The sequence below is a fragment of the Nomascus leucogenys genome, chromosome 6 (assembly GCF_006542625.1).
Source record: "Nomascus leucogenys isolate Asia chromosome 6, Asia_NLE_v1, whole genome shotgun sequence".
NCBI lineage: Eukaryota > Metazoa > Chordata > Mammalia > Primates > Hylobatidae > Nomascus > Nomascus leucogenys.
The window spans coordinates 88,822,526-88,933,562 of NC_044386.1; the positions used below are offsets into that span (position 1 = coordinate 88,822,526).

General features: G+C 46.2%; 1 long non-coding RNA gene across 1 annotated transcript; it reads left to right on the forward strand.

The window, feature by feature from the left end:
- The first annotated feature begins 4,586 nt into the window (after positions 1-4,586).
- Positions 4,587-110,331, forward strand: LOC105739935. Its single transcript, XR_001115924.2, has 7 exons — positions 4,587-4,605; positions 7,636-7,826; positions 8,379-8,600; positions 102,997-103,183; positions 103,471-103,685; positions 105,090-105,423; positions 109,628-110,331. It is a non-coding gene; the product is annotated as an uncharacterized LOC105739935 (long non-coding RNA).
- Positions 110,332-111,037: the final 706 nt, after the last annotated feature.

Sequence of the window (111,037 nt, forward strand, 5' to 3'; positions counted from 1 at the left end):
CTACTTCATATTGGGGAATGAAAGAGGTAAGTGAACATTCAATACTTGTTACTTCCCTTTTGCATACAGTACAAGGAACACGGCTGGCATCCCTAGTTCCCCAGATCTCCAGGTCTAGTAGGTCCAAGCCTTGTGATCCTCAAACCCCCTACTCCCCATTCTTTTTGTTTGTTTTGTTTTGGTTTGTTTGAGATAGAGTCGCACTCTGTCTCCCAGGCCTGAGTGCAGTGGCGCGATCTCCTCCAAGCGATTTTCCTCTGCCTCCAAGTGATTTTCCTGCCTCAGCCTCCTGAGTAGCTGGGATTACAGGCGTGTGCCACCACACCTGGCTAATTTTTGTATTTTCAGTAAAGACAGGGTTTCACCATATTGGTCAGGCTGGTCTCGAACTCCTGACATCATGATCCGCCCGCCTCAGCCTCCCAAAGTGCTGGGATTACAAGCGTGAGCCGCTGCACCCAGCCCCCCATTCTTATCAATCAGGCAGGTTTGGTTTCTCATATTTCATACTTCTGATTGTTCACCAAGCATACATGTTACTTTGCTTACATTTCCATTGCTCTCTGCCTTGTGTTCACATCTCCTGTGGCCACTGGAAGCGTACCCAAGTCCATGGCTGGCCAACTCACACCCCTTTAAAAGTCTATCAGCAGGAAGCCAAGATTAGGCATGAAGGGCTCTCATGTTCTGGAGAACTGTAGGAACAGACATGCTCAGAGACAAACTATCTGAACAACTTCATAAACCTGTATTGTCACTGAATGTGTTGCACAATGGGATAAGTAAAAATATCCAAAGCTCCTGCCAATTGTTTTACTCTCTTTTTTTTTTTTTTTTTGCTTCTTCTCAACTGAATATAAGGAGAGAACCACATGTGAAATTTTAAAACCACCTTTTGGAAGCAATAAACACTCTAATTAAAATGAAAGAATTGGATGCAGTGGCTCAAGCCTGTAATCCCAGCACTTTGGGAGGCCCAGGCAGGCAGATCACTTGAGCCCAGGAGTTCCAGACCAGCCTGGGCAACAAAGTAAGACCCCCATCTCTACAAGAAAAAAAATGAAAAAATTATAATGTCCAGATTATTGATCTGACCAGAACAGTCCAGGTTCCATGATGCATGCAGTGGGGTCTGTGATCTGACTTTGAGAGACATCTGGCTCTGTTTCAGAATAACTAAAAATACAAGTGCTGTAAAGCTTTAAAGCAGCCCATGTTTATCTCAAGCTGAATTATCCAGGCTTGCTTACAAAGATGAGAGAGAAGTGGCTTGTAAAATGACAGAGAAAAACATTAAGTGCTTGCTGGTCGCCGTATCTTACAAAAATGTGTGTGTGGTGGGGACTCCGTGACATGGCAGAAGAAAAGCTGGGTTCAGACAACTGAAGTGCCAGGCCTAACTTTTACCACATAGCTGCCATAGTACCTGAACTTATGAAGGTACTCAACCTCTCTGAGCAAGTTCGTTGTTTTGTTTAAAATTGTTTTGAGACAGACTCTTGCTCTGTCACCCAGGCTGGAGTGCAGTGGCACAATTTCGGCTCACTGCAACCTCCATCTCCCAGGCTCAAGCAATCCTCCCACCTCAGCCTCCCAAGTAGTTTAGATTACAGGTGCATGCCACCATGCCCGGCTAATTTTTTTGTATTTTTTGTAGAGATGAGGTTTCTCCAGGTTACCCAGGCCGATCTTGAACTCCTGGGCTCAAGTTATCTGCCTGTTTCAGCCTCCCAAAGGTTTTGTTGGGCCAATGTGAGCCACCATGCCCGGCCAGTTTCTTTATATTAAGAGGGCTAATTGAGTTCTCCTGACATGGTAAAGCCCTGAATGGGAGAACGCATGAAAGTTATCTCTAAAGTGCTACTCAACCAGATCAACAATTACGTGGCTCACATTGTTCCCTAAGAATTTTCTGTATATGCTCATTGAAATTATGGGGGGAGAAAGGATTTGGCATGTTTTATTTGAATCTATAGAAATATAGTAAACATTTTGCTGCATAATTATTTTGATTTCTTTCATTTTACTTTATATTTTTGAGACAGGGTTTTGCTTTGTTGCCCAGGCTGGAGTGCAGTGGTGAGATCAGCGCAGTAGTGAGATTGATTACAGCTCACTGCAGTCTCGACCTCCTGGATTCAAGCCATCTTCCTATCTTAGCCTCCGAAGTAGCTGGAACTATAGTTTTAGTTATTCTGAAACAGAGCCAGATGTCTCTCAAAGTCAGATCACAGACACCACTGCATGCATCATGGAACCTGGACTGTTCTGGTCAGATCAATAATTTGGACATTTTCATCAGAAAACAGAGTCAGAGGTCTTCACATATGTTTACAGGATTGCTCAAATACTTATGGGGTTTCAAAGAATTCTCCAAGGCCTTCTCAATTTAACTTGCTGAAGCTTCCACACCTCTGACTGGTATGCTTTTGAGAGTGTTTATAATGTCCAATTCAAGAAATATGTGTGTTTCATGCCCCAGACTTTTGCACTTGCTATGACCATGCTATTGCACTCCAGCCTGGGCAACAGTGAGACCACTTTGGGAGGCCAAGGTGGGCAGGTCACTTGAGGTCAGGAGTTCCAGACCAGCCTGGCCAACATGGTGAAACCCCATCTCTACTAAATACAAAAATTAGCGGGGAGTGGTGGGGCATGCCTGTAGTCCCAGCTACTTGGGAGGCTGAGGCAGGAGAATCACTTGAACCTGAGAGGCAGATGTTGCAGTGAGCCGAGATTGCGCCACTGCACTCCAGTCTGGCGACAGAGCTAGACTCTGTCTCAAAAAAAAAAAAAAAAAAATGTACACGTGTAATTACGTCCACGTGACTGTTGACAATCTGCCTCCTACTCCACACCATATGTTCTGGGGATCAGGGCTGTCCGTTTTGCTCACCTGTATCCCCAATACTTAATGCTGGGCTCCTTGTTGGCCTTCAATATATATTTATCAGAGTTAAACACTCCTTTTACATGTTAAAAGTTAGAACCGGCTAGGCACAGTGGCTTACGCCTGTAATCCCAGCACTTTGGGAGGCTGAGGCGGGCAGATCACCTGAGGTCGGGAGTTAGAGACCAGCCTGGCCAACAGGGAGAAACCCTGTCTCTACTAAAAATACAAAATTAGCCGGGCGTAGTGGCGCATGCCTGTAGTCCCAGCTACTCGGGAGGCTGAGGCAGGAGAATCGGTTGAGCCAGGGAGGCGGAGGTTGCGGTGAGCTGAGAACGTGCCATTGCACTCCAGCCTGGGCAACAAAAGTGAAACTTCGTCTCAAAAAACAAAAACAAAAAACAAACAAAAGAAACAAGAAGTTAGGACCCAGATGGGAGGAGGAACTTATTAAGCAGCAATGATGAATGGAACCAGAACTAGAACCCATGAATCCAGACTAGCAAATGCTCTTTCCATTGTCGCAGCCCTTTAGGGGCAAACACGCGCCCGCCATCTCCCAGGAGCCTCATTCATTCATTTACTTTCACAGCACGCACCTTCCAGGCTCCCCCGCACACGTAGAGGTTTGAGGCGGGAACCAGATGAGGACGAAGGCGGAGATGCTGTTGGTACCAGGTCTGGCCTTGCACTCCGGCTCTGCGAACCTAACGCGTGGTCTTGCAAGCCTAGCCCCTGGGCATCAGGGCTGACTGCCCTGGGAATGCCTGGAGAGATGAACAGGGAACTCATCAGATGCCACAGCAGAAGCAAAGGCGTGGCATCTGGAGGCCCACTTCCTTATGGACACGGAGTCCCGCACTCAGGGTGACCTGTCACCTCCTCTGCCACGTCCAACATCACCTACGATGAAGGAGAAGATGCAGGAAGCTTAGAGGCCGAGGCTAGGCGGCCAGACGAAGTGTCGTCCTCTGCCCCGGTCTCGGCCCCAGGGATCCTGGCACCTCTCCTGCGCTGGCGCGTGAAGGTCGCAGGCCCACAGTTGAGCTTTTTTTTTTTTTTTTTTTTGAGACGGAGTTTCGCTCTTGTTGCCGAGACTGGAGTGCAATGGAGCAATCTTGGCTCACCGCAACCTCCGCCTCCCGGGTACAAGCGAGTCTCCTGTCTCAGCCTCCCAAGTAGCTCTGATTATAGGCATGCGCCACTATCCCCGGCTAATTTAGTAGAGACGGGGTTTCACCATGTTAGTCAGGCTGGTCGCGAACTTTGATCCACCCACCTTGCCCTCCCAAAGTGCTGGGATTACAGGCGTGCGCCCGGCCGACAGTCGAGCTCTTAGAGCCCGCGGCGCGCCCACCTACGCGGCGCCGGGAGGAAAAGGCGGGCGGAGAAGCGGGGCTGGAGGCCGAGTGTGGCCGAGGGAAGCCGAACTTTCCAGTTTCGCTGAGGCCTGTTAACCGCTGGGGGCGCCTTCGGGACCGCCGGCTTCTGCGCATGCTCTTGACCCTCCGTCCGCCCGAGGAATGTCTTAAGCCAGGAGCTGATTAGTGGATGAAGGCAGCTGATCTGTTTTGAAGCCTCCGTGTCTAGAGAGGCCAACGCTTTCATTACCCAGCAGGAATGGGGTGGGGCGCATTTGTAGTTGGGAATCCTGAGCCCGGGCTGTTGCTTGGAGGACTGGGGAGCAGCAGTAGATTTCGGCGTTACCAGGAGAGGTCTCGAGCACCAGATCCCTGTTCCTTCGCTTCGCAGAAGTAGGTTCTAGCCGTTCCCAGCGCCTTCATTTCCAGAAGGCGATTTTACCCAGAGAAAGGAGAGGGAAGATTTGCTCTACCTTTGGCTCTTTATCAAATAGCTAAATCACGTGGGAAGCTGGTAAACAAAAACACAAAAATGAATGAAACAAACAGCTTGCCGGGCCCCTCCAAGGCCCACTGAACCACAATTATGTGCATATGTTTATAGTATTAAAAAACTTATGGGAGGATTCAAAAGTAATTACAGTGGTTACTTCTGAGGACAGGGATTGGATGGGGTGGAAGAAATATTTTTTTTTTTTTTTTTTTTTTTTTTGAGACGGAGTCTCGCTCTGTCGCCCAGGCTGGAGTGCAGTGGCGCGATCTCGGCTCACTGCAAGCTCCGCCTCCCGGGTTCGCGCCATTCTCCTGCCTCAGCCTCTCCGAGTAGCTGGGACTACAGGCGCCCGCCACCACGCCCGGCTAGTTTTTTTTGTATTGTTAGTAGAGACGGGGTTTCACCGTGGTCTCGATCTCCTGACCTCGTGATCCGCCCGCCTCGGCCTCCCAAAGTGCTGGGATTACAAGCGTGAGCCACCGCGCCCGGCAGGAAGAAATATTTTTGCTTTCCAGTTTATCCTTTCTATATTGCTTGAACTTTTAAAGACCATGAACATGCATTACTTTCCTAAATTAAAAACACTAGTTTTGATTTTTTTAAAATTGGAGAGGGTTTCATGTGGAAGAGAGACTCAACTTCCAAGTAGTTCTAGAAGGAAGGACTCTGACCAGTTTTGAGACAGTTTTAGGTCAAAATAAGAAAAATAAGGAAAAGCTTTGCTAGGTGTTAGGCTGAGGCTGGGATATGGAAGACAGTGTTGCTTCAGGAGGAAGTGAACTAGATGCTTCCTCCAGCTATGAGATCATGTAAGTCTTCTGGGACACGGTTAAATGCTCTGATATCAGACTACCTGGGTTGGCTCAAATCCCATTGCTGCTAAATAGGGCTGTGTGACTTTGAGTGAGTTATTTAACCTCTCTGTGCCTCAGTTCCATCATATGCATAGTGGGGATCATGTTGACACCTACCTCATAGAGTTCTTGTAGAATTAAATGAGATGGCACATATAAAACACTTAGCATAGTTCCTGTTCAAAAACTGTTGAGTGTTTCTTTGCTATCTCATATGAATTGGTGGCTAAAAAGTTAAAAAGTGGCTGGGCGCAGTGACTCACTCCTTTGGGAGGCCAAGGAAGGTGAATCACTTGAGGCCAGGAGTTGGAGACCAGCTTGGCCAACATGGCAAAAACCCATCTCTACTAAAAATACAAAAATAAGCCGGGTGTGGTGGCATGTGCCTGTAATCCCAGCTACTCAGGAGGCTGAGGCATGAGAATCATTTGAACCCTGGAGCTGGAGGTTGCAATGAACCAAGATCGTGCCACTGCACTCTATCCTGGGTGACAGAGAGAGACTCTGTCTCAAAAAATAAAAAAAAATAAAAAAATAAAAAGGAAATCAAAGAAACAGTTTCTACAATTAGAAAGACTGTTTTATTTTTACACCCTTTATGGGGAAGGTCAAATATTGGATTTTCAGAGTTAAAGGAATTATTGGGTTGGTAGAATTTCGTATATGCTGGATGGCTTTGCTGACAAAAGGAATTTTTGTTTACCAGATGCTGGCTCAGTGTTGCCCCATAGTGGCCAATCCTGGGAAGGGCTACCGGGATTGACCCCTTCACGCTAGAGTGCTTTCTAGGCTAGGGTGTGAGTTCCACAGTCAGGGCTGTCTGGCTGCTTGGCCGAAGGATGAGTGAGTCAGTCCACACCTTAGTAAGGAAAGCATGTTTGTGTGCCCTCCCATGACCCAGCCAAGAGGAAACCAAGAGAACTCTAATATGCTCTTCCCTCCCTTGTAGTTTACTTAGCACGCTTGACTTCGCCTCTGCAAACGCTCAAGTTCATTTCTTGTTTAAAAACAAAGAAAGATGTCACTGAATCACTGTGCAATCTGGTGCACCCTTGGTTTTCCTCAAAGGTTGTTGGAAGAAAAGGCCACATGAAAACCATTTCTGCTTTTGCCAGAAAACTTGAGCAGGCTGTTATGTTGTTATGGTCTCCTAAATAAGGTCTCATGTGAAAAATTCTTGTAAAATTTAGGGGCAGGAGAAAGTTTGTGTCCTCTGGGGCATTAGTCCGCATCCTCCTGTATGATAACGAGAGCTCTGTGACTTCACACTCTCTCTTCTCTGCTTCAGCTGCTGAGAAATTCAGTACCAGACCAGGTGCCCAATCTCAGTAATTAAATTAACCCAAATGGGTAAGGTATTTACCTCCTCCTCCTTTTCTTGGTACTGATTTTTAAAATAAAAATTTTGGCAGCTTTTTTATTGACTTTACTGCATAGTTGTACTTTGATCTATACTCAAATTCTTTTGAGAAAGAGGAAAGGAATTCACAAATTAAATGAAAAATTGAATATTGGAAGGTTTTTTTCTGGTGGCACGTTAAATGAGATATTAAGTTAGTGGTTGTACTTGGGTTTTGAGACTAACAAGCTTATAGGTCCAAGATTTCAGGTCATAATTTTTCTTTACTTGGGAAAATGAGAACCTCATGCATATCAGGCCATCAAAGAAGTTGTGGGGTGTGGTGAAAAGATAGCAGTTCAGGCTTGTTTTTTGTTTGTTTGTTTGTTTGTTTGGAGACGGAGTCTCTCTGTCACCCAGGCTGGAGTGCAGTGGCATGATCTCGTCTCACTACAACCTCTGCCTCCTGAGTTCAAGCGATTCTCCTGCCTCTGCCTCCCGAGTAGCTGGGACTACAGGCGCGCACCACCACACCCGGCTAATTTTTGTAGTTTTAGTAGAGACGGGGTTTCACCACAAGGCTTGTTTTTTATCCACTATCACCAAGGATAATATTGAATCAGTGTGAACATTCAGAGACCGAAAAAGCTAGAAGCCCTATTTGGACCCAAAATATTTTCCCTCTGCTGTCATTTCAGACATGCCGCCATTAGGGCTTCATTTCCCTGTAGTCTTCTTTAAATACCAAAACTGCCCTGGGAAGGTTAAGACATCAGTTTCTTCATACTTTAGAGCAAATGGGATTGATTCCCAGGTCCTCCTTTCTGTAAACTGGGTTTTTGCCTCCTCACCAAGAGACTGGGCTCCCTGGACGAGCAGAGGCTGCTGGGTAAGAGAGACTTAGTTCTGTTTCAACAAGCTGTGTGGCCTTCGACAAGCCCCCTGACCTCTGTGGCCCCTGGTGTCCTCACATTGCCATGAAGGGCTTTTGAGGATGCTCCAGCTCCCACATGGCCAATCCCGACTCCCCTCCCAGGGCCCCTGATGGGCCTTGCGGCCGGTGCCAGTGGAGTCACCTTCCAGCCCAGCGGGGTGCTTCAGCTCCTTGCTCTGTTGACTCTCAAGTAAAGCCTTTCTTGTGTTTACTCAGCAAAGATTCTTTTAAGACAGGCTAAGCACACGGTTTACTCTGCTAACAAGCCTTGGCATTTATTGTGAGGACCTGTGTTGACTTATTCTCGAGTCTCCATTGACATTCACTGAGAAACGTTAACGTAAACACAAGGAGACATCCTGGGAGCTCTGAGGCCTGACATTGTGCTGGGGAAGGAGCTCCAGAAAGGGCCATCCTTTCTGTTTTGGTTAGAATCACCTTGAGAGTTAAAAATAACAATAATATAGGCACCATAAGAGATTCTAATGATCTCCTTTTACTTTTTAGGTTCAGTATCTGAACACTTTTGCTGAAGGTCTCTGGAAAGCTCCCTGTGTTAATTCTGGATGAGACTATGTCCGGGCCAGCCACTTCCTGAGCCTCCTTCCGTGTGCATTGGCCTGCTGCATGCTGGAGACCCGCGGCACAGCTGCCAAGTGCCCCTGTGTGGCTCTGTGATCTTGGGACAGTCACTTCCTCTCTCTGGTTGTCAGTCTTCTCATCCGTAAGGTAAGGGGACGCTGTCTCCATGCTCATCTCCCCAGCTAGACTGGGGCCTCAGGCCTAAGCCCAGGGCCTAAGAGCCCTAAAAAAATGTTTGCTGGATAAATGAATGAATAAGCCACATTAGCCACTCTCTCCAGTCTTGCTCCGACATCTTGCACCTGAATCCTCCCCCAATGCAGGCTCTGCTTTGAGTCGTAGTCTGATGAGATCTGCTAATGGGGTCACTGCAGACAACCACAGAGCCCCAGTGTCTGACTCATACACTGCGGCTGCCAAGTGGTTTCACCTGCCTCTGCCTCTCTCATGCTCTCCTCTCATCCAAGCTGATGCTTGTAAAGGAAACAGCTTTCAGGTGAGGGGCCTGTGTATTTGGTTTGTCTTTGTTGCCTGGAAACTGTTGACATCCTGAGACATTCTGTTGCCTTCACTGGGTAATGAAAAATTGATTACTTTTCTCACTGTCAACAAACTATAGCCTGTTCCCCTTGGCTGGGAATGGGTGAGAAGTGTGTACGTCTTGCTCCGTGGCTGTTTGCTTGCTTTCAAGAAGTTGGGTTTGCTTGACTTAGAGGTGGGGGTGGGGCCCAGAGCAGAGGGACAGGATGAGTGGCTGTGGGGGAGGCTCTCGGGGAGAGGACCCTCCTTACTTCCCTTGAGCGCTCCCTCAGTTCCAGCAAATGCCTTCGCCCAGCTGACCCGTGTCACCTCTCCCCTCTGCAGTGTTCTCTCTGCTCAGCCTACCCAGAAGCCTTCTTGAGTCTCTCCAGCCCTGGGGACAACCTGAGATACACAGCTAATACCATTTCCTCTGTGTTCTGCTCTGTATGGTGTCTCCTCTGGACTGTGCACTGGGCTGGCATCCCCTACCTGAGGGGATGGGCAATAGATATACCCAGAGGAGCTCAGCATGCTAGATTTAGAAGGGACCTCAGAGAGCATCCAGCCCTCTTGGTTTTACATTTGTGGAAGAGGAAGCTCAGAGGGCAGGTGACGTGGCTGTGGCCACATAGCTAAGTGGTAACAGAGTATGGCTTCTTGACTCCCAGTCCAGTGGAATGAAGTTCGTCAGTTTGGTACTCACTGTCCTTGGTGGAATATGAAAGTCATGAGATGGCCCTCATCCCAGGAACATATCAAACACTCAGCAAAAGGGGACAGAGACTGAGCAAGAGTGGACAGAGGCCTGGGGTCTTTCCGTGGGGAGCATGGTGACTTGGCCACTCAGCAGGGATGGAGGTGGCGGAGCTCATGTGAGAGAAGCTTTCAAAAGGTGGTGTTGAGAGAATAGTGAAGAACGGGCTTTGCAAGTGTGGCCTGATGTGTAGGCTTGGCCAAGTCCTCTCCTTTCCTGACTCCACGTTTGGTGCCTGCATGCCTTGCTCCCCAGAGCGGGGACAGCGTGTGGGCCCCACAGCCACGGGAGAGCAGAACTGCCCAGGGTAGGAGGTCACAGCCTCAGGCCTCCTGGTCCCACTCCAGCAGCCTTCTTGGCCCCAGGTAAGATCTGTAGATCACCCTGTAGGCTCCGCCTTGCCCCCAGCCTTAGGGAAGCCCGTGCTTGCAACAGGGTAGATAAGGGCTCTCTGAGATTCCCTGAGCTATCACTCCTGGCCGGCCCTACTTTAGACCTGCCTTGCTCCAGGAAAGGATCTTACACTTGGTCCCAGGGCCCCAGGCCTGCCTGGATGTCTCTGAGTCAGCTTCAGGGGATCATAACTTTAAGCCTCTTGTTCTTCACTGATTCTTGTACTCAGGCATTTCTTGAGTTCGTTAGTCCCTGGGTTTCAGGCTGGCTGAGGAGCAGCCAATTGGAGGGCTCTGGACATGTTTTGCTTGCTTTGCATCAATGGTGGACTGGGGCTGGGGCTGGGAAGGGTGCTTTATCACTAATGTCATTTAGAATTCCCAGTGCGTGGTCAGGATGAGAAGCAGACTAGCTTCTTTTTCTTCTTTTTTTTTTTTCTTCTTGAGACAGAGTCTTGCCCTGTCACCCAGGCTGGAGTGTAGTGGCGAGATCTCGGCTCACCGCAACCTCCGCCTCCCGGATTCAAGCAATTCTCCTGCCTCAGCCTCCCGAGTAGCTGGGATTACAGGCGCCCGCCACCATGCCTGGCTAATTTTTGTATTTTTAGTAGAGATGGGGTTTCACCATGTTGACCAGGCCGGTCTCGAACTCCTGACCTCAAGTGATCCACCCACCTCGGCCTTCCAAAGTGCTGGGATTATAGGCGCAAGCCACCACGCCCGGCCCAGACTGGCTTCTACTCAGTTTTATCACTATTGTTACATTCTCTACAGACTCATTGCCTGACCCTGGGGAATGGACCCTTCTGCCCCTCACCCCCACCCCAGGTATACCACCGGCAGGTACAGAGGTTTTTACATACTTATTTCTTTTTAAAATAAACCTTATTTTTTAGAACAGTTTTAGGTTTACAGCAAAATTGAGCAGAAGGTACAGATATTTCCCATATATCACCTACCCCTACAACATGCACAGCCTCCCCCACCATCAAAAACCTGCAGGGAGTGAGTGGTCCATTTGTTACAGTCCATTAACCTGCACTGATACATCATCGTCTCCCAAAGTCCATAGTTTACATGAGAGTTTGCTCTTGGTGCTGTGTATTCTGTGGATCTGGAAAATGTAGAATGACATGCATCCATCATTGAGGCATCACACAGAGCAGTCTCACTCCCCTAAAAGTCCCCTGAGCTCCACCTGTTCATCCCTCCCTCCCCCAACCCTGGCAACCACTGATCTTTTTACCGTCTCCATAGTTTTGCCGTTTCCAGAATGTCATCTAGTTGGAATCGTGCAGTCTGTAGCCTTTTCAGATTGGCTTCTCTCGCTTAGTAATGTGCATTTAAGGTTCCTCCATGTCTTTTCATGGCTTGGTAGCTCATTTCTTTTTAGCACTGAATAATACTCCACTCTCTGGTTGTGACACGGTTTATCCATTCATTTACTGAAGAACATCTTGGTTGCTTCTAAGTTTTGGCAATTATGAATAAAGCTGCTATAAACACCTGTGTGCAGGTTTTGTGTAGACATAAGTTTTTTTTCAACTCCTTTGGGTGAATACCAAGGAGCATGATGTACAGAATTTAAAAAATTGGGAAGCAGGTGAGGCACGGTGGCTGAGGCCTGTAATCTCAGCACTTTGGGAGGCCAAGATGGGAGGCGTGCTTGAGCCCAGGAGTTTGAGACCAGCCTGGGCGACAAAGTGAGACCCCCATCTCTACAAAAAAATAAAAAAGTTAGCTGGGTGTGGTCGTACACATCTGTAGTCCCAGCTACTTGGGAGGCTGGGGCGAGAGGATCCCCTGAGCCCAGGAGGTTGAGGCTGCAGTGAGCCATGGTTACGCCACTGCACTCCAGTCCGGGTGACAGAGCAAGACTGTCTCGAAAAAAATAAATTTAGAAACATTACCCAAGTTGTGGATTTCTGGTTTCTTGTTAAACATTGGAGGATCTGGATGGTATGTGTCTGATGATGCAGTCAGCACCGCTGCTGCTGTCCTTTTGGGTTGGGCTGTGCCGCCTCTTCAACTCGTCTCTGCCCCCACCTCCTGTAGTCTTTACTCTGCCACAACTGCACTCGTGCCTGGCCATTTGAGTTTGCAATCCCTGAAGGAGATAGTGTAACACTTCTCAGGTGGGGGGCCTTGAGGATGGTCCAACCGCATCACTACATGTCCCTGGTAGTCCTGGATTTGGTAGATGTGGTTTAGGTGCCCTGGAGGTCCCTGTAGCAACATGTGATTTTCCTGTGGCCTGGTTTTGAAGGGAGCATGCCACAAGGTTGGTAGAATGGAGTGAATTGCTGACAAGTGAGTGAGTGGGCCTAGCCTGCCACCTGCCACCCAGCTCTCAGTACCCCTGTTGGGCTTGGTTTTGTTCCCAGAATCCAGTCTTGACGATTTGCCTGACAGTCTGCTCCTTCCCAGGTGCAGGAGTTTGTTTTAATTCTCCTTTCTTTCTATGGACTGGACGCATTTGTCTACTAACTCATTCACTCATTGAATTATTCAGCATGTATCCACGAATTATCATTAGGCAAACACTGCTTTCGATGTCAGAGATGCGGAGATTAGTTAGATCAAGTCCTAACTCTTGAAAGTCTCTTATCTGGTGGAATAAAGACCCTTCAAGGGTTATACTGTGTTTAGGAGGTCTGTGGTAAGGAGCAGCAGCTGTCAGGAGGCAAGGGCGGGGCAAAGGGGTGGGCTTGTGTTGGAAGGTGTTAGGGAGGCTTCGTGGAGGAGATGTTTTGGCTGCAGAGAAAGCTGCTCTTAAATAACACGGAGTAGCTAGATAAACATCCATAGAACTGCAGGGATGTGGTGTGGGTGGAACTGAGTGTAAGGAGAGTGGCAGTGGAAGAGATGACTGGGTGAGGGCCAAGCTCAGAGTAGCCCTGCCCAATAGAAATAGGACGAGCCACCTAGGCGATTATAAACTTCCTAGGGCCACATTCAAAAATGGAAAAGGACACAAGCTAAATCACTTTTATTTTATTTTTTTTTTTGATACGGAGTCTCACTCTTGTCGCCCAGGCTGAAGGGCAGTGGCACAATCTCGACCCACTGCAACCTCCACCTCCTGGGTTCAAGCGATTCTTCTGCCTCAGCCTCCCAAGTAGCTGGGACTACAGGCACCCTCTGCCATGCCCAGCTAATTTCTTTTTGTATTTTTAATAGAGACAGGGCTTCACCAAGTTGGTCAGGCTGATCTGAAACTCCTGACCTCAAGCGATCCACCCACCTTGGCCTCCCAGAGTGCTGGGATTTCAGGCACCTGGCTCAATTTTTTTTTTTTTTTAGGATGGAGTCTCACTCTGTCACCCAGCCTGGAGTGCAGTGGCGCTACCTCGGCTCACTGCAACCTCCACCTCCTGGGTTCAAGCGATTCTCCTGCCTCAGCCTCCTAAGTAGCTGGAATTACAGGCAGGCATACGCCACTAACCACGCCCAGCTAATTTTTGTATTTTTTTTAGTAGAGACAGGGTTTCACCATGTTGGTTAGGCTGGTCTCAAACTCCTGACCTTGTGATCCACCCACCTTTGGCCTCCCAAAGTGCTGGGATTACAGGCGTGAGCCACCGCACCTGGCCTTGAGTCATTGTGTCTAACCTACCTGGCTCAATTTTAATAATATATTTTATTTAACTCAATATATCCAAAATATTGTCATTTCAACATGTGGCAGTAGCCACATTTCAAGTGCTCAATGGCTACATGGACTAGTAGCTACCGCAGTGATGGGACATTCTTCTAGAACATTCTTTTTTTTTTTTTTTGAGACAAAGTCTCATTCTTTCACCCAGACTGGAGTACAGTGGCACGATCTTGGCTCACTGCAGCCTCTGCCTCTGCCTCCTGGGTTCAAGTGATTCTTGTGCCTCAGCCTCCCAAGTCACTGATATTATAGGCTCATGCCCCCACGTCTGGCTAATTTTTGTATTTTTAGTAGAGATGGGGTTTCGCCATGTTGACCAGACTAGTCTCGAACTCCTGATGTCAAGTGATCTGCCCACCTCAGTCTCCCAAAGTGCTGAAATTACAGGTGTGAGCCACCATGCCTGGCCTCTCTAGAATGTTCTTTATCCTCAAGCCTCAAGGAGGGAGTGACACAGTAGGTTTTTGTTGAAGAAATACCCTCCAGCTCCTGGAAAAGTGGAAAAGTGCCTGAGGGAGGGAGGCGGGGAGGCCCATGGAGGCAGTGCAGGAAGCACCGACCTAGGCGTGAGATAGAGAGGAAAGCTCAGGTACGAGGGAAGATTGTTTTTTAATGACTGTCTCCCAAGGAAGTTGTGATTCAGCCCCCTGAAAAGATGTGACATCAGCAGGAATCCCCACTCCTCAGGAGAGCCCCAGAATTGTCTTGAGCCCTAAGACAAGGATATAAATTTAGGGAAGTCATCATAGACAATTTTGCTCTGAAACTCAGGGTGCTTGACTGGGCGCAGTGGCGCACACCTGTAGTCCCAGCAATTCAGAAGATCAAGGCAGGAGGAATGCTTGAGCCCAGGAGGTCAAGACTGCAGTGAGCTGTGATTGTACCACTGCACTCTAGCCTGGGTGACAGAGCAAGACCCTGTCTATAAATAAAACAAAACAAAAAGCCACCCAGAGTGCTACCATCCGCAGCCCTACGTCAGGTTCAGATCCCATCCCTCCCTCCCAGCCTGCATTTCCAGAGGCTGTCTTGACTCCTTGACTGAGACAGCATCCGCCTTTCTGCTCTCTGCCTGTCTCTCACAGATGGGTAGGGCTGAGCTCAGGGGCTGACTTTGAGCCACTGTCCCTGGGGCTCTGTCCTTGTCCTGAGCTACCCCTCAGCTCCAGCTGCAGATCTAGAGCTGCACCCTGAGTCAGCAGTGGGACCTGAGTCTCAAAACGGCAGAGGAGTTCTGGCTGTCTGCTGAGGTAGCACACGAGGAAATGGATTCCTCGTACTGGCCGGGTGGCCTCTGGCCTGTCATTTGTCCTCTTTGGACCCGTGCCTCTCACAGCATAGTCTGAGGACTGCATTGGCTCCCAAAATATTATTACTTGTCTATATGGAGACAGATACAGCAAGTACCTGCTGAGAATGTAAGAGTAAGCATATAGAAACTTTTGGCAGGGTGCAGTGGCTCAAGCCTGTAATCCCAGCAGTTTGGCAGGCCAAGAGGAAAGGATCACTTGAAGCCAGGAGTATGAGACCAGCCTGGGCAACATGGCGGAATCCTGTCTCTACAAAAAATAGCCAGGCGTGATGGTACACGCTACTCAGGAGGTTTAGGTGGGAGGATCCCCTGGGTGGGGAAATGGGGAGACTTTGGTCAAAGGGTAAAAGTTTCAGTTAGACAGAAGGAATACCTTTTTTGAGGTCTATTGCACAGCATGGTGACTATCCTTAATAATAATGTATTGTAAATTTCAAAATTGCTAAGAGTGTAAATTTCAAATGTTCTTACCACTAAAATGGTAAGCGAGATGATGGATTTGTTAAAATTAGCTTGACTTTATCATTCCACACTGTATACATATATCAAACATCACATCAGACCCCACAAATGTATGCAATTAATAATAAAAAATTATAAACAGGGGCCGGGCGCGGTGGCTCACGCTTGTAATCCCAGCACTTTGGGAGGCCGAGGCGGGTGGATCACGAGGTCAGGAGATCGAGACCACGGTGAAACCCCGTCTCTACTAAAAATACAAAAAAATTAGCCGGGCGTGGTGGCGGGCGCCTGTAGTCCCAGCTACCCGGAGAGGCTGAGGCAGGAGAATGGCGTGAACCCGGGAGGCGGAGCTTGCAGTGAGCCGAGATCGCGCCACTGCACTCCAGCCTGGGTGAAAGAGCAAGACTCCGTCTCAAAAAACAAAAAAAAACACACACACACACACACAAAAAAATTATAAACAGGAACAAAAAACCAGTGGCAACCTGGTCCTTCTTCAGAGAGGGCTTGGGAAATCCTGCCTCGACCCTCTCTCCAGTAGGGTGAAAGGGAGGTGAGCCTTGCAGTTCTCCTTTGGGGCAGGAGGGGGCAGCAGATACACGGGTAATCCATCTTTCCCTGCTGGACTGGTTCCTTCATTCTCCAAGCATCCTCCATTTGGCACCTTCTGGATGCTGGGGACACAGGGAGAAAGAGAGCTTTCTCCTTCTTCCTGTTTTGCCTCAGTCCAGGGCAAAGCCACCAGGGAGAGTGTCCAGGGGGGCTGTCTACATGGAGATGACACAAAATAACCCCTGCCAGGGGCTCTCCTCTCAGGAGGTGTAGCTACACGGCTTGAGTGTATAGCAGAGGCCTGAGTCAGGCTTTCTGGGTTCGAATCCTGACTCCTTCTCTAGTTGCTGTGAGATGTAGGAAAGTCAGTCGCTCCAAAGCCCAGCTTCCTCAAGTGTAAAGGGGGCGTGTTAATGGTAGCTGCCCTACAGGGGTATTGGGGGATTAAAGGAGAAGTTTTTTTTTTTTTTTTTGAGATGGAGTTTCACTCTTGTTGCCCAGGCTGGAGTGCAATGGTGCATTTGTGGCTCACTGCAACCTCCGCTTCTCAGGTTCAAGTGATTATCCCTCCTTAGCTTCCCAAGTAGCTGGGATTACAGGTGTGTGCCACCATGCCTGGCTACTTTTTTTGTATTTTTAGAAGAGACGGGGTTTCACCATGTTGGTCAGGCTGGTCTCAAAGTCCTGACCTCAGGTGATCTGCCCGCCTCGGCCTCCCAAAGTGCTGGGATTACAGGTGTGAACCGCTGCGCCTGGCAGGAGAGAATTCTTACAGAGCACTTAGTACTGTGCCTGGCCTGTACAGACACCTGCCTAAGCAATGTGTTCATTATTGTTGACAGTCTCACCCTGTCTTGCTTTCTCTCAGCTCCTGTGAGGTTGAGAAATGTCACTCTTCTCTGATAGGCACTTTTCCAGAGGGCAGCCAGTTCCACCAGTCACTCTGACTGTTGGACCCTTTGACATAGTGAGATTTGGCTCAGTCCTTACCTCCTCCAGGAAGTCTGCCAAGATGAATGCAAGTCCTAAGAGCCTCCTCACTGTAGCCTCGTTTTTCAATGATTAATTACTAATTAATTCCTAATTTTCCTCCTGCATGTCACCCCAGCCCTGCAGAGACTCTGCACGTTCCATAATGTACAAGGCATTGTCCTAGCCATGTTGCTGCCAGAAGACACTGTGAGGGTTGCAAGCCTGGCACCAGGAGCCAGGCTGCCTGGGTTGGAATCCTGGCTCCACATCTGGCCAGCTGTGTGGCTTTGGGCAAGTTGCTTGACTCCTCTGGGCACCCAGCCCTCAGTTTCCCTGTTCTATCTTGTGTATTACTGTGATATGAGTGAAGTAATGCAGGTGAAGGCCAGGTACCTGCACTGAGCAAGTGCCCAATAATCCCAGCACTTTGGGAGGCCGAGGTGGGCGGATCACTTGAGATCAGGTGTTTGAGACCAGCCTGCCCAACATGGTGAAACCCCATCTGTACTAAAAATACAAAAAGTAGCTGGGTGTGGTGGTGGGCACCTATAATCCCAGCTACTCGGGAGGCTGAAGCACAAGAATTGCTTGAACCTGGGAGGCAGAGATTGCAGTGAGTCCAGATTGCACCACTACACTCCAGCCTGGGTGGTAGAGTGAGGCTCTGTCTCAAAAATAATAATAATAATAAAAAAAAATTAAAAAAATAAATAAAAATCAGGCCAGGCGTGGTGGCTCATACCTGTAATCTGAGCACTTTGGGAGGCCGAGGCACATGGATTACTTGAGGTCAGGAGTTCTAGACCAGCCTGCCCAATATGATGAAACCCTGTTTCTACTAAAAATACAAAAAAAGTAGCCAGGCTACTGTGGCACATGCCTGTAGTCCCAGCTACTTGGGAAGCTGAGGCAGGAGAATCACTTGAACTCGGGAGGCAGAGGTTTCAGTGAGCCAAGATTGTGCCACTGCACTCCAGCCTGGGCGACAGAGCGAGACTCCATCTAAAAAAAAAAAAAAAAAAAAAAAAAATCAGCAGAAGAGAACACTGCGGCTCAGGAAGGAGAAGAGCTTGATTATTAAGTACCTACCAAATGCAGCGCCCTAAACATACACTATCTCATTTTTTCTTCCTAGAAGAAAGGTAGGCACTTTTGTCTCCATTTTGCACATGAGAGACTCAGTTGCACAAATCTGCAGGACCACGGAGAACAGGAGTTGTTCCTGATATGAAGGATCTGACAGTTAGTATCTGATACAAAGTCCAGAGTTCCTCTTTGCCTGTTTTGTGATGGAAGGATAAAAAGATGTGAGTTTTTTGGGGTCCCCTAGGCATAGACCTAGAAGGCCAGAAATAAACATTTATTTTCCTCTCTGTTTTGCCTGAAAACCCAAGAGGGCTTTCAAGAGGATAAAGGTGTTAGTGGGAAAGTGGGGGTCTCATTCGAGGACCCCCTAGGGTCTCTTGTAACAGGTGGCCCTGCAGCATTAAAGGCTCTTGCAGAAGAGCGTGGGAGTGAGCAGCAGGGGGCGCTACGACCTCGGCGGAGAGACGCAGCTTCCCTGGGGAAACAGACCCCGGGCTTTGAGTGCTTAGGAGCAAAGCTCAGCCTGAAATAGATAGGCAGCAGCACCCCAGCCCACTCACCCACTCAGGAAACTTGAACCTGAGAGCTGAGAGCTAGAGGGGCCTCCCGAAATCAAGATCAGTATGGTAACTGCAAGCACTGGCTTTGGAGTTTGTGGATTTGTAGTTGAAAATCCGCTCAGCACTTTCTAGTTATGTGACCCCGGGCAGGTACTTAACCTCTTGGAGCCTCAGTGGCCTCACTGAATAAAAATTAACACCTGTTTCATGGAGCGCTCAGGAGGATCAAGGCAATGATGCGTGTAAATTTCTTAGCATAGTGTCTGGCATCTATGAGCACTCAGTGAAGGGCAGCCAGTGTTGCTATTAAAGGTCATGTGATTTTCAGGGTAGTCCCAAAGAGGCGAGGCCCCTGCCCTTCAGTGTCTAGAGCCCCTGTGCTGCTGTGGACACCTGCTTTGGTTCTTCAGTGGGGCTCACTTTCTGGGACACTGGACTATCTGAGTCTCTTTCTGACAAGCAAACTGCCCATGCCCTGACAGCCCTGCTTCTCTCCAGATGCCTAAGAATCCCATTTGGGCCAACAGGTTTGCTGGAGGTCAATGGGGAGGAGGAGGGCAGTGTGGTCCCTGCTCTGCTATGAACTTGCTGAGGCCTGTGTTGCCTGGAATAAGTCCCTTGCCCTCTCTGGGCCTCGATTTCTTCATTTAGATCTAGAGGAGCTGCAAGAGATAAGTGTTGGGATCCTTCTCAGTCCAGTCTCAGCATCCTATGAGTGTGTCCCCATCCAGGAAACATATGTGCATTTTAACGGGGTCCTTTGCTGGCTAAACGTGAAAGTGTGGTTTGAGGTAAAGAACAGATAGGCTTCTAGCTAAGGCCCATGGACGAGACAGCTTGTGGACAACTTTTCTCAGTAAAGAGGTTAAAGAGGTGGCATGGGCCTTCCACACTGTCCAACATGCCTTTCCTGTGTCCCTCCTGGATTACACTGTCCCCAGGATCAGGGTCCCTATCCTCTCTCCACAGCACCCAGCACAGTCTGCTGTAAGGAAGGGTCTGAGAGAGTAGTTTTCCCTAAGGCACGAATGACTGGTAGGGCTGGAGCTACCCATTCTGAGGAGATTTGAACTTGGACAGGAATACAGCTTTTTATCCAGAGAAAATAGACTCTATTTATGGAATGCCAGCAAGAGACTTTGAAACTGGAAGAATGTCACCTCCATTCAAGTCACAGCAGCCTCATTCCCTGGCTTTCCTCGGGCAGGTGTGGCTGCCAGGGCAACTGGTTCAAAAACCTGTGGCACACAGAACGAAGAAGAATGAAGACACTGGACATCATCAAAATCACAAACTTTTGTGCTTCAAAGGACACCATCAAGAAAGTGAAAGATTATCCCACAGAATAGAAGAGAATATTTGCAAGTTATGTATCTGACAATAAGCTTGTATCCAGAATATATAAATAACTCTTACAACTCAACAACAAAAAGACAAATGCCCAATTTAAAAATGGGCAATGGACTTGAAAAGACATTTCTCCAAGGGAGATATACAAAGAGCCAACAAGCACATGAAAAGAGCTTGGTGTCATTAGGGAAATGCAAATCAAAACCACAATGAGATACCACTTCATACTCACTAGGATGGCAATTATTAGAAAGATGGATAACAATAGGTGTTGACGAGGATGTGGGGAACTCGGAGCCCTCATACGTAGTGGGTGGGACTGCAGCCACTTTGGAAAAACGTTTGGCAGTTACTCAAAGAGTTAAACAGAGTTACCATATGACCCAGCAACTCACTCCTAGGTGTATACTCCAAAGAATCAAAAACAGATCTACACAAAACCTCCTATGTGAATATTCATAGCAGCATTACTCATAATAGCTAACAAGAGGAAATACTGTCCATCAAATGATGAATTGATAAATTAGTATATATCCATACAATGATTTGAATAAGTGAATTCAGCCATTAAAAAGGAATGTTGTACTTATATAGGCTACAACATAGATGAACCTTGGAAATATTATGCTATGTGAAAAACCCAGAGACACAAAAGGCCACATACTATATGATTCCATTTATGTGATGTCCAGAATAGACAAATCCATAGAGACGGAAGTAGATTAGTGGTTGCTGGAGCTTGAAGGAGAGGGGGATGGGGCATGACAACTAACAGGTATAGGGTTTCTTTTTAGGGCAATGAAGATGTTCTAGAATTAGATAGTGGTGATAGTTGTACAACTTTGTGAATGTACTAAAAACCATTGAATTGTACACTGTAAAGAGTGAATGTTTATGATATTAGAATGCCATTGCACTTTTCCTTTTTTTTTTTTTTTTTTTTTTTAAAAGCTCACAGAAGCTGGGTGTGGTGACTCTCGCCTGTAATCTCAACACTTTGGGAGGCCGAGGTGGGAGGATTGCTTGAGTTCATGAATTCAAGACCAGCCTGGGCAACATAGCAAGACCTTGTCTCTGCTAAAAATTAAAAAAAAAAAAGCTGGGTGTGGTGGTGTGTGCCAGCTACTCAGAAGACTGAGGTGAGAGGATTGCTTGAGCCTGGGAGGTTGAGGCTGCAGTGAGTCATGCCACTGCACTCCAGCCTGGGTGACAGAGTGAGACCTTGTCTCAAACTGCACCCATGTCTCACCAAAAAAAAAAAAACTAACAAAGCTCATGGAAAGAATGGGGAAGTTCTTGAAACCGTCAATAAATAATAAATGCCCCATCCCCACACCCAACCCACAGCTACTCTAGTGTATGTGATGACTCTTCTTTAGGGCAAATTTTCCATGCAGATGGGAACACCCCGGGTGGCCCTTTAAAAATGTGTGTGTAGGGTATTTCTGGTGGTCACGATGTTAGGAGGCCACTGCTGGCATGATTGGGTGGCCTGTGAGAAACCAAGGGTACAAGACACTCTGCAATGCGTGGGTCGTCTCACAATAAGGGACTGTCTTGCATTCCACGTAACTTTCAAATGTCTCTCAGGACACTGATGTAGATTAGATGATTATCTAATCTAAAAACTCAACTTTGCTTTACATAATAAACATCAAGCATATTTGCAAGGCTTTAACGTATACCAAATTTTCCAAGAATATAGCTGCTCTGTCAGTCGGGAAGACTGCATGACATCTCCTGTTTCATGTCAGTAATCTATCCCCCAAAATGAGATGTTCTGTGTGAAAATGCTTCTGGGAACATATTTCCTTTCCTTCCATGTCTTTTTGTTTATTGTCTTTCCATTATTCTTAAAGGGAAAAAAGTTATATTGTTACTGGTTAACCCAGTCCCTTAACCAATTTCCTAAAATCGAACTAAAATACAGTAAAATGCTTATATTTGTAACAGTCATACTAGGTTGTAAGATGCTTAAAGCTTTGCTTCTTGGTCACCACATAATTAATATAGACATTAACAAGCAGTTGCTCTGTAAACAGGAACCTGGCCTCTCTTAGTGCCAGCAACAGCCAAGAGGCAACCACCCACTTTATTGTCACTGTCATGTTTTTCTTTTTCTTTCTTTCTTTTTTTTTTTTTTTTGAGATGGAGTCTCACTCTGTCACCCAGGCTGGATTGCAGTGGCTCAATCTCAGCTTGCTGCAACCTCTGCCTCCCGGGTTCAACTGATTCTCATGCCTTAGCCTCCTGAGTAGCTGGGATTACAGGTGTGTGCCACCATGCCCAGCTTATTTTTGTATTTTTGGTAGAGACAAAATTTCACCATGCTGGCCAGGCTGGTCCCAAACTCCTGGCCCGAAGTAATCTGCCCACCTTGACCTCCCAAAGTGCTAGAATTACAAGCACAAGCCACCACACCTAGCCACCACTTTCATGTTTTTCAAAATGTAACTTAATTCAGACAGTCTACTAATTGTATTTAGAATGCACCTTAATTCTCTTACTGTACATTATTTCTTTAAAAAAGTTATATTGAATTTTGGAGACATATACACACATTTTTCCCCATGTAAATACCAGCCAACAAGCCCTGGAGTGAAGATACATATGTTCTGTTAAGGAGTGGTTGTGCAGGGAGAATGTTAACTGGGGTGGAGTTCTGAGGGTAGACCTCAGCTTTGTTTCTCCGAGCACAGGAGGTAGTATGATTCTCTAGTCCTGTTGCAGCTTGAAGGACTTTGGAGAATGTCTCATTCTTTTTCAGTTCACAGGGAAAGGACAAAGAGGCCTGGAGATTTCTCCAGGGTCATACAGTGCCCATGATAGAACTGAGCTGGGAACCCAGGCACCTAGCATCGAGATGGGCAGCAGCTCTGGGCTTTATACCAGGATCTCAGGCTGGCAAATTGGAATATAGGCCCCCAGACAGGTTTGGTGGATCAGTCACTTTGCCTTGAGCAAAGCAACCTCCAAACATCAAGTAACTAATGTATCGTGTTGCCCCTGCTAGTGGAAGGTTAGTACACTCTTGGTAAACACACCTACTGGCTATTTAAAGAACTCAATCTGGGGACCAGACTGGGCCTTTCAACACAATCAAGTCAGGATGTGGGAGCCAAGCAGAGAGGCTGGAAAGTGGGGCCCAGTGGTCTGCAAAGCCTGTCTGTGCACCTGCTGCTGGGGATGGGGAGTTCAGGGCAGTCCTGGCTTCCAAGAAAGCCAACCCCACAGTCCCAAGGTGCTTCTTCCCAGAGGGCACTGCAGATGCATCCTGATGAGGGTGTCCTAGCCTGGTTTCCCCCAAGCAGGGCCCAAATCGAGGCTTTTGCGGGATGAGTTCTTTGAGTACATTCCTAGGAAGCTGGGAAGGGGGCAACTGGTCCAAGGAGGCATGACGGACTTGCTTCTGCTCAATGTGGTGGGGCCTTATAAGAAGCCTCCTGAAAATGAGCCCCAGAACTGCCTGCCTGGGAAAGAAGGGGTGCCATTTATTCATCCCCTCTTTGATCCGGGTAACCCATGAAGTGTTTATGCTACATTGCATTTGGGTGAGCACCAGGTGAGTTCGGGGCCGCTTCGTCAGGAAAGCCTGGGGCAGATGAAAGAGGACAGGGAGGAGTCAGAGGTGAGACTGGGACAGCTTGCACCTTCACAAAACAAGCAAAGCTGCTTGGAGCTGGTAGCTTCGGGGCTGAGAGGGATAAGAAAGAAGGTCAAGGGGGTCTGCGGTGGTGTCAAGAGGGCATTGGTACAAGTGGCTGGGGGAGATGAAACTAGGAGCAGATTAGCAGTTGGTGGGAGTCCAAATTCCAGAACACGTGCAATGTGTTTCTTGCCCTGTGCACAGTGCAAAGGGAGAGGTATAATATATCACAATCAAAAGACAGAAGATTTCAATCTCCCCAGAAAGTTCTCTGTGTCCTGTTTTACCTGCCCTCCATCTGCTTTCGATTCTGATAGCAAGAGTGTTATATGGTTCCTCTCCCCACTCTTTTTTCTCTCCCTCTCCCTCCATCTCCTTCCATCATTCTCTCTGTTCCTTCCGCCGTGCCCCTTTCTACTCTCCTAAGCTTGCTGGGAGCCTGGCTCACCTGCTGAACTACACTGGATGCTCTTTGAGAGTAGGAGACACACCATGTTTGCTTTTCCATCTGCTCCCATCCCCTGTGAACATGTATCTCAGATGGCAGCCAGTGGCCCCAGCCCCTGAAAATCTGAAAGAGCGTGACTGAAGTCCTCATTTCATGCCTGAGGGAACGGAAGGCCCTGTAAGATGCAAATTCCTGCAAACTGTCCCCATCCACATTGGCTTCAGACTGCTGCCTCAGTGGAGTCTGATTTTCCTTTCACTGTGAGTTTCAGCTGTTTCTTTATCTCTTCCCTGCAGTTGACCCAATCGTAGGGCCTGAAACTTTCTCCTTAATCTTCCCATTCTAAAGCCACCGCAGGTAGTAGAAAAGTGACAGAAGATTCTTGGGTCACCAGGAGGTGTCTCATTGTGCTCCAAACAGCGATAACATCAAAAACCTTCCACGTTTTACATTTTACTTTAAAAAGTTCTGCCAGCCTCCATGTCAACTGGCTATTCCTTCCCCTCCCTTTTGAGAGACAAACTTCCCCCAACCCCTGTGGGTCCAGGCCGTCGCACTCCGGAGCAAACCAGCCAGGTTCTTTCCATTCTGGACCAGCTCTGCAGGACCAACGCCACCTGTGTTCTCAGTCAACACAGGGGTCTGGTCTGTAGCAGAGTTCACCGTCAGCAGGAGTGCTGGAGCTACGGCTCCCATGGGACCCCAGAGCCTCCTCCATGGTTCCCTCAGGATTCTGGAAGCTCCATCCTGTTAGGTTAGGCCAGAGGCCTCCCTGCCTCAGGGGCCTTCTCTCTCTTTATGTCAGCTCCAGTGGGACCTGGCATAGCTTCATCCTGGGATTGGAGTCAGATCTCAAACAAACCACCTTTCTCAGGGAGACAAGCACCCCAGAATCCACTAATCTCCTTCTCCAGTGGCATCGTGTTGCTCTTTGAGATCTTAATCTCTCCTGGCAGACCACGCTGGAAAAAGTGCCAGGGGAAACAGGATCTTTCTGGGTAAAGCCAGGGCTACCTCCCAGTCCACTCCCTCCCACCACTGGGTGTGCCCTGCCCAGGAAGAAGTGCTTCCTTACAATGGCACCTAGCCACAGCCCCATAATTACAAGCTCACAAATTCTCAGAGCTCCCTCTAGCTCTCTCTCTTTTTGGCTCTGCCAGCCTGGTGCTAGGCTCTGGGCCATTGGGGTTCAGTGAAGGGTCTCCCAGCTTATGTCCCCTCTGCATGGAGGAGGATGTATGGAGAAGAGGGAAGGGAAAGAATTGGGCTTCCAGATCAGAGGACCTGGGCTTCCCACGTTGCCCAGGCAGGGTAGGTCACTGTGTAACTGGCTATGTGACCTTAGGCCTCAGTGTATGCATCTGTAACCAAGGCATAATATGCCACAATCAAAGGATAGAACATTTCAATCTTCTCTTTTATTAAAGTTCTGTCATGTCCCTTTGTACCTGCCCTCCACCTGCTTTTGGTTGGGATAGCTGGTGTTGGATGAGGAACCATATAGATAGATTATTTTGTGTCTGGCTCTTGCACTCGGCATGATGTCTGTGAGACTCATCTGTGTTGTTGGGTAGATCAGTTGTTTGTGCCTTTGTCATGCTGAGGAGTAATCCTTGGTATGGATAGACCAGTATTTGTTCATCCATTCACCTGTTGTTGGACACCTGAGCTATTTTTGGCTTTTTCCAGTTTTTGGCTATTATGAATAAAGCTCCTAGAAACTGCCATGTACAGATTTTTGTGTGAACATCAGTTTTCATTTCTCTAGGGTAAAACCAGGGAGAGCAATGACTGAGCCATAGGTTGAATATGTGTTTCATTTTATAAGAAATTGCTGAACTGTTTTCCAGAGTGGCTATACCACTTTGCATTTCCACTAGCAGTATATGAGCATTCCAGTTGCTCCACATCCTCATCAGCACTTGGTACTGTCTGTCCTGATTTCTTCCTCCTCCTGTCTCTATCCACAGCCATTCTCTGTGACCCCAGGCCTACTAGTGCTTCTTATCCTCTTAAGCTCTCCTGCTGTCTCCCATGCCTGCTTCTCAGGCCTGGCTGAGGCCTTAGCATGGGTGGGGACTCTGGGGAGATGCAGAAACTTTCGGGTCACCTTTATTTGAGATCTGACCTGAGATATAAGTTTAAATGTAGCCTTTTAACTCTACAAAGCAGATAGCTTGGGACCTTTTCAGAATCTCTTGGCTCTCTGTCTCAGGGCCAAGAATCTTACTTTGCTCATTTTAATGGTTCCTTTCTAATTATTCAGGTCCATGCTCAAATGTCACCTTTTCAGAGAGGCCTTTCCTGACCTCTGGGAGCAGAGCCAGGCTTTGTGGATCCTGATGTTTATGTGATTTTTGAGAGTGGTTTTTAAGAAAAAGAATACACAATTGTGAATACAAAATTTGGTCAGGAAGCATTTATCATGGGAACAAGAAGGGGCCCAAGTGAGCAAGGGGCCCTAAAGCTTAGCTTTGTTACCTCGGGGTAAATTCACTTCTGCTGACCTCACTACATGAGTTCCTGCTCCTCAATCCCTCTAGTTTAGCCCTGTTCCTTGGTGTCTTCGTTTTTACAGCATGCACAGCTACTGATGTCATATTCTATTTGCTGTCTGTCTGGAGAGCATGCTCTATGAGGGTGAGGGGTCATTGGTTCACTGCTATACCCGTGGCCCCCAGAATAGTACCTGGTACATGGTGAGTGCTGGATAATTATTGATTAAACACATGAATAAATGCCTTTCGAGTACTACTAGTTTTCTACTTGTGGAAGTGAGTTTGAGTTTTTAAAGTGAGTCAAGTTATAGAAAAATATTAAGCTCATGGTGCATGGTGGTGATGCACAGAAATGGCCAAGGTCACAGTGAAGGAAGCGTGGGGGCTGTGGATGACAGCCTAGGAAGCTGGCATTTGGTGAGTGCATGCTATGGACTGTACATTTTCTATCCACGGTCATCTTGAAGACTCTCGCAGCAACCTGTGAGGTGAACATCTCTATTCCCATTTTGCAGGAAACAGAGGCTCAGGGAAGTGAAGTCACTCAACCAAGTGTCACATCACCGGCAAGTTTGCACCCAGGTTCTCCCTTTCTCTTGCCCTGGCATGGCCCTTGAAGCTCCTGACTTCATGGTCCCTGAGGGGATGGTAGAGGTCTAAGAGGGTACTCAGAGCTGAATGCCAGGGAAGTTGGGGTTACAGGCATGGAGAAGAGTCATTGCATCATGTTTTCTGATGGGCACCAGAGAGGGAAAAGGAAGGCTCTGCACTCCTTCACCCACCTCCCTAACAACATCCCTGCTCAGGTCAACTTGAACTAGGCCAGCCTGGAATGAAATCATGTTCATTGTTAAACAAAGGCACAAGGGCCTGGCTTCCAAAGAGGGTGAGCTTTGAGCAGCTTCCAGGACTTGATTTGATTTAGAGAATAGGAAGAGTACCTGGGAGCCCAGAAACCCTTCCTGCATGAGGTGCCAGAAGTTCCTGCAGTTATAACACCCCTGAGAACCTGTGTGAACAACTTAACATGTTTGTGTTAATGTTTTCTCTTGTAGACATGGGCACAAAACCACCCACCTCCCAGGTTGATATGAGGATTAATTAAGGTCATGCACATTAAAAGTACTAAATATCTGTGAATTCTCTTTCCTCCCCCACTTTTATTAAAAGTCCTTGAACTGTAGATTTTTGGCTAAAGTTATCCTGCTAGCCCTTTGCTGCCTCTGCTGGGAACACTCACCTTTGCCTCAAGTTCTGCTTCAGGTGTCATTTTCATCCCAGCATCATCATCTTAGTCACAACAACCTTTTATTTAGCACCTACTAGGTGCCAGGCACTGGACACTCGTCCTCTCTTCTTCACCCCAGCTCTGCAAACTAAACTTTATCACTCCCATTTTGTTGCTGAAGAGAATGAGGCCCGACAGATAGTAAGCAGTGCAGCTAGGGTGAGGGGGAAAGCTCTTGCTCCATTTTCTAAGCCACTTGCCTCCTCTCCTGTGTTCCTCTCCACTGCCTACTCCAAGCCCAGAGTGCTACATGGCTTGACTTTTATGCAATGGAATATTTACTTATTGAACTCCCACTCTGTGTGGGGCAGGGTCCTTCCCAGCCCAGGACCAAGGGAGAGGACAGCCTCATTGTTGCCTTTAGGGAGCTCAGAGAGTAGCAGGGAGACAGATGAGTATTAAGGAGTTCCGGAGGAATGGGGCAAGTGCAGATTAGCAGGAGGGATGTGGTGCTATGGGGCATCTGCATCTGTCGGGGAGGCAGGGAGTCTAGAATGTGAGCCATCCAAATGGGATTTATCAATACCCTCTCAGTGCTTTGCGTGCATATGTGTGTGCATGCAAGTGTAAAGTGATGGTGATAAAGATTAATGAGACATCGTTGCTACCTCAACTTATGGTGGTTGTGCAGTGCCCCCAGCCATCTTCCTCCATCCCGAATCTCAATTTTCACATCTTTAAAATGAAAGTTTTGACACAAGCATAGGTCTACAGACTGGAACTTGTTGATGGCAATTTGGCATTTTTTAAAATCCATAGGCAAAATGTTTATAATGGAAGTCTTTATTTCTGACACATTAATTTGAGAAGCAGACTTAAAAATATACATATGGTTTCAACTTTTTACTATGGAATTTTAAATATATGTCTATATATATATAGACATATTTAAAATTCTTTAAAATATATACATATATTTAAAATTCTTGTGTAATATAATATATATATATTATATATATATAAAATAGAATAAGACCATGAAGCCCTATGTACCCAGATCCTGGCTTCATTAGTTATCCACATTATACCATTCTTGAAGAGGTGGAATCTTGATTAGTTAAATAAATAGATATTTTGCAAAATATTGAATGTAATTCGTATAATGCCTATTGTTGTTTTTCTCTGATTAAAGAACTAGAAAAGATTTAAAAATATTTACAATGTTTGTTGGAGAAGCTAATATAGACACACATCTGTTATCTCTCTACAGTAACTTTAAAGGTGCATGGTGGAGAATTCAGATTCTTTGGCTAGAGGGAATCTGGCCAGGGAAACACCCCACTAGTCTGTCTCTTGAAGACCTAACATTCTGTAATTCTCTTATCTGTAGAGAGAAAAAGCCCATTTATAACTTTTCTAGTCTGGTTTTAAATGTGGTGGCAAAGATTCAGGAATGTGTTTGCTTGGAACTCGTAACCCTTGGAGATTCACTTAGAAAACAAGGCCTCGTTGTCTCCTATTCTGACTCCCAGGACACATTTTAATGAAATGCCCTCAAACCCAAATTGGCTTCAGCCTAACTCACAGCAGCCGCAGTACTCTGGGGAAAAAGCAGAAACCAGGGGGGCAGAAAATGTGGCTTTGAGCCTCAGCTCTGTACCCATTAGCTGTGTGGTCTTGAGAAAGTTGCTTTCCCTTTCTGAGCCTCCATTGCCTCATCTGTAAATGGGTTTTCACCTGGGCCTTCTCTGTGGATTCTTCCAACTCTGGGTGCCTGTGGTCTGTGGCCAAGTGCAAGGAATGAGTGTTAAACACCATGCAAGACATGGTAGATGTGTGTACTTGTTCATTTATTCTTCAGGAAATGATATGTTAGAGGGCTTTGATACACTTTAGATAGGTCAACAGTTTTCTCTGAGTTTATTAGATGCTCTGCACTTAACAAGCGTGAGCCAGATGTCAACTGGGGGCACTTAAGATCTACCAGAATGGCTTGAATCCCCATTCCAAAGCCACCTTCACTCCTGCAAAGATTGCTATGAGTCCCTGAGGGACCCTATGTTTTCGAGGTGCAAATCCAGTAACCCTCTCTCTCTCTTCATTTCACATGGCCCAGAAGTGAAATCAGTCCATTGCTGCTCCATCCCCAAGAGACCCACATACATGAAGACCTGGGAGCATGACAGACTTCCCTTTGGGAGCAAGCCAAAATGAGCATCGCCCCACACGTAATTTAGAATCATGCAGCAGCCTTCCTTGTTTTAAAATGTTGACCCAGCTCTTTGCCCTCCACACCGCCTAACCTTTCCCTACCTTCCTGGTTTCCTTCTTTCCTCCTTTTGTTTTTGGATGCCCTCTCCTTCTCTCCCTTGGATGTACAAATACATTTCCTTCTGTTTTGCAGAGCAGTTCGGCATTGCTCCAACCTGCAAATGCACACACTCGAACCTGTCAAGGTGCTCACCAGGCAAAAAGATTTCCACTTAATAGGATCAGCCTTCCACAGAAAGGACTTGTTATCATACAAATTAAAAAAAAAAAAGAGTTACACAAGAATATAGCCCTAAAACCATTTGGGTAGGGTTCAGGGGTGATGATACTACTTCTGGTTTATCGTCTGAAAGATCTGGCCTTACGATATGAGAACATCCTGCAGCATTCAACAAGACTCTTTCCTCCCTGGCGGCTGCCTGCGCTTGCTCTCCTGGTTCTCTCCTTTCCTCTGCAATGGTGCCTTCTCTGCCTCCTCCTCTTTGGACCTCTGGGCTGCCTGTGTGGGAGTGAAAGAGAACTCAGGAGTTTGGCTTTGAGCATCCATGCAATTGGTTTTTTCTGGGGGCCAGAGCTGAGCGCGGTTCACTCTTCCTGATGCTCTCACACAATGAATCTTTAGGCTCAACTGGTGAGTCTTTAGAGCTGGTTCCAGAGCATGAACTTGATGAGGGATGCAGAGAATGGAAGTCAAGAAGCAGCCACAGAAACTGATGCAGTTTGACAAGGCTGGGAAGGGGCAGTGACACCTGGGAGAGAGAAGCAGCCTCCTACCCATGTCCAGAACTCTCCAGTGTGTGGTAGTTTACGTGAAGAGCTGGAAAGAATGGTCTGTGCTGTTGCACAGGGGTGGACTTTGGTTCTGAGTGGGAAGTGACTTGCCTTGGTTCCCACACCGAAGAAAACCTGGTCTTGTGCCTCGAGATGTGGCTAGAGGATTGCCGGAGAAAACAAAAGAATAAGGGAGTGGGGAGTGGGGTATGGGTGTGTGCAAATTTCTTCACAGAGATTTGTGAGCTGAGCCTTGAAAGATGAATGTGGACACTTGCCAGGCTGATCCACTTTGATAGGCGAATAAGTCTGGGTGGGACGGGGCTGCGGAGAGAAAAGCTCACTCCAGGCCAAGAGAGCAAGTCACACAATCAAGGCCTGGAGGCTGAACAGCTGGCATGTCTGGTGAACCACAGACAGTCCTGTGAGGCTGGATTGGAAAGGTTGTTGGGTGAAAGATGAGGCTTTTGTAAGCTCTGCTGAGACATTTGGGCTTTGTCTTATAGGTCTCAGAGAGTCATGGGAGAGTTCTAAGTAGGCAAGTGACATTGTCAGATGCATGCCTTGGAAAGATGCCTTTGGCTGCTGGGTGACTTCCAGGGGCCAATGTGGAGCTAGGAGCCCAGTTATGCCTCTGTTGCATCATCTAAGCAAAAATTATGACAGGGCCTTGGCATAGAGGGAATGGAAAGGAGCAAATAGTGACATCAGGGAGGTAGAATTTATAAAGTGTAGTGGATAAATGTGAGAAGTAGTATTATACATCTGGTTCATTTTAACTGCTGCATAATATTCTACTGGGTGAATGAATCACATTTTAGATTTCCATTCTCCTAGTGATAGTTATTTCCACTTCCTCACTATTACAAACAGGACTTGGATGAACACCTTCGTACTGTGCACAGTGAGAAACTGTCTTTAGGGTGGTTATTTATAATTGTTTTCTTCTAAGTTGAGAGGTTTGCACATCTTTAAATCTACAGGATATTCTCAAATTCCTCCTTAAAGTGGTTGTACCAATACACCTTCCCATCAAGTAGAGGCACTCCCTTTCCCTGTTTCTTTCAAGTTTGTTATCAGACTTGCAAGATTTTGCCAATCTGATTGGTGTGAAATGGAATCTTTCTATTGTTTCAATTTGTTTCCCTGACTATTGGTGAGATTAAGCCTATTTTAATACATGTCACTATTTTCTTCTGTAAATTGCCTGTTCATATGTTTTGCACAATTCTCTGTTGGATTGTTTGTCTTTTTCTTACTGATTTGTTGAAGTTCTTTATATATTCTAAATACTAATCCTTTGTTGGTAAAATACCTTTTTTCAATCAGTGACTTTTCCATTTCATTTATAAAAGTCTTTGTTAGGCAGAAATTTTAAATTTTAATATATTCTAAAATTTCAAAAATTTCCTTTATAGTTTGTAGTTAATGTATTTTGATTAAATGGTTTTTTCTATGCTGAAATATTCCTCTGTGTTTCTTCTGTTTATTTTTTCTCTAAAAATTTAAAAGCTTTGATTTTTCACATTTGTATCTTTAATCTCCTTGAATTGTGTGTGTGTGTGCCATGTGATGAAAAGGCCTAATTTTACCTTTTTCTTAAGTGGTTAGCCAGTTTTCCCATTACTATTTATAGAATAATTCATTTCTTCATTCATTACTTACAGAAAAATTCATTATACTGATTTGTAATTCCACATCTGTTATATATTGCCTATGTTTATGGGTTTATTTCTGGGCTCTATGTTTTATTCCATGGTGTATTTGTCTATTCTTAGAGCAACATCACACTGTTTTAATTGCAATAGCTTTATAATAATTTGTTTTATCTGGCAAGAAAAGTCTCTCAATTTTGGTTCTTTTATTTCAAAGTTGCCTTGGCTGTTCTTAGCCCTCTTTATTTCCATATTAATTTTAAGATCATTTAATCAAGTCCTGTGAAAAAAATCCTTTGGGATTTAAGTGGGAATTACATTAAATTTGTAGCCATAATTTGGCGGAAATTACTGTTTTTAAGATATGGAGTCTTTCCATCTGTAGGCATGGTATACCACTCTATTATTTAAGTCTTCTTCAATACCCTTCAATATAGTTTTACATTTTTCTTGCTATAAAGCTCTTGAGAGTTTTTTGTTAGATTTAATTCTAGAAAACATGATTTCTCATTTTAAAGAAAATATGTCTAATGTTTTACCACTGAGTACAATATTTTCTGCATATTTTTCAAGGATGTCCTTAATCAGGTTAAGGAAGGTCCTGCTTTCCCAAATTCTCTGTGAGAATTCTCTTTTTTCTTTTTTTGGTTTTGTTTTTAACATGAAGCTTTGAATTAAAATATAGATGTAAATTTTATCAAAATATTTGTATAGATTTTTTATTTGTTAATTTGATAAATTGTTAGTCATTTTTCTGAAGTTAAACTCTCCTTGCTTTTCTGAGGTGTTACTTGGATAGACAGATAGATAATAGGTAGACAGATAGCTAGACAGGTGATAGGTAGATAGCTAGATAGGTGATAGGTAGATAGATAGCTAGATAGGTGATAGGTAGATAGATAGCTAGATAGGTGATAGAGAGGTAGATAGATAGCTAGATACGTGATAGAGAGGTAGATAGCTAGATAGATGATAGATAGATAAATAGAATCATAAATATATTACCATGTTCAATCTGCAGGCCTCTGTCTCAGAGAGAGGGGAGTTGTAAGGGAAAGGGCACCATTTTAAAAGACAGGTGCATTTCTAAGGGGGCTGGTGCTCTCTAAACTCAATGGATGTCTAGCGCTGGCTTTCTCTGCTTGGCATTTCAGGGATTTCTCTGAGTCCTGCCCACCCCATGGGGAGCTCCCAGGTGCAATGCCTCTGGCATGGGGATGTCATGACTCCAGCTAGTCATCTGGCCTTCTCTGCCAGACCCTGTCTGTTTGCTCCCGTTCCTCAGAGGGCAGACTCCTAATCCTCTTCCCTCTTGCCCTTTGATAAGCTCATTTGTCCTTTTCCACTGTCAGTAAGACAGCACTTTCTCCCTCCTGTCCACTCTACGGTGAGGCAGGTCCCATCACTGTGATTTGCCTTTAGATTTTTCAGGTATGCCATAAAGACTTCCCAATTCTGAGGAGTCATCAAGCTCCCTAAGTGGGCCTCTTCAAGCCCCTCTCACTTGGTTTGAGCACCTGCCTACACTCCCATCTTCAAAGGTACCTTTCTTTCTTCCAGGCCTCTCCAATTTGTGTCCTTTCAGCAGCTGGGCCTGGGGATGGTCAGTGCTGGCAGAACTAGTTTTCAAAGCCTTAGCTTGTCCCGTGGAGGCAAGGCGGTCTGGCATCTTGTTTAGGAATGGGAAACTTTTGGTAGCTTGTTCTTGGTCTCTAGAGTCTCAGCTAAAGCTGAGATGGAGATAGTCCCATTTTAATATCCTGTTACACATTTTTCTAGACCATTACTTATTTTGTCTGTTTTCTAATTTATTGGCATACAGTTGTGCATAGTATTCTCGTGGGAGTTCTACCATATCTGCAGTTACATTGTTTTTATCATTCTGAATAGATGTACCTTTTCTTTTTTTTTTTTTTTTTTTTTTTTTTTTGAGATGGAGTCTCACTCTGTTGCCCAGGCTGGAGTGCAGTGGCATGATCTCGGCGCACCACAACCTCCGCCTCCTGGGTTCAAGCGATTCTCCTGCCTCAGCCTCCCAAGTAGCTGGGATTACAGGCATGCACCACCATGCCTGGCTAATGTTTGTATTTTTAATAGAGACGGGGCTTCGCTATGTTGGCCAGGCTGGTCTCGAACTCCTGACCTCATGATCTGCCCGCCTTGGCCTCCCAAAATGCTGGGATTACAGGCGTAAGCCACTGCGCCCAGCTGTATGGGCCTTTTCTATTTCTTTTTTGATCAAACTTGCCAGGGCTTTTATTGTTAGTGTTTTCAGAGAACATTAAAAATTCTCTTTTGTTTCTTTGTATTCTAATTAATTAAATTTTCTTTCTTCTTTTTTACTCTCTGCCAAATAAATCATACATACAAAAGAGGGCATGAAAAGTATGTGTGTGCATTACAAATAATAATAAAATGAACAAGCATGTGTCCACGGCTGAGTTTAAGAAATTGAGAGCCAGGATGTTGGAAGCCTCAAATGCATCGCCCTTCTCACCCCAGTGCAGCCACTGTCCTGTCTGTTGTGTTAGCCGTACTTTACTTTTTAGAAACATGTCTCACTTGTGTATGTATTGGTAAACAATAGTCCAGTTTAGCATTTTTTAAAAAGAGTCCCAGGTGACCAAAGTGCAGTTAATCAAAATCCTTACTTCATGGCATAATCTCATATTTGACCTATAAACGGACCCCCTTCTCTCTCCTCCCTTCCCTTCTTTCTTCTATCCATTTTTGTTCCCTTTCATATTCCTTCTTTTAATGTGATAAATACCTGTGAAGCTGGCATCTAACAAAAGCCAGTCCCTTCATAACAGCATATATTAAACTATAAGATGACTTTCTCAATCTGCGTAACTATCATCCTGAATCCTATGATATATTTTCTCAAAAAGCTTTTTTTTTTTTTTTGAAGCAGAGTTGTTCTGCCACCCAGGCTGGAGTGCAGTGGTGCAATCTCAGCTCACTGCAACCTCTGCCTCCCAGGTTCAAGCGATTCTCCTGTCTCAGCCTCCCGAGTAGCTGGGATTAAAGGCATGCACCACCACACCCAGGTAATTTTTGTATTTTTAGTAGAGATGAGGTTTCACCATATTGGTCAGGCTGGTCTCAAACTCCTGACCTCAGGTGATCCACCTGCCTCGGCCTCCCAACGTGCTGGGATGGATTACAAGTGTGAGCCACTGGATCCAGCCACAAACAGCATTTTTTAAATTTTAGTTTTTTAAACTTTATTAAAAAGATATGCTGTATGTCATCTTTGGAAATTTCTTTTTTCTTAATATTATCAAAGATATATCCATATTGTCAAGTTTACTATAATTAACTTTTTATTGTAGTAAAATATGCATAACATAAAATTTGCCATTCTGACCATTTTTAAGTGTATAATTATGTGGCATTAAGTACATTCACATTCTTGTGCTACCATCACCACCATCCATTTCAGAACTTATTTCATCTTCTCAATCAGAAACTCCAATCAATGTGTTTTGACTGTCGTATATAGTGAGAACACACCACAGTTTATTTATTCTCCTGCTGATGAACAATAATTGGTGTTTCCAGGGTTTCGCTATTGTGAACTGTGCTGCTGTGATTATTCTGGTAATGTCTACTGCTGAACATGTGTTCATTGTTGAGTTTTAGGTATCTAAATGTTCAGCTTTAGGAGATAAAGTCACACGGTTTTACAAAGTGGTTGTACCAATTGACACTCCCACCTGCAGTGTGAAAGGGACACCATGAATCCACATCCTCACCAACACTTGGCTGTGACTGCTTGAACTCCTGCCAAATGCATGTAGAATGGCATCTCTTAGTGGCCTTGACTTGAATTTCTCTGATTCCTAGGGATGTTAAACATCTTTTCATATGTTTATTGGCTTTGTATGTTTTTTCTTCTGCAACTTACTTTTTAATGTCTTTGTCCATTTTTTTCTCTTGCATTGTTTGTGCTTTTCCTAACAAGTTGTGAGTTCTTTTTATGTTGCTCATTCTAATCTTTTGGCATTTTTATGTATCACAAATAGATTTCTCCAGTCTGTAACTTGTATTTTTTATTTTTCAAAGTGTATTTTGATAAATAAAAGTTCTTAAGTTTAACATAATTCTCAATATTTTTAAATAATGTATTTAGATGTCTTGTTTAAGAAATGTTTTTCTCATCAATGTTGAAAATATTTATATTTTCCTCTTTCTTTCTTTCTTACTTTCTCTCTCTCTCTCTTTTTCTTTCTTTCTTTCTCTCTCTCTTTCTTTCTTCCTTTCTCTCTTTCTTTCTTCCTTCCTTCCTTCCTTCCTTCCTTCCTTCCTTCCTTCCTTCTCCCTCCCTCCCTCCCTCCCTCCCTCCCTCCCTCCCTCCCTTCCTTCCTTCCTTCCTCCCTCCCTCCCTTCTTTCTTCTTTTTTTGAGACAGAGTCTTGCTCTGTTGCCGAGGCAAACTCCTGGGCTTAAACAATCCTCCTGCCTCAGCCTCCCAAGCATCTGGGACTACAAGTGTGTACCACCATGCCTGGCTAATTTTTTTTAATTTTTAGTAGAGACTGGGTCTCGTTATGGTACGTAGGCTGATCTTGATCTCCTGGCCTCAAGTGACCCTCTGGCCTTGGCCTCCAAAAGTGCTAGGATTACAGGCATGATTTCCAATGTCAATGATGCTGTCTTCTGTTGCACCCTGGGATTCCACATGCAAAGTCTCCTAATTTCTTCCCCTTATAAGGGTCTACTATGGCATATTCCCTCCAGTGGGACACGAAAGAGCCAGCACTTGCTTCTCCCCTATCCCATTCCCCAGGGGAAAGGGGGCCTAGTCTCATTGGAGCAGGGGCAACAGAAGGGTCCTCAGCAGGCATCCTGGTGAGGAGACAAGGCAGAATCAGCCCCCTGGGCTGCACCCCAGCACTGTGGAGCTCTGGGGCACCTTCCACACAGACTGTAGCACCAAATGGCACCACAGGAGTTGTGCGACACGGTAGCCCTCTTATGGACCTTTAGTTTGGGTGTCTCGTCCTGGTCCCCTTACTCAGCTTGAAATAATATGCAATTGGAATGTCCCTGTTTCTTATAGTAGAATAAATGAGAGAGTGTGAATAACCAGAAACCATCCGATCTCTACTTCCTGCCTATGCCTTGTGCTGTTGCCTGGTGGATTTCAAAAGAAGTAAAGCCATGAGCACCTTTGTTCAAACCAAACTAGCTGGACTAGAAAGCAGATTTGCCCCTGGAGTCCTCTCCAGAAAATGCTTACAGCTCCACGGAGCATAGTTGGAGGGCCACCGCAGCAACCCTGCTGCCCCCATGCCCTCTCCCTACCTCCTCATGGCCTTACTAGGAGGACCCCAAGCCCTCTTGTCCTTTCCCCTGCGGATGGTTAACTGAGATATGGACCTTGACCAAGGCCTTTTCACCTATATGCAACAGGATTCTACTCAAACTGGCTTCAGCAAAAAAGGGGAGTTTATTGGAAAAATAAAGGGGTGGGTTACAGCACACAAGGATTTCACAAGGCCCAGAGCCAAGTGAACCCAGGCAGCCTCTCTCTGTGACTCTGTCTCTGCATCTCTGTTTCTGTCTCTCTGTCTTCCTCTGACTCAGACTTTCTCTCTCTCACATTTGGACCATCTGACCCCATCAGCATGAGGCCCCAGGTGCAGCTTGAATAAATGTTGCTGGTTGCTGGGGGCAGATCCCATCTCAGAGAAATGTCTCTACATTTTTTCTGCCTTCTGGAGTCCACATTCTAGACCAGAGACAATCGACATGTTTGTACTGCAAACCTGAGGCTGAGGCCATCAAGGAGGGCTGCTTACTCTTGTGGGTAACGGGCAATTCTCTGTGCCCTGCCTGCTAACCCCACCCCTGCCTTTCCTGTGAGAAAGAGGGGGAAGCACATGAGATTAAGATGATGTAATTACAGGTCTAACCTTGAATCCGTTCGGATTTCTACAATTCAACAAGCCACTCCCAGACTTTGACATCTTATCGTCAGTAGCGAATTATTTGCTTCACACTTCACAACTGATCACTACACACCACACCTGGCCTGTGAATTTTCCTTCCATGCGTCTGAAGGTTCAGTATGACTGAAGGATGGGAGGTTGGGTCCCAGCTCTGGCCTATACATATTGAAGCGTTGTATATTTTAAATCACACATGGATGGGCCGTGTGTGTGTGTGTGTGCACGCGTGTGTGCATGTGCGTGTGTGTGTGCGTGTGTGTGCATGGGTGTGTGTGCGCGTATGGACGTGTGTGTGCGTGTGTGTGCACGCATGTGTGTGCATGTGGACGTGTGTGTGCATATGCATGTGTGTGTGTGTGTGTGTGTGTGCGTGCGCGCGCACGCGCGTGCGCATGTGTGTGCGTTTGCATTGCCAGACTGCCTGGAAGAGTTTTGGTGGATCAGTCCCTTGACCTCTGACAAATTCTCTGGGTGCAGATGGAGGCCAGGTGCCGGGACATTGGAGCAGAGGGAACCAATTATAGTTTTTTTTCCCTCCTTCTCCTCCTTCAAGGAAACTCACTTTTAATTTCCTTTGTGATTATCCTGCTTATTGCCAAACATAAGCTGCTGGCCGGCTCCCCTTTGATTCCTTCTTTCAGTAAGTCCCCTCATATGTCCTTTCTGCCCTTCTCCACCTCTTTTCATTTTTTTACGGTTTTATATTTAGTCCCAGACAGTTGAGAAAATATGCAATGCGTGCAACCATGCAGGTCTCATTGCTTGTTTGGGGTTCATTTTGGGCACTGGGTCAGCATCCTGCTGTTGAGGCAATGGGACCCCTTGGGATATCAGAGAGTGAGGCCTCAGAATTAACAGGTGCACCGCTCACGTCAAGGTCTGGGGACGGAGCAGACCCCGTGTTTAAAAGTTTGTATCAAAGTATCCTAAGAAGTCCTCTGATCCTTCCATCCCACCTTGCACATCCCATTGCAGTGACTGAGACCGTTGTTAATTCATTCAACAAGTACTTCCTGAGCCCTGCAATGTGTCAAGCCTGTAGCTGGTGCTGAGTAAATGCCATGGCCCCCGTTCTCAAGCAGCCTTCCTCCTTTTTAATTGCAAAGCCTAAAGAGAGGGTTACCGGCACCCTCATTATGACCTGATTAGTTTTCCAGATTTCTGGCTGCTGCTCAGTAGAGCAGAGCCTGGGACAGGGGGGTGGGTGGAGTAGGCAGGGGCAATAGCAAGTTCTAAGGACCCAGTCAGGGATGAGAGGTCTGGAGCGCATGCGTGAAGAAGGGCTGGGAAATCAGGAGGCAGCATGAGAGTGCAAGGCCCCCGGCAGGGTGTGGGGTCCCCGGAGTTAGAGAAAATTGAGGCAGAAAAGGCCTTGGAGATAATTGAGTTGATCTCTTTCATTTTCACCATGAAGACAGGTGGGCTGAGGGCCAGTCCTGCTGGTGAGAGGTGAGAAGCCCTTCCTTACCCCTGCACTCTGGGTGTTACTTGCTAAAGTCCTTTCCCGTCTCATGTAGCTGGCATCTTCCTTTGTTCACAGACCTCAATTACTTTTAGCCTGACAGCGGGGAGCGCTGTGAGCAGAAAGGTCAGTCACATGGCGCCCCGTCTATGCTGACTTGATGGCCCTGCTGCTCCATCGGAAAGCTTCCCAGGCTCCTGGGCTCAGAATGAGCTGAGGCATGGAATTCCACCTGGGCTCCAGGTGCCCAGGTCACTGTGCTCTCATCGCTTAGATGACTCAACCTCTAGGACAAAGGCGGCTCCCGTTGCCATGGGGAGCAGCTTGTTTTTGGGGGGCTTGACCCAGAACCCTTCAGAGTGGAGCCTGGTCTGGAGTGAGAGCTCAGTGCCCCACTGAGCTCACTGGAGCACAATGGGCTATTTTTAGGGCCTGCCTCTCCTGATGCAATCAAACACGCTGTCTGACCGTTTGCATCCGACGCTCTGAGCTGGCGGCCTAAGCAGCTTGTTGAGCCCCTGTTGCTTCCCAAAACCTACTGCCCTAGTTCTGCCTGTCATCTTCCTTTTGTTCTGCCTGCTTTGTCATCGGTGCTGGCACTGTTTCTCCGGGAGCTGGAGAGATGAGGTCTCAGCAAATATCATCGAGGTAGCAGCTTCCTATAGCAGTGCATTAATTTCCTGGGGCTGTTGTAACTAAGTACCACTAGCTGGGATGGGTTAAAACAACAGAAATGTATTCTCTCACAGTTCTGAAGGCTGGAAGCCGGAGATGGAGGTGTGGGCAGGGCCATGCTGTCCTGGAGGAATCTAGGGAAGAATCAGTTGCATTCATTCTCGTAGCTTCTGGGGTTTGCTGGTCATCTGTACTGCTCCTTGGCTTGAGGCCACAGCACTTCCATCTCAGCCTCTGTCCTCACAGGGCCATCTTCTGCTAGGGGTCTGTGTCTTTCAAGTCTCCTTTTACAAGGACACCAGTCATATTGGATTAAGGACCCACTCTGCTCCAGCATGACCTTAACTTAACTAATGGCATGTACGAAGGCCCTACTTCCAAATAAGATCACATTCTGGGGTACTGGGGTTTAGGTCTTCAACATATCTTTTTGGAGGACACAATTCAACCTGTAACAAGCAGATTCCCACTGAGTGGATGGTAAGAGCGTGGGTGGATGTTCCACCCCCAGGGTGTATGAACCCCCCTGTTATCCACATTCCCGTGGCCAAAACCCACCAAAGGACAGGGGCATCCAGGGTTTGTGGGGCTTCAGGCACAGGCAGCTTAGGGACTTTCTTTAAGAAAAAGAATACAGGCTGGGCGCGGTGGCTCACGCCTGTAATCCCAGCACTTTGGGAGGCTGAGGCAGGCAGATCTCTTGAGGCCAGGAGTTCTAGACCAGCCTGGCCAACATGGAAAAACCCTATCTCTACTGAAAATACAAAAATTAGCTGGGCATGGTGGTGCGCACCTGTAATCTCAGCTACTCGGGTGGCTGAGGCAGGGGAATCGCTTGAACTCTGGGAGGTGGAGGTTGCAGTGAGCTGAGATCGTGCCACTGTATTGAAGCCTGGGCAACAGGGTGAGGCCCTGTCTAAAAATAAATAAATAAACAAATAGTCTCAGAGCAAGAGATGCCACTGTCTCAATGATCTCAGATGCCTGAAAGGGTGAAGTTATCTATATGTCTGCTGAGACCACTCCTGCTTTTGGAACTTGGATAGGATTGAAAGGAAGCCTGTATACCTGAGTGGCTTCAGCCTGGGACACATTTATACAATATGATGGACTAGGCTAATTACTAATGATCATGTATATTCTGTTGATGTAAAGGGTCCACGTTCAAAAACCAAGGGGTGACCTGTGGTGTTGTGATGTGTATGTATATTGGTTTTTGTCCACGGTTCCTGGCTTGCCACTCCCAAAGCACTTGTTATAGGCTTAACATTGGGTGCATCAGGCCTCAGGAGCAGGACTCAGGAAGCAGAATCCCTCCGACCTTCTCCTGCCCTCCCTTCGGCAACCCCAAGGCAGGACTCTAATCTTCCCCTGTCTCTCCTATTATGGGTCATAAGACTCTCCCCTTCAAGGGTCCTGCCCTGTGCCGTGTGGGAAGGAATGGAGATGTCATGAAGTTTCCATAAAAACCCACGAGACCTGGGTTTGGAGAGCTTCCAGACAGCATGTGGCATTCTACATGGAGGTTCCTGAAGGTGGTGCCCCAGGGAGGGCATAGCAGCTCTGTGTCCCCATAGCTTGCCCTATGTGTGTCTTTTTTATTTTTTATTTTATTTTATTTTTTTTGGAGATGGAGTCTCGCTCTGGCACCCAGGCTGGAATGCAGTGGCACGATCTCGGCTCACTGCAACCTCCGCCTCCCAGGTTCAGGCAATTCTCCTGCCTCAGCTTCCTGAGTAGCTGGGACTACAGGCGCCAGCCACCACGCCCGGCTAATTTTTTGTATTTTAGTAGAGACGGGGTTTCACCGTGTTGCCCAGGCTGGTCTTGAACACCTGACCTCGTGATCCGCCCACCTCGGCCTCCCAAAGTGCTGGGGTTACAGGCGTGAGCCACTGCGCCTGGCCTGTTTTTTATTTTTTAAGACAGAGTCTGACTCTGTCACTCAGGCTGGAGTGCAATGGCGCCATCTTGGCTCACTGCAACCTCCACCTCCGAAGTTCAAGCGATTCTCCTGCTCAACCTCCTGAGTAGCTGGGATTACAGGTGAGCACCTGTAACTTGTATTTTTAGTAGAGATGGCATTTAACCATGTTGACCAGGCTGGTCTTGAACTCCTGACCTCATAATCTGCCCACCTTGTCCTCCCAAAGTGTTGGGATTGCAGGCGTGAGCCACCGCATCCAGCCTATGTGTCTCTTCATCCTGTATCCTTTGTAATATCCTCTATAATAAACTGGCAAATGTAAAAAAGAAAAAAAAGGAAAAGAACAAAAGAAAAAAATACATAGTTATGAACACAGACTTAGGCATAAAGTGAATGTGCTGGAGCTGCTGCTGCCCCCTGCGAGTCCCTCTACTGGGAGAGGTGATTGGGGTTCTGGGGGGATTTGGAGGGGACCCTTAGGGGCAGTGGCTATTTACTACCTGGTGTGGAAGCATTTTAAGATTTTAATGCTGGATGTGGCTGTACTGACATATGCATGGTAGCTGCACCTCCACGCTGGGTGCTATGATGAAAGCGCCCTGCACTCAACCAAGGCACCCCCTGTAAGGGCAGCTTCTCCGTGCTTCCCATGCTGGCTTGTCCTCAGCTGAAGGTAGGCCAGCGGCGCTGTGTGGGCCGGGTGTGGTGGCTTCAGCCACCGTGGCAGCTGATGGAGATGGAGGCCACCTGGGATGGGCCTATGGGTTTTTTTTTTGTTTGTTTTTTTTTGAGACGGAGTCTCGCTCTGTCGCCCAGGCTGGAGTGCAGTGGCGCAATCTCGGCTCACTGCAAGCTCTGCCTCCCGGGTTCACGCCATTCTCCTGCCTCAGCCTCTCGGAGTAGCTGGGACTACAGGCGCCCGCCACCACGCCCGGCTAATTTTTTTGTATTTTTGGTAGAGACGGGGTTTCACCATGGTCTCGATCTCCTGACCTCGTGATCCGCCCGCCTCGGCCTCCCAAAGTGCTGGGATTACAAGCGTGAGCCACCGCGCCCGGCCGGGCCTATGGGTTTTTTATAGTAGGGGGAGGTAGGTCTGCAGCAGAATCTCTGAAGAAAAAAAATTTTTTTTTCCAGGAAATTAACAGAACAGAACTGTATTGCAAACATGATGAAGGGAGGCAGGAAGCTCTTTGTAAGTCAGAAAGAACCGAGACTTGGATGTATTAGAAGGGAATTCAGGTGGGCTGCTGTTTCCCAGCCTGCCTAGCAGCTAGTAGGGGGCAGGTGCGAGGAGAGAGGTAAAGAATGAAAGTCCAGCTTAGACTCATTCGATGTTAGAGTTGGAAGAGTCTCACCTCCATGTGGACAAACTGAGGCCCAGAAAAGGCAAAGTGGCTTGCTTCATATCATGTAGCTTCCTATTTTATAGGCTCATTTGGGTTTTATATGTGAGTTTTTCTTTATAAAGTGGTTATGTGGAAGGATTTTTTTTTTTTTTTTTGAGGCTCTGTTACTCAGGCTGGAGTGCAGTGGTGTGATCACAGCTCACTGCAGCCTTGACCTCCAGGGCTCAAGCAATTCTCCCTCATCAGCCCCTGTGAAGGGATTAAAGTAATTAAAAATGGGTACCCTTTGGGGTGATGTAGAAAGGGTGTTGGGCTTGCAATTCCCTCACTTTGCACTGGCAAGAACGTGGTCACACTCAAGTACAAAAGTGTCTGGGAAATGTAGTCCACAGCTAGGTAGCTGTGTGCCAACTACAATATTATTACTCTAGAGGAACGAAAAGGATTTTGGTGGACAGCTGGCATTCTCTGCCACAAGCTAGAAAATGTACACACACACACAAAATCTTTAGGGTTGTGGTTGCCTTTAAGCTCTTCTAGGTTTGATTTGATTCAATATCAGATCAATAGTGACATACTCCAGGAAACTCAAAAAATGCAGTAAGGACAAGAAAGAGGGAAGGATGACTCTTGTGTTTATCAGGCACCTGCTATGCTCAGCCTCATGCCATTGATGGAGCAAATATCTAGGAAAAGGCATCACCCCTCAAGTTTAGTTAGTCCAAAACACACTTGGCAAATAAACAGCCCCTAAATCATGTGTTGAAGACCAGGAATGCTGTAGAAATTCTAGAGAGGAAGGGATCAAGATGGACTGGGATGGTCAGGGAAGGAAGGTGCTCTTGAGTTGGATCCTGGGACTTAATGAGATGGCACAGATCAGAGGCAAGTTGTTTCAGTGTGGAATGGGGGTGGAGGAGAGGAATAACATCTATCGGGCACTTGCTGTATGCCATTAACAAGTGGTTTCAATTAATTTTCACAGCAACCCCAGTATCTCCCTTTTATAGATGAAGGATTGAAGTCATGACAGGCTAAGCTCTTGTCCCCACAGCTTGATTGAGGAGCTGAGATTTGAACCCCAGTCTAACCCCAGGGTCCTAGTCCTCACCACTCCCTTTCCCCACTCCTCCAAACCATTTAGATCCAAATCTCCTGACTGTTTCTTAAATTAATGTTCTGTTAGCATCTTGGGCTCATTGCACATGTTTCTTAGAGGACACAGCCGGGTGACGGGACAAGGCTATGTGTGCTTGTGTGAGTGTCTGTGAAAGAGGAAGACAATTTTAAAATTACTATTTCATTACAGATGTCTCAGCATTGGTTAACTAATTTTTGCCAGGACCATTATTGATCAAGCAAATAAATTCAAAAGCCATTTGGGGGGTGGGGAAAGAGGAAGACAATTCTGTTGGTTTCTAGCTGTTCAGCTTTGGATAAGCCATTTATCTTTCCTGGGCCTTAATTTCAACCTCTGAACAATCTGTTTCATTGTCCCTGCACAGAGTGTTTGGTGAGGTTTGGATGAGGTCACAGATGACCACATGTCTTGTTCATCACAGGGTGCTGTGTACACTGCCAATGTGCTGGTGGGCCCCAAAGGCCAGTGGGCTGTTGAGTATCATTGGAAGGAAAATGGAAAGAATGTAGAAAACATCACCCGCCACTGTGTAAAACTGGGTATCCCTCAGGAATGCCTGGTGCAGTTGGTGTCATCATCTCCTAAAAAACACAGGGTACAGATGGCAGGTCGTGGAGGGCAGCTGGATGCATGCTTGGAACCTGGTGCTGCAGAGTGAGGGCCTCCCCAGTGCCCAGGACATGAGCTCCTGTGATGTGGCAGGCTCCTTGAAGCATGCTCCTGGCCCTCTACTAGCTCCTGAAATGCTCTGCCTAACCTCCCGGACTTGAAGTTTGTGTGGTGGTAAATGTAACAACTAAATGGAAGATCTGCTTTCTACAGCGAGAGACGAGCTCTTGGATTTGTACAGTGCTTAATTATCCAGTCTTTTTGGTGATAAAGGACACAGGGCCCTGAAACTTTCTGCAGAAAATGGGAGCTTATGGTGAGAACTGGCAAGGCCAAAAGCCCAGAGAATGAAGCTGCTTTTATTATTATTATTATTGTTATTATTATTTTTTTGGAGACGGAGTTTCACTCTTGTTGCCCAGGCTGGAGTGCAGTGGCACAATCTCAGCTCAGTGCAACCTCTGCCTCTCGGATTCAAGTGATTCTCCTGCCTCAGCCTCCCAAGTAGCTGGGATTACGGGCACCCACCACCATGCCCAGCTAATTTTTGTATTTTTAGTAGAGACGGGGTTTCACCACGTTGGTCAGGCTGGTCTTGAACTCCTGACCTCAGGTGATCCACCCGCCTTGGCCTCCTGAAGTGCTGGGATTACAGGCATGAGCCACTGAGCCCGGCCAGAAGCTGCGTCTATGCCCATAATCTCTTTGCTCCTTGAAATACTCCTGTAAGTGGGCGTTATCATCCCCATTTCACAGTGAAAGAAACTCAGGCATGGCGATGTGAAGCAATTTTCTCAAGGCTAGTTATGTGGTCTAGCACACAGCACCAAATATGTGCTTTTTGAATAATATTATACCTGGTTTTTTTTTGTCTGATAGTGATTTTACCATGAGGAAATTGAGTCACAGAGGAATCCTATCCCAACCACCATAGTTCAACTGAATGGGCAGAGTGTGGAGGCTGTTGGTCCTAGCCTGAACTCGAGATGGTCAATGTTAGTCATAGATCTTGCTTTTCCCTGCACAAACCCCGGTTGCTAAGCCCCATGTGACCTAGAAGCCATCCTGGAATGCCAGACGGATGCCCCTGATTGTCATGGTGATCTTGGTCTCTGGCTGAGACGTGTCAGTTTCAGCCTCCAGTAGGAGCCTGAGCACCATTGCAGTCCTCCTATTTATACTTAAAATGTGGAAACCCAGGCAGGGTATGTCTCCTTTCCACCGCTTTTGAAAGAACTCTGTCCTCAGACTCCTGGTTTTTCACCCTTGCCTGACCTGCTCTGGCTCCAAGGCATCTTGTTAGATTTAATTGGTCAGCAGGCAATATTGATTGCCATGGAGACCTCTGAAATGAAGTTAGGAATCTGTACTCATTTATGTTGGCTGATAAAAGGCCAACATAAATTGTGTGTTTCTCTTTTGTTTCTTGATGTAATAAAATATATATTAAAAAGAGAAAGCATCATGACCAGTGAGATGAAAGCTTTGTCAGGGTGCCTGGGGCAGGTATGTTACAGGCTTGCCCCAGCCCCAGCCCCCAGCCTTCTTCTCTATTTTTTTTTTTTTGAGATGGGGGCTTGCTCTGTCACCCAGGCTGGAGTGCAGTGCTCGGTTCACTGCAGCCTCTGCCTCCTGGGCTCAAGCTATCCTCCCACCTCAGCCTCCCGATTAGGTGCACGTCACCACACCAGGGTAATATTTGTATTTTTAGTAGAGACAGAGTTTCATTATGTTGGCCAGCCTAGTCTCGAACTCTTGACCTCAGGTGATCTGCCTGCCTCGGCCTACCAAAGTGCTGAGATTACAGGAGTGAGACACCGTGCCCGGCCTCTTCTCATCTTTTCTGGTCTTTAGCACAAGTGTTCAAGTCTACCAATCATTCAACAAGTGTTTATTAGATGCTTAGTGGCTAAAGCCTGGGAAACTAAGCCTCCTGAAATGGGTCCTGGCCTTAAGGAGCTGACATTCTGGGTCCTTGAGGAAACAAGGTGCAGAACAATTGACAATCAGGTTAAGTGCTAAGTGGGGTGGAGGAGTTTGGGTGGTGAGGGAGCAGCCTGGCTGTGACAGATGAAAAAAGGCTTAGCCCAGGGTCTTGAGTACATGAGAGGGGGCTCATAGAATGAGCTTGTATTTTGATCTATTCAATTTTAGTTTTGAATTCCAACTCTATTTTTTGTTAGCTGTGAGACCATGAATAAATCACTGAACCTCAACCTCTCTGAGCATTTTGTTTTGTTTTTAATTTGAGACAGGGTCTTTCTCTGTCTTCCCAGCCTGGAGTACAGTGGTGCAATCTTGGCTCACTGCCAACCTTCTGGGTTCAAGCAATTCTCATGCCTCAGCCTCCCAAGTAGCTGGGATTATAGGCGTGCACCACCATGCCTGGCTAATTTTTGTATTTTTAGTAGAGATGGGGTTTCACCATGTTGGACAGGCTCCTGACCTCAAGTAATCCACCCGCCTCGCTCTCCCTCTCAAAGTGCTGGGATTACAGGCATGAGCCACCATGCCCGGCCTCTGAGTGTTAGTTTTCACATCTATTTCTATTTCATCTATAGTCATGTCTGCCTCTTGGGGTTGTAATGTGAATTTAAGTGAAATAATGAATGTGACATCATTTGGTACACACAAGCTTAATAAACAGTTTCTTTCCCATCCTTCCCTTTATCAGTTATGATCAGGCTTTGCTGTGAATAACAAACCCCAAAATATCAGTGGCTTAAGCAAGATAGACAGAAATGTATTTGTCTCTCATGTGAAAGACGGCAGGTATGTGGTGCAGGACTAGTGTTCTGTGGAGTTAGAAACTCCAGCTCCCTCTGATTTCTGTTCTGTGTTGATGGTCTCCATTCCCAAGATTATGTTATAATCCAAGGCGGCAGCCCCAGCATCTCTGCATTGCAATTGGTAGAAAGGAGAAAGTTATACCTTTTCCTGTTAAGGACACATTCTAGAAGTTGCACATACTACTTCTATCATAGGGCCTCTTCTAGCCCATTACCTCTTCACAGCAACCCCATTTTCTTCCTTTTAAAGTGAAGGATTGAGGTCAGGACAGGCTAGCTCTTGTCCCCACAGCTTGATTGAGGAGCTGAGATTTGAACCCTAGTCTAATCCCAGGGTCCTCACACCCACCTCTCCCCCACTCCCCTCAAGCCACTTAGATCCAAATCTTCTGTTTCTTAAATCAGCTTTCTGTTAGCATCCAGAATATCTTGGGCTCATTGCAGATGTTTCTTAAAGGACACAGTTGGGTGATGGAACAAAGCTGTGTGTGCACATGTGGGTATCTATGAAAGAGGAAGACAAGCAAGGGAGGCTGGAAAATACAACCTCTAACCCAGGTGGCCCAGCTAAAACATGGGGTGCGGTTACTTTAGAAACCAGGGGAATTGGATATTTCCCTACCACCTTCTCTTTCCTTGACAAAGGCTTTTTGGAGGCAGTAGAACATGAACTGGGGGTTGAAGGATAATAGGATTCAGTTACCACTACTACCACTACTAATGGTGGCTGAATTATTTATATGGGTCTGCATAAAAAATTACCCCAAAATGTAGCAGTTTAAAACAGCAATGAACATTTATTATCTCATAGAGTTTCTGTGGGTTGGGAATTCAGAGCTCAGGCGTGGCTGAGCTGTGTGGTCTGGCTCAGGGTGTCTCATGAGGTTGTAGTGAGGATGTCAGCCAGGGCTGCTGTCTCACAAGGTTCAGCTTGGACTGGGGCATCCTCTTACAAGATGGATTGTTCACACAGCTCGCAAGTTGGCGACAGTCATTGGCAGGAGGCCTTAGTTCCTTCCCACATAGGTCTCTCCACAGGCTCCTGTGGCAATGTCCCTTATGACCTGGTGTCAGGGGTCACACACCAACACTTCCTGCACACTCCATTTGTTAGAAGTGAGGCACTAAGTCTGTCCCACATTTGAGGGAAGAGGAATTAGGCTCTATCTTTTGAAAGGAGCAGTGTCAAAAAAACCACCATAGTGGCTAATATTTTTTGAACATTTACAATAATGGCTGATATTATGCTAAACATTTTATATGCATTGTCTTAATGATGTCTCACAACAACCCATGAAGTGGGTACTGTTCTTATTTCCTTTATTGCACTAAAGAAACCAAAGCCCAAAGGCGTAAAGCACCTTGCCCAAACCCACTCTTTTGTTGAACAGCTAAGCTGAGATTTGAACACAGGCAAGCTGACTCAGGAACTTAACCACTAGGCCACTGTGGAGCAGGTGGGGAGGTGTTGGGGAGAGTCAGAGCTGAGACAGAATGACAGGGCAGATGGAGGCACAGTGAGAAAGAGCTAACCCTCTGTGCCTCCTGGACAGTGTATGGACTGGGCTGGACTTAATGTGCAGTGGTCTGTCTTCAAAAGTGAGCATGATAAAGAATAAGCAAGAAAAAAAAAGTTATTTTCCCAGGCTGGGTTCAGATTACTGCTTTTCCCTCCTGCATTTGGCTTTGATTTTGGGCTCTAGAAAGTCAGGAAAGCATTTTCCAGAGAGCTGTCCTCTACTCTTGTTTTCCCTCCTAGAAACATGGAAATCAACCTAAAAATCAAGTCTTTTTAGGGGGAAGGGATCTTGTTTCAACTTATCTCCATTTTATGGATAGGGAAAGGAGGCCAAGAAAGCGAAAGTGGTAACTGCAGTGACTTAGCGGCAGAGCTAAGGCTAAAGCCCAGATCCCTTACCACGCAGCCCTGGAGAATGATGAGCTAGTGAGAAGGAGAGAAGAAGAGCAAAAGGTGGGAGAGAGACCTGGACTCAAAAGTCATCAGTAAGTAAAGTCAGAGGAATCAAAACAATGTAACATTGGTGTATGGATCAACAAACCGATCCATCAAACAGAACAGAAGGTCCAGAAACAGACTCATACTTATCTTGTTAATTGATTTGTAAAAGTACCAAGATAACCAGTGATAGCCTTTTCAGTGAAAGATGCTGGAACAATTGGATATGTATAGGGGAAAAAATAAACCTTGACCCCCTACCTCACACCACACACAAAAATGAAGATGGATCATTTGAAGATGGATCAAAAATGAAGATGGAATGTAAAAGCTAAAGTGATAATGCTTCTAGAAGGGAGCATGGGAAAAAAATATCTTCACAACTTTGGGATAGGTAAAGACTACTTAGACAAGACAAAAATGTGCTAACTATAAAATAAAAAAAATATGGACATGTTGGACTACATCAGAATCAAAGATTCTGCTCTCCAAATGACATTCCTGAGAAAATGAAAAGGCAAGCTACAGGTGGGGAAGGAATATTTATTTACATATATCTGACAAATAATCCATATTTAGAGTCTATAAAGAACAACAAGAACTCAATAATAAGGCCAACAATCTTATTAAAAAATAGGCAAAGGTCCTAACAGATACTTCACAAAGGAAGATATATGAATGGCCATGAAGCATATGAAAAAGTGTGCAACATCATTGCTAATCAGAGAAATGCAAATTGACACCCACTGGAATAGTTAAAATTAATGTGCCCAACAACAACAAGTGTTGCAGAGGATGTGCAGCAACTGAATACTTTGCTGGCATGAGAGTAAAATGGTACGACCATTTTTGGAAACAGTTGAGCATTTTGTTAGAAATATTCACCAACCTCACTGTGATGGTTAATATTTTGTGGCAACTTGACTGGGATCAGGGATGCCCAGATAGCTGATAAAACTATTTCTGGGTGCATCTGTGAGGGTGTTTCTGGAAGAGATTAGCATTTGAGTCAGTGGACTGGGTAAAGAATACCACCCTCCTCATTGTGGGTGGGCACCATGTAGTTGGCTGAGGGCCTGGATGGAATAAAAAGATGGGGGAAGGGTGAATTCTCTCTTTCTCCTTGAGTAGGGACATCCAGTGACCCTCAAGTATTGAAGCTCCTGGTTCTAAGCCTTTGAAATCTGGGACTCATACCCATGGGCACCTCTCCCCGCCCACTCCCCCTTTCCAGGAATTCAGTCTTGGACTGGGAGTTACACCATTCGCTTTTCTGGTTCTCCAGTTTGCAGAGGCATATCATGGCACATCTCAGCCTCCATAACTGCATGAGCCAGCTCCTCTTGTACATCTATATCCTGGAGAACCCTTACAAATCTACCCATGACTCAGCAATTGTACAGCTAGGTATTATTTACCCAAGAGAAAAGAAACATATATTTACAAAAAGACTTGTACAGATATATTCATGATAGCTAAAACTGAGAACAACACAAATTGCCATTAACCAGAGGATGCATTAACAAATTGTGATACATCCATGCAATGGAATATTACTCAGAAACAAAAAGGAATAAACTGATGTATACTGATATATGTGACATGTATGAATCTCATAGAAGTTTTGATGAATGAAAAAAGCTAGACACAAATATACTGAATGCTTTCATTTTATGCAGTACTGGAAAAGACATATTAACCTATAGTGATAGAAATCAGGCAGTGGTTTCTGAGAGCAGCAGTAGGGGTAGGGTGTGACTTTCAAAGGCACAAGAAGAAACTTTCGGGGGTATTAGAATATTCCATGTCTTCACTGGGGTGGTGGTTACATGAGTGTGTACATATGTCAAAATTCATCAAATTGTACATGTAAAATCTATGCATTTTATTGCATGTAAATTATACCTCAGTAAAAACACATGTCTATAAAAAACTCATTATCAAATGCAACATTCCTCTACATAGGCTGATGTATTGTTGTTGTCAGGATTTCAACACAAATCTTGGGTGACATAATTCATTGACTTAGAACAGGCTGTTAAGGAAGCCAGGAGAGATGCTGGTGGGGTCATGAATTTGATCCTAGTGAGTGGAAGCAATTTACATTGCTCTGTCTTGAAGAGCCTTGCATTTAGGTCCAGCCCTAGTCTCGGGTGGTCACCCATGTGCTATGATTTTGTGGTGACCGGAAGTCAACCCATTCCAAATTCCTTTGCATACTGGAGTCTGAAGCCAGGTGGGTAAAGCCCTGCCTTTTCCCTGCCTTCTCTTCATGAAAGGAGTGGCAAGATGCTGAAACCCCACTTGGAGGTATGAGTGAGTATATCAGAAGCTGTCCACCCAGGGCTGGCTACATAATTTGCAGGGCCCACTGCACTATAAACATGCAGGACTCTTGCATGTTTCACAGTGAAATCATGAATTTCACGATGGTGTCAGCAGAATATTAAAACAAGCATGAGTCAAGGAAATTGGGTACACTTTCTCTGTCTCTCCCTGTGGAAGCAAAGAGAGCCAGACTCCCCTCTACCTGGACCACAGTGATGGGGCTGCAGAGAGAGGCCGTGCTTGGTTGGTTGGCCACTCCCACCTGGGATGGTGGGGTGAGGAGACTGATGTGAGAGTGTGGGGACATTTATATATTATTCATGGAGGCTGTGGGGCTGCTGAATCGTGGAGAGTGGCCAGTGGTGGAGGAACCAGCGGTGGTATTCTGGCTGGACAGTGTCTGGACATGCATGACTTTAATCTCTGCCCTTTGCTGGTCAGCCTCCCTGGCCTTCCTACTGATTCTATGAGCTCCCCAATGTCCTCCTAGTAGATTATTTCTGGCTTAAGTTAGCCATGGTCACTTTCTGTTGTTGGCAACCAAGAACCCTGATGCAGGATGGTCAGCTGGGGTCAGATGATGAGAGACTTTGATGTTGGCATGAGGAGGATGGCAGACAATGGGGAGCCATGGGAGGTGCATGAGTGAAGCAGAGCCTTGATCCACAGATCCAGGAAGAGTCACTGTAGAATGAAATGGGGAGGAACAAGACTGTGGGGGGTGGCAGGCAAGCTGAACCAGGGCAGTCACAGTGACAAAGGAGGAAATGGCACTGAGATAAGGGCTCAGGATTGACAGGATTTTGCAATGGGCTGGATGTGGCAGGACAGCAGGGAGAACTTTTTACAGAGAATACACATCATGGCGTGTTTCCTCTCTGGTCTTCTGAATAACCGGCTCGTCTGTTTTAACTATGGATTTGGGGGAGGTTATAGGCCGGGGTCCCCAACCCTTGGGCCACGGACCGGCACAGATCTGTGGCCTGTTAGGAATGAGGCTGCACAGCAGGAGGTGAGTGGCAGGCCAGTGAGCATTACCACCTGTGCTCCACCTCCTGTCAGATCAGCAGTAGCATTAGATTCTCACAGGAGCGCGAACCCTATCGTGAACTGCACATGCAAGGGATCTAGATTGTGTGCTCCTTATGCCTGATGATCTGAAGTGGACCAGTTTCATCCTGAAACCATCCCCTACCAACGCTCGTCCGTAGAAAAATTGTCTTCCACGACACCAGTCCCTGGTGCTAAAAAGGTTGAAGACTGCTGTTCTAGACGGAGGAGTGCTGGCCTGCCTCTCCAGCCTCAGCTGGGAGGTGGCTTCTCCTCAGAGCTGTGCTCTGGAGTGAGCAGGCAGGAGGGCTTAGGAGCGATTAGTTTCTAAGGGGAGGGAAAAGAGTGACCCTTAATTCCTCTTTAATAACATATGTCAGTAGGTAACGTTTTCAATATGTCACTGTGTCTGCAGCTCTGGTCAGCAGGTTGCTATCATTTTTGAGCAATAAACAAAAGACTGCTTTTAATTACTTCTGTGAAATTGCCCGACCCATGCATGATTAAATATTCATTATGTAGAACGAGGCATTTTCTTTGTATATAGATCCATATTAAATTTAGCTGGCAACCCGCTGACTGAACAGCACTAATAAATTTCTGGGCTGCAGCTTTTCCTGATTGCTCCATCTCTTCCCTCTCAGTCTGTCTCTATGTCCCTGTTGCTGTCCTGGCCTGGCTATCTCTGTTCCTTCCTTTTGGAAATTGAAGTGAAACTTGTCCTGGCCTAGCTATCTCTGTTACCTTTTTAGGAAATTGAAGTGAAACTTGTCCTGGCCTAGCTATCTCTGTTACTTTTTTAGGAAATTGAAGTGAAACTTACACAACATACAATTAACCATTTTAATATGTACAATTCAGTGGCATTTAGTGCATTTACAATGTTGTGCAACCACTACCTCTTCCTAGGTTCAAAACTTTTTCATCACCCCAGCAGAACACTCCATACCCATTAAGCAACCACTCCCCAATTTCTCCTCCTCCCATCCCCTGGCAATCACTAATCTGTTTTTTGTCTCTACAGATTTGCCTATTCAAGATATTTCATATAAAAGAAAACAGCAGGGCACAGTGGCTCACACCTGTAATCCCAGCACTTTGGGAGGCTGAGGCAGGTGGATAACCTGAGGCCAGGAGTTCAAGACCAGTCTGGCCAACATGGTGAAACTCCATCTCTACTAAAAATACAAAAAATTAGCCTGGTGTGGTGGTGGGTGCCTGTAATCCCAACTACCTGGGAGGCTGAGGTGTGAGAATTGCAGAGGTTGAAGTGAGCTGGGATTGCACCACTGCACTTCAGAGCAGGACTCTGTCTCAATCAAAAAAAAAAAAAATCATACAATATGTGATCTTTTGTGTCTGGCATATTTCATGTAGCATAATGTTTTGGGTGTTCATCCATGTTGTAGCATGTATCAGTACTTAATTCCTTCTTATGGCTGAGTAATATTTCATTGTATGGATATACCAATATTTGATTATCCACTCATCAGCTGATGGATCCTTGAATTGTTTCCACCTTTTGGCTGTTATGAATTATGCTGCTATGAACATTCGTGTACCAGTTCCTATGTGGACATGTTTTCATTTCTCTTGGGTATGTACCCTAGAAGAGGAATTGCTGAGTCATGTGGTAATTCTATTTTTAGCACTTTGAGGAACCATCATACTGTTTTCCACAGCTGCTGCACCATTTTACATTCCCACAAGCAATGTTATGAGGGTTCCTATTTCTCCAAACCTTCACCAACACTTGTTATTTTCCATTTTAAAACTTGTTGGCTGGGTGTGGTGGCTCACGCTTATAATTCCAACACTTTGGGAGGCTGAGGTGGGCAGATTACTTGAGCCCAGAAGTTTGAGACCAGCCTAGGGAACATCGCAAAACCCTGTCTCTACAAAAAATAGAAAAATTGGCTGGGTGTGGTGGCGTGCACCTGTAGTCCCAACTACCAGAGAGGAGGAGTTGGGAGGATTGCTTGAGCCCGAGAGGTCGAGACTGCAGTAAGCCATGATTGCACCACTTCATTCCAGCCTGGGTGACAGAGTGAGACACTATTTAAAAAAAAAAAAAAATCGTAGCCATTCTGCTGGGTGTTAACTGGCATTTCATCATGGTTTTGATTTGCATTTCTATAATAACCAATGATGTTGAAATTTTTTTCTTCCTTTTTTTTTTTTTTGGAGACAGAGTCTTGCTCTGTTACCTAAGCTGGAGTGCAGTGGTGCAATCTTGGCTCATTGCAACCTCTGCCTCCCAAGTTTAAGTGATTCTCGTGCCTCAGCCTCCCAAGAGGCTGGAATTACAGATGGTGCCACCATACCTGGCTAATTTTTGTATTTTTAGTAGAGATGGGGGTTTCATCATGTTGGCCAGGCTGGTCTTGAACTCCTGACCTCAAGTGATCTGCCCACCTTGGCTTCCCAAAGTGCTGGGATTACAGGTGTGAGCCACCATGCCCGGCCAAGAAATTTTTCAAGTGCTTTTTGGTCACTCATGTATCTTTTTTGGAGAAATGTCTATTTGAATCATTTGCTTTTTAAAAATTGGGTTGTCTTTTCATTGTTGTAAGGGTTCTTTGTATATTCTGAATACTAGATCTTTATCAGATATACTACTTGCAACCATTTTCTCCCATTTTGTATATTGCCTTTTCACATTCTTGTTACTGTCTTTCGGCGCACAAAAAAATTTAACTTTTATGAATTCAAATTTACCAATTTTTAATTTGTTGTTCATGTGTTGGGTATAAAATCTAAGATTCCATTGCCACATCCAAGGTCATAAAGATTTACCCCTATGTTTCCCGTAATAGTTTTATAAAGCTTTAACTCTTTCATTTAAGTCATTGATCTATTTGAGTTAAATTTTGAGTACGGAGTGAGGTAAGGGTTCAACTTCACTGTTTTGAGTGTGGTTATCCAGTTGTTTCAGCACCATTTGTTGAAGAGATTCTTTCTTCTTGCGTTAGAGACATTCTTTCCCCATTGAATGGTCTTGGCACCCTTATTGAAAATTCTGTCATCTTTGTCTCATTCAACTTCCCTGTCTCCGTCTTTCTCACTTTTTGCAGACTTACACTTACATCCACATTCCTTACCTGTTGTCTTGTGATTGTAGCATTCCACAGGGAAGGGAAATGATGGAATTTGGGGGAAGCCTGGGGAAGTACTCAGTCAAAGGAGGGATGCTATGGAAGGAGTGAGGCTGGCATCAGTTGCCAGCCAAGTGCTTTGACACAGAGTGGCAGAGGGGGCTCAGGGCTGGCATGGGAGTAAAAGTAGGACTGATCTTTCCTTTTAACACCAGATCGAGGCTATTGTAAATATTTGAGCAATATTTCATTACACTTGGAGTCCACATCTTGATTTTCCATTTCCATTAGACCTTGTGGAAAATTAACTGTATTAAATTAATACATGACTCAAATTTTTTTGAGGTTTTTTTTTTTATTCATTCCCTCTGTTTTCCCTCTCCCTTAACTAACTCATTATTCCTTGGTGACCACATAGCATTTTGGGCAGCTGAACTGGAATTCATTTTAATCCAGACCAGGTATACTATTTACTAGCTTAGCTAGGCGCAAGTAACACCAACTTTCTGGGATTCAGTTTTCTCATTTGCAAAATGAGGAATGAACGTGAAAGTATTTTGCAAACTGCAGCACAAGGAGTTATTTTTATAATAATTATATTACAAGTAATTCATTATTGTTTTAAAGGCACGGGGTGGAGAACTCAGAGCTGCAGGAAATCACAGGGACTTTTACTTCAGTGATCTATAATGCTGCAGAGCAGTGATGTGGATATGACCTGAAGCTGAGACCCTCACCCCATTCAGGCCCTAGGGACTCTGTGCCTGCGCAACCTCTGACTTCCTTTATGCTCAAAGGGCTTTCGAGATTATCAAGTTCTACCTGCGTATTTTACAGGGGAGGAAACTAAGGATTGTCCAGGGTCCCACAAGCATCAGTGATGAAGCCCATCTTCCTATCCAGAGGCCTGACTCCCAGCTCAGGGCACCCTTCTTCCTCTTTAGACACGCTGTGCCTGCATTGCTTATTCTTAGGCAGCATCACCTTCCTGGGGAGCTGGTATCTCCCAGGGTGCAGAAAAGAGATGGGGTCACTGTGGGCCCAGTGAGCTCAGTAACAGCCCAAAGGCTACCCACCCCCTGCCAAACTCCAATTATAGCTGGAGGGGAGTTACTTTAGTGGGAGCATGTTTGGGGCCTAGGGTATACCTTCTTTTTTCTTGGAGACAGAGTTTCACTCTGTTGCCTAGGCTGGAATCCAATGGCATGATCTTGGCTCTTGCAACCTCTGCCTAATGGGTTCAAGAGATTCTCATGCCTCAGCCACCCGAGTAGCTGGGATTACAGGCATGCATCATCATGCCTGGCTAATTTTTGTATTTTTAGTAGAGACGTGGTTTTGCCATATTGGCCAGACTGATCTCGAGCTCCTGGCCTCAAGTGATCCACACGCCTCAGCCTCCCAAAGTGCTGGGATTATGGGTGTGAGCCACTGCACCCAGCCAGTTATTTTTTTTTAATAAAATATTCCAGTCATGACAAACCATGTACCTACAACCAAGCTTAAGAAACAAACAGGAAAAAATGAACTCAGAAAAGTAGCAGTATACAAAATCAGTACACAAAAATTAGCTGCATTTCTATACACTAATAATAAATAATCTTAAAAAAATTAAGAAATTATGATAGCATAAAAAATACAGTGATGAGCCATATAATGATGTTTTGGTCAACGATGGATTGCATATGTGAAGGTGGTCCCATAAGATGATAACACTGTATTTTTACTGTGTCTTTTCTATGTGTAGTTATGTTTAGGTACACAAATACTTACTAGTGTTACCGTTGACTATAGTATTTAGTACAGTAACATTTTGTACAGGTTTGTAGCCTAGTAGCAACAGGCTATACTGTATAGCCTACTATACTATATAGTAGACCATACCATCTAGGTTTGTGTAAGTACACTCAATGGTGTTTGCATAATGACAAAATTGCCTAATGACAAATTTCTCAGAACATAGCCCCATCATTAAGAGATGTATGTCTGTACTTAGGAGTAAACTTAACCAAGGAAGTGAAAGACTTATACACTAAAAACTCCAAGATGTTGCAGAAAGAAGTTAAAGAAGACGTAAAGAAATGGAAAGATGTCATGTGTTCGTGGACTGGAAGACTTAATGTTGTTAAGATGTCAACACCACCAAAAGTGATCTACAGATTCAATGTAATCCCTACCAAAATTCCAATGACATTTTTTGCAGAAATAGAAAAGTCCATCCTAAAATTCATATGAAATTTCAGAAGACTCCTGATAGCCAAAGCAATCTTAAAAAAGAACATTGCTATCCAAGAAGATGTTAAATATATAATTAAATTAAAAAAAAAGAAGAACAAAGGTGGAATTCTCACATTTCCTGATGTAAAAACTTAATACAAAGCTATAGTAAGTAAGTCAGTGTGGCGCTGGCGAAAAGACAAACATATAGACTATTGGAATAGAAGAGTGGGCCCAGAAACAAAGCTTCACATATACAGTCAAATGATTTTTGGCAAGAGTTCCAAAACCATTCAATAGGGGAAGAACAGTCTTTTCAACAAATGGCACTGGGAAAACTGGATATCCACCTGCAAAAAAAGATGACATTGGACCCTTGCCTTACATCATATACAAAAATTAATTCAAAATGGATCAAAGACATAAACGTAAGAGCCAATATAAAACTCTTGGAAGAAAATATAGGGAAAAGCTTCAAGACATTGGATTTGGCAGATTTCTTGGATATGACACCAAAAGCACAGGTAACAAAAGAAAAAAATGATAATGTGAACTTCATCAAACTTAAAAACTTTTCTGCATCAAAGGACACTATCAACAGAGTGAAAAGGCAACCCATGGAATGGGTTTGCAAATCACATTTCATATCTGCCAATTATACATCTGAGAAGGAACTGATATCTAGAATGCATAAAGAACTCCTGCAACCCAACAATAACGGCAACAAAACAGCCCAATTAAAAAGTAAGACAAAGACTTGAGTAGATAAATCTCCAAAAAAGGTATACAACTGGCCAATAAACACGTGACAAGATGCTCAATATTACTAATCATTAGGGAAATGGAAATCAAAACTACAATGAGATAACTTGTCATACCCAATTGGATGGCTACTATAAAAAAACCCCAGAAAATAACAAGTGTTGGTGAGGATGAGGATATGGAGAAGTTTGAATCCTCATGTATTGCTGGCAAGAATGTATAATGGAGCAGCTGCTGTGGGAAACAGTATGATGATTCTTCAAGAAATGAAACATAGAATTATCATATGTTCCTGCAATCCTACTTCGAGTGTAAAACCAAAAGAAGTAAAAGCATGATCTCAAACAGATATTTGTACATCTATGTTCACAGGAGCACTATTTACAATGCTCCTATGAACCATTTGTTTTTTTGTTTGTTTGTTTTTTGTTTTTTGTTTGTTTTTTGAGATGGAGTTTCGCTTTGTCGCCCAGGCTGGAGGGCAGTGGCGCGATCTTGGCTCACTGCAACCTCCGCCTCCCGGGTTCAAGCAATTCTCCTGCCTCAGCCTCTTGAGTAGCTGGGATTACAAGTGCGTGCCACCACACCCGGCTAATTTTTGTATTTCTAGTAGAGACGGGGTTTCACCATGTCAGTCAGGCTGGTCTTGAACTCCTGACCTTGTGATCCACCTGCCTCAGCTGAACCATTTAGTTTTACAACCAAAATATGGAAGCAACCCAACTGTCCACTGGATGAGTAAACAAAATATGGTGTATCCATACAATGGAATATTATTCAGCTTTAAAATAGAGGGAAATCCTGACACATGCTACAACATGGATGAATCTTGAAGACATTATATTAAGTGAAGTAAGCCAGTCACAAAAGGACAAATATCATTGATTCCGCCTATGTGATGTACTTAGAACAGTCAAATTCACAGCAGCAGAAAGCAGGATGGTGGTTGCCAAGTGATGGAGGTAGGGGTAATGGGGAATTATTGCTTAATGGGTAGACAGTTTCTGTTCTACAAGATGAAAAGAGTTCTGCAGATGGCTGGTGATGATGGTTGCACAACAATGTGAATATACTTAATTCCACTGAACTTTACACTTAAAAATGGTTAAATAATAAATTTTATGTTATGCATATTTTACCACAATTTAAAAAATGATAAAAGAAAGAAACAAGCAAGGGAGGAGTCCATTCTTGGATCGTGGCGTCCTCTCTACAATATTCTTCAGGAGCTTATGGACATGAGGGTTGGCTATGACAGTAGTGCTTGCTGGGGAAAGTGAGTCTGGAGGCTCCTGCAGAAGGGATCACAGGCTTTTGAGAAGGTGTTGCCTCCCCTGGCAATCCCAGGGAGATGTAGGCTCTGCTGGGCCTCCCTGGCCCCAACTCTAACCTCTCAGCAGAGTTCTCTAAGGCTTAGCTGGACTGTAATTCCTATTCTTGTGTCCCCACTACAAGCTTTTTGGAGTCTTCCTACCCTCAGAGGATTGTAGGAAGATATGTTGAGAGGGTCTCGGTTTCTTGCCACCCACAGCATGCAGACCAGAAGAGCTGAGTAGTGAAAGGAATCAGGGTGGGAGGGTGGGAGACTCTGTGTGTGTGTGTGTGTGTGTGTGTGTGTGTGTGTGACAGAGAGAGAGAGCGGTGGGTGCGGGGGGTGGGGGAGAGAGAGAGAGAGAATTCAGAGGGTTTTGGAGACCATCCCAACTCCTGTGAGCCCATAGAGATTTCTGGATCTTTCTTCTGTCCTATCCTATGGGGTTAGGTCTTCAGTGAATTTAAGGGAGGTAGCTGCAGGCCTTGTAAATTTGGAAGTGGTTGGGGAGTGGACACACATCTCTGGATTATTCCTTACCAAGACAGGAAGACAGGGACCACAGCTGTGTTTTCCTGTACAGCAGGCACTAGCCACATGTGGCTGTTGAGCACATGGAATATGGCTAGTGAGACTGAGGAACTCAATTTTAAACTTTATCTAGCTTTAATATATGTTTAAAAACGAATAGCCCAGTTACTGGAAAACTTTTAAACACGTTTGAAACAATTTGTCTATGTGAGTTTACTCCCTCATCAAGAAGTATCTTCTTGGTCCAAATACAGATCAAGTATTTCCAGTGAGAATGTAATGTCTGAATTGAGATGTGCTGAAAGTGTCAAATATACATCAAATTTGGAAGACTCAGTTTGAAAAAGAGTGCAAAATATCTCGATAAGTTTTTATATTGATGACATATTGACATGATCATGTTTTGAATATATTGGATTAAGCAAACGATTGTTAATATTGATTTCACCCATTAAATTTTTTTTAAAGGCAACTAGGCTGGGTGCAGTGGCACATGCTTGTAACCCCAGCACTTTGGGAGGCTGAGGTGGGCAGATCACTTGAGCCCAGAGGTTTGAGACCTGCCTGGGAAACATGGCGAAACCCCATCTCTACTAAAAATACAAAAAATTAGCCAGGTGTGGTGTTATGTTCCTGTAGTCCCAGCTATTCAGGAGGCTGAGGTAGGAGAATCACCTGAGCCCAGGAAGTCCAGGCTGCAGTGAGTCATGATTGCTCCACTGCACTCTAGCCTGGGTGAAGGGAGTGAGACCTTATCTCAATAAATAAATAGGCAGCTATTAGAAAACTTAAAATTACATGTGTGGCTCACATTATGTTTCTCTTGGATTATGTTGGACTAGAGCGTCCCGGGAAATCTTAGGTTCAGATCAGTTGGGAAACTTGCATAGCTAATAAATGGCAGAACGAAAATTTCAACCTAGTTTTCCAAAGCTGTAGTGCTTTCTTTTTTGGTTAATTGGAAAACAGTGGGTTTGATCTAGGACCTCTAACAAGCCCCATCTGGGAAGGAGGCAGTGGTTCTCACCCTGGGCTCTGTGACCAAGGCACTGCTCCAGGAAAGAGGAGGCCTGAGAGAGGCTGGTGGGCAGGGCTAGAGCTCCCACACCCCTTGTCCCTTGCCATACAATCACCAACCAATTCCATCAGAGAGCTGTGCTTTTATTGTTTCTCTTATACACGGGACCCGAGATTTCATTTGAGAATGCAATTTCTACTTAAAATAAAAAAGACAGAAAATCATCTATGAAGAGGGAAGCCTTTAGACTCAAACAGACCATATACTTATGAATTGTTTGTGAGCAAGTTAACTACTTGGGGCCTCAGTTTCATCATCTGTAAAATGGGTGTTGGTGATGCTTGTCCTGAGAGATCATGAGGGTAATGAGATAATGAAGGATCTAATGCATAGCTCATAGCAGGTGTGCAATGAATGCAACTCTTCTCTCTTTTCCCCTCAAGACTGGCCCGGGACTCAGTTCTGACTCGTGTGTGTGTGTGTGTGTGTGTGTGTGTAGGTGGTGAACTTTCCCTGGGAGTTTCTTGCCTCATATTTTCCTTATTCCTGGAATGATTTGCTCTCAGTGATAGTTTCATATTCATCTATAGACAGGGAAGGACATAGCAGAATGACATAAAATGGGGGATGAATGCTGCTAAATATTGCCTTTGTGGTTGTATTCAATTACGTGGGCTTTTTCTTTGCCTGTTTGATGAGAAAGGTGATGAGAAAGACAGGCCTGCAGGGGGCAGCACATGGCCAGTACTTCACTCATGAGGGACTGGCTCATGGACTCCTGGCTTTGCAAGAAATCAGAGCCTTCCCAGGCATAGGGGAGCCTTGGGGATTTCTGCAAGGAGCCTCAGTTCTGGTGTTGAGATATTTATTATGCCCTGCAAGATACTGATGCTGGTGGAATTAGGTCCTTGGGCTTCTTGGTCTCCTGGCCTCTGTGGTCCAGCCAGCTTCTTCCCCTATCCCTCAAGGATCACTTCTACAATTTCCTAACTTCAGGGCTGAGAGGGACTTAAATGATGATCTAACCCTAACACATCATGTTACCAATACAGGAGGCAACCAACCTTGCAAGGTGGGGATGTGTGTATCTCCCATCTTACAGGAGAGAAAACAGAGGCGCAGTGAGGTTAAATGACTTTCACTAGGTCCCACAAGTAAGAAATGATAGATTCAAGCTCTTCTGATGCAGGCATCAGAAATGACTAGTCAGTTTAAGCAAAGGAGAGGAACATGGATCCCAGGGGGATTTCACAGAATGGCAAGAAAATCAACTAATTTGGCCTCCATGGGTGGGGCCTGGGGTAGCTCAAGATTGGCAGCAACAGTCTGTGGCTCTTTCTGTCCTGAAACTGCTCTCAGGAATGAGCACCAGCCCCAGTCCAGCCCAGACCCTGTATCTCTCAGGTCTAAAATTCAGGTTGCCAGGATAGAGGTTCTAGATGGACCCCCTTGGGTCACTCAGCAGTGGTCAGAGGTCAGGGGGTTACTAGCATAGTTATGGAGGATTTGTTTTGAGTCCTGTAGTGAAGCCCTGACAGGAACACCACAGGTGTCAACACCTGGTCGATGTGGGTCTTCCAAGGCTCAGCCAGGGCCTCTGTTCTGTCGCACAGTCGCACAGTCTGCTCTCCAGTAGCTGCAGGCTAATCCCAGCTGTAAGGTCAGCCGAGGAAACGGAAGGTGCTATTTGCATTTTAATAAGGAATCCAAGAGACCAAAGGCCTCTGGGTCCTAAAAGACTGGTTTTCTCAAATGGTGCAAAGTCCAGGTATTGTAACTGATGGGGCACCAGGGGTAAGGAGCCCTCCCTGGTACTTCCCGTCACACCCACATAAGTGTGCCTCCAACTTATAAAGTTCACCTGTTTATCTTGCTGCCCCTTGTTCCCCCAACTCCTTTCCATCTCCCTCTCCAAGGGTTCAGTAATATGTTGTCTAGACACTACTGCTGCTGTTTCTCCTGCATTAATCCATTTTAATTGGAAAGTTATCATAATGCAAACTCTCTTTGGTATTATTTGCGGCTCTGCATTATTAGAACCTCACCAACTCGCTTTCCCAGCAAATTAAACTTGCTAGGGAAGCAATGAGATCAGCTGCTCATATTAAATCAGGCCGCACGTTGTTAAGTGGGGCTGGGAATGGGGCTTCCTCAGCTGGGTGGGGCGCCATCGCTGGAGGCGTTTACAATGGCACCACTGTTTTTATGCTGGGGATTTGGCCTCTGTGCTCAGTTCTCCTCTTTTTTTGGCACTGTGTATTGGAAATTAGAGATGGAAAGAAAGAGGGGACAAAAAACCCTCTGGTGGTATTTGGCCTCTCACCCCAAACCCAGGGCAAACAGCAATGATCAGAATGCACATGGCTCTAACCCCGGATGAATTACAACGCATATTCCAGTAGTCCTAGGAGCCTTGTGAAGTAGCGATAATCATCCCGTGTATGCAGCTGGAAATTGAAGCTCAGAGAAGGTACTTCTAGGGGCTGCACAGGCAACACATAGTAGACGCGGACTGTAAGCCGGGTCCTCTGAGTCTAAAACCAGACGGCCCAAAGGGATGAAACGCCGACCACAGTGAGCAGACCCTTTTTACAGAGCAGATCCTGGAACGGATTCATTTCTAGCTGATAGTATGGAAAGCAGTTAATAAATGACCAGGTTTCCTATTTGTAGATTATCACCACCTCAGCATCTAATTTTTCCTAGTCACTCACTCAGTAGAACAACGTGGCTGACACTCTAGCCCACCCACCCAACGGCCATTTCCCCCTACTCCCTTGCTACTGGAAACCTAATTTTGTTAAGGCAGAAATGTGCCCAATCTCAGAGGAAGACTCATGATTGGTCTAAGCCAGTCATAGGAGTCTGTTTCCCTTGTCAGTAATTGGTCTAGAGGCAAGCATGTGACTCATTTCTGGACGATTACACCTAAGGGAAAGGCTGCCAGTGACTTCTGGGAAAAACTTTCTCTCCGATGGCGGCAGAGCAGGGAGGAAACTTTTGCTTGAGTTTCTCTCTTCCAGTGTGGGCACTATTTGTTATAGTTAAAAAGTCCCCCAATTCTTTGACCTTGCTTCCAAAGGTGGAGCCTATTTCCCCTCCTGCCGAGGGTGGGCCACACTTAGCGACTGGCTTTGAATGAAGAGAATGTAACAGTGGTGAAAGTGTGTGACATTCGAGGAAAGGCCTTAAAAGACATTGGTGCTTCAGCTTTGCTCTCGCGGCTGTCTGACTCTGGGGGAAGCCAGCCACCATGTCATGAGGACACCCAAACAGCCTACAGAGAGGCCCACGTAGGGAGGAGCTGAGGCCTCCTGCCAGCAAGCAGCCCCAGCCCGCCAGCTGTGTGAGTGAGCGAGCTTCTTTGGAAGTGCATCCTCCCGTCCCAGTCCAGCCCTCAGATGGCTGCAGCCCTGCTAGCATCTTGACTGCCGCCTCATGAGGGACCTCAAGCCAGAACCAACAGCCACGTAGTGCCAGAATTCCTCATCTGCAGCAGCCGTGTGAGATCATAACTATTTATTGCCTTTTTAAGCCACTGAGTTTTGGGGTCATTTGTTACTCAGCAGTAGATGATTAATATGCTGTCATGCAGCTGTCTTGGAACCAGGAGGGGCAAGACTGAGGGCAGAAGCCACTGTGGTGAAACTGGCGGAGAGATGGAATCTGGATTCCTGGTGATGTGAGCTAGTGAGCTGCCCAGCCAACCCTGGGTTGCCTATTTTGGGACTTTTTGTTACATGAGCTGATAAGAACCCTTAATTCATTGTTAGTCTGGGGTTCCATTATTTGTAACCAGCTTTTTACTGCCTCAGCCTTGGGGAGATATGTGATCCTTCCAATCACATTTCATGGCCAGCAGAGGTCACATGGTCTCCACCCACAGTCGCATTGGGATGGAGAGGAGGGAGAGAGGGCCCTGCTAAGGGGCTTAAATGCTGCACGTACATTTGCATGTTGAGATTTAATAGAGGCCTTCTGGAGACACAATGCCTCCTCCCAGGGAGGGCCTAATTGCAGAAAGTCGGGCACTGTGATGGGCCTGGGGGCTCTTGTGACCCTGGGTAGGCGATTGTCTGTGTGACAGTTGAAGTGATGGTATGTTAATAGCTTCTCGATGAAAGGCTCAATCTCAAGGGGTTCATGTTTCTCAGCAGCCAAGACAGCGGGTCTCTGCAGCAGGTGGTTCGCAAACGGCATCCTATCAGCATGGCCCCAAAGTAAACAAAAGCTGCTCAGACTGTCCCGCCCTCCCCGATGCCCCCCACCCAGGTGAATTCCAAAGGAGGAGGAACCAATGGGTCTGTGATGGAGATTACCCTTCCCCACCAACTCTACAAGTTAGTTTTCTTCTTTTTATTTTTTTATTTTTTCTTTGTGACACAGTCTCGCTCTGTCGCCCAGACTGGAGAGCAGTGGTGCGATCTTGGCTGACTGCAACCTCTGCCTCCTGGGTTCAAGCGATTCTCCTGCCTCGGCCTCCCAAGTAGCTGGGATAACAGATGTGCGCCACCATACCTGGCTAATTTTTGTATTTTTAGTAGACACGGGGTTTCGCCATGTTGGCCAGGCTGGTCTTGAACTCCTGGCCTCATCTGATCCACCTGCCTTGGCGTCCCAAAGTGTTGGGATTACAGGCATGAGCCACTGCAACCCAGCCTAATTTTCTTCTTGAAACTGCTCTTTCCTCACCTGTAGCATAGGCACAGTCACACCACAAAGGCAGCAGTGTGGAGTTCCTGGCAGAACTGCCAGAGGTTCAAGGGTTCTCAAGAGGGTATCCCAAGCACACAGATCTAGGGAGGGATCTGTGACATCAAGCCTCTGGGGGCAGGGCCTGGGGTCAGCATTTTCCTATACACTCTCCAGGTTATCCTGACCCACTTTGCATATTTGAGAGCCACTCAATGATCCTGTCTGTCCCCTAGGACAGCTGTCACTGTAGGCAGGGCAGTGAGAATGACCCACATGGGGAGCTAAGGAAGTGGAGGCACAGTCCTGCCGGCACCCGAGGGCAGGGTTGGGGCTGGAATCTGATTACCTGCCTCTTTTCACTGTCTGTAGTGATGTTTCTCACCCTTCTAGAAGGGGGCAGGAGAGAAGGGACTCCAGGAAACCCAGGATCAAGGAGGGTTCGTAATTGGGGGAAGCAGGAGCCCTCACTCATTCCATTCATGGCTGTCAGCTCCCTGCTGTACCCTAGCCCATATTCTTGGTTCTGGGAATATAAATAGAAAATGAGAAGCATTTATATAACACTTCGTATGTACCTGCACAATGCCTTAAGCACTTTACATCCACAAACTCAATGAATGCTCACAATTACCCTATGAGATAGGCACTAGTATTATCCCCACTTTACAGATGAGGAAACTGAGGCACACAGTAAACACTGAAAGTCCATCCAGACTCTCAGCCCCTAAAGCTGCTGAGTGGGCATTCCCTTGGGATACTTCCAGTTCAAGCCCTTTATTTTATAGAGAGAAACCGCCCAGTGAGAGAAGGGCCATTCTGAATCATACACGTCCATGGCAGGGCTGGGCCAGGTCCCGGGTTCTGGCCGCTGGGCCATGCTGCCTACCTCGGAAAGGGGTGCTTCTGGGCTCTTGTGACCACAGGGCTCATTACTGATGCTGCAAATTGAATGAAATAGCTGCTCAGTTACATATTAATAACAGATTTGTTTGTCATTAAGGCAGCATTTAATAAAATTAGTTTAGCTGAGCGTAATTACCTTCATATACAATTCCCCCTTAAACCCCATTACTTTGATAGATCTAAGCCAATTAGGTGGTGTAAAGACTGGGGTGTGTGGGGTTTGGCTCTTAGCTTTGATTGGGTCCCTAAAATGACATTCCCAGGTTGGGAATTCAATTGCCAAAGTCCTTGGGTCATCCCTCTGTGGACCACTTGAAGGCCCAGTGGAGAACACGTAACTCAGCCTCTCTGAGACAAAACTACAGACAGCCTTGGATGGTCCCTTTTGCTAAACTCAAAATAGTGTTCCTCCTACCGAGGCCCTGCGTCCTCTTGCCACCCTGCCAGCTTGTCACATTTCTTCCTTAACTCTGGGGCTTCCAAGTCATTTCTCTGCTTGTAGACTTTCAACGGCTCCTGATTGCCCGTAAGCTATGATCGCAAATCTTGATCTTATTATTCAAGGCCCTGCAAATCTGGCCTCATGGTAATTTAGCGAAAATGATAACCAAATTGGGGATCAGGAGACTGAGGTCTTAGACCCAACTCTGGCCCCAGCTCATGCTGGATGTTCTCAGACAAGCAGCCTTACCTTTTTAGGCTCCCTTTTACTTATCTGTAAAATGGGAAGCATAATATTTTCCTTCCTAGGCAGTAGTGGGGCACTCAGGAGATCATGGCTTTGGTGCTTTATAAACCGCAGACCCCCACCCAGGCCCCACTTCCCGCTCTCTCCGCCTCCTCAGCAGCCGTCTGCATTCTCAGCCTGGCCACTCAGCCTACAGTGACTCGGAATTGACTCTGCGTCCACCTTCTTGCTGGGACCACACAGCCCTTTCTGGAACATCTGTCCTGCTCCTTTCTGATTAGTTGGCTTCTTGTTGTTGTTTGAGACAGGGTCTCTGTTGCCAAGGCTGGAGTGCAGTGGCATGACCATAGCTCATTGCAGCCTCGACCTCCCAGGCTTAAGCGATCCTCCCACCTCAGCCTCCCAAGAAGTTAGGGATACAGGTGCATATCACCATGCCCAGCTAATTTAAAAATGTAGAGACTGGATCTCTCTGTGTTGTCCAGGCTGGTCTCAAACTCCTGGCCTCAAGCCATCCTCCTGCCTTGGCCTCCGGAAGAGCTGGGATTACAGGTGTGAGCCACTGTGCTTGGCCTTGGCTTGGTTTTGAAGGTCCAATCAATACCCTCCTCTCCTGTCAGCCTCCCCTGACTGCTCTTCAGGCTCGGAGCCTTCTCCCTGTCAGTCCCCTGAGCTTGCCCCTGAGAATGTGTCCCCAGACAGGGGTGGGGAGGAGTGTATGGAATCACACCCTACATGGTTAACTTCCAGGACTCTCTTTCTGCTTTTACAGTTGGATTCTAGTTTTATGTCATTGTTTCTTTAAACAACTCTCTGTGAAAATCTGCTCTAGAATCAAAAGATGCTTGTGCCTGCGCTGGATGGAATCTCAGAGATTAGCAGGCCCAACCTCCTAATTTACAGATGGAGAAATGGAGTCACAAAGCCACTGAGTGGCAGTGCCAGGTCTGGGTCTCCCATCTCCTCACATGTAGGCTGGAGCTTACCCCCGGCCTGTGTTTTCCATTGATTTCTGCTTTGCTGCAACCCCCGTTGGCCCTTCCTGAGCCTGTTGGTCATTTCCTGAACAACACTCTGTTTTTACCAGATGCCTGAATTTCAGCCCCAAGGAGGTGGTTAAGGGGAGTTATTCAAGCAGAAAAGCTCAGGTTAGATCCATAAATCTTTGCTGCACAACTTGTGGTCCCAATTCCCAGATGGCCCTGAAGGAAGCCAGTGGAAGGAAAGAATGCTGAGTAGGGCGTAGTGCTGTATAACTCCAAGGGACGCCATTCACAGACTGCAACACCTCCTGGCATTGCACAGTGTACAGCCTGCACAGCTGTACGCTGTGCCCTGGGGCTGAGGATCAGGAAAGACCTAGGCAGGCATGTAGGAAAAGAATCCTGCTTAAACTGCAGGGAGGTGGCTGAGACACAGAAGGAAGTGGGGCAGACACTCAGGTGGCAGAGGACAGCCCCTTGTCATAGAAACCCCTGGATCCATCTGGCTTGTCATGAAGAACAGTTGGGTCTTCAGGCCTCAGTTTTCTCATTTGTAAAATGCTGAAAACAACCTGTACTTCATAAATGCATGTAATGAGAAAATAAATGTCAATGTGCTTCAAAAGTAGAAAGTGAAATCTGAAAGCTGGGGATGATGTTAAAGCAATGACTGGTTGTCAGAGCACAGGGTATCTGGGAATGGGGAACTTCAAGGAGCCCCTCCCCTCTGTTCCAGCCCGAAGCCCTGGCTGATGGCCTGGGAGGAGAAGACCCCATTTCTGGGTGGAATTCCAACATCCACCCAAGAAGCCAGAGCTTTGGTGACAGTGGTGTGTTGAGTGTTGTGGGGGTGGCGGGAACACTGGCCTTGCTTCCTCTGCAGAGGGAAGGCAGGACATACCCCATTTCCCTCAGTTTACCCTGATGCTTTCACATTCCCAAGACTCATACTGCCAGGGTGGCCCTTCCTGAAAGGCTTCACCAGTCACCCAGCCAGTGGGCTTGGGCAGGGGAGGGGGCTCGGAGACAGCAGCACACATAGACTGGAAAGTTCTAAAATGCGCCTCCTAAGCACTGGCCCCCTCCTCGGTCCCCCAGCTCCCTCTAAAGCCCCTTTTGAAGGGGACCTCGGAGCTCTAATGAGTTGAGAGCTTTTATGGGAGCCCAGGCAAACCAATTAGGTTTGCTTAAAAATATTGTATTCATTAGCATGAAAATAAAGCTGAACTTTTTAGAGATAATTGCATCTTTTAAAATGTGGTAGTCTTTGTCTGGGCTTGTCTCATAAATATGCATGCTGCATAATCCTTTTGGAACCATGGTCGCAATCATGAGTAACACACAAATGCATCCAGGGTGTTAATATTCTGACAAGAGTGGGGCCTCTCGGGCAGGGGGTGCCACCGGCGGCGGCCTCCAGAGGCGTCCCTGTAATCCCCAGCTGCAGCCTGCACAGCTCACGGGAACAGAGCCCAGTCCGGGCTCCCTGATACCATAGACCAGGGCTCCAGTTCTAAATCGCTCCCTTTTATGCCGCTGCCTCCAAGGGTGGGCTGGAGGATTCTGAGGCTTTGCTCAAAATGCCGGGAATGGTGGCACAGAGGTTGAGCTCGATTTACAGCTGGGGAAATGGAAGCCCCGGGGGGTTAAGTGGGTTGCCAAGGTCACCCTGCATGGATAGGACCAAGATGAAGCCCAGTTTGCCATGGCAGACTGATGCTTGTTATCCGAAGTCAGGCGAGGGCCCCTGCCAGGGAAAGGACTGCGTTTACATTTAGCAGGGAAGGGATGCATTCCAGCTTGGTTAGCCTGCGTGGTTGGGGGAAGGGTTGGCATCTCTAGCCCCACCCACTGCCTTTCTATCTGCTAACCTCTAAGCCTCCCCAAATAACATGCCATCTAAGTTTAAGGAGTGAGCTTGCTACATCGGTGCAGCTTCAAGACAAGTCCTCAGCTCCACTCCCAACCAAGAATGCCCCTCAGCCCTTCTGGGTAGAGATTCCTCAGCTACCACTGGTCCCTGTCCTACTGGGCTTCTTTAATTTCCTCCTACCCCACTTCCTCCCAAATGCAAAAGCTTTATAAGATTAATATCCCCCTTCTTGATGGAACACTAGGACTGGCCCCCAGGGAAAACTATGAGCTTAGTGAAGTTTCTTTTCAGCAAACATTTTCTAAGTGCCTGCTCTGTTCAGGGCCTAAGCTAAGCCTTATGGGGCTGCAGAGACAGTAAGACCAGGCACCTGCCTGCCCAAGCTCACCATCTATGGGAGGCGGGCGCGTTTGTCACTACTGCTGATAGAAGGCACGCTGCTGCTTAGGCCTGAGCCCTGGGTTCCTTCCAAAGGCATGCTGTGGTGGTGTGGGGAGGGCACACATCAGTTGGGTGGGGGAAGGCTGACTGGGGCCAGGGCAGCTGCCTTTTGAAGAATGAGTGGGATTTGGGCAGGCTTTGGGGGACACCTTGAACAGAGGAAGGTGTAGGGTTTGGGGTGTGTTTGACAATATCTGAGCCTAATTTTTCTTTGCCACTTTCTCATCTCCCTCCCGAGACTCATCTATCCAGTGGCCAGGTTCTTAGCTGTCCCTTGGCTTCTCCTGCCTAATAGCTTTTCAGGCCATGGCCAGACCTGCCAGGACTCCTGTACCTTTCCTTCCAAATAGGAAACTGTCCAAATGTCACCTGTGCCTGATAGGTTGAGAAAGTGTGTCATATTTATAGCCTATCTACTTCTGTCAAAAAACTTATTACACTGAACCACATGAAACTGCCCATATTCAGCCATTTTGGAATAAAATGGTGATTGTAGCCTCTATGGAATGCTTTTTGTGTTAGGTGCAGTATATGCATTATCTCATTTAATCGACAGGGAAAACCTATGAGGGAGATACTGTGACCACCTCTCATTGTACAGACTGGAAAACTGAGGCATAAAGAATTTAACTTTCCCTGGTCTTGTGGAGTGAGGCGTCCTGCCTAGGCTGCCTGGGCCACATGGAAGTACAATGAGACAAAAGGCACAGTGGGATGGAACCTCAACATGCAGAAGAAAGATGAAAATCCAGGGAGGTAGCTTGGAGTAGAAAATTGCATCCAGTGACCAACTGAGGGACGTTTTGGTTGTTGAAGGCAAAATATGATTCTGAGCGTCCTAACAGAGGAGGCAATTGGTGGTGGTGGGTGGGGGGTGGGGGGTGGGGGGGGGCATGGATCAGGGAGCAGGCTCATTGTATTCTCCCTGACTGTAGGGAACAGCCTGCCTGTGCAGTGGGACTGCTCCCAGGAGAGGTCTTTAAGGTGCCGTTTCCCTAGGAGGCATGATGAATAGCGTAAGGTACACATCATTGGCCCCAGTTTTTAGAGAAAGAGCAGAGGTTATATTGGTGAAGGGCAAACCATGGTGTTAAGGTCGGAGATTGGGGGAAACATTTCTGTTTAGAGGAAGGACACCAAAGGCTTGATCCCCAGAACGCAACTTCCTGGTGATCTGACTTAACGTAAGGATATAATCTGCAGAACCAAGGAAAGGCTTGAAGTGGAAAGTGCTTGTTCTATTGTCAGATCCGAGTTTCAATCCCTGCTCTATAACACATTTGGTGGGTGGCCCTAGGCCAGTTAATTGTGTCATTTCATACCAAGGTTAAGTGACACTAGAGCCCTTTTCTTTCCATGCTTAAATATTCCAGAAGAATTCGTATTGTAATATTAGGACTTTTTTAAACACTGAAATTGATTTCTAATTTGTGAAGTCAGGTCTGGGTTCATGGAATGAGGTTGGGCACTCCACTGAGCCCTCTCATTGCCAATAAGGCTGGTATATCCTGGTCTTACTTGGCTCTTAGGATTCATTATAACTCTGTTAGAAAGGAGAATTATAACTCTATTAGAAACCTCACGCAACCAATGTATCATGAACATCTCTCCTTTCTTCTTTTCTTCTTTTTTTTTTTTTTTTTTTGAGTTGGAGTCTTGCTCTGTCACCCAGGCTGGAGTGCAATGGTGTGATCTCGGCTCACTGCAAGCTCCGCCTCCTGGGTTCAAGTGATTCTCCTGCTTCAGTCTCCGGAGTAGCTGGGATTACAGGCGTCCACCACCATGCCTGGCTAATTTATTTATTTATTTTTTTAGTAGAGATGGGGTTTCACCATGTTGGTCAGGCTTGTCTCGAACTCCTGACTTCAAGTAATCTGCCTGCCTCGGCCTCCGAAAGTGCTGGGATTACAGGCATGAGCCATCATGAATATCTTTCTATGACCATACTTACAACACTGCCTCACGTTTTCTAATGACAGCACAGCATTTCATGACATGGATATATCTGATATTTTAAAGCAATATATGTATTTTTCTGCATTAAAAAAAATTTTGTACCAACAGTTTTGTAATGATCAACATGGTACATATGCAATAATATAATTGAAAATATTGCCGCAAATAACATTTTATGTGATAGCATTATGTATATATATTTTATAGTATTTGTAGAAATTAGAAGAATTGGTGCATTAAATTTATGTGCATTTAGCATGTTGATTACTCTAAAAACAAAAAAAGGAAAAAAAACTGGTTTACATTTCTAACAACAGTTTTGAAGATATTTATTTCCCCAAATCCTCTACCCAAGGCTATCTACCAGGTACCCATTTTTCTGCATGTTGAATCTTCTTATTAATTTCCAGGTACTCTTTGTATATTACGGATATTAACTTTTCATCTGTTATATATGATGGTACAACTATTTTCTCTGTTCTGTCACTTTATCTTCATTTATAGATTATTTTGCCATGCAAAAATTTTACACTTTTATGCAATTAAATCTGTAATTCTTTTCTCTTATGGCTTCTGGGTTTAATGCCTTGAATAGAAGGCATATTCCTCTCCAAGATTATATATAAAAAAATCTTTCCTCATACTTTTCTTCAGCTTAAAAAAAAATCATTGAAAATACTTTTTTTTTTTTGTGGGGAGGGGGATGAGATGGTGAAAGTACTGTGTGGTTAGTGTCCTCTTCACCAGATATTTCTGGTTTTCTTCACTTTGTAGCATGTGGTAGGATTCACATCTTGTGCTCCTTGTGGTTGGGTGGGGCCGTGAGACTAGTTCTAGCCAGAGTTGTGAGCAGAAGTGATGGGGCTTTTCAAGAACGGGCAGTTGATTGTGGATTCAGGACTTTCTGGTCTGTGTCTAGACCTTCTCTGGCAGCGTTTGAGATGGTGGCTCCTCCGTCAGCCTGGCTTCTGTGTGATTTCAATGACCAATCTCAATGAACATGTATCCTGAGCCAGAAATCAGCTTTCACTGCGGTGAGTCACTGAGACTGGAGGGATGTTTTACCACAGCATAGCGTAGCCTATCTTGGCTGATACCAGAAGGGACCTAACTTTTGCTTTTTCCCATATAGATGGCTGGTTATTGACTTTCCTTTTTTTAAGCAGCCCATCTTTCCCTGCTGATATAAAATGCCATGTTTATCATGTCCCCAGTTCTCATAAATACTCGGGAATATATATCTGAACTCTTTATTCCATCTACCATTTACCTATTCTACTTTAATACTAATTGATGAAGCTTTATGATGTATTTTCATATTTAGCAGAGCATGTTTCAAGCTTATGTTGTTTATCCTTATGAATTTACTCTTCAGACAAACTTTAGAACTAGTTTTTCAAGTTTCATAAAATCTCATTAGGATATGGGTGGGAATTACATTGAATTTCTATATTAATTGGAGACTTTCTGTCTTTACATAGCAAATCTTCATCTTATTTGTTTTCATATGTTAATTAATCCTCTTATACTGCCCAGAAAAATTTTTCTGAGCTCCTACTGTACACCAAGCATTTTTCTAGCACCAAGGATAAAAGACACAATCCATGCCACCTGGTGCTCACATCTAGGGGGAGATGGACAAGACCATTGACAATGGTCCTGAGGGAGGAGGCACACAGCGCTGTGGGAGCCCAAGGACAGGATGCAGCAAAGCTCGGTCTGACAGTCTGAAGACAAGTTGGCCAGGTTGACAGGCAGGCAAAGGCCCCTTTGGGCCATACCAAGCAGCTGGAAATGTGTGACTAAGAATTCCAGGTGCGGTCATGGCAGGAGAGGAGGAAGAAGGTAGGGGCCGGTTCATGGACTTGATTCCCAGAACAACAGGGCGCTGCTGAAGGGTTTTAACTGAGCCTGACACCATAGCCTTAGTGTAGCATATATTTGGGGTACGATCTGCCAGTTTAACTGGGAAGAAGAAGAACCCTGTAATTCCCATATTTAATCAATTAACCAATTTGGAGCATAAACCAAGTCAAAGGATATCAAATCAAATGGTTAAGAAAAAAAGGACTAAAGTCTAGAAACTACTAACATTTATTGAGTGCCTATTGTGTGCCAAGAATTTTCATAGGGTAGTGTTCATGTTGTCAATGTATTGTCAGATATTTTTACATAATATAAAACCTCACAATAACCCCATTGTGCAGGTATGATTTCTACTTATAGATGAGAGAAATGAGGTTCAGAGGTTTTTAGGTGATTTGCCCCAAGTCCAAAAGCTACTTAGAGGCAGAGCTGGGGTTGTGCTGCAGATTTTGTGCTTCCAAATCTGGGAGTCTTTCTGCCTCTCTACAGCTGTGTGTCCTTATAAAAAGGATATAGTTCCCAGCCTGGGGAAGAGAGGGAAGGCTCGTTCTTGGCCAAGTTTCATTTAATTTTCCATCAGTAGGTGTCAACTGTGAACTAGTCAGAAATGCTAAAATAACAGCTTAAAAACATAGGAACAGAAATGGAAATGTAATTTTAGCGTGCCTTACCAGCCCCTCCTGAAGATAAGTGCTGCTTATGGAGTATCTGTTACAGAAATGTAACACTTAAGGACTAAACTCACAGGAGTTGCTGGTGATGTGCAATTTAGCAACTTGGGCTGTTAAGGAAGGGAGGAAAAAAAAAAAGAACCAACTCCACAAGCATAAAATTGAAAACAAAAGGAAATGGAGAAAAAAAGCAACATAGCATTTCTGCCTCTGGTTGTAGTTCCTCCTAATGGCCTGGGAAATAGCTTGTTGGATAAAAAAGGCTTGCCTAGGAGAAACATTAGCTCAGAGATGGCGCACTTGATAGAAGGGAGGCTGGATTTAGCCAATCAGGCATCAAGGCCTTTGACTGGTAAATTAGCAAGTACCTTTCAGCCCCTGTGATTACCCAGGTGTGGAGCCAGGCCCAGTGGGACTCCAGGATGAGGGACGGTGGCTGGCATTGTTCCCTCAAGGGATTTGCTGCTCGAATTGGGGTGCAACATCTCCTGGAACCAATGAACTGATAATGCAAATGCAGGACAAGAAACAAGGATGTGTGCAACAGGGACCTCACACTGCTGCTGATGGAGGGAGGGGTACAGCTCTGGTGTGGGTGGGCGTGGGAAGGTGACTTGGAGAGGGAGCGTGGGGCCACAGCTTAGGAGTGAGGATCGGCATTCCAGTCTCAGCTCTCGCCCTAATTTACGGTGTGAATTGGGACAAACCATTTCACCTTTCTGAGTCTCAGGTTCTTCACATGTAGAACACTGGAAGCTTTATCAGAAGGTTTCTAAGGCCTTTCCAGGCTCTGACACCTATGATTTTATGAATTAGAATTTGCATTAAGGTTCTTCAGTTGCCAGTGACAGAAATCCAGTTGCAACCAGCTTAATTTTAAAAGTGGCATTTATTGGTTTAGGTAATTGTGAAGCCCAGAGGTAATTCTAAGTTCAGGCATGCCTGGATCCAGGGGCTCACAAAGGATTCCTTGAGCTGTCTCCCCTGGTTCTGCCTTCTTCTCTCTGTGCTTGCCTATCATTCCATTGTAAGGGGATAGTCTTATTTAATAGTTCCAGTGGACTAGCCGCTAGGAGCTCAGCCCCATCCAAACCACAAGGAATAGGTTTCTTCTAGAAAAGAAGGCCTCAAGCACCAGCTGAAAGGGAACAGGATTGATGGCAGGCAAAAATGACAGATGCTCTCCATATGGCCCTTGAATATATTTCAGGTCAGATAGAACAAGTAGGGGAGGGGAGGAGCATTCCAAGATCTACAGGGTCAAAGTTGTGCCTTAGGCCTGGTCAGAACATTTGTGGGGCCCAGGGTAAGAGTACAAATGGAGGCCACAGACCATATGCCTCAATATTAAAAAGCCATAACTCACACCAACAATCTGTTAAATAGCATAGGTTTATCTGCTTATCTGTGCCTTCATAATGACCTGGAAGGTGGGTTCCAATTTAGAATTTTCAGAATCCTTGGAATTTTGCACCGGTGTGAGATGGAGCAGGGAGAGGCTGTAGCGCATCCCTTCTTTTCCCACCCCTGACTGCATCCACACTGTGGACACGTCAGCCCACACATCCAAGCACTGAACACAGTTCCAGTAAACAGCTGGCCAGGGTGTGCATACGAACCCTCTGTTCACCCTCAGCAGGGCCAGCCGGGAGGAGGTTGATGAGGGCTCTGGAAGGGGGCTGGGTCCAGCTGAGCAGTGAATCCCAGATACTGGAGCATGGTCTTCGGGTGAGGGGGTCAGTAGACTTTGGGCTTATCCCTACAGATGCTTGTTGCAAGGTGAGGGGCACGGCTAGAGGGAGGGTCAGAATGGGGCTGTTTATAGACTGGGTCCAGAGCAGGAGCCCGCTTGCCTGAGTGAGCATGGCCCAGGAGGTGTCACCAAGAAGAGGGCTGGGAAATAAAACTGAAAAATACGTTTGGGCTTAAATGAAGGAGAAATTGGACTTTAGGCTATAAGATTGGACTTGTTCCTATGGGCAATGAGAAGCCTTGAGGGGCGGGTCTCAGCAGGTGACTGTACCCATGTCCAGAGTGGCCCCCATGGTCCTGCATTTGGGACTACTGCCCTCCCTCATGCCCTCTGGTACTTACAGGAGCTCCTTGGATTTAGGGATCCTTCAGATTTAGCTTTGATGTGAGGACAAGTCTTTCAGGGGAACCTTTCCCTGGATTCCAACTCCTGCCTCAGACTCTTCCTCTCAGAGCCCCTTGGGTTCCCTTCATCACAGAGCATCATATAGTCCTGCAGCGGCTGGCTCGGTGCTGCCTCCCGTGATCCAATCTCATTCCTCTAGTATAGGGACTTCTACAATCAGGTCCCCCAAAAGTGTTGTTGGAAGGAAGGGGATTAATGCACATGATTAACCCAAGGGAGGTAAGTTTAGGAGAAAGCTTTCGTAGACAGTATTTTGCTTACTTAAGCCCTCAGCGATGTCTCCCCTTCAAAAATCTATCTGGAACTCGACCCCTTCCACCAGCTCTATGGTGACCGGCCTGGGCCAGCAGCTGCTGTTACTGCTGACCTGGACAACTGGTGGCCTCTCCTTAGTGCTTCCCTCCTCGCAGTCTATTTCCAACCAGCAGCCTGTTAAACGTGAGAGTGCATCATCTGCGATGGCCTTCATCTCACTCAGAGCAAATGCCAAAGTCCTCGCCAAGGTCTACAAGGAGCTAGCGAACAGCCAGATCTCCTGGGGACCTTGAAAAATGCAGATTCCCATTCAGAAGCTCTGGGGTGGGCCTGAGAATGTGCATTTCTAACAAGCCTCCGGGTGCTGCGGGGTTGCGGGGGGTGGGGGCACGCCCTGAGTGGTGAGACCCTGCAGGATGTTCACCGTCCCCCTCTTCTGACCTTATCTACCACCCTCACCCTCGTGGTAGGGTGACCAGCTGCCCGTGTTTGCCTGGGGAGTGTCTTGGTTTTAAAACTGGAAGTCCCATATCCCGGGAATCCCCTCAGTCCCAGGCACACTGTTGCTGTCCCCCGCTCTGTGCCTCTGCTCAGCCTCAGTTCCTTCAGGTCCTTTCCTGCCTCTCGGGGGGACTTCTATTCACTGCTGCCTCTTGCTCACCCTGACATTCTCTACTCCTCTGCCCTGCTTAATTTTTCTCCTTAGCAGTTATCATCCACTAGCATACTATTTTATGCATTTATCTTATTTATTGTCTGTTTCTGTCTACCGGGCAGTAAGCTCCACAAGAAGTGGAATATTTTCTCCCCTTTGTCACTGAAGGACTCTGGTGCCTACAACACTGCCAGGCATGTGGTGAAGGCTCAGGAAAGATGGTTGCATAATGAACTGAATGCTCCAAACCAGGGCTTCTCAGACTTCAGTGTGCACCTGGAGACTGTTAAACTGCAGATTCTGATTCAGGGGTCTGGAGTAGGGCCTGAGAATCTGCATTTATTCCACAGATGGAGGCTCTACTTGGTGGTCCGTTTTCTTCTCCTCATTCATCCCCTCCCCTCCCTGGGAAGGAGGCAAGTTTGGACTTGGAGATGGGGCAGGGGCTCCTTAGAAGTGTGAGGAGCAGGTGGGCCATCTAGTCCCTGTGAGGAGGGGCATTCAGCACTGGTGTGGCTGGGTGGACAACCAGCTGGCCCGTCAGACTGACGGACTCAAAGACGAAAATGGCCAGGACCAAACTTTCCCTGTTCTGTGTTGGCTTTCAGAAAGAACTGCCCCCTCCCACTTCGCTTCATGGTCCCTACAGCTGGTTCCAACAAGCAAAAGATTTCTTTCCAGAGCCGGGCTCTGTTTGGCCTTGCACCTGCTGCCGGCAGCTGTTGCCGGGGCTCCCGTTAATGGCACAAATGGAGCCTCTAATGGATGGGACCTAAGCCCTGGCTGGCAGCGGGGCTGGGAGGATGTGGGCTGTGTAGACGGATGGGAATTCTGCCAATGACTGGGATCCAGGCCGTGCTGTCAGTCAGATGGACGGCCAGACAGTGGCTAGCCAGACCCCTAGACAGCCACACAACCAACTTGGAAGACTTCACCCTTACAGGCAGCTTTGGGGGACTCGGGGAAGTGTGGACAGGCTCTCAGCCCTCTGGGAGTTCGCGTTTTAGTGGAGATGAGAAAGCTTTGAGGTAGAAAAGACTTGAAGACTGAGCCAAGGACCCTGGGTAAAAACCTGGGCCCAAGTTGTGTGTGTGGAACCCACCGGAAGAACTGCAGGAATTCTGATAAACTGGAATATGTCTTTTCTCCTAAAGATTTTGATTAACTCTAATAGAGTGTTTTAAATTTAAAACTGAGATGCTGTCTGTCAACAAATAATGTATGTACTCATTAGAAAATTGTGACATGTAAAAGCTTTTTAATTTATGGAAGCAGAATAAAATCATGAGTGGCACTCACTGGCCATTATCTACTATTGCTAAAACTGCTTAAGGATTATAAGGGCTTGCGTTTGCTTGTGTTGCTAATGTTTGGATTTCTAGTTTTTATGTATTTATTTAGAGACAGAGTCTCGCTCTGTCATCTAGGCTGGAGTGCAATGGCACGATCTTGGCTCACTGCAGCCATCGCCTCCCAGGTTCAAGCAATTCTCCTACCTCAGCCTTCCAAGTAGCTGGGATTACAGGCATGCGCCACCATGCCCGGCAATTTTTTGTATTTTCAGTAGAGACAGGGTTTCACCATGTTGGCCAGGCTGGTCTTGAATTCCTGACCTCAAATGATCCACCTGCCTCGACCTCTGCAAGTGCTGGGATTACAGGTGTGAGCCACCGTGCCTAGCCTCTAATTTAAAAAAATATCAATATGCTAAAATATTTACCTACAAGTTAATGACGCTGATGTTGATGCAAGTGCCGGTAATAGTGCCTTTTTTTCTTTTCTTTTTTAATCCTAAATGTGATAGTAAATAGTGACTTTTATTGAGAATATTTTATATGCCCAGCATGTAATCTCAATGCATCCTCATGACACCCTGTGAGATAGTGGTAGCCGTTGACCATGGAGCTGCCCACATGCCATTGGCCCTTCATCTGGTACTGTGTCCTGATTCCCATAGAGGGGACCCCATCCTGCCCCACTGCCATTCCTTGTGCATCTGAGAGATGACTCTACCGCAGTGCAGAGGTGTGACATCAACTCAGGCCTGGCCCATCAGAGCATTTCCTTGGCCATTGTGGTTGATTCAGGGATGGCCACGTGACCCAAAGAGAGCCAGTGATGCTTGGGAAGAAGGTCTTACTTTCCCCTGAAGGACGTGAAGCTGAAAAGATGTAGGACCAGGAGTTTCTGCCTCCAGCTTATGCCCTCCCGAGGAGAACCTGTCTGTGAGCTGTGGGTAGGGGACACCTGCCCAGGGCAGACAGTAGAGCTGGGCCTGGGGATGGAAAGCAGGGCCTGGCAACACGTGTGCTAGTTTTTGCTCGAACAAGTTTGAACTATTTGTTTGTTCCTCGCACCTTGGTGTCTTAGTGATATGAAGGCAAGTACCTTTTGTACTCCCACCTGCAGACAAGAAGGCCCTATCTAGAAAGAGGGGATGATAAGAGCTTGAACTGGCATCTACAGGGTGTCTTATCAGATCTGGGCAGAGCGAGAGGGCGGAAGGATGGATGATGCAGTTTCTGATGGGATGGCTGGGTGGATGGTGGAGCCCTTCCCTGAGAGAGCCTACGGAAGAAGAGCCGATTTAGAAGGAAGGTAATGAATTCAGTTTGTGCAATACCCAGGTGCAAATGCAGTCTGGAATTCTTGAGAGTGGGTTGGAGATGGGGGTTTGGATGCAGAACAAAACCAGCCAACCAACCAAACAAACAACATCATCATCAACAACAACAAATCAACCATCCCGAAGAGAGCTGTGTAGTAGGTGGCATCACCCCAGCTGATCCAGGTGTAGGGAAGTGGTCTGTTTCCTTGTGCAAGGGTTCTTTTGGGCCTCAGGTGCAGAGTGTTGAGTTATTTCTCAGGTCCTGACACCCCATAATTACTGGTTCCTATAAGGCCCTATATGTTTGTTTACTTATTGCTTTATTCCCCATTGCCCTCTCCCATTCCTACTCCACCCCCATAGATCACTGTTCTAACATGTATTTTGTTTGTAAGTGTTCCTACAAAATGTGTTTTGTTGTTTTACCTGTGTGTATCTTTAATTGATATCAATGGACTGGTGCTGTAGAGCTCATTCTGTATTTTATCTTTTTCGCACAGCACCATGTTTTTTATTTTTATTTATTTATTTAAGATGGAATCTCGCTCCGTTGCCAGGCTGGAGTGTAGTGGCACGATCTCAGCACACTGCAACCTCCGCCTCCCGGGTTCAAGCCATTCTTCTACCTCAGCCTCCCGAATAGCTGGGACCTCCACGCCCAGCTAATTTTTTTGTATTTTTAGTAGAGACAGGGTTTCACCATGTTGGCCAGGATGGTCTCGATCTCTTGACCTTGTGATCCGCCTGCCTCAGCCTCCCAAAGTGCTGGGATTACAGGCATGAGCTACCGCGCCCAGCTGAGAGCCAGAAGCAAAGAACAAAACTGCCCCCAAATTCCTGACCCATGGAAATGGAGATAATAGATGTTTGTTGTTTTAATCCACTAAATTTTGAGACAGTTTGTTATGCAGTAAGAGATAACTAATATTACGAGGGAGGAAAGTTGCTGGGCCATAGGGTGTGCCTGTACAAGTTTTGATCATGTGTGTGGTTTGGAGAATCAATATGGAAATCTGTAGTAAAGTTGCTTATTTATTTGGCCACTTCTGCATCTGCGTGGTGGGAACGAGGTGATGGGTTCACCTCTGCATAAAGTCCTAGAAGGGTGTCAGACTCCATTAAATGCTATTGGGAAAAGATTGTCTGGGCCAGTAGACAGCATTTCCAGAGAATTCCCAAAGGATTGTCCCACACCCCAAATCCCAGGGAGCTGTCCATTGTGAGTCAAAGCACCCTAGTCCTTGCTGGGGCCAGCAAGAGCCTGGGGCCCTCTGGTGTGAGCTGATTTCTGTCCTCTGGACCTGGTAGCATGATATGCTGACATAAGTGCAGTGACGTTTGGCCAGGCAATTGAAGAGCTTCAATCTGCAGATTGAAGTGACGGAAATTCATTTTCTCTTATTTTTCCAATCTCTGTCTGTAAAATAGATTCCTGCAGTGTCATTTCTCTGTTCGTTCCAATCTTTGTTAAGGAAATGAAGTGCTGGAGTTGGATGTCTGTTCAGAGTGCTTTAGCAATCTCCAGTACCTGGCTACTTTAATGTCCCAGGCCATTGGAAATTGAGCTGGTCTGGCCAGAGATTTTTCCATTTCCAGTTGTGCTTCCTCTACAGGTTTTATTCACAAGGCACAACAGAGTTCCCACCGAAGGCAGAAGAGACAAGAATAGCCAACTCCCATATAATAGCAGTAACATCCTCCCATTGCAACACCCCCTAACGCTCCTCGGATTTTATAGTGCTTTGTGATAACAAAGCTAGTATGTGGCAGGACCAAGAATCTTACGGAAGTGACTTGCCCAAGGTCAGCCCGCTAGCAAGTGCAGAGCTGATATGACACCCCTGGGCTCCTGACCCGCAGTGCTCTCTTCACTCTAACCCTGTAGCCAAGAGTGTGGACTTTGGGCTTACTGAATCTGGGTAACCTGGCTGTGCTTTTTGCCAGGAGTGTGACCTTGAGCAAGGCATTTACCTTGGTAGAACTTCAGTTTCCACATCTGAAAACTGAAGCGAGAAAGAGGATTTCAAGAAATTCAGGAGAGTGGGAGAAGTGGGTTCAAGGAGTAGGTGGCTTGAGTGGTAGCTATAGAGGCAGGGAGGGATTGGATCTGCAGGCCTTGTAAGGCACACAGAAAAGTTCGAACTTTATCCTAGGGCAATGGAGAGCCATAGAATACTGGGGAGCCAGGGGGTCAGATTTGAACTCAGAAACTCGACATTCACTGCTCTGTGGGAGTTGGTGAGGGATGGCTCAGCCCTGTGCCAAGTCACATGGCTGGGTAAGTGTAGAGCAGGCTAGGTTTCAGCCCCTAGTTTCCCTCTTGAACTGGTGTCCTTGTCCAGTCCAGAAAGTAACCCACACAACTATATGTGACACGCCTGCTTCTATTAGAAGCATTTGCTCAGACATCACCTCAAACCAAGGCAGATCTTCCCCTAAGAGGGGTTCTGTGCCAGCTGTGAAGGTGCTGACCTTCCTCCACCTTGTCACATGTGTCATCCTCACCTCACCCCTAGGAGATGGAGGGATTATCTCCACTCTGTTCATGAACAGACAAACACAGAAGGTCAAGTCGCAGATGCAAAGCCACAGTAAGGGACCAGGTGGGGACTCTGACTGGTCCCTCTGAACCTCAAGTTTCTGTTCTTTCTCCCGTCCTCCTGTGCCCTTCACCCATCCTTCCATCCATGTGCCTCATGTTCCTCAGCACTTCCTCATTGAACATAGAATCATCCTGTGACCCCTCAAACAAATACTTTACGTTAATGTGCATAGCACCTTCATTCACAATAGCCAAAGGTGGAAACAGCCCGAGTGCCGTCGGTGGATGAGTGGGTAAACAAAATATGGTCTATCCATACAAGGGAATATTATTCAATCACAAAAAGGAATGAATAAGATAAATAGTGTTTGGTAGCACAACAGCGTGACTACAGTTAACTATAATTAATTGAACATTTAAAAATAAAGGATTCCTTTCAAATGCTGAGAAAAGAAAATATCAAAAAAGAAAAAATAACAAAAAGAATATAATTGGATTGTTTTTAACACAGAGAAAGGAGAACTGCTTGAGGTAATGGATACCCCATTTACCCTGATGTGATGATTATCTATAGTCTTCTTTTTTTTGAGATGGAGTCTCACTCTGTTGCCCAGGCTGGAGTGCAGTGGCACGATCTCGGCTCACTGCAACCTCTGCCTCCTAGGTTCAAGCGATTCTTCTGCCTCAGCCTCCCAAGTAGCTGGGACTACAGACATGCACCACTATGCCCAGCTAATTTTTGTATTTTTAGTAGAGATGGGGTTTCACCGTATTGGCCAGGCTGGTCTCGATCTCGTGACCTCGTGATCCGCCCGCCTCGGCCTCCCAAAGTGCTGGGATTACAGGCGTGAGCCACTGTGCCCAGCCAATGTGATTATTATCCATTGTATGCCTGTGTCAAAATATCTCATATACCCCATAAATATATACACCTACTCTGTACCTACAAAAATAAAAAATAAAATAAATGCAATCCTGACATGCTGCAGCATGGATGAACCTTGAAAATATTATGCTAAGTGACATAAGCTGGGCATAAAAGGAGAAATATTGAATGATTCCACTTATATGAAGGGCCCAGAAAGAAAAACTCATAGAGACAAAAAGTGGAACCAGGCTACTAGGGGCTGATGGGTTGGGAGGGAATGGGGATGATTACTTCATAGGTACAGAGTTTCAGCACGAGATGACGGAAACATTCTGGAAATAGATAGTGGTGATGGTTGCACAACACTGTGAATGTACTTACTGCCAACGAATAGTACACTTAAAATGGTTAGAGTGGCAAATTTTATATTATGTATATTTTGCCACAATAAAAGAAATTTAATTAAAAGATGGGCTTCAGACCACACTGTGTTATGGCTTTCTTTTCAGATAAGAGTCTTCTAACTGGGGCTATGGGCTTCTCCAGAGCAAGACCATCTTGTCTTCATCTGTGTGAGTCCTGGTGGCTTTCAAGTGAATCTCCTCCCCTAGATTTGCCTTATATTAGGGTGGGGAGTGGTTCACTGGGTGTCTGCTCTGTCCCCCTATTACCCTGGCAACTGGATTTCTTCCTTGTGGTTCAGCCGACCTGGGACAACCAGCTTCGTGGACTGAGTGTAAATAATGCCTCTTGTAGCAATGGTCGAAAGAGCAGGGTTTAAGCCCCTACATGCTCAGATTTCCTAGGAGCCTCGTCTCTCTCTCAGACCCCCTTCTCCCAAATGTCCAGGCATTTCCCAGCTTCACACAGGGTCAGTTTAGTCTGTTCCCAGAGCTGAAAGAAAGTGGCAGCTGCCTGAGGCCAGAGGATGCTTCACTAGTTTGGAAGCTGCAGCACCAATGGGACCTGCCAAGTCAGGGACAGCTGGAGTCTAGGGTGGTTGCTCACAAAGATGCCCCATCACCTGCAGCTGCTGGCCCTGGAGAGTGACATCTCTGATCAGGTCTGGAATGGGTGGACCAGGTACCCTGTGGCTGCCCCTGGCACCAGTACACATTCCAGTGCAGGATTTGGAGATCCTCAGAGGGTGAACACAAGTAATGCCGAGGTCCTACTCTTTTTTTTTTTTTTTGAGACGGATTCTTGCTCTGTCGCCCAGGCTGGAGTGCAATGGCGCCATCTCGGCTCACTGCAAACTCCGCCTCCCGGGTTTACACCATTCTCCTGCCTCAGCCTCCCAAATAGCTGGGACTACAGGCACCCACCACCACACCCGGCTAATTTATTTATTTATTTATTTTTGTATTTTTAGTAGAGACGGGGTTTCACCATGTTAGCCAGGACGGTCTTGATCTCCTGACCTCGTGATCCGCCTGCCTCAGCCTCCCAAAGTGCTGGGATTACAGGCGTGAGCCACTGCGCCCAGCCCAAGATCCCACTCTTAATGCCCCACCTGGGCCAAGTATTTCTAAGTACCAATTGGTGGGTAAACTGTTCAAGGCAAATTTGTTCAAAAGAGAGGGGGAAAAGGATTTTTTGGCTCTCACCAGTAGCTAATTCAGGGGCTCGTTTCCACATGGTGGAACCAGGGGTCAAGTGAAGTCATCAGATTCTATCTTTCTCCTCTTGGCTTTTGTGGTCTCCAGTTGGCTTTATCCTTCATACAGGTCTTTTCCATGGAGGAAGGAAGATGGTGACTGGTGGTTTCAGACTCATATTCTCTCAATTTAGCAATAACAATTGAGGTCATTTTCCCTGTTACCTCTGGCAGAAAAGTCCCAGGGCCGCCTCTTACTGCCTCACCAGGATCACCCATGCCTCCCTGAATTAATCATTGTAGTTTCCTTCAGAGAGTTCTCTGATTGGTTGGACCTGGCACTGGATCTTTACCAAGGCAAGGTGGGGTTGCATGATTGACAGGTCCCTCAGGACCACCAGGAATGGGGGAGCTGTGTCAAAGGAAAAGTGGTTGCATTACCAGAGGAGGGAGTCTTTGGTGGGCCCCAAAGACTTTGGGAACCTGAATCTATAACAAGCACCCAAGGGCTGAGCTCCCAGTGGGGCTCTTTTGTGTAGATGCATTCTGAGGGCTCCTTTCCCAGAGTGTGGGGCTCTCCCAGAACAGCCAGCTTGGGCCAGGTTCTGGGGTCCACAGACACATTAACAGAGCTCTCATTTCTCTTGAGAGAAAAAAAACCACTTTGTTTTTGTTCCAGCACTCAAGAAGCCCTTTCTTCTCTCGCTCTCAAGTCTGGACTCATCCCTTGTCTTACACACAGACAGTTGTTTTAAGGAAAAGCCCCTGGTTGGACTTGTAGGTTGGGCACAGCCCTGGACGTACTACGGGTGCTCAGCAAAGACTTGCCTCATCTGTTTACCCTCCAGCTCATGCCCCTTCCTACCTCTACACCCTGTTGCATGGCGGGCATGGCCTCCGGAAAAGTCAAGCATGGCGAAAGGAAGTGTGGCCCAGAGCTGGCATGCCACAGGCAAGTGCGTGTGTGAGTGAGTGAGTGAATGATTGCTTGGGTGGATGGCCGACAGTGCTAAACTTCAGAAGGAGATGAAAAAATAAGACACTATCCCCAACAGGGTTTGGCAAAAGGCGTTTCTGGCCAGCTCAAGCCTGGGATCTATCACATCCCAAATCAATTTTCAGACTTAGAACAAAAATGCATATCTATCCCCCTCCCGTTCCCTCTGCCTCCCCTCCCAAAAGAACGCGTCTGCGGGGACAGATGGCCCTGTGTCAGCGTCCCTGTGTGATATTGATGTGAACAGCGAGGGAAGGCGACATGTCTCATGGCTGTAAAAATAGACGTGCATTAGGAATGCATGAAGTCAGACTCCTCCTCCGGCCACACCAGGCGTGCTATTCTAAATCCAGCGCTCATGGGCTTGGTATCCAACCACCCGGCAAGGCAAAGAAGTGGTCTGGAACTTGACATTTAAAGGGTTTGAAAGAAATAGAACGAGGCACCGAGATTTCTTTTTTTAAGTCAGTCTGGCTATTTCTGAATGGGGCATGCCAATGAAGCTGGAGACCAAATCCACTGCATTTTTGAACCATAGCGTCTGAGAGATGGAGGGGGCTGTAGGAGCTGTTCGGTCTGGTCTCCCTCCCAATGCAGGGATTCCTTCCACAGAGCCTCTGATGGTTGTCTAGTTTCTGCTTGGATACCTCGAGTGATGGGGTACTCTCTACCTCGAGGGGCACAGTTTCATTGTTGGGTGTTGTTGGATGCTGCTGGCTGCTACTGCAAAGTGCTTTTAGGAAAAGATTGAGTTGATATCTAATCTCTCTGAAACGTTCCTTCACTGACCCTGGGGTTTAGGACCATTTTATGCTCTTGAAATTTATATCCACTGCTATTTGCTGGGCTCCTTCTATGTGCTCAGCCCTGCATAAGGAGCTGTGGAGGATAAAAGAAAAAACATCATTTCCAAAAGCCAGCTAACACCGATCTGGGGAGATAATGAACATGTGCAGAGTAATGAGATAGGGCATGGTGACAGGAACTTATTAAATTTGACATCGTGTGATACTGCCTGTTTCCTTCCCAAAGTCAGTGGCAATTTTTGCCACCCCCATATTGGTTAATGAGAACTACATTTTAGCAATGGCTCTGGCTGTGGGCTTGGAATGACCTTGGCTGCTTCTTACTTGCTCCAGACCCAGCCAGCCCCTCACTGCATCCTGTGGAGTGATCACTCACAAGCATCTCTCACTGTCTCTCTCCTCCTGAGAACACTGTCGTCACCGTCCCCAGCTTGGGGTCCCGGGCTCCCTTGTAGCTTGCCACTAAATTGCTCCCTTCGGGCTCTGCGTTCTACTCAGCACTCCCCTTGAGCTAGCTCTGGCCGTACGCTTGCACCCACAGATGGCTTCTGCTTCCTCCAGTGCCTCTCCTTCTTTCCACGTGTCCAAGTTCCATTGCGTCTTTGAAGCCAGTGGCAATTTGCCTTCTCTGTGCTCTCTGCATCTAGGTGTAAACAATTTGCCTGTTTCCCAATGGCTGCAGTTTTCTCTATAGCAAAACTACTGGCCACCCCTTGAACCCTGTCTCTTGGCTTTTAAAGCTCACAGCCCCATATGACAGAAAAAAAAAATAATGGGTTTGGTGTCACAAGACTTGGGTTCAAATCACGACTCTGCCACTTACTAGCTGTGCTCTCAGGCACATCACGGACTCTCACTGGTCCTCAGTATTCGCACTTGCATTGTGGGATGAATTCCACCTACCTCTTTGGGTTGCTGATTAATCAAGACAATGAATGTAGCAAGTCTTTACCAAATATACACTGCCTTACAGGTAGTGGTTATTATCATTGTCCTGCCCTCTTTTAAAAGAGAAGGAAGCTGGGCTTAGGCCCTTTTTATGTCCTTGGAATGTATATCAGCAAGTATTTTTTGGGCACTCGCTGTTTGTATAGCCTTGTGTGATGCCCTTAGGGGATTAAAAGCAAAAGCATGGTTTCCAGCCAGGGAGCTCACACTCTGGAGAGATAATGAACACATGTGGAGAAATGAGCCTGTGGGATTGGACAGGGTATTATTAAACTTGACATTGTGTGATGCTGCCTGAAAGTAGCATAGGGTTCTGAGAGGGGGTTGCGGACAGCAAGGGTGACTGGGGTGGGCTTCCTGGAAGAGGTATCCTGGAGTCAGAGCATAAAAGGTGGGCGGATAACCTCTGGGAAGGTGGAGAGGAAGTAGGAGGGCAGTCGGCAGGGAGATTTCTCTGAAGAATGCCGCCCACCCTGGCTGCAGTTGGATGAGAGAGAGAGGGACTCCTCTTCAGTCAGGTGCTGTGCTGGGCGCTTATTTGCATCTCACAACTCTGGATTCAAACCTGGAGAGCTGCTTATAGACAGTTCCTCATTTGCAGATGAGAAAACTGCAGCTAAGGGGGTTTTAGTGACTTGTGCAAGGCCCCACACCTAAGAGGGGATGGAGTGAAGGTTTTCCATCAGGTGAGCAGCAACTCAGAAAGTTTGTTAGACCCTTGTAAGGGGAAAGGCCAACTCTCAGCCCCTGTCCCCAGTCAGCCTTGAAACCACCTTTGCAAACATTACAACAATGAGAAAAATCTGACATGGGAAAATTATGACAGTGAAAGAAATCTGACTTAACCAACACCATCTTGCTTTTAACCTCCAAGCTGCCCTCGTTCATTTCTGGGCATAGGCTGGGTAAAGTATAGAAGGAATTTAGATTGTAGTTTTAACTTTGAAACAAATATAATAACAGCCTCTTCCTGAAATAAACCTCCTCCTTGCCTGGGAACCAGATCGCCTGTGTAAAACTAACAAATGAGCCACAAGATTAGAAATTACAACTCAGTAGTCATGCAGCCAGAGGCCACTCCTAACCTCCCCACTTGCTCCTATGGATAACATCACTACTGTAAAACCTGAGATTGGTGTTCTATTTTTCAAACCCTGCATTCTAATGAACCAGCTGGTACCACCCAGGTCGGTAAACTGGCTCAACTAGTTCTGTGATCCCACTCAAGAACTGAAGGCAGTGGGAAGAACTTGCTTCAACCCCCTCTGATTTTATTCCGACCCAACCAGTCATTGTTCCATACTTCCTGGCTCCCTGTCCCCCAGATCATCCTTAAATAACCCTAGTTTCTGAATTTTCAAGGAGGCTGATCAAACTAATAAAACTCCAGTCTCCTGTTTAGCTGGCCCTGTGTTTATCAAATTCTTTCTCTATTGCAATAACACTGTCTCAGTAAATTGGCTGTATTTTGTGCCATGGGCAAGAAAAAGCCATTGGGCCATTGCAGCCTTGTGACTGTATCTGCCTCAGACCCGACTGACCCCAGCAAAGCAGGGAACCTGACCCATCAGCTTCAATCTACAGAGTGACTAGTAACTTAGTGTGTGGCTTGGTATGAGAAGATGGGCCAAGCAGATTCAGGCTCTTAGGAATTGGAATTAAGAAACCCAGGGAGAATAAGGCAGGTAGAATCAGAGACAGATTCTGAAATGATATCTATGGGTAGAGGCAAGGCTGCAGTTGGCCTTTTGCAGGCTAAAGCTGGGAGACCACAGAAATCATAAAGAAGCAGGAAGTGGCTCTCAGGCCTTGAGAAGAGAAGGCAAGTGGGGAAGCACTGGTGGAGAGAGATCAGGGACAATATGCAGAGAGGCTACGAAGGAGAATGGCCATGCAGCCATGCGAACAGACTGGGTTCTTGGGGTCCCTCCGACCACATCCAGTTATGATCTCCATCCACAAATGAGCTCCCTCCCATTTCCCCCCACCTTTCCTGAGGGGGAAAGGTTTATGGTTCCAAGTGCCTAACCATAAACCCTCTCGTCCCTCTGTTCTGTCTCAGGAAGAGGGCTGGAGACACACTTGCTGTTCTTTTGGGAAAAGAGGCTTGGTAGTCAAACAATAGGACTGAGGAGCATTTGCAGAGTCAGATGTCTTCTCCAGCCACAGCACACACATCCCACCCTAGCTGAGGCAGAACTGTGGGCTGGCCTGGCTGTGAGCCTTGTGGGACTATGAAAAGCCTCCAGCTTAGGACCCAGAGTCTCAGATGCCCCAGGAGAGAGGATGAGACTGGAGAGGCCAGCAGGCACAGTGACTTAATCCAAGAAGGTGCCTTTGAGGGGGTGTGGGGTAGAAATGAGCCAAAGGGCCCAGGTGGTGGAGAGGAGGTGCAGGGCATTGAGGGCCCCTGGGCACAGAGCATCCCAGCTCTGCCTGTCACTCACCTTTGCCAAGGCAGGACCCCACATTTGGTTTTGGTTTCTCATGAAGTGGGAGTGGATCCCAAGGGCTGAGGCTAGCATCCCCTGGCCCAACCAAGAATATGCGTGGGGAAGTGGGAATCAGAAAGGAGGCACTGCATGAAACAAGTCAGGATGCCATTCTCCTAACCCCAGCAAGTCAATTTAGCCCCTACAGGCTCATCCATTTCCTGTCACACATTTAACACTTACATTAAACACACCTTCCTTCTCTTTCTGCGGAAGTATGTTGGTGGCAAGAGCGTGGGTTTGAGGCCAGGCCTGTGCTGACTTCAAGCCTGGCCACTTTCTTGCAGGAGGACCTAGGGAAAGTGTTGTCAGTGTCCTTATCTATAAAACAAGATTATCACACATCACTTACGAGTGCGAGAGGACTAACGGAGATAATGCACACCTGGCACACAGTAGAAGCTCAGCCAATGGAAGCTGAGCCAGGAGCAAAGCCACCTCCCTTCCCTCTTTCTTTCTCTAGCTTTAGTCCTGGGTTTGGAAGGGTCTGTTTGAGGAGATGAAGTAGAGCCGCCGTTGGCTTTTACACCATCCTTGATGAGAAGCCAGTGATGAGGAACTGACTTCACCTGGGAGAGCCCCAGACAGGGCCCCTCTATCCTCTTATTATTGTATGCCCCAGGTCATCTGACCACCTGGACCTTCCCACCAAGGTGAAAAAACCTGAGGGATTTTTCACCCAACACCTATAGAAGGTTTTGTTTGTTTGCTTGTTTACATACAGACTTTACAGACAGACTTTACAGTTCTGGGACCATTGACTCAAAGAGTCCCAGGGGCTGGAAATGAATCGATTCTGCCTTCACCCTGCCTCTTCTTTTTCCTTATCTTCCTTATTTTAAGAGAAAGGATCTTTATTGGTGGCAGTTCATATAGGTCAGTGACCCCGGCTCCTAGCTCCCCTGTGTAGTGGACTCTGCCTCCTGTGCTTGAGCTGAGAGCTTTCACGTGAGAAGCAGTGGCTGGAAGTTGTACTCCTAGGAGCTATGAGTGGCAGGTAGGCAGAGTGGTAGGTTCATCCTACAGGTCAGAAAGCAGCCTGGGGAGTTCAAAGGGGAGGGGCAGGGTGCTTGCTGGTGCTAACTAGATTTGATATCCTGAGAAAAGTTATATTTTGGATCCAGCATTCTCTGATTTGTTCTCCTCTAGCTTCCCCAAGAGTCATACAAATATTGGGGGATTCGCAAGCATTGTCCCCCACTGGTGAACACCAGGAACAAGTGGGCAGTGGGGGCTGCAGAGTGTTTCTAGAGAAGGGGCTTAGGGGTGGCCCCTGCCTGGGTGGCACAGTGAGCACACTGTACTCCTAGGTAGATTGGATACTGACTTGGAGAGGTCTTGGAGAAAGGCTGATGAAGGTGATCGACAGCCTAAATCTCCGAAGCCGTCTCCTGATGCAACCTCTGACCCAGCAATCTCTGGGTCTTGCTGTTATCAGCTCCATCAGTTTTACTGGGTGAGTAATTCATTTACCTGCTGTTATTGCCAGGGTGTCATCCTTTTCCTAGTTCCTGGTGGAGTTGGAGATATGCTATCGGGAGTCCTTTTAGAAAGTGCCTTGTCTCCTATCCCATCGTTATAGCCCTGCATCTCACATCTCCAGCAACCTTGGCCCACAGCCTGTTAAGGGGATTGGTGCTGAAGGCTGCTAAGCTCACCTTGAGAGCCCATGATAGCAAAGGCTGGGGTGATGCTCACAGCCTCCTTTGTTCTTTTATTTGCCCAGCCCTGAGCAAACAAGCCTCAATAAACTAAATGGCATTTGGATATTGAAAATGCAAAGAGAAAGTGTCTGGAAGAACAATAAAGGAGTTAGAGCAGAGGTTGTGTGCAGGAGGAGATTACATTGTCTAATTCCCCTCAAAGGCACCATGGTTTTCCAAACAAGAAATGTTTATCTGAAGCCTGGGTGAGAGCCCAATCGGAGTTTTGCTCTAACAGCATCAACCTTATTTGACTGGATGCTGACTCAGAAGCTGTGATTTTGCAGGCAGGACATGTGCTTACAGCTTAGCTAGGCCCCAGGAATGATACAAAATGATGCCAGGTCGCAGAAGCCCTTGGCCTCAATGGGGAGGAAAAATGGATAAGAACAAAGCAACTGGGGGACCATAAAGGTCTGAACCAAGAGGCAATGGCTTCATATGCTTCGCTGCCTCTTCCAGGAAGCTTCTGGCCTCTCCTGGAAATCAATTACTTCTTTCTTCCCCGTGAATCCACAGCACTTGGCTAGCGCTTCCATTATTGCACACAATTAAGTTTCTATCTTTGCATAGTAAATTATTTATATTTTTGTCTCTCTCATTAGACCAGGGGGTCTGCAAACCATGGCCCAAGTAGCTTTTGTAAATAAAGTTTTATTGGAACATGGCCACACTCATTTGTTGATACGTTGTCCGTGGCTGCGTTTGTGCTTGAAGGGCCGAATCACGTTATTATTGCAACAGAGATGGTCTGCAAAACTGAAGTATTTACCATCTGGTCCTTTACAGAAAAGGTTCGCTGACCTCTGATTAGACCATGGGCTGGTGGAGAGCAGGGACTGGGTCTCACTCATATTTCAATCCCTAGGCACAGTGCTGCGCACAAGATGGACTTCCATAAATGCTTAATTAAGGAAAGAAGTGTCCAAGCTGGAGAGAATGAAGAGCATCGAGGGGAAACAGTTAAATTACTTAAGAGCAAGAGCCAGTTTTCCTAAGACTTTAAAAGCCTTCATTTACATATACAGAGTTGATAAGCTAATTACACAACAATCTTGTCCTAACCGTTAAATCAGCCCCCTAAGGTCTTGTTAGATAACACCTTGTTAACCTAGTTCAAGGAAACCTGCTGTTTCTCGAAAATAATAAAAGCTCAATTTCTGCAGTCCAAACTCGACTCCCCCAACCACTCCAATCTCTCTTTAGTCTGAATTAGATATTAAATCGACATTTTCACTGAATTGGAAACGACCATGAAAATAATCAGTATTGCACTATAAGTATGGCATTTCTCGAACTGTAGAGGCTGGCTGAGTGCAGCCCTATTTTATCAATCCCACACTGTGGGCCTAGTCCTCAGGGCCCACATGCTTTCCCAGGACCTAAGAAAATGATCGTGACATGGAAATTTAAAAAGTGTTGCCTCCAAAATTAACATTCCTTGCAACTGAGCAAAACCAATATGAAAGAATGTTTAATTACGAGTCTACTAAGCAAATGACATTATGCCAGCTCCAACTCAACTCCTACAGTTATTTATAAATTAGATTAAATGGGGGATGTGGGCGCATGTTAAGATGTTAGGCATGATGTAAGGGTGGTGCCTCCAGATGTGAAAATGGATTCAGAGGAGCATGCATGTTTTGTGGGGCCCAAAGCTCACACAATTTTAGGACCTTTCTTTAAGAAAATGGATACAGCACTTGAACCCGGGAGGCGGAGGTTGCAGTGAGCTGAAATTGTGCCACTGCACTCCAGTCTGAGCAACAGAGTGAGACTCCCTCTCAAAAAAGAAAGGAAAAGAAAAGAAAATGGATACAGCAATATCTTACTTTTGCAAATTTTAGCCAAGCATATGACCAGGTGAACACTCAGTATGGGTACTTCCAGAGCTCTGCAGTGACCATTGCAGGTGAGAGGCTCTGAAGTCCAAGATTGCTCAGCCTGATGGTAAATACTCCCCAGGGTGGATGGGTTGTTACATCAATTATAGTAGAATGAGCTTAGAAAGTGCTGTCACCCCAGGCTTGGAGAGTCACACAATTCCTGTTAACTCTTTAAAAGTTCTGAGAAAGTCCTCCAGTTCAGAAAGTTAACTTTATTTGACCCAGAGTTTTCAAAACTTTTTTTTTCTTTTTTCTTTCTTTCTTTGTTTTTTTTTTTTTGCTATAGAGACCCTCTCTGGGTGAACATTTTTGAACATCTCAGAAAGGGCTGGGAAAGGTTGACTTAGTCCCTTCTGCCTTCCCCTGCCCCTGCAATGCTCTTTCATTTTATGAAGAAGGAAACAGCAAGGACTCTGACTTCTCTGTTATCTCAGAAAAGAGCTGAAATTATCCCTCAACCTCAACCTCAGGTTGCAGACACGGCAGGTCAGAGAGGAGTTTTTCTGCAGAGGGTGGTCAGGGAGGAGAGGGGTTAGCTTAGAGGACAGGGCCAGACCTACTCGTAAAGGATTTCTAATGTAGTGAAACACTTCCTCCAGAAAAAAAAAAAAAAAAAATTCCACACCTTTCTCTTGTTCAGAATTTTAAAAGAATTGGGGGCATTTTGCTTCAGATGAGGGCAAAAGTGGCTTGATGTATGGATTCCTGTGTCTCACTTTCTGCTGCTTTCTTCTTTAAGAGTTTAGCCCAAGCCTGGGAACATCATTTTCAGGTCCCTGTGCAAAATGGAAATGCTGGGGCTCCCTGTTCTAGAATTATTCAGAATTTCAAGAGAGCATTCAACCAAGTGGGGGGTGGTGCCCTTCAGAGCTCAGGCCCTGAATAACTAGCTGCATAGGTTGCGTGCCCATGAAGCCAGTCCTGGTTAGTGCATATTCGTGTTTACTTATTTCAAAGTTCAAAGTTCTGAAGATATTTAGAGTCTGTATGGAAGGCCCAGTGGCGTAAGAGATTTTAACATAATGAGCCAGATCTGGGCACCAGCGTGGAGATGCATTTTTACAGGGTGAATCATTAATTGGGCATTCTAAGAGTCACTCAGCCTTTTCAGTGATTCATCAGCCATGCTGATGCTGTTGTGTAGTTCATATTATTGTTGTAATTAGCTGATGCTTGTCAAATGTAAACCTGGCTCTAACCTGGGTGTTTTCAAAAACAGCACTAGTTACTGTGTATCCAGGTAGAGGGGGTCAGCATACTATAACTCTCTGTTTTCCTGACTTGTAATAATTAACCCCCTCTCTCAGGGGACTCACTCTCATTGTCTTTCCCGTAAACAGTTGGTAATTGTGAGTGGAGCTATGGAGTGAGAAAGTGGGTACTGCTTTTCCTGTTTCAAGGGCCTGCATGTTGAAAAGCAGCAGTGTGGCATGGGAGATGTTATAGCAGCAGAGTCAGGGGCCAGTTCTTTCACTGCCTGATAACTTGGGCTTTCCAAGGGAAAGGGAGGGAGGTGGTCACTGCGGGTGAGACAAAGAAAGTGCTTGGTAAGGGATTTCTGGGATCCTTAAGCCCAGAGTGGATTAGATGGGATTAGAGACCCACTCTGAGCTGTTTCTACCTGCATCTTAATCCACTCCAGAGCTGAGGCTCCCTGATCCCTCTAACCAGGTGCATGCTCACTGGGCTTCTAGCTTCCAAGCCTTCTACCTGTGGAATGCTTGGTCCCATGTCTGGGGCACCCACTCTTACTGCAAACTCCTCCAGATCTGCAGAGTGGCCCAGCATATTCTCTTCTGGAAAGGAGGTCTTTGTCTAACAGAAGTGAGTCTGTAACCCTAGGCCGATTGGAGAAAGGGGTGTGGTGTGCATGTGACCTGTTTTCTTGCCTCCAGGGCAGGTGAAGGAATCCTTCCTTGACCCTTAAAAACAGCAGTGGTTTTAACAAGTTTTCTCCTTTTTGCTTTTAACTTTTTCCTGGTTCATAGTCTGCATGCTACTGTCCCATGGAGCCAGGAGGAGATCAGGAGCGGGGGAAAGCTGGGGTCTGATGGGGGCTGGGAACCTTGTGGCCTCTGCCTGAGCTCTGTAGGACCATGTTGGGGCAGAGATGGGAGTGCCCTGGGCCAGGAAGCAGGTTGGCTGTGGCTCAACACTCACCAAATGCACGTAACCTTGGCTAAGACCTCTCCTTATAGGGGGATAGCAATATCACTTCTTCCAGGCCCATTTTCCTTACTTAACCAGATGTTAGGCCATGCAGATTGGAGAAATATAGTTATCTCTACTTAACACGTCATAAATTACCATCATAAATTACCCCAGTGTTTGTGTGCCCTTGTTCGCAAAGCAAAGGTTCTGAAACAACCTTAGTTGAGGTTGACGTTTCCAGTGAGGGTAGGTATATCAGTAGGTTGAGAGGAAGCATGCCAACACAGGTACAATTTACTTATTTGTTTTTAATCGCTGTAGATAAACCCTAATTCATAACTATTTGCTGGAGGTGAATTGGGCCCCCGTCTGCTCCACTTCTAAGGCAAGCTTAAACTTCTCCCTGATAACCTGTCAGTGATTTTGCCTTTAAAGACCCAGCCTTATCAGCTCATTTTCTTATTGCCACAAAAAAAATGTGTGCAGCCGCTGACCTCCTCTGTGACCTTGGGCAAGTCCTTTCCTTACACTGGGCGTCCACTGCCCCATCTATAAGCAGAAGGTAGTAGACTGGTCCATCTCTATGCCGGAGAACTTTGTCTTCAAACCCACAGCCTTCTCTTTGAGCTGAGGGCAGGGCTACTGGTCGATGCAGGAGGAGGAGGCCTTGGAGAGGTCCCTCTGATGAGGAAGCCTATCCGAGCGGCTCTCATAGGCCACACACTTGAAACCAAGTGCGCGTCTCCACTTGCACGGTAAAATCTTGGTGCTGACCCAAGGCTCTGATGGTAGGTTTTCTAGGAAAGGCTGGTGGGTTTCCTCACTGGGAGCAAGGCATCCTCTGCAGTCACATATTGGCAATGACAACTCATTCTCACTAGGGTCTGTCCTGCCCACATCACAAAAATAACCATAAAAGTCCCTATTATTTACTGAGGGCTTATCATGGGTGAGGTGCTGCACTGAGGGGCAGTCCCTCCAGGGGTATTATTTCCATTTCACAGGGAGAAGTGTTGTTGAAGTTCAGAGAAGTTAGGTAACCTGCCTAAGGCCTCACAGCACTGCGAGTGGCAGAGCTGGGATTCTACCCCAGGCACTGGGCTCTGAAGCCCAAGCTCTTGACCACTTTGCCTGTATCCTTCCATAAATGTAATCTTTAAGCTGAGGCTGTTCCCTGTTAAGCCCCTGTTTAAAGATCTATCAAAATAGATGCCTCCTTCTCTGAGTTGCAGCCTTCTCTGATTCTTCTTATCATCATGAGAGCAGATACCGAGAGGCAGAGATGGCCAAAAGGTTTTAAGTTCCCTCTGTTCTCTTGTAAGATGCAGTGCCAAGTAATACCCTGGGGTTACTCACACTGCTATGGCCTCTAGTTGAAGATAGGAGTGCTGTGGTTTTTTTCTTGGCAAGAAATTGTGGACCAGGGGTGATATCTAATCACGGTCCTCTGGCCTCATTTGGGACACAGCGGGCAAGTATTTTTTTAACCCTATTATTTTACAAAAATATTAAAAGGCAAGCAACTGGACATAGTGGCTCATGCTGTAATCCCATTGTTTATGGGAGGCCGAGGTGGGAGGACCACTTGAGGCCAGGAATTCGAGATCAGCCTGGACAACATGGTGAGACTCCGTCTCTACAAAAAAAAAAAAAAATAGTGGAATGTGGTAGCACACACCTGTAGTCCCAGCTACTTGAGAGACTGAGGCAGAAGGATTGCTTGAACCCAGGAGCTTGAAGCTGCAGTGAGTTATGATCGTGCCACTGCACTCCAGCCTGGGGGACAGAGCAAGATTCCATTAGACTGGGTAACAGAGTGAGACCCTGTCTCAAAAATAACAACAAGTAAGCAATCATGGTTTTTTGACTTTTCAAGGAATTTGCAAACAACATGTATTCCCTTTGCCCATCTAGCTTTTGGGAAAGGACACCCAAATTCCAATAGTCACCTACCTAGAAAAATAGATAACCACAGCCATGGTCCATTCCATTGCGACTTGGTGATGTCAGAAGGTCTCAGGCTCAGGAGGTGCATCCCCCAGGGCCTCTCAGCAAATATCCTGATTCCTTAAACTGGGACAGTGTTTTCTGTCTGCAGAGTGTGCTCCCACCTTGGAATGGGCTTGTCTGGCCTGACCCTGAATATGCCCAGCAGGGACTGCATCCCTCAGTTCATAGATACAGAGATTGAAGGTCAGGGAGGTGAAGACAGAAGGGGCAGCCAGTCAGAGCCAGCAGCTGCAGCAGGACCCAGATTTCTTGGCTCTGAGTCCAGGATTCTTTCCACTCCACCGGCTCTCATGTATGGACAGCTCAGGGGTCAGAGAAAGCACCTTTATTTCTGAATTTCCTTTTTTTCTCCTGTAGCCTTATGAGCAGTGTTCAGAAGATTTATCTCTTTCTAGCTTGGGACTTGCACCCAGCAAGTTTCCATGCAAGGCAGCTGCCTTTAAGAAGAACAGAAGAGTCCCAGTTGGGCTTATGGGGAATGAAATCAGTCCCAAGCCCCGATCTCTCTGAAAAGTTGTTATTAAATTCTGTGCCTGGCCCTGACCTGGATTTAAAGATTTGCAAGAAGACAAATTCCAAACAGATGCCCATTAGGGCCCTGACAGCCGCAGCTTAAAGATAACATTTACATTCTGCCGGGGTTTGTATCTCTCTGTTCCCCACTCGGCCCCTCTCTTTCCTCCGGTGGGATCAATACCTCGGTTGAGGTTACGTGGAGGTGGCCACATTCTTTTAAGCTGTTTGCTCAGTGCTTGGTTTGCTCTGCTAACACGCTGGGCACTTCTTCCAACAGCCCTGTTTGCCCAGCATTAGGGCTGTTTGTTGAAACACCTAGCCCAATCCGAGGGGGCTCAGCTTTCTAAACAGTTGGTCCCCGAATCTGTCAATCAATAACACCAATTGGGTTCCTGATACGAACAGCAAGTGTGGCCAAGTCCAATATTTGCCCAAACTCTGCCTCCTCCCCCTGCACCTGACTGTCCCCCAGCTTGACTAAAAGGACGATCACCAGGTGCACGGGCTGCTGGGAAGATACAATGTTGGCAAGCAGGGAGCTGGTTCCAGGAAAGAAGGGCACATGAGCAAACATGATGGCCCCTTTATGAGAGGTAATTTACTGAAATGCACAGCGATTACCTGCTCATCCAGCCCTGATGTAATTAAAAATGGCAGGCTAGGGGCTCTGTTTCCCCCAGCGCTGGCAGAGAAACCTGGGTTTCGACTTGTGAAGCTTGAGGTTGGATGTGGGAATTGGCTTGGAGTCATAGGCGATGAGAGGGACATTAGGATATTATCAAGCCCGTGAACTCAACTCCCGAGAAGGACACAGCAGAGCGAGAGAAAAGGTACCTTCAAAAGAGGCTGATGTTCAGTGGGTACGGGCTTTTCTTTTGGGATGAGGAAAAAAATGTTTTAGAACTTGTGAGAGGTGTTGGTTGTGCAACATCGTGAATGGACTAAATGCCAAAGAATCGTTCACTTTAAAATGGTTAATTTTATGTTGTGTGAATTTCATCGAAAAAAAATAAAAAGGGTGAATCCCAATGAACCCGGGTCGTTTACATTTCAGAAGCTCTAATGCCTAACTCAGGGTTTGGCTTAGAGTAAATGCTTAATAAATGTTTATTGAAAGAACAACCTAACATTTGCACAGTCAACAAAGCTCTTTGTTATACATTAGCTCATTTCATTTTTAAAGAACCCTCTGAGGTGGGCAAGGGTAAGCATTCTCGTGTTGTAAAGGGGAAACTAAGTCTTTGAGAGGAGTGTGGCTTGCACAATGTCACGTAGCTAGTGGCAGCAGTGCCAGAATTCAAACCCAAAAGTCTCTGGCCCCAAAGTCTGTGCTTGTAAAGCAATACTATTTTGTCTACCTCATGGCTTTCAGGATGGGAAAGAAAGCAATAGGGTTTTAAAATATGTTCTCCCCCCTTCTTTTTTTTAGGGTATTTATTACTAAAAGTGTTTTAAAACTGGACCACTGAGTAAAGTCACTCCATCTCCTACGTTCCTAGCACAGTGCTTGATAAATATTTGCTGGCTCATTCAGCTGCAGCTGCAGAGACCTACCTGTGGTTGCTGTGGCTACTGTCTGGGCCAAAGCCCAGGCAGCTGGAAGTATCAGTGAAGCCAGAAGATTCTGGCTGTTCAGGGTCTGTGAGGAGGAGTCAAGGTCTGGGGTTTGTGTCCTCTGCATAGCAATGGCACTGCAATGGGGGAGCCTAGTGCTGGGCTGGGCCGTCTTGCCACTGTCACCTGCCTGTTGAGGGGTGATGGTGGTTGTTGAGAGGTTGGATCATGTTGAGGGGTGATGGTGGTTGTTGAGAGGTTGGATCAGACCCCAGAGGTGACATGAATGTGACATATTTGTTGGACTTACACAGCTTTGAGTTTTATTCTCATCTCTGTTCCTTCCTCCCATGAGATCTTGGGTGGTGCTTTATCAACCCTGAGTAATCATTTCTTCATCTGCAAGATGGAATAAAAAGGCCTACCTCATTGGGCTCGTGTGGGTGAGGAGAACTGAAGAATCTGAGAGCGCGGCACGAGCCAGAGGCTACGGAAAACACTGCCCTCCCATGCTCCACCTTGGAGAGACCCAGAAAAGAACAAGCTTCATTTGAAAAAAAGGAAAACAGCTCAGGCAATGGGGGTGGCTTAAAGTGAGTACCCTCAAGGGGCTCGATCAGACCTCTGGCCAGAGACCCTTTTGAGAATGGGGTGAGGGTTGGTTGGTGCAGGGTAAAGGAAGTTGGTGTCTTTGGGAGGGGCGCCTGGCTGTGAGGTGACCTCTAGTTGTATTTGGCATAGGGAGAGAGGAGGGAACAGGGATTAGTAAGGAAGAGGGCTAAGAGACTGCCAAAGGTCTCCCTGTTTTGCCAGGGTTCTGGCTGGTGGGAAGCTGGGCCAGGGAGGTAGGGACAGGAGTAATCACCCTCTATGATTGCAGGGCACTCTACAGTGTGCGGATGCCTTCCGCTTCTTCCATCTGCCCTGTCTCTCCAAGAACCCCTATGGCCCCGGGGTCAGAGCAGAGCTGAGTGCAGAAATGAAAATCTATGGCCATGTGTTCCAAAACGATGAAGAATTTCAAGATGGTGGCAGTGGTAAAATCCTCCTCCAGGAAAAATCTGTCCTTGGGCCAATGTGTAAACACTTGCTGAGGTACTGTGGAGTTTCATAATGCTGATGATATTGATGATGATGATAAGTATATAAGCTTCACGTTAGGACAGTTTTTGTTTTTGTTTTTTTGAGACAGAGTCTCACTCTGTCACCCAAGCTGGAGTGCAGTGGCACCATCATGGCTCACGGCAGCCTCGACCTCCCAGGCTTAAGCAATCCTCTTACCTCAGTCTACCGAGTAGCTGGGACTACAGGTGCGTGCCGCCATACTTGGCTAATTTTTGTATTTTTTTATAGAGGCAGGGTTTCACCATGTTTCCCAGGCTGGTCTCAAACTCCTGGGCTCAAGCAATTCACTGCCTCCGGAAGTGCTGGGATTACAGGTGTAAGCTACCGTTCCTGGCCTTAGGACAATTTTATTTATCTAATTTAATTTAATTTAATTTTTTTTTTAGATTTTAAAAAATATTTATTTATTTATTTATTTATTTATTATACTTTAAGTTCTATGGTACATGTGCACAATGTGCAGGTTTGTTACATACGTATTCATGTGCCATGTTGGTGTGCTGCACCCATTAACTCGTCATTTACATTAGGTATATTTCCTAATGCTATCCCTCAGACCTCCCCCAGCCCACGACAGGCCCACCTGGTATGTGATGTTCCCCACCCTGTGTCCAAGTGTTCTCATTGTTCAATTCCCACCTATGAGTGAGAACATGCGGTGTTTGATTTTCTGCTTAGGACAATTTTAATACTTATCCTTTAATAAACACTTTATTGCACGTGGAAGTTACTTTGGGGGAACTCCTAGTTGTAGAGTTGGCTCCTGAAACAGACTCACTCATAGGCATTTATTTCTAGAATAACGTTGTCAGGGTACAGAATTGTATCCTTTAGGTGGAACACAAAACCTAAAATGACATCCTTTTCAGGTATAATTTGTGTCTGGTATCTGGTATCAAATTTTCTTGCGTTTAAAAAGTAGATTCAAAATGAACAATGATAGCACAGTGATTGTGAAGATGAAACAAAGTAACTTGAGTTGCCTGACTTGATCATTCTAGGTGGCCAGTGGACTTATTTCTGTTTAAAATTTAAAACAATGAAACAGAGTGTGAAATGTGAGGTATAATATTTGTGTTTAGTAAGTGTATATTTTAGTTCATGCTTGAAATATTTTGCTGAATTTCAATAATGTTTTTAAAATTGAAACTTACTTTTTAATTATTTTAAAATGGCAGAACAAAATCCAGACCATAGATTTATCAATGTTTTACCATTTGCTAACATTTTGCACTTATTAAAATCCTCTCATTGGTCTCTGAATAATTATTTACATAAATTATTATATTAGAATGTCACCAAAGGATCAAAGTTCAAACTGATAGGTATATTTAAACATAATTAAGTAAATAATTGTGCCTTGTTGTCCTGTAGGAACTTGGAGTAACTTGCAGCGTCTTGCAGTATTGTGAAACCAACAGCTTGTTCACAATTCTTCTGAATTTCTCGGGCAATTTGAAGTGGAGTACCTGTACCAATGTGAAATGACACAAATTTCAGTGAAGCTCAACAACGAAAAGCAAAAAGAAACAAAGAGGAAGCAACTGAAACAACATCTAGATGTATTTAAAAATATACAATGCCTCCAAAATCAGGTGTCATTAATGAAAATTCTGAAGAAATGCCACCAGACATAGCCAATGCACCTATACTATTGTTATTCATTTCCTGCTTTTCACAGAAAACAATTTTGTTGCATGGAAGATTGGTGAGTTAAAAAAAAGACCTGCGCTGGCTGTCAAGCACAGCAGTTACACCACTGCTTCTGCCCCCTCTGCTTGGGATACATGGGCAGGGCGCCCTGGTGGTAGGGCCTTGGTCACCAGCAAAGTCAGTTCCCATGGGATCCTCTTTCTGAGCTGATGCCCACTCCCTTGAAGAAGGGGCTTCTATTCAGGCCTCTTGTTGCAAGGAGCAGAAACCCACTTAGGCTGGCTGAAGTCAACTGTGTTCAGCTGTTCAGCATCCTGTTTCACAGACGTGTCCCAGCCTCTCTTGGGTTATGACATGAGGCTGGCAGGGGAGACCCAGGGAATGTCACCAGTCCTTGGGGTTGCCTCAGCTCAAAACAGTCCTTCCTTTCAGCTATTTTTTTTTTTTTTGAGATTGGATCTTGCTCTGTTGCTCAGGCTGGAGTGCAGTGATGTGATCTCAGCTCACTGCAACCTCCACCTCCTAGGCTCAAGCAATCCTCCCACCTCAGACTCCTGAGTAGCTGGGACTACAGGCATGTGCCACCATGCCTGGCTAAGTTTTAAATTTTTTTTGTAGAGACAGGATTTCGCCATGTTGCCTGGGCTGGTCTCGAACTCCAGAGCTCAAGTGATCCACCTGACTCAGTCTCCCAAGGTGTTGGGATTACGGGCGTGAGCCACCCCGCCCGGCCTCCTTCTTTCCACTTTTAGGTAGCTGTGTTCAGAGTGCGTCATCCAGCAGAGGCAAACAGGCACAAAGTTTCTTCCAAGGCCCTGTGGGAAATTCTTATTAATTCAATTGACAAATATGTGTTAAGTGCCTTCTTTAAGGACAGACAATGTCAGACCAGACTCAAAAGCTGTCTTCCTGGGGGAGCTATGGCACAAATGAGCATGGCCAGAATTCAAGGAAGGGTGGGAGGAGGGCTCTAAGAGAGAGGCAGGTGAGTTGTTATGGGCATGTGAAGAAGGGTGAGAGAACTTCGCCCCAGGGGTCTCCAGGAAGGGCTGGGGGCCTTTGTAGAAACTGAGATGTGCCAGGAGAGAACATCTTCTAAAGAATGGCATGCTTGGCTGGGCGCAATGGCTCACATTTTTAATCCCAGCACTTTGGGAGTCCGAGGCAGGTGGATGACTTGAGGCCAGGAGTTCGATACCAGCCTGGCCAATGTAGGGAAACCCCAACTCTACTAAAAATACAGAATTCAGCCGGGCATGGTGGCACACACCTGTAGTCCCAGCTACTTGGGAGGCTGAGGCAGCAGAATCATTTGAACCCGGGAGGTGGAGGCTGCAGTGAGCTGAGATCATGCCACTGTACTCCAGCCTGGGCAACAGAGCAAGATCCTGTCTCAAAAAAAAAAAAAAAAAATGAAGACCGGCATGCTGTGTTTATTTATACCAGCTCTGTGACTTTGAGCAAGTCCCCCCTGCCTTCTGGGACACAGCTCCCTCCTCTGACGAAGCGGGGTGGGAGGGCCAATGGTCTGACATTGACATTATGGGCTGAACGTAGTGAGGATAAAGTCAGGCAATCACAGAGCGCCAGCCCCCATCCAGAGTTAAGTGCTTAATAAACGGTGACTGATGGCAGGTTCTCAGGGTCTCCCAGGAACTTCCCCTTCGCTGGTGGTTCTCTGCCCTGACACAGAGTAGAATCAGGGGCTTAACTCAGACCTTCACTCAGAAAAGGCCTTTCTGCAGGTGCTGAGCTAATTCTGGAGATGTGGTTCTCTGATGAGTGAACCCAGTCCACGTTTGGAATTCCCAGAGGAACAAATACCGTGGCCCTCGCACAACCTTCCTCAAATATACACTGTCTCAGTGGAGTTTTTGAGAGAAGCTGGATAGCTCTTATAAAATATAAACTGTCATTTTTGTTTTTAATAAAAATAATGACAGTAATTCCTAGGCTCCTGCCTTGGAATCATAGTCTATCTGGAGGCAAATTTCATCATCACCCAAGGACTGGCCCAGCACCAGGAATAATAATTTCAGCATTCCTTATGCCTCAGAGATTCACTAGGTCCATGTATGTGCCTTTCTGACTCACCTCTAGATATGGTGGTCCCTGTGCTGCAGGAGAGCTTTTGCTCTTTCACTGCCATTCATGACTTTCGTGTCTCTCAGGCACTTGAGCTGTATACCTAATTTAATCCTATAGCAACCCTGTGAGGGAAGTTATCTTAGGGATGACTGGGATTTGAACCCAGTTCTGTCTGCATTCAGAGCCCAAGCTCCTAAGCACAGCCTCTTTGCTGTTTGATGGAAACAGTTCCAGCTCTGGGAGGTGCAGGCCAAGATGTGCACCCTGAAACAGGTTTCTCTGAAATGAAAGAACATAAAATAAGGGCCTTGACCTAACTCAATGAAATGTCTTATGCTCAATCACCCCTAAGTGATAATCTGTTAAAATCTGGTCAGTTCTGTGCTGAACTTGCCTGGAGCACTTTCCGGGTAGAGAGAAACTGGTGAATGAAGAAAATGCATCATGATGATTGCAGGGGAAACACTTAATCTATGGAAGATAATACCTTGGTTTGAGGCATTTGCAAATACTTTCCGAGACACCCTGTTCCATGCTAATAATGGATGGACTAACCTCAAATTGTTCTTATTTGTTCATTAATGCAAGTCCCCCAAGGGCTCACTATGCAACACTTTATTAGCCTGGACCGAGTAATATATTTTAAAGCAATAAAACTACATTATTTTTAAATTATTTTTTAATGTGGACTTTCCAGCCATTGACTGCCCTGTCTGATAGGTCTGAATTAGTGAGTTTTAATTGCGTGTAAAAGAGCAATAAAATCATCATTATGAAAATGATAGGGTGCCTCCTTCACGGCAGGCACTGTGCTGGGCCTTATCTCACTCAGCCTCACTACACCCGCCATGTGGGTGCCCCATGCCTTCACTGCACAGACAGAACTCACGTTCTGAGGGATTCAACTTCTTGCTAATGAACGAGGGAGCTGGGACTTAAGCCCAGGCCTGTCAACCTCTGTTGGGGCTCAGAAAATGTTACTCCCCAATATGGTGCTTTGACATGCTGGACTAAAGAAGAAGCCTCAAGGTCTCTTGACCTTCCCTACCCCTCCTACCTTCCTGTTTCTGAATCCCTTGTCTCTCCCAAAACACAGGACAAGGCTGTTCTCTGAAGTTCCCTCATCCACCTAGAAACCAGATGGCCAAAGAGGAACACAATTGCCTTCCATCCCCTCCCTAAAATTTCATTATCTAGAGGATTAAAACCCGTATCACAGAGGAAGAGATTGAAAATTAAACATCACATCCACAACCCATACTTCGGAGCATTGACCCAAATTGTCTGTTTTTAGGTCCCATTCCATTTCCAAAGATAATTATTTTACTAACCATTGTCTGGAGCATTGGGCCCATTCATTCCTCTTAAAAATCATTTGCTGGGGCCGGGGGCGGTGGCTCACACCTGTAATCCCAGCACTTTGGGAGGCCGAGGCGGGCGGATCACGAGGTCAGGAGATCGAGACCATCCTGGCTAACACAGTGAAACCCCGTCTCTACTAAAAATACAAAAAATTAGCCGGATGAGGTGGTGGGCGCCTATAGTCCCAGCTACTCGGGAGGCTGAGGCAGGAGAATGGCGTGAACCCGGGGGGCAGAGCCTGCAGTGAGCCGAGATCGCGCCACTGCACTCCAGCCTGGGCGACAGCGAGACTCCATCTCAAGAAAAAAAAAAAAATCATTTGCTGGGCCAGGAGCGGTGGCTTACGCCTGTAATCCCAGCACTGGGAGGCCGAAGCGGGAGGATCACGAGGTCAAGAGATCAAGACCATCCTGGCCAACATGGTGAAACCCTGTCTCTACTAAAAATACAAAAATTAGCTGGGTGTAGTGGCACATGCCTGTAGTCCCAGCTACTTGGAAGGCTGAGGCAGGAGAATTGCTTGAACCCGGGAGGTGGAGGTTGCAGTGAGCCGAGATCATGCCACTGCACTCCAGCCTGGCGAAAGAGTGAGATTCCATCTCAAAAAAAAAAAAAAATTATTTTCTACCCCTCAAAACAGCCACTTTCTCCTCCATCTCCTCTTCCCTGATGAAGAAGGGCGTATGAGCATCTGGACCTCATTGGGTTTAGGTCATCATGTTCTTGCAATTCCTGTGTGCTTATGCACATTAAATAAATTTGTATGCCCTTTCCTCTTATTAATCTGCCTATTGTAAATTCATTTTCAGTGAACTTCAAAGGGCAGAGGGGAAACTCTCCCTTGGCCCCTACCCCTCCAAGGCCCCACTTTTTCGTCAACACTCCTTGGACGCAGCTGAGGTATGAACATGACGTGGTCCTGAATGAGGCTGAGTCTTTGGGCACGGAAGACCCGGGTTAATAAAAACAGGAAGGTAAGAAAAGAAAAGAAAAATCAAGACACATCATAGGACTAAATTCCTATTATTTATCCACTCAAGATTGACCACCCCTTTGGGCCAGACAGTCGTACCCCCATGTACCAGGTGGGCACATGAAGACATAAGAAGTGCTGTGATGGTTCATTTTGCATGTCACCTTGCGTGGAGTATGCCGACTCATTGTTTGGTCAAACACTAGTCTGGTCATGGTGGTAAAGGTATTTTTTTAGATGAAATTAACGCTTAAATCAGTAAAGCAGGTTACCCACCATACTACAGGTGGGCCTTGTCCAATCAGTTGAAGGCATTAAGAGCAAAGATTGAGGTTTCCTAAAGAAGATGGAATTCTCCTTGAGACTACAACATAGAAACCCTGTCTGAGTGTCCAGCCTGCTGCCCTGTGGAATTCGAACTCAGGACTCCAGTCTGTGGCATTAACCCTCACTTAACTCTTCAGCCTGCCAGCCTGCCCTGTGGATTTCGGACTTGCCAGCCACACAATTCCTTAAAATAAATCTCTGTCTCTGTCTGTTTCCCTCTGTCTGTATACACACATGTATGCATATATACATATATATGTATGCATCTATATATTTATATCTAATCTCATATTGCTTATTGGTTCTGTTTCTCTGTAGAACTCTGCCTAATACAGCTGAAGATGTATTGTTACTGGGGAACAATCAGTACAGAAGTCAACAATTACAGATAGGGGACTAGGGTAATATGGTGGCCAATGTCCTTGTGAATAGTGGTGACAGAGGGCAACAAGTTAGAGACTGCCAAGGGAAAGTCAAGAGCAAGGGAAACAGAGATGAAGTAGGTTCAGCCAGGCCCCACCACCTACCCACACTAAACCTGGAGAGTCTCTTTTCCCTTTAGTCTTTTAAAAATATTTTATTTCTGTACTTCAATGGATGCAAGCCCCTATGTCCTGAAGGATCTGTTGTTTGTTGTATTACTCCAAGCAAGTATTAGCCTAGAAGGGACCTCACCTCCCAACAATGAAATGCAACTCTTACATTTTACAGATTGGGAAACCAAGTCTCTGAGAGCTTTCTATTAAAGTGACAGAGGTACTGGATCATGGTAAGCAGGAATATGTACCCAAAGGAGTAATAGCAGCTGTTCATATACATTTTATTCTAATGCGCTTTCCTGTGATCATGTTAAATGAATTCCAGGATTTTTACCAAACTTGACTCTTTTAGAAAGAACCAAAGGAGCTAAACCAAACAA